Below are 116,274 nucleotides of genomic sequence, written 5' to 3' on the forward strand. Positions count from 1 at the left end.
AGGATGAGGTGGATGGATGGGGTGAAAGGGGCTTTGGGGAAGAGGGGAATGTCTGTTGAGGAAGGACGGGAGAGGACAGAAGACAGGGGTGAATGGAGAATGGTTGTATATGGATGATGTTGTGATAGCATGAGGTGGAATGGGCGGGTGGATGGGGGGTGAGGTAGTATGTGTGAGCAAAATTTGACACAGCCCGAAGGGATTTCTCCCCGTCCTCTCATTTTATGCAATGGGAGGACGGAGAGGGGGGGGGTCGCCGATTTAATGAAGCGGCCTTGCTGTGGATGTGCTGTGTCTTGCGACACTGCTTCTGACCCAGGGCAGTGGACAAGGTGCAGGGATGACCCGTCATTCAGGAGGTGCTAAGATAAGAGGGAGGGTGGAGGGGTGTGGAGTGTATTCAGGGATGGAATGGGTGGGAATGATTTTATGCCCTTTTTCTTTTTGGCTACCCCCCTTGTAAGGGGGAAAAGCCTTGGTATATGTATGTATGTTATTGTTAGTTGGTTCTTCCTTGTTTCCTCCTTTATATATTGGAACAATGTTAGCATTTTTCCAGTCTTTTGGTATTTTTCCTTCTTTTGAGTGAGCAATTCATTATGTTATGTATTTTGTCCAATAGTTCTTCTTTGCATTCTTTTAGAATCCAATTTGCAATTCCATCCAGGCCATGTGATTTCCTGACGTCAAGGTTTGATAGGTGTTCTAATATTCCTTTTTGTGTTATTGTTATCTCGCTCATGGGGGGAGATCGCCTTTCATTACCTTTGTCCCAATATTGTGCTTTCTCTCTAGTGAAGACATATTTGAAGTGATTATTCATGACTTTGGCCATTTCTAAATCTTCTGTGTATTCTATATTTCCTTGGCGTAGCTTCACCATTTCTTGCTTGTTTTTAAGTTTGCCATTCATGTATCGATAGAATAGTTTGGGTTGCTCTTTGAATTTATCTATTATATCCTTTTCATTGTTCCTTTTTCATCTCTTCTCACTTTAACATATTCATTTTATAGTTTATATAGACTTGCCATTTTATCTTTTCTCCACCTTTTCCAAGCTCTGTCCCTTCTGTCTTTTGCCTCACTGCATCTTTTGTTGAACCAGCATTTAATGTACACTCTGGCTTCTGTCTTGGTACATGCCTATTTACCCCTTCATTGTAATTATTCATCAAGATATTCCATTTCTCTTCCACTTTTGTCTCTTCAATGTACAATTTTCCCCCAGTTTGCATTCTGGAAGAATTTCTTTAGTTTTGCAAAGTCCGTTTTGTTGTATATCAATCTTCCTTTCCTATGCTTTCATTTCTCTCCACGTTTATTATTTCCTTTAGTTCAGTTTCAATGAGTATATGGTCACTCCAATTGGTCTATTGTATTGGATTTTATCTATAATTTCAGGTTCTGTTGTAAATATTAAATCTAGTTTCGACGGCTCCTCGTTATTTCTGTATCTGTTTTTTTTTATTGACCCACTGAGTCATTGTGTATTCAATGGTCATATCCAGTTGTACATTACCCCACAAATCGTCTCCTCCTCGCACTGTCATGTTTTCCCAACAAATTTCTTTGCAATTGAAGCCCCCCATAATTACCAGATTACCCCCGCACATTAGTATCTCATTTAGTGATTGCCTTGTATCTTCTAACATTTTCGTATGCTCGTTCTCTTTCCAAACGTTCGTTTTTGGGGGTACATAAGTTACCACAAACTTTCTACTTTTCATGTTCTTGTCTTCGGCTTTTATCATGATCAGTTCTATATTACATTTGCCCCTCGCAATTTTTGTTACATTCAAGTTTTTCTTGGCCAATAACATGATTCCTCCTCCCTGTTTCTTGTCTCTGTTTTTAATTCAGTAATTGTATAATCCATGTCCAACATCGATGGATGGTATTTTGCCCCTTAGTCTCCACACTTGCCATTATGTGTGGTTTTTCTTCTAACAGGTAATCATTAAGTTCGTTCAGTCCTGAAATTAATCCGTCGATGTTGGTATAGGCCACTTTCAATTTTCCCCTTTCTCCATTTTTTTTTTTTTTTTGTCTTTGATTCGCCCATTCTGATGTACCATTTCCTCAGTCTCATATCGATTACACTGCAATGGAATTCCTTGCTTTGTCCCCGTTCTCTTCGCGTTTTTTTTTCTTTGCTTCATCTCTTAGTGTCTTTTCTTTTTCTAATTCCTCAATACTCATTTCTCTTTCTATCCATATCTTATTGTATTTTTCACTCCTTGTCAAGTTACCTACCTTTTCAAATATGTCTTCTACTGTCATTTGTGATCTTAGTTTTATCTTTAGGGGTCGATTTCTATCCTTAGATTAGTGATCGATCCTATATGTTTCTTCGATGTCTTTACCTGTATCTTGGGCTTCCTCCTGAATTTCTTTTAGGATTTCTGTTGCTGTCTCTTTTTCTCTCATGTACCTCGCCAAACCATGTTTTTCTTTTAGTCCATATACCACAATACATTTTTTTCCTATCCACTGTGTCTCTGACCCACTTTGCTTTTTCATTAATTACTTGGATAATTGTGTCTTTTGTATTTTCCTGCATTTGTTGTTGGACTACTCTTTTTTAAAACAATTTCTTTATTTTCGATGTTTTCCTTCTATTTCTTAATCTTTTGGATACTTTCCTTACCTAAGTTCTCTTCGATTTTTTTCAGATATTTCTTGTATTTGTTGTTTACCTCTTTTTTTTAAGTTTTCGCTATAGGTAGTATAATTAATTCTCTTCTTTTCATTATCACTCTTCAGCTCTCTTATATCCTTTTTCAAATCCTTAATCTCATTTCTTAGATCCAAATTAGTTTTCCTCAGGTCGGAGATCTCAAAGTTTGCTTGTGCTAAGCAATCCATTAGACCAACGATTTCGTTTCTTAAGTCCATAATTTCATTCTCGCACCGTATCCTATTTTTGCCCATTTCCCTCTCTATCTCTAAGATTCGATTATAAACTCCTGCTTTCATATTTACTAAATCCAGATATTCCCGCGTGGTAGGAGTGATGAAATGTTTGTTTACATTGGGGTTCAGCATGTCATCAGATGGCTCCGATTCGCAGTTGCCTTTCGAGTCAGACTTTTCATTATTTTCCTTCATTTTTTGCTTAATGAAAGCCTTGTATCATCTAACATTTTGGAGTAATCTCTAAGACCTTTTTCGGGGGGTATATAAATCACTGCAGACTTTCTGTTTTTCATGTCACTATCTTTGGCTCTTGTTGTGATCATTTCCGCCCTGTTCTCTCCATGTAATTTTCATTACATTTAAATTTTTCTTAACCTGGCACATGACTCCACCCTATTTCTAAGCCAGTGATTATATAATCCATGTCCAACACTGGTAATATTGGACCCCATAATATTGTCTCCACAATTCCCATTATGTCCGATATTAGTCTATATTGGTATAATCTAGTTTTAATTTTCTACTCCATCTTGTTCTTTGAACCTTTGTTTTTTTTTCTTGAATATACAATTTTTTTCAGTCATGTCTAACACTCTTCAATAGAACTGTGTTTTCTTGGTCTCCGTTCTTTTCTCTTTAGCTTTGCTTTTTAATGGCTTATCTCCTCTTTCCTCATCATTCATGTCTGTTTTTATCCATATACTATTGTAGTGTTCACTTCTTGGTAATTTTCCTGTTTTTGCTCAAATTCCTTACACTGCTATTTGTGACCTTTATTTGATCTTTTGAGGTCAATTTTTTCATTCTGCATATCTATATTTATCCATTCTGTACACTTCCTCTATTTCCTTTTCTATTTCTTGCTCTTCATCTTGTACTACTTTTTGAAATTTTCTTGCTAATCCTTTCTCTTCCTTATCTCTCAGGGACCAATTTAGGTTGTTTTTCCTTTAGACCACACACTACCACTTTTTTTTTTTTGTCTACTGTATCTCTTACTGGATTTTATCTTTGATTACTTTGATGACTATATTTTTTGAATTCTCCTGCATTTGTTGAACTATTTCTTTAAAAATTACTTTATCTTTTTCTTGGTCTTTCCTCTATGAAACATGGAATATAGAAAGAGAGGAAGGGTTTGAATGTATTTACCCGTATAATACAACTAGGTAAATACCTACTTGTATTATATGGGAAGGGGAACTATGCTCTTCGTGACTCGTTTTTGTATCTTGCAAGATCAAGTTTGTTCTTAAATTCTTGTATTGTGTTTGCAGACACTATTTCTTCATCCAATTTGTTCCACATATCTATCACTCTATGTGGAAAGCTGTTCTTTTTCAGGTCTCTTCTGTAGTTATCCTTTTTGAGTTTCATTGCATGTCCTCTTGTTTTTCCTCTGTCCCACTTTAATAAGTCCTATCAAGGCATTCTTTTCCTTTCATAATTCTGTAGATGGTTAGTAGGTCCCCTTGTTCTCTTTTTTGTCCTAGGGTTGGCAATTCCAGTTTGACCAGTCTTTGTTCATATGTCAGGTTTGCAATTGTTGGGACCAACTTTGTCATTGCTCTTTGTATTCTTTCCAATTTTCTTGTATTCTTTTTTGTACTGGATGACCATATCAGCGCTGCATATTCCAGTTTTGGCCTTCTCAGTGTTTGTAATATTTTCTTTATCATTTTCTTATCCAGGTATTTGAAGGCCACTTTTATTGATCTCAACAAATTGTATGTTTCTCCGACTATTTTATTGATATGTTTAACTGGCAACATGTCTTTGGTGATGATTACTCCTAGGTCCCTTTCAGAATTTACTTTTTTTACTTCTGTGGTCGGGGAAAAGAATACTGCCACCAAGTTTCCCACTTGGATCGTAAGAGGCGAGAAGAAAGGGACGGGGAGAGGGACTAGGCATCCTTCTCCCTGTAGCCCCACGGGGCAAATTCCTAAATTGGAAAGTGAAGGCATAAGGGGTGCTGGAGGGCCTCGGGCCAGCACCCTAAGGTTTGGGTCTTTTAATGTGCGTGGATGTGGTACAGATGAGAGTAAAAGGGAAGAGATAGGTAGTATGTTTGTGAGAAGAAAGATGGATGTGTTGGCTTTGAGTGAAACTAAGTTGAAAGGGAAGGGCGAGTGTAAGTTTGGGAATGTAAGTGGGAGGTTATCAGGAGTGAAGAGAGGGCGAGGGAGGGAAGGGGTGGCTATTCTATTGAGTGAGGAGATAGGTAAAGAGGTAGTGGAGTGGAAGGAGGTTTCCTCAAGGATAATGTGGATGAAGGTGAAACTGGGAAAGGAGATGTGGGTCTTTGTAAGTGCATATGGGCCTGGCAGTGAGAAGAGCGTGGAAGAAAGGGAGGCCTTTTGGATAGATTTAAATGAGTGCATAGAGGGTTTAGGAAGAAATGTCAATGTAATAGTACTGGGAGACCTTAATGCTAGGGTGGGAAATGGTCCAATCGATGGAGTGGTTGGGAAGTGTGGAGTTCCAGGAAAGAATCGTAGTGGAGAGTTGATAGTGGAAATGTGTCTAGAAAGAGAGTTGATGATAGCAAATACAGTGTTTCGGAAGAAAGTCAAGCATAAGTACACATGGGAGAGGGTGGTGGAGGGAAGGGTGGTAGATAGAGCGCTAATGGATTATGTAGTGGTAAATAGGATTATGATAGGAAGAGTTAAGGATGTACATGTGCTAAGGGGAGAGGGTGGGGGAATATCAGATCATTTTTTGGTGGAAGGTAAGCTGAGAGTGGAGGATAGATGGAGAAAGAGGAAAGGGACAAAAGGTAGGGAGGTTCTTAGAGTGAACTCCTTGAATGAAAAGGAAAAGGAGAAGGAGTACGAAAAGAAGCTGAAGGAGGAGTGGGAGGGAGTAAAGGATAGAGCAGAGATGGGTGTGGAGGAGGAATGGGGATGGTTCAAGGAGGGAGTCTTAAAGTGTGCAAGGATGGTGTGTGGAACAAGAAGGGCAGGGGGAAATAGAAGAAAGGGTAGTGAATGGTGGGATGAGGAAACGAAGAAGGTTGTAGAAGAGAAGAAGCGAGCATTCACAGATTGGTTACAAAAGAGGACGGGGGAGTCGTATGAGACGTACAAAGAAAAGAAAAGAGAAGTAAAGCAAAAGGTAAAGGAGGCAAAGAGGAGAGCAGATGTGAAATGGGGTAGGAGTATGACAGAAAATTTTGAAAGTAATAAAAAGATGTTTTGGAAAGAAATTAAGAGAGGAAGAGGAGGCGAATCAAGTAGGGAAGAAAAGGTAAAAGGTACAGATGGAGAGATGATAATGGAAGAGATGGCAGTAAGGGGAAGATGGGCAGAATATTTTAGGGAGTTGCTAAATGTGAAGGAGGATAGGGAAGGAAAGATAGTTGCAGTGGGAAATGCGAAGAAAATGAGAGTGATGAGTGAGGAGAATGGAGGAGAAATAGGGAAGGATGAGGTGAAGGCAGTTGTAAAGATGATGAAAGTAGGTAAGGCACCTGGTCTGGATGGATGCCATGCAGAATGTCTGAAAAAGGGAGGTTCAGTGATGGTGGACTGGTTGGTGAGGTTATTTAATGTTTGCTGGAGAGAGGGTAGAGTACCGGAGGACTGGAGAAGTGCCTGTATAGTTCCTCTTTACAAGGGAAAAGGGGACAAGTGTGAATGTAGTAGTTTCAGAGGGATTAGCCTGTTAAGTGTAGTAGGGAAGGCTTATGGGAGGATCTTAATTGAGAGGATTAGGAGAGGAACAGAAGGAGTAATTGGTGAGGAACAGTGTGGATTTAGGACAGGTAGAGGTTGTGTAGATCAGATCTTTGTGGTAAGACAGATATGTGAGAAAGCTATAGGAAAGGGGAAGGATGTTTTTTGGGCTTTTATGGATCTGGAAAAGGCTTATGATAGGGTAGACAGAAAGGCACTGTGGGAGGTTATGCAGATTTATGGGATAGGAGGAAAGCTTTTGGGAGCTGTCAAGAGTTTTTATGAGAGTAGTAGAGCATGTGTCAGGATTAGAAATGGAGAGAGTGGTTTGAAGTAAAGGTGGGACTTCGTCAAGGATGCGTTATGTCGCCCTGGCTGTTCAACTTATACATGAATGGGGTGGTGCGAGAGGTGAATGCTAGGGTAGTGGGTCAGGGATTGGAGATGGTTAAAGAAAATAGAGAAAAGTGGGAGGTGAGCCAGCTGTTGTTTGCGGACGACACTGCGCTTGTGGCAGGGTCAGAGGAGGGATTGAGGAAGCTGGTGGCAGAGTTTGGGAGAGTATGTGATAGAAGAAAGCTAAAGATAAATGTGGGTAAAAGTAAGGTGATGAGATGTACAAGGGGTGAAAGTGGCAGTAGACTGGAAGTGAACATTAAGGGAGAGCGACTGGAGGAAGTGGATAGTTTTAGATACTTGGGTGCAAGTGTAGCAGGAAAAGGTGGAATGAAGGTGGAGGTAGAATGTAGATTGAGAGAAGCGAGTAAATGCCTTGGTGGTTTAAAGAGTGTAATGAGGAATAGACATTTGGGAATGGATGCGAAGAGGAGACTGTATGAAGGAGTGATTGTGCCAACAGCACTGTATGGGGCAGAAACGTGGAATATAAGAGAAGAAGAGAGAAGGAGTTTGAATGTGTTTGAGATGAGGTGTCTGAGAAGTATGGTGGGGGTTACTAGGCTGGATAGAGTGAGAAATGAGGAGGTGAGGAGGAGAACAGGGGTGAAAAAGGATTTGGGAGATAGGGTTGATGAAAGAATATTAGGATGGTTTGGACACATGGAAAGAATGAGTGAAGAAAGACTAGTAAAAGAGGTATGGAAGGCAGATGTGGAGGGAGTGAACATGAGGGGACGTCCTAGGATGAGGTGGATGGATGGGGTGAAGGGGGCTTTGGGGAAGAGGGGAATGTCTGTTGAGGAAGGAAGGGAGAGGACGGAAGACAGAGGTGAGTGGAGAATGGTTGTATATGGATGATGTTGTGACTGCATGAGGAGGAATAGGCGGGGGGGGTGGGGGCCGGGGTAGTATGTGTGAGTAAATTTTGACGCAGCCCGAAGGGATTTCTCCCCGTCCTCGCCTTATATGCAGAGGGGGACGGAGAGGGGGGTCGCCGATTAAATGAAGCGGCCTTGCTGTGGATGTACTGTGTCTTGCAACACTGCTTCTGACCCAGGGCGGTGGGCAGGGTGCAGGGATGACCCGTCATCCAGGAGGTGCTCAGATGAGAGGGAGGGTGGGAGGGGTGTGGAGTGTATCTAGGGATGAAATGGGTGGGAGTGTTTTTATGCCTTTCCCTTTTTGGCTACCTCCCTTGGAAGGGGGAAAAAGCCTTGGAATATGTATGTATGTACTTCTTTTCCATCAATTTTATACTGTCCTGTTATTCTTTTCTTGTATTTCTGAGAAGTATGATAGGGGTTACTAGGCTTGATAAAGTGAGAAATGAGGTGAGGATGAGAACAGGGGTGGAAAGGGAGTTGGGAAATAGGAGGGGAATGTCTGTTGAGGAAGGACAGAAGACAGAAAATAGGGGTGAATGGAGAATGGTTGTGTATGGATGATGCTGTGATGCATGAGAGGGAGTGGGTGGGGGATGGGGAGTGAGGGAATATGTATGGAAAATAAACTGATGCAGCCCGAAGGTTTTTTCCCCCATCTTCTCCATTTCTGCATGAGGGGACAGAGAAGGGGGGTTGCCGATTTAATAATGCGGCCTTGCTGTGGATGTGCTGTTTCTTGTGACACTGCTTCTGACCCAGGGCAGTGGGTGAGATGCAGAGATGACCTGTCATCCAGGAGCCAAGATAAAAGGGAGGGAGGGAGGGGGGGTGGATGGGAGTGGAATACGTGGGGATGGAATGGGTGAGAGTTGATTTATGCCTTTGTTTTTTGGCTACCTCCCTTGTAAGGGGGAAAAAGCATTTGATATATGTATCATTATTATTTATCTGTCCATTTATTACTATTTACCTGTTTATTATTTAACTTTACCTATCTATTTTATTATTTATATATATATATATATATATATATATATTATTATTCATTCTCATAATTTTTTTTGCATATGATTTAGTTATGGACCAAAAGGTCTCCTGTTGGCGGCATGCTTCTTCTTTGTAATCCATTGTAATTTTCGTCTTAATTTGTTTGATTTGATATATCCAATGAATAATGCCAATAATAATTTATGGGAAAGCATAAACACAGACATCTAATTTTTTTTTCTAAACCTTTATTATACAAAGACACAAATGAGCATTATATCACATAATAAATACATCTTTAGAAGACTGATGATTAACAGGACACCTTACATCTAATTTCATGCTAAGGATTTGAAGAGTTGTGAAATAGTTTTATACAGTGATAATGATTCAATGTATCTTCAGTCGAAGTGAATACAATAACCATTATCCAATTTTCAGTAAATATGGTTATTTTATTCTATGAAACTTATGAGTTAAAAAGGTTTGTAATACTTATGAGACCCTCACCACAGAAGATGATGGAAAAAAGTTAAGTACTGGACTTGTACAAATAAATATAATACTTAACTTAGTAAAAGGATGACTAAGCACCTAATCTTAAGTTATAATCTCTAGTCAACAGTACTAGTCACCACAAGTCAAAGTAAACACTTCATTTTAATGTACAAGATGTTTAATACATATGGACACCGAGGGAAAAAAAAAAAAAAAAAAAAAATAAAAAATAAATAAATAAATCTACCAATACACCTATCTACCAAGGACTTTTCCCTCCTCCCAAACAAGGGAGGTAGCCAAGTCGAAAGTCATATACCCACTCCCACCCATTCCACTCCCATCCACCATCCTTTTTTCCCTCTCCTCTTAGCTCTTCAAAGATGACAGGTCATCCCTGTATCCTGCCCAATGCCCTGGGTCAGAAACAAGGCCACTTCACTTAATTGGCAACCCCCCCCCTCTGTGTCCTCATACAGTATATCAGTATTATTCAGCATACACCAGCTCTTCATTGTTTGCATTTCCCCTTGATGCAACTACCTCATCCTACACAGCCCCACACTAACAATCCCAACACAAAACAGGATATTTCTTCCGAGTGACTTATGGGCCACCTGGTGGCTGTTGCTGGTTACCTGGGAGCCATGAGTCTCCTGCAAGAGACACCTGGGGCAAGAGATTGATAGAATGATCCTCAAAATGTAAATTCACACATATGTGACCTACTTCCATCAAGTCACCATTTTATGCATAAAAATTTCAGTCACACAAGTTATGTCTGATGGAAGACACAGTACTGTGTACTCATTTGAAGCTGAACTCTCACCTGGGTCAGCTAGCACAAACAATCCCTCTTGCCTCACAGTGAGTCAATATCATATTGGTATTCATAGAGCAAGGTTGCATGTCTTTGTTTTTCACTTGTGGTTCTTGCAACAACTTTTATATTTTGTGTTTTAATTTTAGCATTTAATCCCCTTCTATGTCTTGCTGCATTGTTTCTAAACTGGGGTAGTGGGCAGGATACAGGGATGACCCATTATCCATGAGGAGCTAAGATGGGGGGAAAGGGTGGTGGATGGGAGTGAAATGGATGGGAGTGGGTATGTGCCTTTTGACTTGGCTACCACCCTAAATGGGGGAAAAAGCCTTTGGTATATAGATAGATATAGAATCTCCTTCTGCATGAGAGTCACTGTGCAAGTGAAGTGGCCCTGCTGTGGATGTGTTGTGTCTTGCTGCATTCCTTCTGACCTAGGCAGTGGGCAGGAGACAAGAATGACCCTTCATCCACTAGGAGCTAAAATGAGTGGGAAACAAAGGGTAGGGGATAAAAATGGAATGGGTGGGGGTGTGCCTTGACTGGCTACCTGCCTTACAAGGTGGAAGTAGCCCTTGGCATATAGACAGACAGATTGTTTTAACTTTAGAACAATGGCAATGGAATTATTTTTGTCCTTTTTTATAACTTTGTATACCACCCAAAGTTGCACTTTTGTTTATGAAAATGTGAGAGGGTATGTCAGTGATTATGTGAAGTGGCCTTGTCTTGTACCTGTGTCTTGCTGTATTGCTTCCAACCTGGGCAGTGGGTGGGAGACATGGATGATCCTTCATCCATGAGGAGCTAAGACAAGAGGGAAGCAAGGGTGGATGGGAATAGAATAGGTGGAAGTGGGTGTGTGCTTTCAACTTGGCTATGTGAGTCTATGAATGAATCACAATTGTGCTACACAGAACTGGCAACAAGGGGTGCTCCTTGTCTGGTGACACCTACTCATCCACAATTTCCCATTTATGATCAAATCAAAATTGTGTGAACCTCAAATGTATATATCCTTGTGCCATTAAATTGAATAACTTTAGTAATCAATAGTGGAAAATGTCCAGACTATTAAAGGTGGTTACAATACTAATAGAAGTAGTACAGACAGTTGAGAACAGCAGAAGGCAACTTTCATTGTCCCAAAGTTAATGAGACAAGTGCAATTCAAAAATCTATTATGTAACTGGCTGTGGTGTATCAAACTAATTCAACCATTTCTGACCAGATCAAAGAAAGCTAAGTGGAAGCCCAGAAAGTGAATGAAAACATTCAAACAAATAATGTACACTGATAACAAAATTGAACTATTCTATAAAATACATTGCACTTGGAAAAATGCATTACTTGTTAGAACTATGTCAGATATTACATACATACATATACCAAGGCTTTTTCCCCTTACAAGGGAGGTAGCCAAAAAGGAAAAGGCATAGAATACATTTATAGCACTGTGTGGACTCCATCTACACTGGCACTATGTGCAATACATTTGCATTGGCATCAAGCTCTAAAACTAGGCTGGCAATTCACATATGGCAGTTGTATTTACCTAATTGTAACATACAGGAGAAAAACTATAATTGTACGATTCTGTCTCTTACTTCCCAAATACTTAAAATCACTTATGGCTCATGCAATATTAGCTTCCAATCTTTTCCAGGAATTAATGGATCTGTATGGAAAGCCTAAGCCTTGGACATTTTTTCTTTAACTTGTATTTTACCTAGTTGTATTATACGGGAAGACAGCTATGCTCGTAGTGACCTGTCTTTGTATTTTTCAGCATCTAGTTTGTTCTTAAATTCTTGTATATCTTTTGCACACACTGTTGCCTCATCAAATTTGTTCCAGATATCTACCACTCTGTGTGGGAAACTATTCCTTTTCAACATCTATGTGCTGGCAAATTGGGCACTGGATGAATATGAATACCATACACTTATTTCTGTCATAATAGAATTAAATTATCTTACTGGGAGACTCCTAACTGCATAAGATATCTGAGGCTACAGACTGAATGACCCCAAATTTAATATATCACTCATTTTCTGTTAATTCATCTTAAATTGCTTATTATGCTGTTTACCAATTATCAAAATATACAGTGGGAATGCTATCCTTGAATATATTATAATCTTGATTTATATTAAGTCTGGTATTCATGAATGGTATACTGTAAATAAATTATCACAACAAATTTCATTAAGTACATTACCATACAATGAATATTCAAACATTTTGGACTTTGGAAGAAACTTTTATAATCTGTATAAAGCTACTTCATGCAGAGCCACTAATTCCATCATGCAAATATTCTTAGAACTTGGAAATGCAGGCAAAAGTTAAGTGATGAGATACAAAGAATGATGATGGTGGCAGTGTGAATGTGAGTGTGAAGGGTGAAAAGGTGGATGAGGTGGAGGGTTTGAATATTTGAAGCTGCAAGTGGCAGTGAATGGAGGAGTGATTGTAGAGGTAAATTAAAGAGTTTATATAGCAACTAAATGCCTGGATGGAATGAAATGCAATATAAGAAATAGTTATTTTGGAGGTAAGTGCAAAGACCATGTTTGTATCTATGGCACTGTCTGAAGCAGACTTGGAATTCAAGAGAAGCAGAAAGAATTTGAATGTGTTTGAGAAATATAAGATTGGCAAGAATGGATGGTGAAAAATGTGGAGGGTAAAGCTGAGAATGGGGACAGAAAGAGAGCTGTCAGATGTAGGAAACCAAAGAATGCTGAGGTGGTTTGGGTACATAGAAAGAATGTGTGCAATTGTACAATTAGATAAATGGATTTCTGGGTATGCAGTCAAAATACTCTGAGTGCTTGCTTGATAGCAGATGCTTGTATATTAATGTTACAGGTAGTTGAGTGAAGACCTAGTGCCTTTTTTTTTTTAATGCTTCTTAGTTTTCTTTCTGAAACTATGTGTCCATAGATATAGAATACCATAGTCTAGTAAACCTTCTAAATATGTAAACATTCTTTATTTGCTTCCCATGGTATGAAGTCCTCACCCTTAAATCTTGAAACATAAAAATTATCTAAAATTTCAAATGGTAGACATTATCCTGATCCCAATGTTTACAGTGTGTGTAATATATTTTTCTAATCAAAACAATGCCACAAATCACTGTGAACTAGTCTGGTACTTGTGTCAAATAATTCATACACATAATGAACAAATATTAATTAAACAAGTACATTCAAATACCTACAATACAACTAAAATACAACTAGGCCTAGGTAAATACACATTAATATTTGGGATAGTACAACAAAACTGTCATTTCAGTATCTGGAAGACTGAGACCTTGGTTTCCAAGATTGTCGTGCAAAAAAAAATTCTTTTGGAAACTTCATTGTTTCCATTTAGGAAGACTTACTCTTAAGAGTGCTGTTGTAGAAACATGAAAAACTACAAATTTCTGTCCTTTACATTAAATCTAGTATACTTTATATATAGTAGAAGCGTGGTAACATGGTATACCCTGAAAAAGAAGAAGGAAAAGGAGGAGAATGTCTAGGTTGAAATCAAATATATAAAAGGATGTTGAATATTGATGATGAATCCTAAAAATAGTGGGAGGGGGATGGAGGAAGTAAAAACACTGCTGTAAGCACTTCTTGTGTCAAACACAATCCGGTGAGGAACAGCTCATATGCTATAAGCTTCAGGAGGCAACGCTGGTTTATGACTTCATCATATACAATCATACTATTTAATATATTCTAATCAACATCTTTAATATATTAGTATATTCACTATTTGAGCTTTGAAGTGATGATACACAATCTTTGCATGATTTAAGCTGGAAGTATTGAAAGGGACACATGTAATAGTTGTGAAAAAGGTGGGAAAACTTCTCTCCCATTCTTAACCTCTTTGCTTATGGGTAACAGATGACTGGAAAGGGGAGGCTCTGATGTATTTACCTAACTGTAGTATACAGGAAAGGAATAATGTTCATTGGGTTCTATCTCCTACTCTCCAATATCGTCATACCTAGCCTCAAATTCATGTACAGTTCCAACTTAATCTATATCCTTGATTTTCAATTATTACATTTAGATTTGAATTCATGTATTGTTTGAGGTTGGGCTACATCAACTTCTAAGCTGTTCCAAGTATTTATACATCTCTGGAAAACTGTATTTCTTCACATCCTTTAGACATGTGGTCTTTCTTAATCTATTCCCATGACCTGTTTACTTCAATCTATCTGTCTATATACCAAGGGCTTTTTCCCCCTTACAAGGGAGGTAGCCAAGTCAAAAGGCAAGTACCCACTCCCACCCATTTCACTCCCATCCACCACCCTTTCCTCCCTCTCATCTTAGCTCCTCATGGATGATGGGTTATCCCTGTATCCCACCCACTGCCCTGGGTCAGAAGCAATGCAGCAAGACACAGCACATCTACAGCAAGGCTGTTTCACTTAATTGACGACCTCATCTCTCTATTCCCTCATACAGAAAAAAAAAGGGAGAAATCCCTTCAGGCTGCATCAAAATATCATTCATACATAACCACTCCCTACCCCTCATCCCCTCCCTTCCTTGCATCACAGTATCATCTATACACAACCATTCTCCACTCACCCCTATCTCCTGTCTTCTCCCTTCCTTGCTCAATGCCCCTTTCACCCCATCCATCCACCTCATCCTTGGGTGCCCCCTTAAATTCCATCCAACTCTGCCTTCCACACCTCTATTACTATCTTCACTCATTCTTTTCATGAGTCCAAACCATCCCAATACTCTTTCATCAGCCCTATCTGCCATCTCCTTTTCTATCCTAGCTCTCCTCCTCATCTCCTTGTTTCTCACTCCATCCAACCTTGTAACCTCTACCATACTTCTTAAACATTTTTTTTTTGTCTCAAACACATTAAACCTTTTCTCTCTGCCTCTCTTAAATTCCTTGTCTCTGCCCAATACAGTGCCATCAGAACAATCACCCCTTTATATAGTCTCCTCTTTGCATCCATTCCCAAATGCCTATTTCTCATGACACTTTTTAATCCCCCAAAGCATTTACTTGCTTCTCTCAGTACTCCCTTTCCTACCACATGTGACACCAAATACCTAAAGCTACCCACTTCCTCCTTCCTCTCTCCTTTAAGATATGCAGATATATGGGACTGGGGGAAAGCTGTTAAAGGCAATCAAGAATCATTATGAGAGTAGTAGAGCCCATGTTAGAACTGGAAATGGAGAGAGTGAGTAGTTTGAAGTAAAGGTATGACTGTGATAGGGATGTGTCATGTTGCAATCGCTGTTCAATGTGTACATGGATGGGGTGGTGCAGGAGGTAAAGGTGAAGGTAATGGGGAGAGGACTGGAGATGGAAAAGAGAGAGAAAAGTGGTAGGTGAGCCAGTTGTTGTTTGCTGATGACACTGCACTTTTTGTAGGGTCAGAGAAGGGATTAAGGGAGTAAATGACAGAGTTTGGGAGGGTATGTGATAGGAGGAAGTTGAAGGCAAATGTGGGTAAAATTAAGGTAAAGAGATGTACAAGGGGAGAGGAAGGCATCAAGTTGGAAGTAAGTTTACTTCAGTAAACACTAAAAGTATACATATAACAAATAGGTATTTGGGGATGAATGCAAGTGAAGGCTGTATGGAATGATTGTGTCAATGACACAATATGAAAACAAGACTTATAAGAAGGCAGAAATAGAGAGTTTGAACATTTTTGAGACAAAGCATTTGAGAAATAAGGAGATGAGGTGGAGAACAGGGGCTGAAAGAGAATTATTGGACAGGGTATATCAAAAGAATGCTGAGGTGGTTTGAACATATGGAAAGAATGAATGAGGAGAGAGAAGTAAGGAGAATAAGAAGAGCAAAAGTGGATAGAGTGAATTTGAGAGTAAGACCAAAGATGAGGAGAAAGGGGACCTTGGATGTATATTGAATGTCTATTGAGCAGTAAATAGAAATTCAAAAGAGAGGAGTGATTGGAGGGAGACTGAATGGATGAAAAGATTATGCAGCCTATTTCATAAAACATTACGAGTGAATGGAGATGAGAGTTGCCATGTGAAGTAGTGGAAGTAAATCAGCTCCAACTATCATATCTTGCTAGGAAAGCTGTGCCTCACTGCACTGCCCTTGACCCAAGCAGTGTGATGGGAGACTGGGATGACCCTTCATCTACAAGGTGCTGGGATGTAAAGGGTGATGAGTGGGTTTTGTGTATAAAGTGGGTATTTGCTTTTATTTGATCACTCCTCCAATTTACAATTCATGATAGGAAAAAGGTCTTTGGTGTGTGTGTGTGTGTGTGTGCATGTATATATATATATTTATATATATATATATCAAAAGCCCTTCCCTATTACAAGTGGGATGGCCAAGCTAAAGCATCCCCCACCCCCAAAAAAAAAAAAAAAAAAAAAAAAAAAAAAAAAAAAATATATATATATATATATATATATATGTATATATATATCATATAGACACACATACACATATACACACAGTATATACAGGGTGTTCGGGATAACTCTGATACTTTTTTTATCTGTCATTTCAGAACCATTTGAAGGATTTAATAGTAAAGTGCAATGGATAGCTGATTCTGTGTACTACTGGTGGGTGTGAGAGTTAGAGAGCATGGGCAACTGGAAAGCACCAGAATATTGGAAGAGAGTGATCTGCATCATGATGATTCGTGCTGGATTCAAATATTCAAAAATCTTAGACGCAGCTCAGTGGTCCTTGAAGGCTGTAAGATATGTGCTAGAGAATTGTGATGGAAATGTGGAAGCAGTGGCTAGCAGAAAGGATCATAGCAGGTGTTCGGATTCCATTTGCAAAACGAAATTCATTGAGAAGCTGGAAAAGAAGTGCAGCAAGATCCAGCCAAGGCAAGGTGGACCTTGGCGAGAGAAATGGGCGCCAGAGTGGCAACTATGAAGAAAGCGCTGAACGAGGATCTTTGCTACTTCTCATACATGAGGAGTAAGGGCCAACTACTTACTGCCAAGGCCCAAGAGAATTGCCTTATGAAAGCCAAGAAACTCCTTAACAAGGTCAAACATCCAGTTGAGCTGGGGATGCTCTGGTTCTTCTCAGATGAGAAGAACTTCTGCTAGGACCAATTTCACAATGTGCAGAACAACAGGTGGCTAGCCTACAGTCTGCACGAAGTCCTGTGCTTCATGAAGACCAAAAGTTCCCTCAAACTGTATTTACCTAGTCTACCTAGTTTTATTTTATGGGACGAGAGCTATGCTCGTAGTGACCTGTTTTCGTATCTCTCCACATCCAGTTTATTCTTAAAATCGTGTATAGTTCTGGCATTCACTGTTTCTCCATTCAGTTTGTTCTAGACATCAATCACTCTGTGTGGAAAGCTATTTTTTTTCAGGTCTCTTCTGTAACTGTCTTTATTTAGTTACTTTTCAAGTCCTCTTGTTTCTCTTCTGTCCCACTTTAATAATTTGTCTCTATCGAAAACTTCCATCCCTTTCATAATTCTGAAAATGGTCAACAAATTGTCTCTTTCCCTTCTCTGTTCCAGTGTTGACAACTGTAATTTCTCCAATCTTTATTCGTATGTCAGATATGACAGAGTGGGTACCATTTTTGTCGCTGCTCTTTGGATTATTTCTAATTTTCTTATGTTCTTTTTTGTGCTAGGTGCTCACATTGATACAGCATATTCTAATTTCGGTCTTATCAGTGTAACAATTATTTTTCTTACCATCTCCTCATCTATGTAGTCGAAGGCCATTTTCATTGATCTTAATAAGTTGTCTCTCCAAATACTTTATTTACATGTTTGTCAGGTGTCAATTCGCTTGAGATGATTACTCCAAGGTCCTCTCTGAGTTTACTTTTTTGATTTCTTTGTTTCCAATTTTATACTGTCCCAAAACTCTATTTTTACTTTTTCCAAATCATCATGCTACATTTTTTGATGTTGAAGTTCACCTCACATCTCTGACTCCATTCCCGTATCTTATCCAGGTCATCCTGCAGCGATCTGCAATCTTTTTCTGTTCTTACTCTCTTAAGTAATTTGGCATTATCAGCAAAAAAAGTTCATGCAACAATTTACTCTTTCATCCATATCATTTATGTATATGGCAAACATTAAAGGATCCAAAACAGAGCCTTGTGGGATGCCACTTTTCACATCTTCCCATTTCAAATTTTTGTCTCTAAGTACCACTCTCATTTTTCTCCCAGTTTAGAAACACTTCACCCATTCCAACAGTTTGCCTTGAATTCCTCCTATTTTTTCAATTTTACTTATTAATGTATATGTATGTGTTTGTGTGTGTGTGTATATATATATAAAACAGTTGGCATGGACCATTTTCCATACTTTTAGAGTACCGTATGCATAATGGTCCGCATTTTTGGGACCTGTGTGATATCTCATTCATGAAAACTGTGCAGGAGAAAGTGACTAACTGGCAACCTTCAGCCATCCACCCACACAATAGCCACATGAGACAAAGCTGGTCAGTGTGTGACTGTCCATCTGTGGAAGTGTTTTATTTTTTGCGGTGTCATAAAGTTTTTGTTTTTCCTCATGGTGTTCACTGAGTTTTGGGGTTTGCCTTGCCCTTTGCATGATGCCTGGATATCGCACAGAGCGTGATAACAATGTGAAAGTGATTGGACTACACAAAGTGGGAAAGAATAATTGAGAAATAGCCAAGGCAACAGGTGTGACTGAGTGTACTGTGTCCCAACTCCTAACAAAATGGCACGTGGGTAGAGGGGTTGATACTGTGCCCCTCCACAAACATGCTGGGGGCAAGGCCCTGAAGATTTCCCCAAAGGTGTTAAGGCTTGTAAAACATCAGTTGGACCTTAACCCTTCTACAACTGCAAAGGAATTGAAGGAAAAGAACCCTATGCTTCTTGGTGACATCTCCATCTGGACAATTCAGGAAAATATTCAGAAGTGGTTAAATTACTTGAAAGTGAAAGCATGTGTGAAGCCCCTCATCAGGGCAAAACAAAGGTGCCACCATGTCCAATTTGCCAAGGATCATAGATTGGAACCTTGTGCAGTGGTGTAAGCTCCTTTGGACTGACGAAGTGACCTTTTGTATAAGTGAGAGAAAGGGAATGAAAATGTGCAAGTCTCCTACTGCGTCAGCATGTGACCCATGCTTGATGGTGATGAGCGTTAAGCACCCGCCCTATCTTATGGTGTGGGGTGCTCTTGGCTATGGTGGTTTGAGGAACCTTGTAATACTCCCTAAGGGTCAGATTGTCAACTCTGAGCACTATCTTGACCCTCTGCAGGAGAATTTAGGGGTGTTTTGCAAAAACCGGGTGCGAGATCCTTCAGCAGGACGGCGCCCCTTGTCACATCTCAAGGGCAGCCAAAAAGTGGGTCAGTTATAGTGAGGTTGACTACATAGAGGATTGGCCTGGTCAGTCACCCGATATTTCCCTCGGTGAAAAATTATGGGGTATCACAAAGGCATGCCTTCATCAGGAGGACACGTCTACAATTCCCAAGCTTGGGATAGCCATCCGGAAGGTGTGGGAGGAAATTCCTGCTTCCCAATGTCAGAATTAGGCCGATTCTATCCCCAAGAGGCTCCAGCAGATCATCATGGCCAAGGGCTTCCCCAATGGGAAGTAGTAGTGACGGCATAAGTGTTTAATTATTTCTTGCAATCTTTAAAATATTTTGATTGAAAATTTTCACATATATTTCCTGAGCATGTAATATGATCCACGCTGACTGTGTATATATACATATATATATATATATATGTATGTATATATATATACATATATACATACATATATATATATTATATATATATATACATAATCAACCAATAAAAATTATAACACTGTACAAAACTTAACTTAAAAATACAAAGAACAAGGAGTAATATGAGAACAAAAGATACTAATAGGAGTCAGTCCATCATAATCTCTAAGTTCTCTGATCTCATTCCTTATTTATTGAGGACCAGCCTATAACAATAAAAATTGAGTTACAGTGTTTGGCAGTCACATGACGCAAAATCTGGTAATGTTGCAACCATGAGTTCTAGAAGTAGTTCCAGGTACTTGTCAACCTTGGAAATGAGAATTACAAATATCCATGATCATGGTTCCTGCCCTGTCCTACCTTTGCTTATGTTTCACAAAATTTCCATAAGAAATCTATCAATGAATGTCTCAATATTGCTAAAACAACAGCTAAATATCACAATCCTTTAAGTGTCTTCTTACTCTATTACACTGAATGTCTAGATTGAGGCATTGACGTTGGTATCATTTGATATCCAGCGACTCTTATTCATCATTCTATTGTTATTTGAGCCATTTCTGTTTTCACAGCAATTCACTTCGCTCCACAGACCAATCATGTGTAAAGTGAAGTACATGTAACAGAATCATGAGCAATCTGATACCTACACATACAGTACAGCACGTCCAAAAGACTAAGTGTAGTAATGAAGAACCTACACTTATGAAAGACTCAGGCTGCTGCACACAACTTAGGTAGTTTTTTGGTTATGGCTAGTAATTCTTGATTTAATTGAAGACATCAATGCTGACATGTGAGGAAAACAAATGAACACTTCAACTAATAAGCCCATATAAAGGACTCAAGGCAATGGAACTGAAGTGCATGGTGAACAGTGATGTTTAGCATGATCCAATAGGATTATGTATAGCAAACCTATATGAGCTTAAATGTAAAGAAGGAAAATGTTCCTTATTTCTGATAATTAGGTTTCTATAATAATTTTGTTTATAGTCTTTGATTGACTTATATGTAGAATGTGATTGTGACAACTCATTTTTCTGTGTCTCACCTATCTATTAATCTTTTCAAATAAATAATTCCTTATCTGCTTTTTCTTTAACTTGTGTATAAATGCCTACATGAACCATTACACCAATAATGTTAAAATCCAGAGTGGTTATTTAAACCATTTCTTTTGACCACATATCCTAAATTGAAATCTGATTTTTATTTCTTGGTCAAAATTATGAAACCTCTTCACTACTAAATGGGTGCCACAATTAATTAATTAATCAATTATGGCCTTCAGCTTCAAGTGGAAAACCCACAGCCCCACGGTCACTAGAAATGGTCCTCAGGTCCTCCTACATATCTCTCTGGGAAGAAACTTTGGATCATTGTCTGTGTTGTATTAGTTTGGGACTGTTTCTATGTCACCAGTTGAAGTGGTAAGAAGAGAGGAGTTGTTGCTGGTTGTCAGCTCTCCATGTGTGAAAAAATGTAAGAAATACAGTTGATAGAAAATGATTTTGGGCCTAGTTCAAAGAACAGGTGTCAGCCACTCAGATGTGCACCTCCTGATGGAGGTGAAGGAATTGACAGGTTTTGAAAATGAGCAGCATTGCTATCCATTTTGTAGGGCCACCACATGTTGGTACCTGTCATTGTTCCTTGCGTCCCACAGAACTGAATAAAATAATCTGAAATCAATTGGACAAGAAAAAACAATAGATACCCCACTGGTATGTATATGGTTAATGAACATATAATTAACTTTGAAACCTACTAAAGGGATATCAAATAGCTAAATAACATCACCTAGCATTAGCCATGATAAAAACAATAAGTACTCTTCAATACAGAAAAACTTAATAATACTAAGATCATAAATAAATAAATACAACTTTAAACAAACTAACAGAATTTGTTTTGTTTTTGTAAAAGTTCTTCAGCACATCTTCACTTGATATCAATATTAATGTAATATTTCAGAAGACCATGATGTGCTCTTCTTGGAACTTAAATGCTAATGAATCGTTAGACATGAGATGTCTAAAATTAATCTGTAGGTATGAGCGACCTTTATCTTAATAATTACATCCATGAACAAGTCTGAACTCTGCATATGTAAGTCCAGTTTGATGCCAATGTAAGAGAGCTGCGACGATTATAAGATGCCACAGCTGGTGTGAGGCGCCAATATAATCAAATCGACCTGAAACATTTCATGAAATGAAGAATATGGTGTGAAAAATCATAAATTTTCCTAAAAGTATTCATCAATTCATCAATAAATGATAGCATAAAAAGAGAGAGAGAGAGAGAGAGAGAGAGAGAGAGAGAATAATAAAAAATAAATTTACTTACCTGGCCAAAACTTTTCTGGAAATTTGAAGAGATACACAAGAAACGCCATCAAAGATATAGCATACATTGCTACAATCCGTGGGAAAAAGGTCTGCAACCAGGGAGATAAAGCTATTATGTTGTAGAATACTTATATGTAGAGGCTCTTTCAACTGTTTTATCCACAATAAATACATATATTTTTTCAATATTTTGTTAATTTCTCTCTCAATGATAATTATTTTTTTTATAAAGCTCTTGGTATCAAAACTGAACACTTCTAGTTGTGAAAAAAGTAAGAAACAAAAAATAAAAATAAAAATTAAAGAAAAGAAATCAATCAAAAGAAAAAGAAATCAAAAGAAAGAAATAAAAAAAGGATATTAAGTAAACAAGAAAAGCAAGAAAAAAATGTAACAATGGGTAATAGTACTTGCCATAACAATATCTGTTCCAAATCCACCATGAAGTATAGTCCAGTGAATCGTGGGTACAACTCCTGAAGCAGACCATGAGACAAACAACAAATTGCGGGTCCACTCCCACTCCTCACTCATCAGTCTGACGAGTGAAAAAATTATTAAATTATTTCAAATCAATAGAAGCTCATATGCAAAACTGAAAAAAAAAAAAAAAAAAAAAAAAAAAAAAAAAATATATATATATATATACATATATATATATAACACACAGGAACCCACAGTCGGAGAAAGAATAAACTTCGAATAGAGAATAATCCTATATTTCGGCTATCAACTGTAGCCCTCTTCAGGAAAGTACATAAGATAGAGAACAGAGGGGACTTATAAACTGCAGTAAGAAGAGATGTGGACAGTTGACCTCACTCAGACGCGGGGCTAACTGGGGTGGCGGAGGAGGGAGGGGGTGAGGAGAGGGGAGGATGTAACGTCCGCACGAGCTTATTTATTGCTGCGCGTGTTATCTCCACTTTTTTAGCAATCACCCTGACAATGTCAAAAAAAGTGTTGCCTCTGGCCTTTTTTTGAGGGCTTTCAGGATTTGCAGTCCTCAATTTCTGGACCACGAGATTGAGGTGATCAAATGTCAACTTGAGAAGTTGGCTTATCCTCCTTGGTTTCTGGACCAAGCCCTCAGTAAGGCTAGGGCCAACCATTTTAAAACTTCCGTCCCCTCAAATTTTCACCGCTCCTTTAAGGACATTTTAAAGATTCCATTCAATAATACCATCAGTTCTTCTACTAAATTGTTTCCTCGTGAACGTCTCACTATTGCTTATCACTATCCTAACACCGTACGTAAGCAAATTGTGAACGTTCAACAAAAGCCGAAGGAAGTTGAGTCACCTGGTGTTTATTGTTTGCCCTGCAAAGACTGTGATTTGGTTTACTTGGGTCAAACCGGGAGAGACTTGAACACTAGATTGGCAGAACATAAAAGGTCAATTAGGTATGGGCAGGAAAATTCGGCTGTTTTTCTTCATGTTAAAAATAAGAATCATTCTTTCGACTGGGGTAAGGCCAGATTAGTGTTCAAGTCCCACTGTGGTTTCAGGAGGAAAATAGTCGAATCAGCATTAATTGAGGAATGCCCTAATATTAATATTTCTAAAGGGCAGTGGACACCTGACATTATCTCACGCGCAGCAATAAATAAGCTCGTGCGGACGTTACATCCTCCCCTCTCCTCACCCCCTCCCTCCTCCGCCACCCCAGTTAGCCCCGCGTCTGAGTGAGGTCAACTGTCCACATCTCTTCTTACTGCAGTTTATAAGTCCCCTCTGTTCTCTATCTTATGTACTTTCCTGAAGAGGGCTACAGTTGATAGCCGAAATATAGGATTATTCTCTATTCGAAGTTTATTCTTTCTCCGACTGTGGGTTCCTGTGTGTTATCTACAAATGTGCTACTACATTTCTATTTAGAAATATATATATATATATATATATCATATGCATATATTACTTAAGACTATGGAAATACTCATTCATTCAAACTTACCTCGGTGTTAGGAGAAACACCATGGCACCAGCAAAGAGAACACATACAAAAAGGCTGTATGTATATCTTAACACTATATACTGCAAAATAAAGAAGACAATTTCATAAACATGACATTATCTCTCTAACCCAGTGGTTCCCAAACTTTTTTTTGGCCGCAACCCAAATCCAGATCTGGTGAAGATGTGGCGACCCAAGCATCAAAAAGCAATTTCGAAAGTCTTCTTTTATTGAAAACCAAGTGTAGGGAAGCTTTGGATTGAAAGTATTTTTTTTCTAACAAGGTCTCGCAACCCATTCTTGAACACTTCGCGACCCATGTTTGGGTCGTGACCCATAGTTTGGGAATCGCTGCTCTAACCTAAAGTTCTTATATAATAATAATATATCAAATCAAAACAGATCTAGACATATTTCCAAATAATTTTATATTTCATATACATAAAATAATACCTACTTTATCACACCAAAAGCCATAGTAAATTCCTGAGAGGAAGATGGCAAAAAATGAGGCAGCGATTCCAAATATATCTCTTGACAACCAGATATCATTTGACTCTTTGGAGCAACAATTGAAGGTATGGTATAATGAAGAGAGTATCATACACAGCTGCAGAACAATTAAATTGTAAAATTAACTATATGGTCCATAAAAATGACTAATTATCATCATAACAGGAAACAAATGGGTGATGCATGGGAGAGATGAATATGGGTGGGGGGGGGTGCATGTCTTGGCTGGCTAACTCCCTTATAAGGGGATGAAACTTTTTGGTATATAGATCGATTATCATGAAGTCATAACACCATAAAGGGGCCAATGACAGGGATAGACATGATTTTGACCCATGCTATAGTTCTCACAACACCCAATATTATTTTTTTTTCAAGTGTGTGATACATTACCCTATGCAGTATTTAAATTACAGTTAGGTAATTTTCTTAAACAGGTCAATGAAAAAATTGTCAAAGAACATGAATTCCGTATCATGAAGATTCTGTGTGGGTCAAAAGATTTTGCTTGTGATTGTACCTGTACATGGTGGTCTAATAATATGGATATCGGTGGAAATCATCTCCCTACCATCCACCTTCAAAATATGTCAACATTCTCACCCTCATCTGAAGGTCTGTGGCTAACACTTAGTTTCAAAACCAAACCCAGGATTTCTCTCTATTAATTTCTATCCTATTTCCTAAACTGGGAGTGATCATCACAAAAGATATGTCCCCTGACAAACATATAAACAAAGTTGTTGGCAAAACCTACAATTTGCTAAGGTCAATAAAAGTGGCTTTTACTTACTTGGATGAAAAAAAAAAAAACTAGTCACATTGATAAGGCCTAAATTGGAGTACGCAGCAACACTAAGGTCACCCAATACAAAAAAGAATATTAAGAAGATTGAGAGAATCCATAGAGCAGCTACAAAGATGGCCCCAGAACTATCAAAACTCTTATATGAAGAAAGATTGTTAAAATTGAAGTTGCTGACACTGGAACAAAGAAGAGAAAAAGGTGACTTGTTGACCATTTACAGAATTATGAAAGGCATGGAAGTCCTTGACAGAGAATACTTACTAAATTGGGATAAGAGAAACACAAGAGGAGATGGAAAGAAGTTAAAAAAGGACAATTATAGAAGAAATCTGAAAAAGAACAGCTTTCCCTACAGTGGTGGATGTATGGAACATATTAGATGAGGGAACAGTGTGTGCATAAACAATACAAAAATTTAAGAGCAAACTAGATATGGAGAGATACAAAGATGGGACATCACGAGTACAGCTCCCTTTCCTATAAGATAAAACTAGGTAAATACTTTTGACTCAAGACTTATAGTTATAATGCAAGAAAGGGATGGATGGGATGATTATGCTTTCTTAGACTTACAAAAAGCCTTCGACAAAGTACCACATAAAAAATGATAAAAAAAAATTGTACCTCTCATATGATTCCCATGTCTTATTTTGTAACCAATATGTGAAAGCTCAATTGTTCTATTCTAAAATCTTCTTTGCTTCCTCATCCCACGACTCACTACCCTTCCTTCTATTTTCTCCCGTCCATCTTTGCACACCTTATGACTCCTTCCTTGAACCATCCCTATTCCTCCTCCACTCCTAGTTCTACTTTATCCTTCACTCCCTCCCACTCCTCTCTCAGCTTCTTGTACCCCTTCTCCTTTTCTTTCTCATTTAAACAGTTCACTTTAAGCACCTCCCTACCTTCTGTCCTTTTCCTCTTTCTCCATCTATCCTCCACTCTCAACTTACCTTCCACCAAAAAATTATCTGATATTCCCCCACTCTCTCCCCTTAGAACATGTATATCCTTAACTCTTCCTACTATACTCCTGGTTACCACTATAGTCCATTAACACTCTATCTACCACCCTTCCATCCACCACCCTCTCCCATGTGTACTTATGCTTGACTTTCTTCCTAAACACTGTATTTGCTATCATCAACTCTCTTTCTAGACACATCTCCATCATCTCTCCACTACAATTTTTTCCTGGAACTCCACACTTACCAACCACTCCATCTATTTCCTACCCTATCATTAAGCTCTCCCAATACCACTACATTGACATTTCTCCCTAAGCCCTCTATGCAAAATCTACACAAAAAGCCTCCCTTTCCTCTACACTCTTCTCACTACCAGAACCATATGCACTTACAAATAACCACATCTCCCTTCCCAGTTTCACATTCATCCACATTAACCTTGAAGAAACTTCCACTCCACCACACACTTACCTATCTCTTCACTTATTGGTATAGCCACCCTTTCTCTCCCTCATCCTCTCTTCACTTCCGAGATCCTTCCAACTCTATTCCCAAACTCAAACTCACCCCTCCCTCTCAACTTAGTTTCACTCAATACCAACACATCCCTTTTTCTTCTCACAAATATACTGCCTACCTCTTCACTTTTACTCTCATCTGTACCACATCCACGCACATTAAAAGACCCAAACCTTAGGGTACAGGTTGGAAAACTTCTAGACCCTCTTATGCCTTTACTTTTTTTTAGGAATGTCCCCTTTGGGGCTACAGGGAGGTTGCCTAGTCCTATCCCCATCCCATTTTTGTTGCTTCATATGACTCAAATGGAAAGATTTGGTGGCAGTATTCTTATTCCCCACCACTGGTTTAGGCAAAGAAATCTATATTCAGAGAAATGGTATAGGACAGTAACAAGAGTGGAGGGGGGCAGCATAATGGAGGGACAGTTACAGTATAATAAAGTATCATCATTTCTCTACGAACAGAGATTTCCTCTACCACAGACAAAATTATGTGTGGCTCTGGTCCATAGGGGCACCCCATATAGACCTTAAAGTATCAGCTACATGCTACTTAGCAGCTTTTAACTCCACAATAACATGTAGCCAATGCCCCAGACGGGGGTATTAAATATGAAAGAACATGTATTAAATATGAATTATTAAATACTAAATATGTATTGAATATAAATAGAAGGAAGGGTAGTGAGTGGGGAGTTGAGGAAGCAAAGAAGGTTGTAGAAGACAAGAAGTGAGCTTTCACAATTTGGTTACATAATAGGATGAGGGAATCATATGAGAGGTATAAAGAAATGAGAAGTAAAGCAGAAGATAAAGGAGGCAAAGAGGAGAGCACATGTGAAACAGGGTACGAGTATGACAGAAAACTTTGAAAGTAATAAAAAAAAATTGGAAAGAAATTAAGAGAGGAAGAGGAGGCAAATCAAGTAGAGAAGAAAAGGTTAACAGTGCAGATGGAGAGATGATAATGGAAGAGAAGGAAGTAAGAGGAAGATGGGCAGAGTATTTTAGGGAGTTGCTAAATGTGAAGGAGGATAGGGAGGGAAAGGCAGTTGCAGTGGGAAGTGCTAAGAAAATGACCGTGATGAATGAGGAAAATGGAGGAGAAATAAGGAAAGATGAAGTGAAGGCGATGATGAGAGCAGGTAAGGCACTTGGATTGGATGGATGTCATGAAGAATCTCTGAAAAAAAGTGATGGTCGACTGGCTGGTGAGATTATTTAATCTTTGTTTAAGAATGCTGGAGGACTGGAGGAGTGCCTGTATAGTTCCACTTTACAAGGGAAAAGGGGACAAGTGTGAATGTAATATTTTCAGAGGAATCACATTGTTAAGTGTAGTTGGGAAGGCTTATGGGAGGGTCTTGATTGAGAGGATTAGGAGAGGAACAGAGGGGGTAATTGGTGAGGAACAGTGTGGGTTTAGAACAGGTAGGGGTTGCATAGATCAGATTTTTGTGGTAAGACATATATGTGAGGAAGCTGTACAAAAAGGTAAGGATGTTTTTTGGGTTTTTATGGATCTGGAAAAGCCATAAGGCCTACACTAGGCAGCTCCATATCCATCACCACCTGTCATCCCCATCCACAGTTGTTTAATTGTTTCTTAAAACAACTGATAGTTTCAGCGCTTACTACATGGTTACTGAGTTTATTCCATTCGTCGAACACCCTATTAGTAAACCAATTCTTGCCTATTTCCTTTTTAAATCTAAATTTGTCCAGTTTATAACCATTACTGCGAGTCCTGCCCTGTTGTTTTAATATGATGACCTTGTTTGCTTCACCCTTGTTAAAGCTTTTGATCCACTTGATCACCTCTATTCGATCACCCCATTCTCTGCGTCTTTCCAGAGAGTGTAAGTTAAGGTGCCTAAGCCTCTCTTCATAAGGCAAATTTCTAAGTCCATGTATCATTTTGGTCATTCTTCTCTGTACTGATTCTAGTGAATTGATGTCCATTCTGTAGGATGGAGACCAAAACTGTACCGCATAGTCAACGATGGGTCTAACTATCGCTAGATAGAGTTTAATAGTTACCTCTGCACTTTTATTCATTACCGTCCTAGCAATGAAACCTAATGCTCTGTTAGCTTTAATCCTGGTGCTAATGCACTATTTCCTGGTTTTAAGGTCCGGACTCACCAGAACTCCCAAGTCTCACCTCAGTTTTCTCTAAAAGCGTATTATCTAAGTTGTATCTATTTTCAGGGTTGTGTAGCCCTACGTTTAACATGCTACACTTAGAGATATTGAAGTTCATTTGCCATTTCACCGACCACGTGAACAATTTGTTAAGATCATCCTGCAGAATCTCTGTGTCGTCTCCTGACCTAATTAGGCATCCTATTTTAGTGTCGTCTGCAAACTTACTAACATCACTATTTATCCCATCGTCTAAGTCATTTATGTACACAATGAACAACAAGGGACCCAAAACCAAGCCCTGGGGGACCCCACTAGTAACACTGCCCTACCTAGATTTTGCTCCATTTATGGTGACCTGCTGTTTTCTGTTACTAATCCAAGCTCTAATCCATTGTAGCACTTTTCCTCCTATGTCATGGGCTTTGATTTTATTTAGTAGTCTCTGGTGTGGCACCTTATTGAGTGCTTTGCTAAAGTCGAGGTAAGTAATATCGTAATTATCATTGTTATCTGACGCCTCCTCATGGATGAGGTGGTGCGAGAGGTAGATGCAAGGGCAGGGATTGGTGATGGTTAAAGAAAATGAGAAAAGTGTGAGGTAAACCATTTGTTGTTTGCTGATGACACTGCACTTGTAGCAGGATCAGAGGAGGGTTTGAGGAAGTTAGTGACAGAGTTTGGGAAGGTGTGTGAAAGAAGGAAGTTGAAGATACATGTGGGTAAAAGTAAGGAAATGAATTGTACAAGGGGAGAAAGTGGCAGCAGACTGGAGGTGAGTATAAAGGGAAAGAGACTGGAGGAAGTGGATAGTTTTAGATACTTGGGTGCGAATGTAGCGGGAAAGGTAGGAGTGGAGATGGAGGCAAAATGTAGATTGAAAGAAGCAAGTAAATGCCTCAGGGGATTAAAAAGTGTAATGAGAAATAGATATTTGGGAATGGATGCTATGAGGAGATTGTATAAAGGAGCGATTGTGATGACAACATGCAACATAAAAGAGGAAGAGAGGAGTTTGAATGTGTTTGAGATGAGGTGCCTGAGAAGTATGATAGGGGTTACTAGGCTGGATAGAGTGAGAAATGAGGAGGTGAGGAGAACAGGGGTGGAAAGGGAGTTCGATGATAGGGTTGATGAAAGAGTATTGGGATGGTTTGGATTCATGGAAAGAATGAGTGAAGAAAGACTAGTAGAAGAGGTGTGGAAGGCAGATGTGGAAGGAGTGAAAATGAGGGGGTGACAAAGGGTGAGATGGATAGATGGGGTAAAATGGGCATTGGGAAAGGGGAATATCTGTTGAGGAAGGATGGGAGAGGACAGAAGATAGGGGTGAATGGAGAATGGTTGTGTATGGATGATGCTGTGATGCATGAGGGGGAGTAGTTTGGGGATGGGAGTTGAGGAAGTATGTATGAGAAATAAATTGATACAGGCTGAAGGGATTCTCTCCCTGTCTTTTCCTTTTTTGCATGTAGGGACAGGGGGGGGGGTCACTGATTTGATGAAGCGCCCTTGCTGTGGATGTGCAGTGTCTTGTGACACAGCTTCTGACCCAGGGCAGTGGGCAAGATGCAGGGATGACCTGTCATCCAGGATATGCCAAGATATGAGGGAGGGAAGAGGGTGGAGGGGAGTGGAGTATGTTGAGGATGGAATAGGTGGGATGGCTTTTATGCCTTTGTTTTTTGGCTACCTCCCTTGTAAGGGGGAAAAAGCCTTTGGTATAAGTATTAAATATGAAAAAGTACCTACAATCAACAAACAAAATTAATTTATGAATACACTCAATAAAATAACTAACAAGTTCTAGTGTATGCCCAGCAGCTATGTGGCAATTTGTGTTTTGCATGGCAACACTCAAATATTGGATTACAGTAATGAAGATTTAATGGCCATTGAACAAGTCAGAGCACAAGCGGGGGCAGCTGCAGAGGATGAACCAGAACCACAGCTACACTTAATAAGGAAGATTTTAGATGATGCTATCTCCAAATTCAACAGTGCAATCCATGATATTGTGAATAATATCCAAACTGTGAATGCAGACTAAAATTTGAAAAGAGTCAGGAGTGCTCTCACTGCCTACATGATGCTCTGCAAAAAAAAAAAAAAAAAAAAAAAAAAAAAAAAAAAAAAAAATATATATATATATATATATATATATATATATATATATATATATACACACACACACACACATATACACAGCCTGATGGGATTTCTCCCCATCTCCATTTTTGCATGAGGGAATGAAGAAGTGACTTTATATTTTATAATGCGAATAGTGTAATGCATTGTACATGCAGCAGCTGATTCTGTGTACGAGAATTTTATTTGTACTGAAGTGGTTAATGAACAAATTTCCAGGAACATAACTCATTTGTTAAATGTGGGAAGAGTGTATGTCAAAAAACTAAGTTTTCTGTATGGATGCATCAACAGGAATATCCCTGAAGATGAGACAACCCAAGCTAAAACCATGGACAAATTTAAAACTAGAGATAACAGATGAAGAAAAAGAGGCAGGACCCCATGAGCATTGCTCCTTTCCTTTACACTACAATTAGGTGAATACACAAATACAACCAAGACATAAATCTAGCATTTCTTCCTAGATAAATCTATGGAAAGGCCTGGGCAAAGTTGCAATACTGGAAATCTGATGCCTGAGGTTTGTAACTTTCACTATATATATATATATATATATATATATATACACATATATATATATATATAAAACACACACACAGGGATTTCTTGATCTATGTGAGGGATATATTCCTGAAGGGATCGCGTAATGTAAAAATTGCATAAAGTGAACATGATTACTGTTCTAAACTGTACTCTACATATAAAGTCTGGAGTATTGCATTCAGCTGACATTAAGTTGAAAGATATACAAGTTGTGGGATATCAAACTTATAAAGAAGAAGTTAAGTTTTACTATTGCTTACTTGTACATGTTTATATTAAGCTGCACCATTACATAGCTTCATATTATATGTCACTGGGTAGCTCTGCCTCATGCTCACTGAACCATCCTGCCTCTGACTCCACCTCTGTCTCATGCTCACACAAGAATGCTGTTACAGATTGTTGTTTCTTTTTTTATTGCTTTTCCTTCAGCAACACTTCATAGCAGGCCATTTTGCTCATCACTCCTCTGGTAAATGAATGCTTCTCTCCACATTTGGATAATTTTCTATGAATTTCATTGCTTGCCTCAAGTCCATACATTGGGACAAGTTTGTGGCTGTCAGGGTTCGCTGAGGTTGTTCTTCTGATGCTACTGCCTTCTCCATGAGCTTTTGCTCTAGGGTCAAGGTCTTCCTAGATCTCTTCAATGTACTGCCACTTGCTACAGAAGTCAAAGGGTACTTGGAAGCCATAGTAAAAAAACTGTAGTAAGCCACTGAGAGAGGAGAGTGAAGAGACATTAATACTAGCAGTGTGCAGGTAACAATGAGCTTTAAGCACCACGTGAAGGGACAGTGTTGGTGGTACATATGGGGAACACCTGGTGGCTGCATCACTTATTTAAACCAGGTGCACAACTTTATTTTTTTGACATTGTATCCTAAATAATCTGTGTAATATGAAAAAATGACTAGATTTTTTACCTCGTGTTATTCCAAAATTGCATATTCTAAATACACATGAATAGAGAAATCCATGAGTATATACTATATATATATATATATACACACACACACACACAGGCACACACACACACACACTTTCAACGAACGGACGGCTTGACGAACGCTCTGAAGAAAAGTGCAGATTGTGGATACCAACGCAAAGAGAAGTGCCTTTTTGTATTTGCAGGGGGGGGGGGAAATTGCTCGTGAGGTAGTGGGAAAGTAAGGAAAGAGGAGAGGGGGAGGGATTGCTGGGGAAATGGAAGGAAATGAGGATGTGGAGGACTTGGCCCAGGCAGACGGGCGTAAGGTCAACATGAAACGACCACCGGACCAGCTCAGTGATGACGAAATGGCAAATAAAAATGTAAAGATTAGAAGTATAGAGAGGAGCAATACAGAAGAAAGTGACGAGAATATGTTCCAGGGATTTAAAGAGGGTGGGGGGGACACAACCCCCCCCCCCCCCGACTGATAAGACTAGAGGAGAGAGTTGATAAGGTGATCGAGGACTTGGAGCGTAAGTTAGGTAACGTAGACTCCATTTTCCAAAGAATTGAAAGGTTGGAACAACTAGAGAAGGCTAACAGAAACTTAACTGAAGAAATAGAGGACCTAAAAAGACAGTTAGGAAATGTAAAGGAGGAGAATGAGTAATTGAAGAAGAATAGTAATGAAAACAGAGAGAAAATAGCTACAGAAGCTAAAAATTGGAGAATAACTCAAGAAGGGAATAAGGTTTCATTCACTGACATAGTCAAACAGCAATTGAAAGAACATAATGAAGACTCAGTTATTAAAGTGATGAGACAGAAGGAGAATATAGTAAGAGAATTAGCTGACAAAAAGAAATGTATAATTATATTAGGAATGGAAGAGAAACATAACCCAGATAGAACCGCAAGAATCAAGGAGGAAAATGAAAGAGTAAGCAGTTTATTAAAATTAGTCCAGGAAGATGACCCAGAAATTATAAAGGAAATTGAGGAAAAATTCAGACTCGGAAAATATAGTACAGATAAGACCAGACCAATTAAGATTAAATTCAGGTCACAAACAACAGCAGAGAAAATTCTATCCAAGACAGGGAAACTAGCAACAAATGATCAATATAAAAAGGTATGGATAAAAAGAGAAATGAATAAGGAGGAAAGAGAGGCAGAAAAGCAGAAAAGAATTGAAGCTAAGGCAAAAAACGAGGAAAGAACGGAGTCAGAGAAAGAGAGATTCTATTGGAGAGTAGTGAACATGAAAATAAAGCAGTTCGACATACTAAAGAAAAACATAAGGGAAACAGAGAATACAATGGAAGTGGCAGAAAACTAAGAGTGTCTTACACAAATATAGATGGATTGATAACAGGATTGAATGAACTGAATGATTATTTGAAAGAAAAAGAACCGGACATAATGGGAATTGTAGAAACAAAATTAAAAGGCCCACTACCACCCAACAGTGTAGGACATGATACATACAATTATTGGATTAGAAACAGAGAGAAAAAACAAGGGGGTGGAGTTATGTTCCTGACTAAGAAGGATATAAACGTGAAAGGTGTCATATATGGAAAGAATACAGTAGAGATGATTATGATAGAAGTGGAAGACCGAGATAAGAAGAGCAGAAAATTTGTGATCAATTATGTGCCTCCGAAAACAGCCTCATGGGAGGAGAGTGAACATAAAAGTATGTTAGAGGACACAAAGATAGCATTAACTAAAATAATGGAAGACGGAGGAAGAATAGTTATGATGGGCGACTTTAATTGCAAAGAAATCTGCTGGGAAGAAATGACAGTAAAGAGTGGTGATGACTCATGGGGAAATGCTCTACTTGAGATGATTACTGACCATTCAATGACACAATGGATACAAGAGAACACTAGGTATAGAAATGAAGAAGAACCATCGAGGCTAGACTTAATAATTACATCTGAACCTAGAATAGTGGACAAGATTGAATATAAAACACCAATAGGTAAAAGTGACCACATATTGATTGAACTGGAACTTAATGAAGAAAAATATATGAAAAGAAATGAACAATATAGAAAAGGAAGAATGATGTATGAAAAAACAAACTTTGATAAAATAAGAGAATTCTTCCAACAAGAAAACTGGGAAGAAATATACAAAGAAGAAACAACAGTGGAAGAGAAATGGAATATTTTGACAAAAATTTACAAAAAAGGAGTGGAAAAGTATGTCCCAAGACAAAAACAAGAAAAAGAATATGTAAAATGCTGGTACAACAAAAGTTGTAGGGAGTTAAAGGACAAAAGAGACAAAGCCTGGAACAGATGGAAAAAAGACAGAAGACCTGAAAAATGGAAAATATATACTGGTTATAGAAATGAATATGTACTAAAGTGCAGAGAGGAAAAAAGAAAATATGAAAAAGATGTTATAGAAAAGTGTAAAGATCAACCAAAACTATTCTACAGATTTGTAAACAATAAACTGAAAAACAAACAAGACTTAGAGAAATTAAGACAAGGAGGAGTTGAATACACTGAGGAAATGGAAATGGCAGAAATTATGAACAAACATTTTAAATCAGTGTTTACAAGGGAAAATATACAACCTGAAGAGATTGAGTGGAAGGAAAAAGTCCCCCCTATGGAAGAAATAGAAGTAACAAAGAATGAAATATTGACACACTTGGGTAATTTTGATGTCAGAAAATCGCATGGGCCAGATGAAATAGCAAACTGGATTCTGAAAGAATGCAGGAATGAACTGGCAGACAAAATACAGAGCATAATAAGCAGTTCCTTAAAAGAAGGAAAAGTTCCAGAAGATTGGAAAAAAGCAAATATAGTACCTATATATAAAGGAGGAAATAAAGAAGAACCTACCAACTATAGACCAGTCTCTCTAACAAGTACAATAGCAAAAATATGTGAAAGAATTATCAAAAGTAGATGGGTAAAATACTTGGAAAAAAACAACGTACTAAATCCAAGGCAATTTGGATTCAGACAAGGACGATCATGCGTCACCAATTTAATATGTTTCTATTCAAGGCTAATAGATATAATACAAGAAAGAGATGGATGGGCTGATTGTGCATTTCTAGACCTAAAAAAAGCTTTTGACAAAGTACCACATAAGAAGTTGCTTAAGAAATTAGAATATGAAGGAGGAATACAAGGTAAATTGCTAAATTGGATGGAAGACTTTTTGCAAGAAAGAAAAATGAGAGTAGTGATAAGAGATCAGCACTCAAAATGGAATGAAGTAATAAGCGGTGTCCCGCAGGGAACAGTTCTGGCCCCAATAATGTTTGCTATATATATTAATGATATGGATGAAGGAATTGAAAGCTATATGAGCTTCTTTGCAGATGATGCAAAATTACTGAAAAGAGTGAAAACTGAAGAAGATTGTGAATCACTACAGAGAGATCTAAATAAAGTACAAGAATGGAGTAGGAAGTGGGAGATGGAGTTCAATACAAAAAAGTGTAGTATAATGGAATTTGGAAAAAGCAAAAACAGAATAACAGGATCATATAATTTGGGAAAAGAAGGAATAAAAAAAGTAGAAAATGAGAAGGACCTGGGAGTCATTGTTATGAATAATATGTCACCTGAGAAACATATAAATAAGATTTTTGGAGAAACTTATAATTTAATAAGAACAATCAAAGTGGCATTTACATACCTGGATGAAGAAATGGTGAGGAAAATCCTAATCACCCTGATAAGACCAAGATTGGAATATGCAGCAACGATATGGTCACCAAGTACAAAAAAATGTATAAAAAAACTTGAAAGAATACAAAGAGCAATTACAAAACTGGCACCAACACTCTCAAAACTATCATATGAAGAGAGACTACAAAAACTTAAACTACAGACACTAGAGCAAAGAAGAGAGAGAGGAGATTTGATAGCTATTTACAGAATCATGAAAGGCATAGAAATTACTGATAGAATCTGATAAAATGGGATGACAGAAATACAAGAGGACACGGAAAGAAAATAAAAAAAAGACAGCTATAGAAGAGATTTTAAAAAGAACAGCTTTCCTCACAGAGCAATAGACAGTTGGAACAAGTTAGATGAGAAAGTGGTGTGTGCAAAAACAATACATGAATTTAAAAATAGTTTAGATAAAATGAGATATGAAGACGGGACCCCACGAGCATAGCTCCCCTTCCCGTAAAATACAACTAGGTAAATACAACTAGGTAAATACACTTCAACGAATGGACGGCTTAGAAGACGTTCTGAAGAAAATTGAAGTTTGTGGATCCCAACGCAAAGAGAAGTGCCTATTGTTTTTACAGGGTGGGGGGGAAATTGCTCGTGGAGTAGTAGGAAAGTAGGGAAAGAGGAAAGGGGGAGGGATTACTGAGGGAAATGGAAGGAAATGAGGAAGGAGTAGACTTGGCCCAGGCAGACAGGCGAAAGGTAAACAAAAGGCCTCCCGACGACGACGAAATGTCTAATAAAAATGTAAAGATTAGAAGTATAGATAAGAGCAATACAGTAGAAAGTGATGAGAATATTTTCAAGGGATTTAAAGAGGGTGGGGGGGACACAAACCCCCCCCGACTGACAAGACTAGAGGAGAAGGTTGATAAGGTGATCGAGGACTTGGAGAGTAGGTTAGGTCATATGAACACCATTTTACAAAGGGTTGAAAGATTGGAAGAACTAGAAAAGGCGAATAAAAACTTAACTGATGAAATAGAAGACCTAAAAAGACAGTTAAGAGAAGTAAAGGTGGAGAATGAGGAATTGAAGAATAGTAAAGAAAACAGAGAGACAATAGCTAAAGAAACTAAGAATTGGAAAACAACCCAAGAAGGAAATAAGGTTTCATTCACTGACATAGTCAAACAGCAATTGAAAGAACATACTGAAGACTCAGTTATTAAAGTGATGAGACAAAAGGAGAATATAGTAAGAGATTTAGCAGACAAGAAGAAATGTATAATTATATTAGGAATGGAAGAGAAACACAACACAGATAGAACCACAAGAATCAAAGAGGAAAATGAAAAAGTAAGCCAATTACTAGAATCAGTTCAGGAAGATGAACCAGAAATTATGAAACAAATCGAAGAGAAATTTAGACTCGGAAAGTATAGCACAGACAAGACCAGACCAATTAAGATTAAATTCAAGTCACAAACAACGGCAGAGAATATCTTATCCAAAACAGGGAAACTAGCAACATGTGAACAATATAAAAAGATATGGATAAAAAGGGAAATGAATAAAGAGGAAAGAGAGGAAGAAAAGCAGAAAAGACTGGAAGCTAAGGCAAAAAACGAGAACAGAACGGAGTCAGAGAAAGAGAGATTCTATTGGAGAGTAGTGAACATGAAACTAAGGAAGTTCGACATACAAAAGAAAAACATAAGGGAAACAGAGAACACAATGGAAGTGGCAGAAAACTAAGAGTGTCTTACACAAATATAGATGGATTAATAACAGGATTGAATGAGCTGAATGATTATTTGAAGGAAAAAGAACCGGACATAATGGGAATTGTAGAAACAAAATTAAAAGGCCCACTACCACCCAACAGTGTAGGACATGATGCATACAATTATTGGATTAGAAACAGAGAGAAAAAGCAAGGGGGTGGAGTTATGTTCCTGACTAAGAAGGATATAAACGTGAAAGGTGTCATATATGGAAAGAATACAGTAGAGATGATTATGATAGAAGTGGAAGACAGAGATAAGAAGAGCAGAAAATTTGTGATAAATTATGTGCCTCCAAAAACAGCCTCATGGGAGGAGAGTGAACATAAAAGTATGTTAGAGGACACAAAGATAACATTAAATAAAATAATGGAAGATGGAGGAAGAATAGTTATGATGGGCGACTTTAATTGCAAAGAAATCTGCTGGGAAGAAATGACAGTGAAGGGTGGAGACGACTCATGGGGAAACGCTCTACTTGAGATGATTATTGACCACACAATGACACAATGGATACAGGAGAACACTAGGTATAGAAATGAAGAACCATCGAGACTAGACTTATTAATTACATCTGAACCTAGAATAGTGGACAAGATTGAATATAAAACACCAATAGGTAAAAGTGACCACATATTGATTGAACTGGAACTTAATGAAGAAAAATATATGAAAAGAAATGAACAATATAGAAAAGGAAGAATGATGTATGAAAAAACAAACTTTGATAAAATAAGAGAATTCTTCCAACAAGAAAACTGGGAAGAAATATACAAAGAAGAAACATCAGTGGAAAAGAAATGGAATATTTTGACAAAAATTTACAAACAAGGAGTGGAAAAGTATGTCCCAAGACAAAAACAAGAAAAAGAATATGTAAAATGCTGGTACAACAAAAGTTGTAGGGAGTTAAAAGACAAAAGAGACAAAGCCTGGACCAGATGGAAAAAAGACAGAAGACCTGAAAAATGGAAAATATATACCGGTTATAGAAATGAATATGTACAAACGTGCAGAGAGGAAAAGAGAAAATATGAAAAAGACGTCATAGAAAAATGTAAAGATCAACCAAAACTATTCTACAGATTTGTAAACAATAAACTGAAAAACAAACAGGACTTGGAGAAATTAAGACAAGGGGGAGTTGAATACACTGAGGAAATGGAAATGGCGGAAATTATGAACAAACATTTTAAATCAGTGTTTACAAGGGAGAACATACAACCTGAAGAGATTGAATGGAAAGAGAAAGTCCCCCCTATAGAGGAAATAGAAGTATCAAAGAATGAAATATTGATACACTTGAGTAATCTTGATGTCAGAAAATCGCATGGACCAGATGAAATAGCAAACTGGATTCTGAAAGAATGCAGGAATGAACTGGCAGACAAAATACATAGCATAATAAGCAGTTCCTTGAAAGAAGGAAAAGTTCCAGAAGATTGGAAAAAAGCAAATATAGTACCTATATATAAAGGAGGAAATAAAGAAGAACCTACCAACTATAGACCAGTCTCTCTAACAAGTACAATAGCAAAAATTTGTGAAAGAATTATCAAAAATAGATGGGTAAAATACTTGGAAAAAAACAACGTACTAAATCCAAGGCAATTTGGATTCAGACAAGGACGATCATGCGTCACCAATTTAATATGTTTCTATTCAAGGCTAATAGATATAATACAAGAGATGGATGGGCTGATTGTGCATTTCTAGACCTAAAAAAAGCTTTTGACAAAGTACCACATAAGAAGTTGCTTAAGAAACTAGAATCTGAAGGAGGAATACAAGGTAAATTACTAAATTGGATGGAAGACTTTTTGCAAGAAAGAAAAATGAGAGTAGTGATAAGAAACCAGCACTCAAAATGGAATGAAGTAATAAGCGGTGTCCCGCAGGGAACAGTTCTGGCCCCAATAATGTTTGCTATATATATTAATGATATGGATGAAGGAATTGAAAGCTATATGAGCTTCTTTGCAGACGATGCAAAACTACTGAAAAGAGTGAAAACTGAAGAAGATTGTGAATCACTACAGAGAGATCTAAATAAAGTACAAGAATGGAGTAGGAAGTGGGAGATGGAGTTCAATACAAAAAAGTGTAGTATAATGGAATTTGGAAAAAGCAAAAACAGAATAACAGGATCATATAATTTGGGAGAAGAAGGAATAAAAAAAGTAGAAAATGAGAAGGACCTGGGAGTCATTGTTATGAATAATATGTCACCTGAGAAACATATAAATAAGATTTTTGGAGAAACTTATAATTTAATAAGAACAATTAAAGTGGCATTTACATACCTGGATGAAGAAATGGTGAGGAAAATCCTAATCACCCTGATAAGACCAAGATTAGAATATGCAGCAACGATATGGTCACCAAGTACAAAAAAATGTATAAAAAAACTTGAAAGAATACAAAGAGCAATTACAAAACTGGCACCAACACTCTCAAAACTATCATATGAAGAGAGACTACAAAAACTTGAACTACAGACACTAGAGCAAAGAAGAGAGAGAGGAGATTTGATAGCTATTTACAGAATCATGAAAGGCATAGAAATTACTGATAGAGAGAATCTGATAAAATGGGATGACAGAAATACAAGAGGACACGGAAAGAAAATAAAAAAAGACAGCTATAGAAGAGATTTGAAAAAGAACAGCTTTCCTCACAGAGTAATAGACAGTTGGAACAAGTTAGATGAGAAAGTGGTGTGTGCAAAAACAATACATGAATTTAAAAATTGTTTAGATAAAATGAGAAATGAAGACGGGACCCCACGAGCATAGCTCCCCTTCCCGTAAAATACAACTAGGTAAATACAACTAGGTAAATACACACACAGAATATCAGGAAAATATACAATTGGAACCAAGGAAGTAAAGAAAGTAGGATCCGAAAAAGATTTGGGTGTAATTATCACGAACGACTTGTCCTATGATATACAGATTAACAAAATTGTTGGGGAGACTTACAACTTGCTAAGATCAATAAAAGTGGCATTTACATACTTGGACGAAGACATGATAAAAAAAATATTGGTTACATTGATAAGGCCTAGATTAGAGTATGCGGCGACATTGTGGTCCCCCAGTACCAAAAAGAATATAAAGAAAATAGAAAGAATCCAAAGAGCAGCTACAAAAATGGCACCTGCACTTGCAAACCTATCATACGAGGAAAGATTGGCTAAACTGGAGTTACCGACACTGGAGCAAAGAAGAGAGAGAGGTGACCTACTGACCATCTACAGAATCATGAAAGGCACAGAGATACTTGATAGAGAGAACTTACTTAACTGGGACAAAAGAAACACAAGAGGACATGGAAAGAAAATAAAAAAACATAGCTATAGAAGAGAACTGAAGAAAAACAGTTTTCCACATAGAGTTTTGGACACTTGGAACAAACTGGATAATGAAATAGTATGCGCAAAAACCATTCATGAGTTTAAAAACAAACTAGACACTGCGAGATACAATGGCGGGACATCACGAGCATAGCTCCCCTTCCCGCAAAATACAACTAGGTAAAATACACAAATGAACCACAGGCTGGAAGGAATGTCTATAACGAGCTCTGTAGCACAGTGCTTTTTTGATAAGTTTGGAGGAAACACCTAGTTTTGTATTTCAGGATAGGGAGCTTTGTTTATAGTGACCGAAATGATAAAATAGAGTAATTTCATTTAGTGATCAATACATAAAATGGAAAATGATGAAGGACAAAAATATCGTGAACTAGTGAACAGAAGACTGGATGTAAGTAGGGTTGAATCACCGTTGTCATCCCAAATAGAAGTTGCAACATGGAAACGTTGAGAATTGAATCAAAGGTATGAAAATATTGCATTTTCAGGGTTTGTAAAAGAAAGTCGAATACTACGTAGAAGTTTAGAATTGGAAAGAGAATCAAGGTATAAAAATATCCTAAAAAATCAGGAGATTACAGAATTAATAAATGAAATTATAGATCTGAAAGCTGAATACAGGAGATTACAGAATTAATAAATGCAATTATAGATCTGAAAGCTGAAAACAGGGCAATGTATAGAGAAGTGAACCAGTTGAAAAAAAAAAATGCTGAAACCAATAGAGATTTTGATCTAAAAAAGGAACTAAACAAAGTCAAAAGTGAAAATGAAAGAATGAAAAATGAAGATACAAACAAAAAGGAGGTTTATATAATCATTGGATAAAAATAGAAAGGAGAAACAGGGTGGAGGAATCATGTTTTTGACTAAGAAAGGCTTAAATGTGACAAAGATAACAGAAGGAAATAATAATGTGGAATTATGATAAAAGTTGAAAACAGTGACATGAAAAGTAGAAAATTTGTAGTGATATATGTGCCCCCAAAAATATATTCTTGGACAGAGTGACCATTTCAAAATGTTGGAAGACAAAAAGCATGCATTAAATGAATTACTGAAAGGAGGAAACATAGCAATTATGGGTGACATTAACTCTAAAGAAATATATTGGGAAGAAATGACAGTGAAAGGTGGAGAGGACCTTTGGGGAAATATACTACTGGATATGACCATTTAATACACAAGGAATAACCTAAATTATTCTACAGGTATGTAAATGGTAAATTAAAAGATAAGCAAGAAATAGTGAAACTACGAAGGAATGAGGAATATATAGATGTAGAAATTGCTGAAATTATGAACAAACATCTTAAATCTGTATTCACAATTGAAAATACACATATTTGGGATGAAGGACAGATAGAATGATCCCCCCAATGAAAGAAATAATTGTGACACAAAGAAATAAGGGACCAAATAATAAAAATTGATGTCAGAAAATCACACAGTCCGGATGAAATTGCAAATTGGATACTAAAAGAATGTATAGATGAACTAACATACAAAATGTATAAGATAATAGATTGCTCACCCAAAGAAGGAAAGGTACCACAAGATTGGAAAAATACAAATATTGTACCAATATATAAAGGGGGAGGTAAGGACAACCCAACAAACTATAGACCAGTCTCCCTTACAAGTACAATAGCAAAAATATGTGAAATGAAAAAGTTATCAAAAGTAGATAGATCAAACATCTGGAAGAATATAATATATTGAATCCAAAACAATTTGGCTTTGGACAAGGAAGATCATGTGCCACTAACTTGATCTGTTTTTATTCGAGACTAATAAACATAATGCAAGAAAAGGACAGATGGACTGATTAAGCTTTCCTAGATTTACAAAAGGCTTTTGATAAAGTACCACACAAAAAGCTACCAAGAAAACTCAAAACAACAGGTGTACAAGGAAAGTTATTAAAATAGACGAAAGATTTCTTGAATGGGAGAAAAATGAGGGTGGTATTTAGAGACAAGAACTCAACCTGGGAAGAAATGATAAGTGGAGTCCCACAATGTTCTGTATTAGCTTCGATAATGTTTGCCATATATATAAATGACATGGATGAAGATGTAGACTGTTATATGAACTTCTTTGCAGATGACACAAAACTACTAAAGAGAGTAAATATAGAAAAAGACTGTGAATCACTACAGAGAGACCTGGACAAATTCTGGGAATGGAGCCAAAAGTGGGAAGTGAACTTCAACATCAAGAAATGTAGTATAATGGAGTCTGGAAAAAGTAAAAATAGAATACTGGGGCAATATAATATTGATGCAAAGGAAGTAAAAAAGTTAGCTCTGAAAAGGACCTAGGAGTAATTATTAACAAAGACATGTCATCAGACAAGCATATTAACAAAATAGTCAGAGAAACCTACAGTTTTACTAAAATCAATAAAGGTGGCCTTTAACCACTTCCATATGGTGACGCCTACGTAGGCGTCATGAGGAGCAAGTGATGCCGACGTCGGCGTCTTGATTATATTTATTGTAGTCGTACCTACGTAACCTCCATTCTCTCTAAACTGGCTTCATCATATTTTCTATGGTTATCAAAATTCACGGGTGAAAGATAACGAACAATTGAGCACTGCCTTTATTTTTCATAATGCGATTATTATGACGCAACATCGCACGTCGGGCAGCTAATGCTGCCAGACGTGCGATGTGCCCCGGAGTGAAGAGGTTAACTATTATGACTGGAGTCTTAATCTAAGTTTTATTCCTGACTAATACTTGGACGAGGTAATGGTAAAGAAAATATTAGTCACACTGATAAGACCAAGATTGGAGTATGCTGCAACACTATGGACATCCAGTACAAAAAAGAATATAAATAAATTAGAATCCAAAGAGCAATGACAAAGATGGCACCAACACTTTCAAAATTGACATATGAGCAAAGATTGTCCAAACTGGAACTACCAACCAAAGAGGAGAAAGAGGAGATCTACTGGCCATTTACAGAATCAAGGTATAGAAGTCCTTGACAGAGAAGACTGATTAAAGTGGGATAACAGAAAAACAAGAGGACATGCAAAGAAGCTCAAAAAGGATAGTTATAGAAGAGATCTGAAAAAAAAAAAAAAAAAGTTTCCCACACAGAGTAGTGGATGTCTGGAACAAATTGGTTGAAACAATAGTATATGCAAAAACCATACAAGAATTTAAAAATAAACTAGATGCTGAAAGATACAAAGATGGGTCACTGTGAGCATAGCTCCCTTCCCATGATATACAGATTATGATATACAGATTAACAAAATTGTCGGGGAGACTTACAACTTGCTAAGATCAATAAAAGTGGCGTTTACATACTTGGACGAAGACATGATGAAAAAAATATTGGTTACATTGATAAGGCCTAGATTAGAGTATGCGGCGACATTGTGGTCCCCCAGTACCAAAAAGAATATAAAGAAAATAGAAAGAATCCAAAGAGCAGCTACAAAAATGGCACCTGCACTTGCAAACCTATCATACGAAGAGAGATTGGCTAAACTGGAGTTACCGACACTGGAGCAAAGAAGAGAGAGAGGTGACCTATTGACCATCTACAGAATCATGAAAGGCACAGAGGTACTCGATAGTGAGAGCTTACTTAACTGGGACAAAAGAAACACAAGAGGACATGGAAAGAAAATAAAAAAACATAGCTATAGAAGAGAACTGAAGAAAAACAGTTTTCCTCATAGAGTTTTGGACACTTGGAACAAACTGGACAATGGAATAGTATGCGCAAAAACCATTCATGAGTTTAAAAACAAACTAGACACTGCAAGATACAAAGGCGGGACATCACGAGCATAGCTCCCCTTCCCGCAAAATACAACTAGGTAAATACAACTAGGTAAATATAATACAACTAGGTAAAATACAGATGGACGGTCCAATTCAGAAGTCTGATTATCTGACTATCCGATTAATTGGATTTACATTTGCGAATTGGATAATCGAATTGGACTAATCCCCACCAAACAAATTGGATAATCTCAATCAGACTGCTGAAAATTTAAGGCGATTTGTGATTAATCAAGGTCAACATTGTCTTTTTTTTTGTTTTTTGTTTTTTTTGCAATAACAGTTTGTTATGGTCAACATATGCAACACTTCGATGACTTGCGCATCTTCATAGCTGGGTCTCCCTTCAATAGTGGCATGCATGCATGCGCACGCACAATATGCTACAATATGTGATTCCAACAATGAAACAAGCTCTCCCTAAGGACTTCGGGACCAAGCTAACTGACCTTTCTTGACTATGCCCCTTTTGACAACAAAAGATTCTTGGCATCTCAGGTCAAGCCTCTATCTTGAACAAAAGGCCAGCTGTGTCTCTCAGGTCAGCCACCTGCAACCGATTGGCTGATGCCTCAACCGAAATGACCCAACTTCTCAGGATCCCTCATATGGCAACAACATACTTTCATGAATTGGCAATCTTGTATATAAGTTAATATGTATCTGGCAACCCTCTGAGCTTTCCTGATGGCTTGCCATGTATGTAGTAGTTAGAACAGAACCAATCCTCAAGTGGAGCATTAAAACCAAGAACTCGGCCTGAGTTTTCTTCACCACCAATTCAAATGCAGAGAACACACATTCTACATTCTGGTGGGCAGTAGTGGAATACGTGACTACAAATCTAAATTCTACATTCTGATGGGCAGCTCAAGCACTATGACTACAAAGACTACAAATCTACAACCTACATTCTGATGGGCAACTCAAACACTACAACTACAAAACTTACACCTACATTCTGGTGACCATCAGAGGGATTCGAAGCTACACACTAGCTTCTACAACTGTGGACATCGAAGCAGCAGTGCAACACTAATTACTTCGAAGCATTTTCCAGCATTCAACTTATAAGCCAAAAGCACCGTTGCTCTTAGCTGCATCACCCATAACCCATGCCACTCTAAAGCAAACAATTTAACGACAGCTTCGATCTTCCCTGAAGCATCTTACATATGAGGCAACCCCTCATAGCTGCAGTGCCCGCAACCACGACACGAAGCCCTGGTTCTAGTTCTACACCGATCCCTCTCAGCTGCTTTCTTCACCACCACCATGCCCGCTGCTCCACCACGTCAACATCCAGACGTATTCTTCAGCCCCAATGGAAAATCTCCATCAGAGGCATTTCTCCACCACCACCATGCCTGCTACTCCACCACGTCAACATAGAGATGCATTCTCCAATACCTACAGGGAAATCTCCATCAGAGAAAATTCTCCACCACCCACAATACCCACTGCCTCCACCACGATAACACAGAGATGTTGGACTACCCTTCTCCACCACTGCATGAGTCAGACCATCTTGGATAACATAGTCTCCCTCATTGCATACTTTCGCCTTCTCTCGCAGTTACACACACACTCCAGAAAGCTAGCACCATTACATTCACACCAGGTATCACATTAGGTGAATTCTCACAAAAATTCTCTGACACAGAAACAAAGTCAGTCAGTACCCATAGCGCCAAGACATACAATAGCACAGGTCACGGTCCTCCTCACATAACATGAGAGCACAACATACATCACGCACACAACATCAGTCTCAACAATGCTCTCCTGCAAGAACACAACTGTTTTGTACATATTGTCACAAACCAGGACACCTTGTTAACACATGTTATCACAGATTTCCATCACAACTGAACTGATACTTCGAACTTCGTGGCACATGCTTTCACACAACTGATCGTTGCCATGTCTTACTTGCATGAAGACACCATAGACAAGAATTCCCAGATAGCTCTCCTGCTAGACATTCAAGTACCACATCTCCTGCAAGACATTCATGTAACACATCTCCTGCTAGACATTCACATAACACATCTCCTGCTAGGACAGTCACTCCATACAAAGATATTCCATTTGGAACCTTACCGGTGCACACCCTGGATATCCCAGACATATCTTCAGATTCCTTAACTTTCAATGCTAAGTCAAGTAACACCAAAGTGAAAATATTTATCGACACAGGTTTCCCAGTTAACATCATGACACTACACAGTTTCCACAGATTCTGCACAAAAACAAAAACCCCCCAACATCAACCTATACAATGTATATGGTGTACTTTTCCCAGTCATTGGTAAATTTTCACTAGACATTAGTTACAAAGATGAGTACCCAGCCATTCCAGTTACCACCTACGTAGCTGACGTCCATTTCCCTGCTGATATCCTCATAGGCTTAATAACTGATGAAGCAATATAACACCATCATTTACCCTGCTCAACATGGCATCATAGCTAATCATTTCCTCCCTGCATTGCCATCAGCAAATTCCCCTAAAGTCAACCACATCAATGTGGCCAAGCAGGCAAAATCTAATTTAATGCCAATTAATTCTAGCACAAGTGCTCAAACTAACTCTGCTTCATCACATGAGGATGCTCCAGCTCTTAACTCAGATGGCACCAACACACACACATTCCAATGACTCTACCTCTTCCACTTCACTACCAGCTGTAGACATACATTCCAATCATAAAAGACACGCAAACTCTTCACACATGTCAAAATCAGCAAAATCCAGGACAAGACGCCCTGTAAATAACATTGATGTTTACATTGTTTACATCTCTAACCACACCCCCACCTCGACACTCTCCCCCAAACTTTCTGGAACCTATTGTATCCTTGGACATCAATCAAAGAACAAAGTTAAAGCATTTAGTTTGCACAATCTTGTGGAGACCATCTTGCAATCACAGAATCACACTATTCCTGCAATAGAGGACCATCAACAATCCTCTCCGCCATAACCTCCAGTTCCCTTTCCCCACTATAATCTTAGAAATCAAGCAACATAGAATATATATTCTTCCCTAGGTGAATGGAAACAATATCTACTTTCTGCATGTTCATATCATTAAGCATATTTCCTTATATTCATGAATATTTTAGTTACCACCATTCCTAGACCATTTTGTGAATATGTCTTCATGCCCAGGTCCTGCAATCAGGTCTGGTTTGCCTTTTGTTTTGTTTCTATCTCTGTAGCACCAATATCACTGGGGTCAGTGATAGTAGCGAACTGAGCCATGTTATAGTCAACATATACAACACTTTGATGACTTGTGCATCTTTGTAGCTGGGTCTCCTTTCGAGCCCATGCAATAGGGGCCAGCATGCCACTACTGTAGTTTTGAGATATTTAGGTTAAATTTGAGCAATTGTAGCACATAGGAAAGTCATAATCATTAAGCCTTATATATCAATGGAAAGCTTATGATGAGAATTTTTTTTTCAAATGAGTTTCTTAAAAAAAATCAAATCAAATAAAAAACCATAAACCCACAAAAAAACAAAATGTGCTTTCTTCGTTAATATCAGATTGCTGCCCAAATTGGGCCACAGGGAACTGGCACTATAAATATGGCATGGTATAATTTTTAGCCAAACAATAACCAAAATTAATTTTTCTTAATGAAATTTTTTCTAAAAAAATTGATCAAAACTTTGGGTTTTTGTGGGTTTTTACTATGTTATGGCTGTAATAAAGGCATATACATATATATTTATATATATATATTATATATAGATACATATACCAAAGGCATTTTCCCCCTACACAGGGGGTAGCCAAAAAGAAAAAGGCATAGAAATCACTCCCACCCATTCCATTCCCTATATATTCCACTCCCCTCCACCATCCTCCCTCCCTCTTATCTTGGCATCTCCTGGATGATGGGTCATCCCTGCATCCTGTCCACTGCCCTGGGTCAGAAGCAGTGTTGCAAGATGCAGCACATCTACAGCAAGGCCGCTTCATAAATTCGGCGACCCCTCCTCTCTGTCCCCTCATGCAGAAAAGGAGATGGGGAGAAATCCCTTCGAGCTGCATCAAATTTTTTCTCATACATACTTCCTCACCCCCCATCCCCCACCCACTCCCCCTCATGCATCACAGCATCATCTATACACAACCCCTCTCCATTCACCCCTATCTTCTGTCCTCTCCCGTCCTTTCTCCACAGACATTCCTCTCTTTTGTAATGCCCCTTTCACCCCATCCATCCATCTCATCCTAGGACGCCCACCTCATATTCACTCCTTCCACCTCTGTCTTCCACACTTCTTTTACTAATCTTTCTTCACTCATTCTTTACATGTGTCCAAACCATCCTAATACTCTTTCATCAACCCTATCTCCCAGTTCCCTTTCCACCCCTGTTCTTCTTCTCACCTCCTCATTTCTCACTCTATCCAACCAAGTAACCCCTATCATACTTCTCAGACATTTCACCTCAAACACATTCAAACTCCTTCTCTCTTCCTCTCTCATGTTCCATGTTTCTGCCCCATACAATGCTGTTGGCACAATCACTCCTTCATATAACCTCCTTTTAGCATCCATTCCCAGATGTCTATTTCTCATTACACTTTTCAATCCACCAAAGCATTTACTTGCTTCTCTCAATCTACATTCTACCTCCACCCCCACTCCTCCCTTTCCTGCCACATTCGCACCTAAGTATCTAAAACTATCCACTTCCTCCAGTCTTTCACCCTTAATGCTCACTTCCAGCCTGCTGTCACTCTCTCCCCTTGTACATCTCATCACCTTACTTTTACCCACATTTATCTTTAGCTTCTTTCTTTCACACACCTCAAACTCTGTCACTAACTTCCTCAATCCCTCCTCTGATCCTGCTATAAGCACAGTGTCATCAGCAAACAACAACTGGCTCACCTCCCACTTTTCTCCATTTTCTTTAACCATCTCCAATCCCTGACCCACTACCCTTGCTTTCACCTCTCGCACCACCCCATCCATGTAAAGATTGAACAGCCAGGGCGACATAACACATCCCTGACAAAGTCCCACCTTTACCTCAAACCATTCACTCTCTCCATTTCTAATCCTAACACAAGCTCTACTACTCTCGTAAAAACCCTTGACTGATCTTAACAACTTTCCTCCTATCCCATATATCTGCAGACTTACCTCCCACAGTGCCTTCCTGTCTACCCTATCATAAGCCTTTTCCAGATCCATAAAACCCCAAAAAACATCCTTACCTTTTCCTATAGCTTTCTCACATATCTGTCTTACCACAAAGATCTGATCTACACAACCCCTACCTGTCCTAAACCCACACTGTTCCTCACCAATTACTCCCTCTGTTCCTCTCCTAATCCTCTCAATCAAGATCCTCCCATAAGCCTTCCCAACTACACTCAACAAGCTGATCCCTCTGAAACTACTACACTCACACTTGTCCCCCTTTCCTTTGTAAAGCGGAACTATACAGGCACTCCTCCAGTCCTCCAGCACTCTACCCTCTCTTAAACAAACATTAAATAACCTCACCAGCCAGTCCACCATAACTGTACCTTTCTTCAGACATTCTGCATGGCATCCATCCAGACCAGGTGTCTTACCTGCTCTCATCATCTTAACAGCTGCTTTCACTTCATTCTTCCCTATTTCTCCTCCATTTTCCTCACTCATCACTCTCATTTTCTTAGCGCTTCCTACTGCAACTACCTTTCCCTCCCTATCCTCCTTCACATTTAGCAACACCCTAAAATACTCTGCTCACCTTCCTCTCACTGCCTTCTCTTCCATTATTATCTCTCCATTTGCACCTTTTACCTTTTCTTCTCTACTTGATTCGCCTCCTTTTTCTCTTTTAATTTCCTTCCAAAACATCTTTTTATTGCTTTCAAAATTTTCTGTCATACTCTTATCCCATTTTGCATATGCTCTCTTCTTTGCTTCCTTTACCTTATGCTTAACTTCCCTTCTCTTTACTTTGTGCCTTTCATACGATTCCCTTGTCCTAATTTGCAGCCACTCTATGAATGCCTGCTTCTTCTCTTCTACACATTTCTTTGCTTCCTCATCCCACCCCTCACTACCCTTCCTTCTATTTCCTCCCGCCCTCCTTGTTCTACACACCTTATGACTCCCTCCTTGAACCATCCCCATTCCTCCTCCACTCCTAGTTCTACTCTATCCTTTACTCCCTCCCACTACTCTTTCAGCTTCTTCTTATACACTCTCCTTTTTTTCCTCATTTAAGCAGTTCACTCTTAGTACCTCCCTACCTTCTGCCCTTTCCTTCTTTCTCCACCTATTCTCCACTCTCATTTTACCTTCCACCAGAAAATGATCTGATATTCCCCCACTCTCTCCCCTTAGAACATGTACATCCTTAACGAGTCCTACCCTGCTGTCTTAATATGATGACCTTGCTTACATCACCCTTGTTAAAGCCTTTGATCCACTTAAACACCTCTATTAGATCACTCTGCATCTTTCCAGAGAGTGTAAGGTGCCTAAACCTCCCTTTGTAAGGTAGATTTCTGAGCCCATGTATCATTTTGGTCATTCTCCTCTGTACTCATTCTACTGAATTTATATCCATTCTATAAGAGAGACCAAAACTGTACCACATAGTCAAGGATGGGTCTAACGCTACAGTTTGATAATTACCCCTGCATTTCTATTCGTAACCATCCTAACAATGAAACCTAATGCTCTGTTAGCTTTATTCCTGGTGCTAATGCACTATTTCTTGGCTTTAATGTCAGGACTCACTAGAACTCCAAGTCTCTCTCACACTCAGTTTTCTCTAAAAATGTGGTATCTAAGATATATCTGTTTTTGGGGTTGTGGAGCCCTATGTTTAACACTTTGTATTTTGAGATATTGAAGTCCATTTGCCATTTTACCATGTGAACAATATCATAAGATCATCCTGCAGAATCTCAGCATCGTCTCCTGACCTAATTAAGTGTCGCCCGCAAACTTACTAACATCACTATTAATCCTATTGTCCAAGTTGTTGTTGTTGTTGTTGTTGTTGTCGTTCCCTAGACTGTCTGTCCGAGCAGTCCCGTCTCCCCAAGGAAGGCCACAGCCGAGACTGGGTTTTCCCACAAATCCTTTATAGAGTGTATGTTGTGTTGTTTGCGTGCATGATTGTGTATAATGCAGTCTTCCATTATGTGTTGTATGGTATGGGGTGAAGTGTTACATCCTGGGCAGCTGTTCACAACACGGTCGTCCAGCCTCCTCTGGTAGCTTAGAAGTGCTGGGTGGTGACCGCATCGCAGTCTGGCCAAGTGGACTCTGTCCTTACGTGGGAGAGAGGATTCAGAAGGGTGGATATCAGGGGGTCTGGCATGCAGCAGTGTGTTGTCTTTCAGTGTGTTAATGGAGCGGTGAGTGATATGATTATGAATATGTTTCCGGAGGCTGGTATTTGGTGGTTGTGGAGGAAGAGAAGAGAGTATCTTTGTGTAATAAAGGTCTTTGGGTGTAGTTTTAATGTTTCTTGGTGTGTGTGGGTGTTCTGCTATGTAGTGTAACGGGTGTGATGTGTTTGTGGTGGCTGCAGCAAGTGTTTGTGTGCCTCTCATGTCGAGGTGTTCCTTGACTTTGAGGACTTTTGTTTCATGGTGTAAATGGTCTGTAGGTGATGTATTTGTGCAGCCTGTAATTGTTTTTAGGGCTTTGTTTTGTATGATTTGAAGGGTGTTGTGGTGTGTCTCACTGAGATTAGGAGCCCATGCAGGACTCGCATAATTCATCACTGAGCGTATACATTGTTTGTATATTGTTATATTAGTTTCTTTGTTTTGTCCAAATGTTGTTCCAGTGATTGACTTAAGTGCGTTAAGTCTAGGTGTGCATTTGTTTTTTATGTTTGTGAGGTGTTGTTTGAAAGACATGGATGTATCGTATGTTACACCAAGAATTTTCGGTGTGTTTGTGTGTGGTATTAGAGTGTTGTTGATGTAGAGATGAGGTATGTATTTGTGTTCTTTTGTCCAGTTGGTGAGAAGTGTTGCTGTAGATTTGGTTGGAGCTATTTTGAGTCTGTTTGTGATGAACCATGTGTTGAGTGTGTCAAGGTAAGGCTGGATTATTTCTGCAGCTTTGTCTGTGTTACGATGTGTGCATGTGATTGTTATGTCGTCTGCGTAAGAAGAGATTTGTATTTCTGAGGTGTCTGGCGTGGGTAAGTCATGCATGTATAGATTAAATAATGTGGGGGATAGAACTGAGCCCTGCGGTACTCCGTTCTTAATGTTTCTGATGTGCGATGATTGGCCATTATATGACACATGAGCATTCCTGCCTGCCAGATAATTGGCCAGCCATCTTTTGGTGTTATTGTGCATGTCTGTGTTATATATTTTATTTGTTAGGTTGTGGCGGGGGATAGCATCAAAAGCTTTACTAATGTCCAATGTTATAAGAAGTGTTCTGTGGTGGGGCCTATCTGAATTGATGCCATCAAAAATTCTTTGTGTGAGGTTTGTCAGAAGAGTGTTTGTGGAGTGTAGTGGCCTAAAACCGTGTTGCGAGTCAGCAAGGGGAATATATGGTGTGACAAGTTTAAGTATTAGGCGTTCAATGACTTTAGAGGGGGTGCAGAGAAGTGTGATTGGGCGGTGCGATGATGGGATTGTTGGGTCTTTGTTCGGTTTTGGGATGGTGATTATTTTACCATGCTTCCAGATGTCGGGTATAGTGTTGTGTGAATAGCTGTAGTTTGCAATGTTTGTGAGTGCGTGTATACCTTGTGGTCCAATGTGTTTTAGGTGGATGTTGCTTATGTTATCAGGGCCACAGGCAGATGAGTGCTTGAGACTATGCATTATGAGTTTTGTCTGACTGTCTATGAAGGGTGTATAGTCTGAGTCTGTGGGAAAGTCTTTCTTACGTCGAATGGTGCGTCGGTCGTCAGGGTGAGATGTAAGATGGCTCGTCTGTGCAAAATGACGTATGAGTGCGTTTGCTTGTTGTCTGTTTGAGGGTAGATTATCTGTTGTTGTGATTATTGCTGCGTGAGAGCGTGTAGTGTTAGTGTTGGATAGTGTGATGCTGTTGAGTGTTTTGTACAATTTGCTGGTGTTTGTTTTGTGATCAAGTGTATTGATAAAGTTTTGCCAATTTTGTGTTTTTTGTTCATGTATTTTATTGGCAATCACAGTGTTTAGTGTTTGTATTTGGTCTGCTATGTTTTGAGGGATAGGTGTGGGGGTATCGTGTTTAAGTGTGTCACGTTGTCTGATGAGGCCTTGGATTTCTGGTGTGAAGTTGGGGTTGTGTGATTTTCTGTTGCCTCTAGGGATGTATCTCTTGTCTGCGTTTTGTATGATTGTATTAAAAGCGTGCACAGCATTGTTTATGTTTGTGATTGGTGATTGGTGTACTGTTAAGTGTTTCAAAATGTTGTTCTGTCTCTTCATTAAAGGCTTCCCAGTTAGCTCTCTTGTAATTGGTGTAAGTGTGTCTGTGGCCAGCTGGGGTGCATCTTGTTTTGGTGGTGATGATGATTGGAAGGTGGTCAGAACCAAGGGCTCCAACCACTCTCCATGATGTTGTTGGGGTTAGGCAGGGGGAGCAAAAGGTGATATCAGGAGAGGAGGGAGTGTAGAGGGCTTGGTATGGGATATGTGTATGATTATGCGTGTTGTTCATGATAGTCAATGAGTCGAGTTGAGTCTGTATATCAAGCCCTCTGTCTGTGTCGGGGTTGTCGACAAACCAGGCAGACGACTTGGCGTTGAAGTCACCACCCATGATCAGGTTGGGGATTGAGGTTAGTTGGCTGAGCTGAGGTCTGAAGGTGTTTGGAACTGTGGGGGATGATTGGGGGGGAATGTACATGTTAACTATTGTTAGTGTTGAATTGTTGCCTGTGCGGATACGAATGGATTGGGTTTCTGTTGTGTTATCTGTGGTAGGGAGGAGAATTTTGGTTGTGGCACTTGTGTCCACAAAACAGATGGAATGGTGGATCAGGGTGACGAGTCCACCGCCATTGCCGTCAGTCCGGTCTTGTCTGATGTCCAAGTTGTTTATGTACATGCTGAACAATACAAGGAAGGCACAGTCTGCCCAGCCATCCCTTCCTTGCAATATATCCATCAATCTTGAATAGAAACAAATCAAATTAGTGGTACATGATCTTCCCTGTCTGAATCCAAATTGTGTTCAGTATATTGTTCTCCTCCAAATATTTTGTCCATCTATCTTTGATGATCCTCCCACAAATTTTAACTATTGTACTTGTTAGTGACACCGGTCTATAATTTGTTGGGTCTTCCTAATCTCCCCCCTTATATATTGGCACTATATTGGCATTTTTCCAGTCTCCTGGTAGTTTTCCTTCTTTGAGTGAGCATTCAATTATTTTGTATGATTTTCCTGTTAGTTCGTCAATACATTCCTTTAGTATCCAGTTTTCAACTCCGTCCGGGCCATGCGATTTGTTAATGTCATGCTTTAATATTTGATTCCTTATTTCATTCTGAGTAATAAATTCCTTCATTAGAGGAAATCTTACTTTATTTCTTTGATCACAGTTTTGTAATTTTCTTTTTCTTTGTTTCAATCTGTTTGACTACTTCTACCTTACTAATGCTGATATCTGATAGTTTACTTTCTTCATCCCCACTCAAAATTCCATTGCAGTCAGGTACCTTATCTAGCCCCTCAGTAAACACCAAGAGAAAATTTTTGTTAACCCCTTCCATACGGGGCCGCACACGTAGGCGTCATGGGGAGCGAGTGTATTCGCGAGGCTGCCATATCGGCGTCTTGATTATATTTATTGTAGTCGCCCCTCCATAATGACATTCTTTCTAATTCTTTTGTAATCGCATTTTCTATGGTTATCAAAATTCACGGGTGAAGAGAGAACGATCGATATAAGCGGTGACTATATTTTATGATGCGAGTATTATTACGACACGTCGTACGGCTGGCATTGGTTGCTGCCACCGAGATCTAAGTCCATGACGCCTACGTGTGCGGCACCGTATGGAAGGGGTTAAATGCCTCACTCATTTTTTCCTCAGATTCAATCATGACATTTTCATCATTTTTAATTGTGCCTATCCTTTCCTTTTTTTTGTTCTGCATAGATGAAAGAAACCCTTTGGGTTGGATCTAGTCTGCAGGCAACCGTAATTTCATAGTTACGTTTCGCGGTGCGCATTTTCTTTTTAACCAGTCTTGCCATATTGTTATATTTGGGTCTAAGGTGTGCTTCCTCATTTCTTATTCTTGTGTAAATCCTCTTTTCATTCCGACCTCATATTTCAGCATGTCCATCATCCCTTTGGGAGTATTACTATTCTTCCATATTGACTTGAGGGGAATAAATCTGGTGCATTTAGAATTAAACCTGTTTGGTTACTGTATATTTCATCCAAATCACTGACTGGGCTGTTGACCTTGTGCTTGTAAGTGACCTGACCCAAGGCATGTATACCCTCTGTGACCCGACTCCTTATTGCACTTATGATGTCTGGACTGACTGTGTACCTTACCCCTTCACAGGCCCTGGATTGGTCTTGTAAGTGACCAAATGTCTTAAATACCTTCTCATCTCATCAAAATTGACTCTTCTGAATTTCGGTACTAGAATGTGATTCGTACTATTTAATTCTTCCCAAATAATATTAAATCTTATTTCTTGATGATCGCTAGAGCCTAGGCTATCTCCCACTTTTATGTTTCTTGTTAGGTGCTCATTATTAGTTAAAAGTAAGTCCAGAGTATTCTCTCCCCTCGTAAGATTGGTAATAATTTGTTTTAGGAAATTATCCTGCACCACATCTAAGAAATTTTGCACTTCCTGATCTCCTACTAAAATTTCCCAGTCAATGTTTCTATAATTAAAATCTCCCATGATCACAACATTTTTGTACTGGGATGCCCTGCAAATTTCATGAATCAGGGGATCAGTCTGCTCAATGCTGAGGTTAGGAGGTCTATATAGGATGCCAATAATAAGTTTCTTATTCTTGCCTATAATCTCCACCCAAATAGATTCTGTACTATCCTCTTCCTTAATCGAATTGTTGATAATACAATTTATTGTATTTTTAACGAAAAGTGCTACTCCTCCCCCACTCCTGCCAACCCTGTCCTTGTGAAAAAACTTATATCCTTCTATCTCGATTTCCGGAAGGAAATGTCTATCAGCCATATTGATCCAGGATTCAGTAATAGCTATAATATCAAATCTCTCTATGCATGCTTTACCTCGCAGCAAATCAATTTTATCTATTAAACTTCTGCTGTTTGTATAGTAAACTTTTATTTTATGTTCCCTCCACCTGATTAGGTGAATCTTTTCAGTCCCTCTCCAAGCTGTTTCTGTTGCCTAAACTATATTCTGATACTTCCCCCTGACTCCCATGTAATCTGTTTTGCCAGTCAGCAATTCATTGGAATAGCCCTGGAATACCACATGTCTCTAACTCTATGCCTTGGAAGGATTCCACATACAATAGGAACCCCTCCCTTATTCCTAATCTTAGCTAGCGCATCTCAGAACTGTGCAAACAATTCCTCACTCCCTAAATTACCTATGTCATTCCCCCCAAACACTCAAGCAAACTATGGGTTTCATACCTTCCCCGACTATACACTCTTCTATCCTGTCTCTATACCTCACCTGGCTATCCCCTACAACCAAAATTTTACCTGTGGTTATGGATCTAGAGACTGCCCTATCCTTCTTCTCTTGCATCTTCATTTCTTCTTCTTGTAGATACATGAGAGCTTGAAAAGAGTTTCTGCATTCAAGTGGGCCTGGTGAGGGCTTTTTACCATCTCCCCATGTTTTGTTTGTCACCATTTTCCACCCGCTTTCTAAACATGGTTTGTTGTCCATATTTTGGGCCTTTGAACAAAGAACTTGATTCTCCTCTTTAAGGCCCTCAACAGTCCTCTCTAAGGCTACAATTCTACTACATAGACTGTACCTCTTTGTCGCTGATCACTGAAACACAACCACTTGCCCTTTCACTGTTTGAAGCGACCAAAATTAGATAATTACTAAAACACCAATATCACTGAGCAACCCAGTCAATGAATGTCCCTACACATGTATTTGTTGTTGTTGTTGCTGTTGTTGTTGTTCCCGAGACTGGCCAAGATGTCCCATCTCCATGAGGAATGCCACATATGAAATGGAGTTTTCCCATAAGTCCCATATAAAGTATATATTGTGTTGTTGGTGTGCATGATTGTGTACAATGCAGTCTTCCATAATGTGTTGCATGGTATGAGGGGAAGTGTTGTATCGTGGACAATTATCTGTGATGCGGTCATTCAGCCTCTTCTGGCAACTTAGAAGGGCTGGATGGTGACTGCACCACATTCTGGCCAGGTGGACTCTGTCCTTTTGGGGCAGAAAGGATTCAGAGGGATGGATATCATTGGGAGTTGGGATGTAGTAACGTGTTGTCTTTCAGTTTGTTGATGGACTAGTGAGTGATATGATTTATGGATATGCTTCTAGAGGCTGGTGTCTGGTGGCTGTGCAGGAATAGAAGGGAGTATCTGCGAGTGATATAGGTATTTAGGTGTTGTTTTGAGTTTTTTTGGCATGTGTAGGTGTTCTGCTATGTAGTGTTATACTGCAGAAGTGATCTATGGGGCAATCAATGTGCTTGGCCAGATACCTTGGTATTGTGGGTCTCCTGCCTCAGGGAACTGAAGCTATTGATTTTACTTTTGTATTACAATAAATCAACCTAAGTTGTGACTATAACATTATCAATGGATGACTATGGCCTGAGCTGGTGACTGTGGCTCATTCTCTAGGAACCATGGGCCTCCTGCTGGAGACCCACTGATAATTGATCTATGAATGAAAAGTGAACACACACTGTCCCAATCTCTTGTAATACAAAGCCATGGGCCACAAATGAGTTGAGAAAATGTAAGTGAATAAATAAAAGATTAAATCAATTCTATAACAGCCGTATGCAACTAAAAAATTAGCCCCCTTATCCCCTTATATGTTCAAGTATATCTACACAAGGCAATAAAATTCTTACAAATGGAATATGTAATATGACCTTAGGACTTACCATGAAACATACAAGGACAAAAGTTACCACCACAAAGTCGTCCCTTGTTCCTTTGAACTCCTGGTATACATGTAAGTAGTCATACACCATGAGACCCATAAATACAACAAAGCCCATAAGATGCGACCATATATTAATAGTCTCATTATTCCACTTGAAGATGCTGCAAAATCAAGAATGAACATACATTTAGTCTTCCTATATTTCAATTCGTGAAATTCCATCTGATTATTATTTGTTGAAAACTTCTTACACTCTAGGAGTTGAATGAAAAAATACATGTCATTCAAGAAACATATACAACTACATACAAAGGAGATAAATCAGACTAAAGTCATTATGAAAATAGTAATTTGGGGGAAACAGAGGTAGAAACAAATTTCCCTTGGGTGCCAACTTCAGTGGGGGAAGACAGGATCTGCTAGTGGCAGATGTACAGTTTGTGTGTAGTTCCAATACAGAAAATTTATAGCCTCAGGAACCAATCACAGGCACCTGTATGTGGTGGTCCTGTAAAATGGACAGTGAAACTGCCCATTTTCAAAGCCTGTCAACCCCTTCACCTTGATCAGAAGGTGCAGGCACAGTCTCTGGATTGGACTCAAGATCTCTCTTAATAAACTTCAACTGTATTTCTTACACTTTTTCACATATGGAGAGCTGACAAGAAACTGCTCTCTGTTTTCTACCACTTTGAACTGGAGACATAGAAAGAGTCCCACACTGATACATCACAGTCCAAAGTTTCTTCCCAGAGATCTGTGGGAAGTTCTAAAGACTGTTGCCAGCCACTATGGGACTGTGGGTTTCCCATTTAGCAAAACTCAAGGCAACAATTGACTGATTATACAGCCCCACAGCAGCTGGCAATGGTCCTCTGGCCCTACCACAGATCTCTTTGGGAAGATGCATTGTGTATTAGCTGCACAATTGAAGTTGTGGGTGCTGTTGTATTTTAAAGATGATAAAGATATTTTTTTCTGACATGTCTTGCAAGACCACCACACATAGGTACCTGTCAGTTATCCCTTAAACTTGTCATCATCAATCACTGGAAGAAAAGAAAGGAAAAAAAAAACAAAAAAAAAAAACATACATATTCCAAAGGCTTTATCCCCCTTACAAGGGAGGTAGCCAAAAAGCAAAAGGCATAAAAACCATTCCCACCCATTCCATCCCAAATACACTCCACTCCCCTCTCTCTTATCTTGGCACCTCCTGGATGACGAGTCATCCCTGTATCTTGTCCACTGCCCTGGGTCAGAGGCAGTGCCGCAAAACACAGCACATCCACAGCAAGGCTGCTTCATTAAATCGGCGACCCCCCCTCTGTGTCCCCTCATGCAGAAAAGGAGAAGACGGGGAGAAATCCCTTTGGGCTGCGTCAAAATTTTTCTCACACATACTACCTCACCCCCCACCCATTCCACCTCATGCATCACAACATCATCCATATACTACCATTCTCCATTCACCCGTCTTCTGTCCTCTCCCGTCCTTCCTCAGCAGACATTCCCCTCTTCCCCAAAGCCTTTCACCCTGTCCATCCATCTCATCCTAGGTTGCCCCCTCATGTTCACTCCCTCCACATCTGCCTTCCATACCTCTTTTTTCACCCATTCTTTCCATGTGTCCAAACCATCCCAATACTCTTTCATCCACCCTATCTCCCAACTCCCTTACCACCCCTGTTCTCCTCCTCACCTCCTCATTTCTCACTCTATCCAACCTAGTAACCCCCATCATACTTCTCAGACACCTCATCTCAAACACATTCAAACTCCTTCTCTCTTCCTCTCTTATGTTCCATGTTTCTGCCCCATACAGTGCTGTTGGCACAATCACTCCTTCATATAATCTCCTCTTAGCATCCATTCCCAAATGTCTATTCCTCATTACACTTTTTAATTCACCAAGGCATTTACTCGCTTCTCTCAATCTACATTCTACATTCTACCTCCACCTCCACTCCACCCTTTCCTGCCACATTTGCATCCAAGTATCTAAAACTATCCACTTCCTCCAGTTGCTCTCCCTTAATGCTCACTTCCAGTCTGCTGCCACTTTCACCCCTTGTATGTCTCATCACCTTACTTTTACCCACATTTATCTTCAACTTTCTTCTTTCACACCCTTTCCCAAACTCTGTCACTGGAACTATACAGGCACTCCTCCAGTTCTCCGGCACTCTACCCTCTCTCCCGAAAACATTAAATAACCTCATCAGCCAGTCCACCATCACTGTACCTCCTTTTTTTTTTTAGACATTCTGCATGGCATCCATCCAGGCCAGGTGCCTTACCTGCTCTCATCATCTTATCAACTGCCTTCACTTCATCCTTCCTTATTTCTCCTCCTTTTTCCTCACTCATCACGGTCATTTTCTTAGCACTTCCCATTGCAACTATCTTTCCCTCCCAATCCTAATAATAACAATAAGGAAAAAGAGAGAAAGAATAGGAAAAGAAAAAGAGACAAAAAAGATCTAATGAAAAACAACCTATAAGAGAGCAACAAAACATCACAAAAAATAAATTATGAAATACAGAATAAAACATAATAAAAGTGCATACTGATAAGTAACATAGTACTTACCTATAAAAGCTTTGAATAGGTGTAAGCTGCCCTCGATACCCATTTCTAATATATGGATTATGTTTCAGATGCCTTTGTGCCATGTGATAGGGCAGAGACCACAAACTCAAGGTCTTCTCAATACACATCTTGAAGGAAAAATTAAGGTTGCACTGCCTGTATCACTTATGCTCTGTAAGACAACAAATATTATACAATAATCATGCACCCTCAACAGAATTAGTAAACTTAAACAATTATCTTATGTAAGACACTTATCAATAATATATATAGCTGGAGCAGATAAAAATATTGATAAGCACTATTGAGGGTGAGAGAGGAGACTACATGTTGTTACTGCTAATCAGTGTTCCTAGCCTTGGGTAAAACAATATTGTACTCAGTGGGAGAAGAAAGTATTGGTACTTTGTTGGAGATAACTTATCAGTGCTTTTATCCTTGAGAACAGTACTGAGCTAATTTTGAGAACCATTCTGGGCTAATGCATTCAGATGGGATGTTGGTCATCTAGTAGGGTGTGTGGATACATGAGATCCCTAAACAGCATCTAATTCTAATGCACAGTAAAGAAGCTACACATGTGGGGTCCTGCCTTCTTCTCTTAGTGAGAGAGTGGTAACACTTGGATCTCAAGCTCAGAGAGACCCAAGTTCAAAGCTTGCGACAGTTAGGCCTCATACTAAAATATATTGTAAGTATGAGCTTTGGACTCTCCCTTGCTTACTCTCTCTTTTTCCCTCCTCTTACTCTCTTTCTGGAGGTTTTGAATCATGTACAAGTAGATCCCTGTCTATCTTAATAAGCTATTTCCATCCCTGTCAAACTGCTGTAATGTTAGTCCACTGCTATGGTAAGGATGTCAAATCATATCTATCAGATTGATGTTCCCCCTTTTGTGTATATTCTTCCCTTTCTTAAGTTTATAAATACTTTCCTATGTGTAGATTTTATTTTTCCTTCTAGCTCTATGGTGATCTTTAATGGGAAGTGGCCAGAGGTTAAATCATGGCTGGCTTTCCCTATCACCTGCACCATATAACACATCCACACAATAATACATTCATACCCAGATCACTAAGCAAGCTCTCCAAGACAGACCTACATAATCCCTTGACATACCATATACCAAAGGCTTTTTTCCCCCTTACAAGGGAGGTAGCCAAAGTCAAAGGCATAAATCCACTCCCACTCAGTTCATCCCCACATACTCCACTCCCATTTACCACCCCTCCCTCCCTCTTTTCTTGGCTCCTGGATGACGGGTCATCCCTGCATCTCGCCCACTGCCCTGGGTCAGAAGCAATACAGCAAGACACAATGCATCCACAGCAAGGCTGCTTCATTTAATTGGCGACCATCCTGTCTCCATCCACTCATGCAGAAATAGAGAAGACATGTACTCCCCAACTCTGTCCCCCCATTCCCCACCCACTCTCTTCCATGCATCACAGCATCATCCATACACAACCATTCTCCACTCCCACCTTTCTTCTGTCTTCTCTCTTACTTTCTCAACAGACATCCCTTTGACAATACAATATTTTTTCTCTAAGTGACCTATGGGCCTGTCCAGTGACTGTTGCCAGTTACCTGGGAACTGTGGGTTTCCTGCAAGAGAGAGATGGAACAATGGATTGATTGATTGATTTGTGTTTGCAAGGTGTATGTGTAGTTACCTAATTCTATGTTTGTGAACCTCTCATTATATATGTGTATTTATCTAATTTTCATAGTTGTATCTTATGGGAAGGGGAGCTACACTCGTGGTGTCCTGTCTCTGTATCTCGCAGTACCTAAATTGTTCTTAAAGTCATGTATGGTTTTTACACACACATCATTTTGTCCATTTTGTTCCATACATCCACCACTCTGTGGGGGAAAGCTGTTCTTTTTCAGGTCTCTTCTATAACTATCCTTTTTGAGTTTCCTTCCATGTCTTATTGCATTTTTATATCCCAATTTAGTAAGTATTCTCTATCAAGGACTTCCATATCTCTCATATCTATAGATGGTCAACAAGTGTTTTCTCCTTCTCTTCTTTGTTCCAGGGTTGGTAACTAATTTTGACAATCTCTCTTCGTATGACAGTTCTGAAAATGTGGGGTTAATCTTTGTAGTTGCTCTTTGGATTCTTTAAATTTTCCTTATATTCTTTTTGGTACTGGGTGACCATAGTGTTGCTGCATACTCCAGTCTTGATCTTATCAGTGTAACTAGTATTTTCTTCACCATTTCTTTGTCCAAGTAAGTAAATGCCACTTTTATTGATCTCAGCAAGTTATAGGTTTCTCCAACAATTTTGTTTATCTGTTTATCAGGGGACATGTCTTTTGTGATGATTGTTCCCAGGTCTTTTTCAAATCCCACTTTCTTTACTTCTTTTTCACCGATTTAATATTGTCCTGATATCCTGTTTTCACTTTTTCTGAATTCCATTATACTACATTTCTTAATGTTGAAGTCCACTTCCCACTTCTGACTCCATTTCCAAAGTTTGTTCAGGTTTCTGCAGTGATTCAGTCTATTTCAGTGCTCACGTTTCTCAACAACTTTGCATCATGAGCAAAAATGCTCATGTAACTGTCCACACCCTCATCCATGCCATTCACATAAATAGCAAACATTATTGGAGCCAGTACCAATCCTTGTGGAACTCCACTAATCACCTCTTCCCAAGTAGAACCCTTATCTCTGAGCACTACTTTCATTTTTCTTCCATGCAAGAAATCCTCTATCCATTTTAGTAGTTTACCTTGTACTCCTATGGTTTTCAGTTTTCCTAATAGTTTCCTATGTGGCACTTAATCAAAAGCTTTTTGTAGATCTAGGAAAGCACAATCAGCCCACCTGTCCCTTTACTGTATTATATTTAATAGTTTTAAGTAAAAATGGATTAGATTTGTGGCACATGATCTTCCCTGTCTGAATTCAAACTGTCTCAGGTTTAGTATGTTGTTCTCTTCCAGATGTTTTGTCTATTTTTGACAACTTTTTCACAAATTCTGGCTATGGTACTTCTAAGGGAAACAGGTCTGTAATTTTGTTGGGTCTTCCTTGTTTCCTCCTTTATGTATTGGTACAATGTTGGCCTTTTTCCAGTCTTCTGGTATTTTTTCTTCCCTAAGCAAACATCTTATTATCTATTTTGCCTACCAATTCTTTACACTCCTTTAGTATACAGTTTGCAATTCCATCAAGGCTTGTTATGTCCATTATTTCAGCTCATGTTACTATTATTTCCCCTAAAGGGAAGGATTTCACTTCTCACCCTTCATCCCAGTGCCATACTTTTTCTCTAGTGGTGGGGGGAAAGAATACTGCCACCAAGTATTTCCACTTGGATCGTAAGAGGCAAGAAGAAAGGAACGGGGATTGAGACTAGGCATCCTTCTCCTTGTAGCCCCACAGGGGGCATTCCTAAAAAAAGTAAAGGCATAAGAGGGTCTAGGAGTTTTCCAACCAGCACCCTAAGGTTTGGGTCTTTTAATGTGCATGGATGTGGTACAGATGAGAGTAAAAGGGAAGAATTGAATTGAATAATTGGGATTTATCTGGCATCGCAACATCAATGGTCATTGACGCTGTAGTATCTATGATTAAGAAAAGGAAGTGGTAAAAAGGTTAAAAAATAAATAAAATAAAAAAAAGATTGAAATCTAAAGATCATTGAGAAGATCAATAGCACTAAGAAAATTAAAAATAGAATTTATATTGCAGTTACATCCCAGAACACTTCGAAGGGACAGATCTCCTTCATCTCTGTGTTTTGACAAATATTGTCTTTCTCCATCATAACTGGGGCATTCCACCATAATGTGTCTAATGGTCATAGGAACAAGGCAATCATTACAAAATGGAGGAGGACTACCCTCCATAAGAAAGCCATGGGACAATCTAGAGTGACCAATCCTCAACCGGCAAAGGGTTACTTCCTGTTTTCTGTTCAGTAATGTATAAGACCAAGGATGAATAATATCAGTAATCTCTCATCTTGGTACCAGCCTCAAGATCCCATTGGAACTGCCAAAGAGATGAGATCTCGGCTTTGATTAGAGGGATATAATCTTCATAAGGTATAGGCTGTAAGCGAGGTATGGGTGAGAGAGCGGCTTCCTTGGCCAATTTATCGGCCTGTTCATTTCCTGGTACTCCGACATGTGCTGGAACCCAGCAGAAGTTTATTTCATTACCTCAATGCTCCATTATAAAAAGCCATTCTAAGATCTTTAAAACTATTGGGTGCCTTGAGTCGAATTGTTCTAGAGACTGCAAGACACTCTTTGAGTCACTAAAAATTGTAAAACATTTGGCTCTGCTTTTCACGGAGGATATAATCTCCACGGCGGACAGTATTCCCGTCAGTTCGGCAGTGAAATTAGATGTTGTATCAGGCAAGGTACCCTTACGATTAAAATAATTTGAGAATATTCCAAAACCAATGCCAGCGCTAGTTTTGGAGCCATCAGTAAAAACAAATACAGAGGGTTGGTGACTAAAAGAATGTTCTAAAAAAGCATTGCGTAATTCATAATCACGCTTTAATCGTTGAAATATTTACAGTAAGATACTGTGGGCAGTCTCCATGGGGGAACAACTGAATATTTAAAAGAGAGGATGGGAATCTTGGGAAGATTCATGTCCTCTAAAATCCTTTTCATCCGGTATCCAAAAGGCTTTGGAAGTCTGGGGTGATTGTTGAAACAAGTGCTATTAAAATCTGCTTGAGCTGTTCTAAAAGCGAGAGAGTTGGGAAGCCTCTGCAATCTATGCCAGTATCTAATAGATGAGGTCTGGCGAATAAGATCTAACGACATTTCCCCTGCATCAACTAATAAACTTGGTAGGTATTGGGGAAGACTTGAAAGCACCTGTGGCCAAACGAACTCCACTGTGGTGTATCGTATCTAAACTTTTTAGTCTGGATGAAGTGGTCGATGAGTAAAACTCCCATCCATACGATAGTTTCGATATAATGAGGGAGTGATGTAACCGTAAAATTGTTCTGCGGTCAGCGCCCCATGAGGTATGTGCTAAAACTTTTAAAATTTGCATTGTTTCTAGACATCGTGTCTTCAGGGTCTTCAGGTAGGGTGCCCAAGAAAGGTGCTTATCAAAAATAAGTCCTAAAAACCTGGTTTCATCAACACAAGGAATCTGGTCATCCTTTAACCAAATAGTAGGGTCAGGGTGCAGACTTCTTAGTCAGCAGAAATGTACGACGACAGTTTTGCTGGGTGAAAATTTAAAACCATTATTATCGGCCCATGAAACTATTTTATTGATGCAGAGTTGTAGTTTTCTTTCAGCTATTGCCATATTACTAGCTCTAAAAGAAATGGAGAGGTCATCTACAAAAAGGGTGGCAAGTATATCAGGAGGAATCATAGATGTCACCCCATTTATAGCTAAACTAAAGAGAGTGACACTGAGAACACACCCCTGAGGTACACCTTTCTGTTGTCTTATTTCAGATATGATGTTCCCAACTCTTACTCTAAAAACACGATTTGCTAAAAAGTTCTTGATGAAAAAGGCCATTTCTCCTCGAATGCCAATAGCATGTACAGCCTTAAGAATACCATGCTTCCATGTGGTATCATATGCTTTCTCTAAGTCAAAGAAAACACTGATATGATGTTGCTTAGAGACAAAGGCTTTTAGAAGATTCTAGTCGAAGTAAGGCATCAGCAGTGGAGTGCATGCGACGGAAACCACATTGAATATCAGATATGATGTGGTTTCGTTCAAGATACCAGACTAGTCGTGCATTGACCATTTTTTCTAAAATTTTGCACATGCAGCATGTGAGGGCAATAGGACGGTAATTTGATGGAATTGAACCATCTTTATTAGGCTTAAGAAAAGGTAAAATAATACCCATTTCCCAAACACTGGGAAACGAATGTTCAAACCACATCCTATTAAGAAGTGCAAGAATAAAACCTTTAGTTACAGGAGATATATGTTTCAACATGGCATATGTAATGTTGTCAGGACCTGGAGAAGTATCACTGCAGGAGTTCAAAGCTGAATCATATTCCTTTTCAGTGAAAGGGAGGTTATAGGATTCTTCATGAGGAGCAGTGAAGTCAAGATTATGTTGTTGTTCTCTCATTCGGTATTGATATCCAGGAGAGCTGTTGTCTGGTTTAGATATATTAGCAAAATGATTTGCTGACACCTTTAGGATCAAAGACCAAAGAGCCATCTAATTTTAAAACAGGTGGAGGGCTAATGATGTATTTCCCCGATATTTTTCTCAAGTTTTTCCAAACGATCGATGCCGGTGTTCTATAGTTGAATGATGATACAAATTTAGCCCAAGACTGCTTTGCTTCTTTGATGGTATGTCGAAGTAATGCCCTGTTTTTACGATAAGCAACTAAATTCTCATAATTTCTATGGCAATGTGATCTAGTCAAAGCTCTTCGTGTTGCTCTATGTAGATTTCGTATGGTGTCAGACCACCATGGTACAGGGTGTCTCCTAAACTTTCCAGATGACTTTGGGATGGAATTAATGCCAGCAGTGTAGTGTGTGTCATTTAAGCACTCCAGTGCAGCTTCTACAGAAGAAAAACTGTCAATACTGTTCTGGACAGTACTCAATTCTTCAAACTTGTCCCAGTCAGCTTTTTCAGTGCACCAGCGAGGAATACCATCAGTAGGAGCACCTTTCTGTGTATACAATACAGTGGGATAGTGATCACTGCTTCGTAAGTCATCAAGGACTTTCCATTCAAAGTCCAAAGCACAATTTGAGCTGCAGATCGATAAATCTATACATGATCTAGAGCCAGTCTGAATGTGATAATGAGTAGGTTCACCAGTATTTAAAACAGTAATATCCTCCTGCTCCAAAATAGATGAAATTAGATTTCCTTTCTGATTTGAGGTAACATCACCCCATAATGGTGACTGATCGGTCTCCATTTTATCCATATTAGGTTGCATTTTAGTGGTGAGGTGGCCTGTAGGCTGTAATTTGTTGCCAAGGGCTTCTGAGTATGTCTTAGTATTAAGTTTTAATGAATCAAGCACTTTTCTTCTTGCTTCAGAGTAGCTAATACATTCTTTGACCTTTATATTTAGGATTTGTTTTTCTAGTATATATTTTTCACAAGATCTAGAGCAGTGGTTCTTAACCTGTGGGGAATTCCCCACTGGTGGGGAATGGCGGAGTTGCCAAGTGGGGAATGACCGGTCGGACAGAAGAACCACTGTCTTTTTTTTTTCTTTTTTTTTTTTTTAATTGATGTGTTTTTGTTTCTTTTTGTTTGTTTCTGGTGTCTTCTTGTTGTCACAGATGCTGTGGTGGCAAATGGAGAGTTGGCTCACTAAAAAGTGGGGAATTGGAGAAAAAAGGTTAAGAACCTCTGATCTAGAGGAAGCTGGAAGCTCTTCATGACAATTAAGACATTTCGATGTTTTCGTACATTCTCCATGTTCGTTTTCACTGCAATTGACACAAATCGGTGGTGTTCCTGCTAATTTCTTGCGACATGTGGTGAATATATGACCAAACATTTGGCAATGATAACATCTTCTTGGTGAAGGTATATATGGTCTAACCTTCAGTTTATACCAAGCAGCAGATATTGATGATGGAAGATTAAGCAGGTCAAATGTTAAGATTATTAGAGGTTGGTCTACAAGTGCCATTTTCTTTTCGTTTCATCCAGCAAACACTTGAAATGTGTTGGGATTTCAACTCTGTTAAGAGATTTTCTTCAGAAAACCTCAGCAGTTCCTTGGAGTAGACAACTCCTCTACACTGGTTGAGTGTCTTGTGAGGGGTACAATCTGCCTCATGCCCAGCAACTTTTCCAGTGTTCTGCAATTTTGAGCTCTCTTCTGGAGAGTTAACCTCTATCAGAAGTGATCCACTACTTTGGGGATGATTTTGGGTTCCCTGCCAATACATTGGATAATTTCTCTATGGATATCAAAAATGTCTAAAGAGTCAATGGGGTTGTCATTTATTGCTGCACCTGTTAAACCATCACTTAATATATTTCTTTTCCTGTTTTTGTCTTGGTACATAATTATCCATCCTTTCATTATAAATTTCCATCAGAAGCTTCCCTTTTTCTTCCACTCACATCTCTTTATTGTGGAATTTTCCCAACTCACTTCATGAAAAAAAATTCTTAAGTTTCACAAAGGTCGTTTTACTATATAGTCTCTCTTTTCTGTATTTTTCATTTCTCTCCATATATATTTCCTCCTTTAGTTCTAGCTCAAGTAATATGTGGTCACTCTACCCAATTGGTGTCTTGTATTCAATTTCATCCACAATTTCAGGTTCTGATGTAAAGAATAAATCCAGCCTTAATGGTTCTTCATTATTTTTATATCTGGTGTTTTCCTTTACCCATTGTGTCATTGTATATTCCATAGTCAAGTAAGACATTTCCCCATAATTCCTCTCCACCTTTCACTGTCATCTCTTCCCAACAGATTTCTTTGGAGTTAAAATCTCCCATAAGTACCACATTTCCTTCATCTTTCAGCACTCTAATGAAATCCTTGTATTTTCTAACATTTTAGATTAATCTCTCCAAGAACCCATTTTTGGGGTCACATAAAACACCACAAACACTCTCTTTTTCATACCCTTATCTTCAACTGTTATCATGATAATTTCCACACTGTTCCCTTCATTTGTAACCTTCATCACATTAAGAATTTTCTTAGCCAAGAACATGACTCCTCCACCCATTTTTCCTCTCTATTTCTAAGCCAGTGATTATATAATCCATTTCCAACACCGTTATGTGATAGTGTACCCCTTAATTTTGTCTCTATAATTGCCATTATGTCTGGTTTTGCTTCTGACAAGTAATCATTAAGCTAATTTAATCCTGAAATTAAACCATTAATATTAGTACAAGCCACATTTATTTTCTGCACTCTCCATCTCTTTCTTTGTTCATTTCGTTTCCTTTTCTTGAAGATATAATTTTCTCAGTCTCATGTCTAACACTCTCCAAACGAACTTTTTTTCACTCGGTTTCTGTTCTTTTTTTATTTTTTATTTAGCTTCGCTTCTTAATGTCTTTTCTCTCTTCAAGGTTCATATCTCTTTTTATCCATACATCTTTATAGTGCTCAGTATTTCCTAATGTGTGTGTGCACTTATCTAACTATATTAACCTAGTTGTCGTATAGAGGAAAGAAGCAATGCTTGTTGGATCCAGTCTCCTATTCTCCACTTTTTATCATATCTAGCTCTAAATTCATGTACAGTACAGTTCCAATTTAATCTATATCCTTGACTTTCAATTACTCATGTATTGTTTGAGCTTGGGTTATATATATTGCCTTCTAAGCTATTCCATGTATTTATACATCTATATGGAAAACTGTGATTCACCATGGTCTTGGATCATGTGTTGGACTCATGATTGACAGCTATTTCCCTCCTGGAAGAGAGCTCAGAGCTTATATATGACTGATCTATGAGTAAGGCAGTGACCTTATATGAACACACCAACTTCCTACCCACGAGAGTTGGAGTAATGACCTGCAGTGAAGCAATACTGAAGTTATTTCAGCCTTGGGTGGGATTTGAACCCAGACTGTCATAGTACCAGTCAGTGTGTGTGTATTTTACCTAGTTGTATTTTTTGGGAAGGGGAGCTACACTTGTGGTGTCCCACCTTTGTATCTCGCAGTGTCTAGTTTGCTCTTAAACTCACGAATAGTTTTTGCGCACACTATTTCATTGTCCAGTTTGTTCCAAGTGTCCACCACTCTATGTGGAAAACTGTTTTTCTTCAGATCTCTTCCAAAGCTATGTTTTTTATTTTCTTTCCATGTCCTCTTATGCTTCTCTTGTCCCAGTTTAACAAGTCCTCTCTATCAAGTATTTCTGTGCCTTTCATGATTCTGTAGATGGTCAGTAGATCACCTCTCTCTCTTCTTTGCTCCAGAGTCGGTAACTCCAGTTTAGCCAATCTCTCCTCATATGAAAAGTTTGCAAGTGCAGGTGCCATTTTTGTGGCTGCTCTCTGGATTCTTTCTATTTTCTTTCTATTCTTTTTGGTACTGGGTGACCAAAATGTCACCACATATTCTAGTCTAGGCCATATCAGTGTGACCAATATATTTGTAATAATTTCTTTGTCCAAATATGTATATGCCACTTTTATTGATCTTAGCAAGTTGTAGGATTCTCCGACAATTTTGTTTATCTGTTTATCATAGGACAAGTCGTTTGAGATAATTACACCCAATTTTTTTTTCCGATCTCTCCTTCTTTACCTCTTTGGTTCCAATTTTATATTTTTCTGATATTCTATTTTTACTTTTTCCAAACTCCATTATGCTACACTTCTTAATACTGAAGTCCATTTCCCATTTCTGACTCCAGTTCCATACCTTATTCAGGTCTTCCTGTAGTGATTCGCAATCCTTTTCAGTTTTTACTTTCCTTAACAGTTTGGCATTGTCTGCAAAGAAGCTCATGTAACATTTCACATCATCATCCATGTCATTCACATAAATAGCAAACATTATTGGAGCCAATACAGATCCTTGTGGTACTCCACTGATCACCTCTTTCCAATCTGAATATTTTTCTCTGAGCACTACTCTCATCTTTCTACCAATCAGGAAGTCCTCCATCCATTTTAGTAGGTTCCCTTGTATCCCTCCTATATGTTCTAGTTTTTTTTAACAATTTTTTTGTGTGGTACTTTGTCAATAGCTTTTTGTAAGTCCAGCAAGGCAGGACTAAGCATTAATATTCAGAAGACTGAAATACTAACCATCACAAAAGAAAATTATGACATTGCAGAAATAATGATTGAAAATGAAAATGTTAAAGAAGCACATTGTGTTAAGTATCTGGGAAGCGTATTTACAAAAGATGGATGCAAGAATAGGGAAGAGATAACTGAAAGAACATCAAAGTACAGTAGAGGTGTCTGTGCCTTGTACCCTATCCTAAAAGATATAAATGTACCTACGGAGGCAAAGAAAAATATTTTTGAATCAGTTTTGGTACCAATTTTAATGTATGCTGCTGAAAGCTGGACATTAACATCAAGAGACTGGAGCAGAATTCAGTCGGCAGAAATGAAAACGTTGAGAGCACTAGTAAATAAAATCAAAAGAGATCGAATTAGAAATGATGAAATAAGAGAAATGATTGGAGTAAAATCAACTAGAAGCAAAATAGAAAAGGCACAACTAAGGTGGCTTGGGCACGTGAAGAGAATGGATGAAGAGAGAATTGCAAAGAAAAGATGGAACTGGAGACCAGAAGGTAGCAGATCTAGAGGTAGACCGAAGAAAAGATGGAAAGATGGCGTTCAAAAAATCCTAGAGGCAAATGGATTAGGAAAAATAGAGGATTTGAGAGAAGGGGGAAGCTTTAAGAGGACAATCTGGAGAAGTGTGCTGGCCAGACTGACAGGCTGTAAGCCTACCTGGGAGCAGAAGTAAGAAGTAAGGAAGGCACAATCAGCCTAATTATAGTATACAGGAAAGGACCAACTCAAGTTGGGTCCTGTCTTCTAGTCTCTAATTTTCTACCATACCTAGACTCAAATTCATGTAAGTTCTAACTTAATCTATATCTTTGATTTCCAATTATATTTGTGTGTGTGTATGTACCTAGTTGAATCTTACGGGAAAGGGAGCTATGCTCATGGTGTCCTGTCTCTGTAACTCACCATATCTAATTTACTCTTAAATTCTTGTATTGTTTTTGCACACACTATTATTTTGTCTAGTAGGTTACATACATACACCAGTCTATGTTTTTTTTTCAGATCTCTTCTATAGCTGTCCTTTTTGAGTTCCTTTCGATGTCTTCTTCTGTTCCTCTTACCCCAATTTATGAAGTAATCTCTATCAAGGACTTCCACACCTCTCATAATTCTATAGCTGGTCAACAAGTCACCTCTTTCTCTTCTTTGTTCCAGAGTTGGTAGTTCTAGTTTTGACAATCTTTCTTCATATGACATTTCTGATAGTGTTGGGGTCATCTTTGTAGTTGCTCTCTAGATTCTCTCAATTTTTTTATATTCTTTTTAGTACTGGCTGACCACAGTGTTGCTACACACTCCAATTTAGGCCTTATCAGTGTGACTAGTATTTTCTTTACCATTTCTTCATCCAAGAAAAGGCCACTTTTATTGATCTTAGCAAGTTATAGGTTTCACTGACAATTTTGTTCATTTGTTTGTCAGGGAACATATCTTTTGTGATCATCACTTCCAGGTCTTTTTTAGATCTCACATTCGTTACTTCCTTTTCACCAATTTTGTATTGTCCTGATATCCTTTTCTTTTCTTTTTCCAAATTCCATTATGCTATATTTCTTAATGTTAAAGTCCACTTCCCACTTCTGACTCCCAGACCCTGTTCAGATCTCTCTGTAGTGAGTCACAGTCTGTTTCAGTACTCACTTTAACAATTTTGCATCATCTGCAAAGAAGCTCATGTAACATTCCACACCTTCTTCCATGTCATTCACATATATAGCAAACATTATTGGAACCAATACTGATCCTTGTGGAACTCTACCAATTACCTCTTCCCAGGTAGAACTCTTATCCCTGAGCACTACTCTCATTTTTCTTCCATGCAAAAAGTTCTTTATCTATTTCAGTAGTTTACCTTGTATCGCTATGGTTTCCATTTTTTTTTTTTTTTTTTTTTTAAGGGACTTTATCAAAAGCTTTTTGTAGATCTAAGAATGCACAATCAGCCCATCTGTCCCTTTCTTGTATTATGTCTAGTAGTCTTGAGTAAAAACAGATCAAATTTGTGGTACATGATCTTCCCTGTCTAAATCTGAATTGTCTCAGATTTAGGATATTGTTCTCCTCCAGATGTTTTATCCATCTACTTTTTATAACTTTTTCACAAATTTTAGCTACCATGCTTGTAAGGGAAACCGGTCTGTAATTTGTTGGGTCTTCCTTATTTCCTCCTTTAAAAATTAGTACAATATCAGCATTTTTCCAGTCTTCTGGTATTTTTCCTTCTTTGAGTGTTATATATTTTGTCTGTTAGTTCTTCTTTACATTCTTTTAATATTCATTTTGCTATTCCATCCAGGCCATGCGATTTCCTGACATCAAGGTTCATTATTTGATCCATTATCTCTTTCTGTGTTACTCTTATTTTCCTCATGGGGGGGGGGGGTCACTACTCTCCCTTCATCCCAATGTGTGTGTGTATTTAGCTAGTTGTATCTTACGGGAAGGGGAGCTACACTCATGGTGTCCCACCTTTGTATCTCGCAGTGTCTAGTTTGCTCTTAAATTCATGTATGGTTTTTGCACATACTATTGTTTTGTCCAGTTTGTTCCAAGTATCCACCACTCTGTGTGGAATTTATTTTCTTCAGATCTCTTCTATAACTATCCTTTTTGAGTTTTTTTTCCATGTCCTCTTGCGTTTCTCTTCTCCCAATTTAGTGAGTCCTCTCTATCAAGTATTTCCATGCCTTTCATGATTCTATAGATGGTCAGTAGGTTGCCCCTCTCCCTTCTTTGTTCCAAAGTCGGTAACTTCAATTTAACCAGTCTCTCTTCATATGACAAGTTTGAAAGTGCTGGGGCCATTTTCGTGGTTGCTCTCTGGACTCTTTAAATCTTTATATTATTTTTGGTACTGGGTGACCATAATGTCACAATATACTCTAGTCTAGGCCTTATTAGTGTGACTAATATATTTTTTTAATGATTTCTTTGTCTAAATAGGTAAAAGCCACTTTTAGTGATCTTAGCAAGTTATAGGATTCTCCAACAATTTTGTTTATTTATCTGAGGACAAGTCGTTTGAGATAATTACTCTCAGGTCTTTTTCAGATTCCACTTTATTTACTTCCTTAGTTCCCACTTTTGACTCCATTTCCAAACCTTGTTTAGGTCTCTCTGTAGTGTAGTGTAGATAAAGAAAAAGAACTTAGAAACAAAGTGAATGAAAAAAATGAAAAAAGAACTGAAACTGAACAGAATAATTTTTTTTGGAGAGTGGTGGACCTGAGGCTGAGAAAATGGTATATAAGGAAAAAGGAAACAAAGCAGACAGAAAAAGATGAGGAGAAAGGAAATTAAAAATAGCTTATACCAATATAGATGGAATAACTTCAGGAATGAATGAATTAAATGATTATCTGGCCTTAGAAAAACCAGACATAATGGGAATAGTGGAAACTAAATTAAAGTGTACTCTAACACCCTACATTGTGGGACAAGGTTTTTACAATTGTTGAACAAAGAATAGAAAGGATAAACAGGGTGGCGGAGTATTAATTTTGACTAATAAAGATTTAAATGTAACAAAAATAACTGAAGAAAATAATGTAGAATCAATTACGATACAAGTTGAAAGCAAATATATGAAGAGTAGAAAATTTGTAGTGGTGTATGTGCCCCCCAAAACACAGTCCTGGACAGAAAGTGATCATTCCAAAATATTAGAAGATACAAAATATGAATTAATATACTGAAGGACAGAGGAAATACAGTAATTATGGGTGACTTTAATTCAAAAGAAATATGTTGGGAGGAAATGACAGTGAAGGGTGGAGAGGAACTCTGGGGCAACATCCTGCTCAACATGACCATCGAATACACAATGACTCAGTGGATAAAGGAAAATACCAGATACAGAGGTAGTGAAGAACCATCAAGGCTGGATTTAATACTTACAACAGAGCCTGAAATTGTCGACAAAATTTATTACAAAACTCTGATAGGAAAAAGTGACCATGTACTAAGAGAATTTGAGTTGAAAGAGCAACTGGATCAAAGCAGAAAGGATAAACAAAGAATAGGAAGACTAATGTACAAAACAAATTTTGAGAAACTCAAAAAATTCTGTCACAACGCGAACTGGGAAAAATTCCTAAATTAAGAAACAGGGATGGAAGAGAAATGGAATATACTAAAAGAAATTTATAATGAGGGAGTGAATAAATACGTACAACAAAAAAAGGAAAGAACATACATAAAAAGCTGGTACAACAAAAAATGTAGTGAGGCTAAGGATAAAAGAGATAAAGCTTGGAAGAAATGGAACAAAGACAAGAAAACAAGCAAATGTCTAATGTACATCAAACTAAGAAATGATTATGCAAAAATATGCAGAGATGAAAAGAGAAACTATGAAAAAAAAAAAAAAAATACAAAAATGCAAAGAAGAACTCAAACTATTTAACAGGTATGTAAATGGCAAACTGAAGAATAAACAAGAAATAGAAAAGCTGTGCCAAGGTAAATATGAATATACAGAAGAACTGGAAATGGCTGAAATTATGAACCACTTCAAATCAGTATTCACAATAGAAAACTCACCTAACTCTGAGGAAATAGAGAGATATCCCCCTTAATGAAAGAAATAATTGTAATGCAGAAGGAAATCAGCGACCAAATCAAAACCCTTGATGTCAGAAAATCACATGGTCCAGACGGAATTGCAAATTGGATATTGAAAGAATGCATGGAAGAATTAACAGATAAAATATACAACATAATCAAATTCTCACTTCAAGAAGGAAAGGTGCCACAGGACTGGAAGAATGCAAACATTTTACCGATTTATAAGGGAGGAAATACAGAAGATCCATCAAATTACAGAAAGGTCTCTCTGACAAGCAAAGTAGCAAAAATTGGCAAAAAGGTAATCAAAAATAGATGGGTTAAACATTTGGAAGAAAAAACTATACCAAATCCAAATCAATATGGATTCAGACAAGGAAGATCATGTACAACAAACTTGATCTGCTTCTACTCTAGATTAATAGATATAATACAAGAGAGAGATGGTTGGGCAGACTGTGCCTTTCTGGATCTAGAAAAGGCATTTGACAAGGTACCACACAAGAAACTAATAAGGAAAATAGAGTTAATAGGTGGCATCAGAGGAAAATTATTGGAATGGATGAAAGACTTCCTGACTGGGAGGAAAATGATAGTAATTAGAGATAAATTCTCAAATTGGGAAGAAATGATAAGTGGTGTCCTGCAGGGATCAGTACTGGCCCCGATCATGTTTGCCATATACATAAATAACGTGGATAAAGGAGTAGAGTGTTATATGAATTTCTTTGCAGACGACGCAAAAATACTAAAGAAAGTAAGAACGGAGGAGGATTGCAACTCATTACAACAACACTTGGACACGATCTGGAAATGGACTCAAAAGTGGAAAGTGAAATTCAATATCAAGAAATGTAGTGTAATGGAATTTGGAAAAAGTAAAAACAGAATATTGAGATTATAAAATTGGTGAAGAAGAGGTAAAAAAAGTAAACTCGGAAAAAGACCTTGGAGTGATGATCAGGTAAGACATGATACCGGACAAGTATATCAATAAAATAGTCGGAGAAACCTACAATTTATTGAGGTCAATAGAAGTAGCATTTCTCTATTTGGACGAGGAAATGATAAAAAAAAAATTTAACTACACTAATAAGACCAAAACTCGGGTATGAAACTGGCCCCTACTCTTTCCAAAATGACATATGAACAAAGACTGTCCAAATTGGAATTACCAACTCAGGAACAAAGAAGGGAAAGAGGAGTCCTACTATCTATAGAATTATGAAAAGAATGGAAATCTTAGATAAGAATGATTTATTGAAATGGGACAATGGAAAAACAAGAGGACAGAAAAAGAAACTCAAAAAAGATCATTACAGAAGAGATCTGGAAAAAAAAAAAAAAAACCCTTTCCACAAAGAGTGATAGATACTTGGAACAAATTAGACAAAGAAACAATGTGTACAAATACTGTTCAAGATTTTAAGAAAACACTTGATGCTGAAAGATACAAAGAGGGGTCACCACGAGCATAGCTCCCTTCCCGTATAATACAACTAGGTAAATACAAGCATAGTTCCCCTTCCTGTGTGATACAACTAGGAAAATACAATTAGGTAAATGATGTTCTATAGCATCTCTGATGATAGTTTCCATCATTTTTCCTATGATTGAAGTCAAACTTATAGGCCTGTAGTTATTTGGTTTCATTTTGTCACCTTTTTTGAATATGGGAGTAGTGTTAGCTAGCTTCCATTCTCTTGGGACATCTCTGGATATGATGGATTTCTTGAAAATAATTTCTAATGGAACATCAATCTCATTTTTTATTTCCTTTAAGATTCTTGGATGCCAACTGTTAGGCCCTGGTGTTTTATTAACTTTGAGTTTTTCTATACACCTTTTAATTTTTTCTTTTGTTATACTTAACATAGTAAGATTACCCTAGACTTTTCACAGGTTTCAATTTGGAGTGCATTTTCAGATGTTTTGCGTATGAATACTGAGCAAAAATAGTTTAAAATATCACACATTCCTTCATTTGAATATTCAAATTGACTGTCAGCAGATAATAGTGGGCCAATGTGATTCCTAATAACCTTTTTACCTCTAATGTAACTATAAAATTCTTTGGGATTCTCTTTGGATTTATCAGCGATATTCATTTCATACTGTTGTTTTTGTTTTTATTTGTCTTTTTTAAATCTCTCTGTATTATTACATAACTTTAATAGTCATTAGGTGCACCTGAGCACTTGTATGTCTTATAAGCCTGTCTCTTTTTAGCAATATTTTTTTCACTTTCTTTGTCAAGCCATTTTGGGTGAGCCTGATTTAGGGGGCATCTGTCCTTAAACGGGATGCAAGTATGAATCATCTTAGTAAGCATGTTTTGAAATATTTCCCACATCTGATCTAAAGGTCTTTCGCTTAATTTTGCCTCCCAATCTGTAAGTTAAAACTCTTGATGTAGTCCTATGAACTGAGCTTTACTGAAATCGGGTATTTTAAATACACAAGTATCTATTCTAAATTCTTTTTAGCAGTTTGAATCTAAGTTGTGATCACTATTTGCAATAGTTTCAGTACCTTCTACATTGGTTATCATGCTTTTGCAGCTAGTGATCAATAGATCAAGTAAATTTCCATATCTTGTGGGCTCTTTTACATGGTGAACTAAGTAATTGTCACTGAGGATATCTATCAAGCGACTACCTACATGGTCATGTTCAAGGGTCATCCAATGTCTGTAAAACTGAAATCACCCATTATCAAATAAGTTCCAGTTGCAGAAACTAGACAGTTCTTAAACTAACAGTTTGTTGTCTGCTAATAATGTTTTTGGCCTATATATTACAACCACATTAATTTTTTGTCCATTTGTTTGGGTTAATTCTACCCACAAACTATCATATGCATCCTGTTTAACTTTCTCTAAAACACTAATTGGTGGTAATGGACCCCTTAATTTCATCTCCACAATTCCCATTATATCTGTTTTTTCTTCAGACAGGTAATCATTTATTCACTTAATCCTGAGATCAATCTATGTTAGTATAAGCCACTTTTAATTTTTTCCCCTCTCCATCTCATTCTCTGTTCCTTTCATTTCTTTTTTTGAATATACAATTTTCTCAGCCTCATGTCTAACACTCTCCAATAGAACTTCTTTTTGTCAGTCTCCATTCTTTTCTCTCTCTTTTTTTTTCCTTCAGCTTCACTTCTTAGTGTCTTCTCTCTCTTTCTTCATCATTCATTTCTCTTTTTATCTATATGTTTTTATAGTGTTCACTATTTGTTAACTTTCCTGCTTTTGCTAATACCTCTTCCACTACCATTTGTGACCTTAATTTGATCTTTAGAGGTAGGTTTCTTTCTTTTGTGTACTGTCTCATTCTATGCACTTCTATTTCCTTTTCAATTTCTTGCTCTTTGTCTTGTACTTTCAGATTTTTTTTTTCTATTTCCTTCTCTTCTTTTTCTCTGAAGTACCTAACTAGGTTATGTTTTCCTTTAGACCATTTACTACAATACACTTCTTTTTATCCACTGTATCTCTAACCCAATTTTCTTTTTCCACGATTACTTGAATAACTGTCTATAGCACTCCTTCATTTGTTGTTGAGCAATTTCCTTAAAAGCTATCTTTTCACTTTCTTAATATTCTTTCCATTCTTTCTTGATTTTCTGTAAACCTTCCTCTCCTACATTCCTCCAATTTTCATGGCCATTGCCTTTATTTGTTCATTCACCTCTATTTTTTTAAGCTTGCACTATAAATGGTATCTTTGTTTTTCATCCTTTCATTTTCACATTTTACCTTAATTCTTTTTTTTTTAATTCACTCACCTCATTATTTATTTTTAAGTCACTCCCTTCCTTGTTTACTTTGAGATACTCTCTTTAGATCCATAATCTCTTTCTTTAGATCCATAATCTCTTTCTTTAGATCCATAATCTCTTTCTTTCGATCCATAATCTCTTAATTCCATCTCCTTTCCTATGTCTTTAATTGTACTCAGGTTTCTATTCTTGTACCAATCAAATCCTGAGATAGTTTTGTCTTTACCACACTTTAAGTCCTTTAGGAGCTTCAAAGTTTCTGTCTCTGTGCTCATATTTATGTTAGGTTCTACTTCATCATCATTTTCTGATCTGTTTTCATTCCCTTCCATTTTTCCTTGATACTCACTATTTCCACTGTATTAAGTCAACTCAGGCATCCACAAGTATTCCCCTTCCCAGTGAACACAATCTAGGTGTCCTGTTATTTTTGTGCTGTTGAGAAGTTGATATGTGTTGACAGTCCGAGTGTGTGCGTGTGTGCATTTACCTAGTTGTATCTTACAGGAAGGGGAGCTATGCTTGTGGTGTCCTGTCTCTGTATCTCGCCATACTTAATTTGCTCTTAAATTTGTGTATTGTTTATGCACACAGCATTGTTTTGTCTAGTATGTTCCATACACCCACCACCCTGTGGGGAAAGCCGTTCTTTTTCAGGTTTCTTCTATAACTGTCCTCTTTGAGCTTCCTTCCATGTCCTCTTGTATTTCTCTTATCCCTATTTAGTAAGTCTTCTCTATCAAGGACTTCTATACCTTTCATAATTCTGTAGATAGTCAACAAGTCACCCCCTTCTCTTCTTTGTTCCAGAGTCGGTAATTCTAGTTTTGAAAATCTGTCTTTATATGACAGTTTTGGGGCTCTCTTTGTAGTTGCTCTCTGGATTCTCTCAATTTTTCTTAAATTCTTTTTAGTATTGGATGTCCATAGTGTCGCTGCATACTCCAATTTAGGCCTTATCAGTGTGACTAGTATTTTCTTTACCATTTTTTCATCCAAGTAAGTAAAAGCCACTTTTATTGATCTTATCAAGTTAAGGTTTTGCCGACAATTTTGTTTATATGTTTGTCAAGGGGCATATCTTTTGTGATTACTCCCAAGTCTTTTTCAGATCCCACTTTCATTACTTCCTTTGCACCAATTTTATATTGTCCTGATATCCTTTTTTCACTTTTTCCAAATTCCATTATGCTACATTTCTTAATGTTGAAGTCCACTTCCCACTTCTGACTCCATTCCCAAACCCTGTTCAGATCTCTCTGCAGTGAATCACAATCTGTTTCAGAACTTTCTTTAACAGTTTTATATTATCTGCAAAGCTCATGTAACATTCTACACCTTTGTCCATATCATTCACATAAATAGCAAACATTATTGGAGGCAATACTGATCCTTGTGGAACTCCACTAATCACCTCTTCCCAAGTAGAACTCTTATCTCTAAGTATTACCCTCATTTTTCTTCCATGCAAAAAGTCCTCCATCCATTTTAGTAGTTTACCTTGTATCCCACTTATGGTTAGATTTATTAATAATTCTTTTGTGTGGGACTTTATCAAAAGCTTTTTGTAGATCTAGGAAAGTACAATCAGCCCATCCCTTTCCTGTATTATATCTAGTAGTCTTGAGTAAAAACATATCAAATCTGTGGTACATGATCTTCCCTGCCTAAATCTGAATTATCTCGAATTTAGTATAATGTTCTCCTCCGGATGTTTTATCTATTTGCCTTTTATAACTTTTTCACAAATTTTGGCTACCATGCTTGTAAGGGAAACTGGTCTGTAATTTGTTGGGTCTTATTTCCTCCTTTATAAATTGGTACAATATCAGCATTTTTCCAGTCTTCTGGTATTTTTCCTTCTTTGAGTGAGCAACTTATTATGTTATATATTTCATCTATTAGTTCTTTACATTCTTTTAATATCCAGTTTGCTATTCCATCCGGGCCATGCGATTTCCTGACATCAAGGTTCATTATTTGGTCCATTATTTCTTTCTGTGTTACTATTATTTCCCTCATGGGGGAGGGGGTTCACTTCTCTCCCTTCATCCCAATGTTGTACATTTTCTCTAGTGAAAACAGACGAAGTGTTTGCTCATGACTTCAGCCATTTCTGTGTCTTCTGTGTATTCCATATTCCCTTGGCATAGTTTCCCTAGTTCCTGTTTGTTTTTTAGTTTACCATTTACATATCTATAGAATAGTTTTGGCTGATCCTTACATGTTTCTATTATATCTTTTTCATAGTTTCTTTTGTCTTCCCTGTGTATTTTTACACATTCATTCCTTTGATTAATATATTTGCCACTTTATAGGCTTTTTGTCTTTTCTACATCTTTTCAAACTTTATCTCTTTTATCTTTTGCTTCACTACACCTGTTAAACCAGCACTTAATATACACCTTTTCCGGCTTTTGCTTTAGGACATATTTATCTACTCCTTCTTTATAGATTTTCATAAGAATCATCCATTTTTTTTCCACTTGTGTTCCTTCATTGTAGAATTTAGAATTTTTTCCCAGCTTGCTTTAAGAAAAAAACTTCCTAAGTTTTTCAAAATCCGTTTTACTATACATCAGTCTTCCTTTTCTCTGTTTCTCTCTCTATATATTTCCTTTAGTTCTAACTCAAGTAGTATATGGTCACTCTTCGCAATTGGTGTCTTGTATTCAATTTTGTCCACAGTTCTGAAATAATAAATCTAGTTTCAATGGTTCTTCATTATTTCTAAATTTAGTGTTTTCTTTTACTCATTGTCATTATATGTTCTATAGTCATGTGTATATTTACCTAGTTGTATTTTACGGGAAGGGGAGCTACGCTTGTGGTGTCCCACCTTTGTATCTCGTAGTGTCTAGTTTGCTCTTAAATTTGTGAATGGTTTTTGCACACACTATTGTTTTATCCAGTTTGTTCCTAGTGTCCACCACTCTGTGTGGAAAACTGTTCTTCAGATCTCTTTTATAACAATTTTTTTTGTAGTTTCTTTCTATGTCCTCTTGTGTTTCTCTTGTTCCAATTTAACAAGTCCTCTCTATTGAGTATTTCTGTGCCCTTCATGATTCTACAGATGGTCAGGATATCTGTGTATCTGCACATTCTTATGTTTGGGTGTTTTTTGTTGGTTACATTGAAGAGATTGTCTGGTGGGATGGTCATTGGAATTTAATATATTTAGGTTGGAGAACTGTTCTAGTATTTTGTAATGAAGCAGAGAGCTGCTATGGCTGTTGGGTCCTACTATAGAGGTGGTGTCTTCTGCCTTGCTTCTGATCCAGAGTGTGTGGTAGGATAAGGATGACTCTTCATCCATGAGGAACCAAGATGGTATGGATAATGAATAGGTTTTTGGATGGGTATGGGGTGAGTTTAGATGTATACTTTGATTCAGCCACCCCCTAATAAGGGGGGGGGAGATGATTTTTAGTATATGTAAGAAAGATTGAGGAAAATTTGTGATTCTGTAACTGCCAACATATTCTATTTAAAAAAAAAAAAAAAAAAAAAAAAAAAAAAAAAAAAAAAATTAGCATATATCTTATATCTGAGACCCCAGATTCCCATAAATGATAAACTAATAAAACATGTCAACCCCTCCCACACTATGTGTAGTATTATTTCACTTTCCCATATACAAGTTTCCAATTTTTTGTCTAAAGAAATCTTTTGATGTTCATGAAATTACTTGCAATAGAAAATCACTGCAAACAAATAATAGCAACCAAACTGTTTGTGGTAAGATATGAAACCTCTGATATGATGGGTAGACAACTGAAAGGCGAGTGGGTCACATACATTAGAGTATTGGAAAGAAGTGATTTATGGTGAGAAGTCAGAGACAGCACATGAGTGGCAGTGTCAACATACAAATCATTTTAGGGAGCTATAGCTGTTATGTCTTTTTGAGAACATGGAAAATGGTGTGTGGATATATTTTTAGAATTGCACATCTATGTGATATAGGATTAGAAAATTAAATATTAATCTTTTAAATTATAATACATTAACATAATATACATTTTTCTTGGCGGAAATGAATAAAAGAAAAAGCTGCTAAAATCTATACACAAACAAATATAGCCACTATGACTGCTTGAGATGCCATCTTTATTTTGATAGATTCAGAGGTTGAAGACGACAATGATGACCCTGATGACCTTTTGAATTACAGGTACCACATTACTAAATGCAGGTTGAGTTAGGTTAGGTAGGTAGGTTAGGAGAGGTAGTTAGGTTATATAGGTTAGGTTACAATAGACGAATTTATCATACTTTAATTTCTTTGACCTCTGCACATACCAAAGCAAAGATGGCATTTCAAGCAGTTGTAGTGGCTATATTCATTTGTGTATATCCTTTAGCATATTTTTCTGTTATTGATTTCTGCTGAGAAAAACATATTACATTGATGTATCATAATTTACAAAATAAAATTTTCTATTGCTATATTGTATCGGTGTGTACTTCTAAACATTTACCATTGGGTGTGTCAACACTGATGCAAACGTCAACAGGTCTCCCATTTCATCTCATAATGAACTCTTTGTGGTAATCAAAGTAGTTGCATGTCTTGCATGCTGGAAAGTAAAAATTTATAACAAGGCTATTCTATTCATCCCCACAGCAAACCTTCTGCACTGAATGGTTTACACTTTTTTTTCAATAAGCTGTTGCTATATGAAGCAAAAAAATCATAGTGGCAATGTGTCTAGAAAGTTGATCATGGCAAATACAATGTTTAGGAAGAAAGTCAAGCATAAGTACACATGGGAGAGGGTGGTAGATGGAAGGGTGGTAGAGTGTTAATGGACTATATAGTGGTGACCAGGATTATAGTGGGAAGAGTTAAGGATGTACATGTTATAAGGGGAGAGAATGGGGGGATATCAAATAATTTTTTGGTGGAAGGTAAGTTGAGAGTGGAGGATAGATGGAAAAAGAGGAAAGGGAAAGAAGGTAGGGAGGTGCTTAAAATGAATTGCTTAAATGAGAAAGAAAAGGAGTACAAGAAGAAGCTGAGAGAAGAGTGGGAGGGAGTGAAGGATAAAGTAGAACTAAGAGTGGAGGAGGAATGAGGATGGTTCAACGAGGGAGTCACAAGGTGTGCAAAGATGGTGTGTGGAATATGGAGGATGGGAGGAAATAGAAGGAAGGGTAATGAGTGGTGGGATGGGGAAACAAAGAAGGTTGTACAAGAGAAGAAGTGAACTTTCACAGATTGGTTACAAAATAGGGCAAGAGAATCATATGAGAGGTACAAAGAAAAGAGAAGTAAAGTATAAGATATGGGAGGCAAAGAGGAGAGCAGATGTGAAATGGGGTAAGAGTATGACAGAAATTTTTGAAAGTAATAAAAAGATGTTTTGGAAAGTAATAAAAAGATGTTTTGGAAATAAATTAAGAGAGGAAGAGGAGGCAAATCAAGTAGAGAAAATAAGGCAAAAGGTGCAGATGGAGAGATGATAATGGAAGAGAAGGCAGTATGAGGAAGATGGGTAGAGTATTTTAGGGAGTTGCTCAATGTGAAGGAGGATAGGAAGGGAAAGGTAGTTGCAGTGGGAAGCATTAAGAAAATGACTGTGATGAGTGAGGAAAATGGATGAGAAATAAAGATGAAGTGAAGGCAGTTATAAAGATGATGAGAGCAGGTAAAGCACCTGGGTTGGATGGATGTCATGCAGAATGTCTATAAAATAAAGGAGGTACAGTGATGGTGGATTGGCTGGTCAGGTTATTTAATATTTGTTTAAGAGAGGGTATAGTGCCAGAGGACTGGAGGAGTGCCTGTATAGTTCCACTTTACAGGGGAAAAGGGGACAAGTGTGAATGTAGTAGTTTCAGAGGGATCAGTTTGTTAAGTGTAGCTGGGAAGGCTTATGGAAGGGTCTTCTTTGAGAGGATTAGATGAACAGAAGAATTAATTGATGAGGAACAGTGTGGATTTAGGATAGGTAGGGTGTGTATGGATAAGATTTTTGTGGTAAGACAGAAATGTGAAAAAGCTTTAGGAAAAGGTAAGGATGTTTTTTGGGTTTTTACGGATTTGGATAAAGCTTATGATAGGGTAGACAGGAGGGCACTGTGGGAGGCATTGCAGATATGTAGGATAGGAGGAAAACTTTTAAGAGCAGTCAAGAATTTTTATAATAGTAGATCTTGTGTTATAATCAGAAATGGAGAGAGTGAGTGGTTTGAGATAAAGGTGGGACTTCACCAGGGATGTATTATGTCGCCTTGGCTCTTCAGTTTATACATGGATGGGGTGGTGTGAGAGATAAATGCAAGTGTAGTGGGTCGGGGATTGGAGGTGGTTAAAGAGAATAGAGAAAAAAGGGAGATAAGCAAATTGTTGTTTGCTGACAACACTGCACTTGTAGCAGGATCAGGGGAGGGATTGAGGAAGTTAGTGACAGAGTTTGGGAGGGTGTGCAAAAGAAGGAAGTTAAAGATAAATGTGGGTAGTAAGGTGATGAGATGTACAAGGGGAGAACATAGCAACAGACTGGAAGTGAGTATTTAGGGAGAGAGACTGGAGTGAGTGGATAGTTTTAGATACTTGGGTGAGAATGTGGAGGAAAAGGGAGGAGTGGTGGAGGTAGAATGTAGACTGAGAGAGAAGCAAGTAAATGCCTCCGGGGATTAAAGAGTGTAATGAGAAATAGACATTTGGGAATGGATGCTAACAGGAGATTGTATGAAGGAGTGATTGTGCAGACAGCACTGTATGGGGCAGAAACATGGAACATAAGGAAGAGCAGAGTTTGAATGTGTTTGAGATGAGGTGCCTGAGAAGTATGATAGGGGTTACTAGGCTGGACAGAGTGAGAAATGAGGTGAGGAGGAGAACAGGGGTGGAAAGGGAGTTGGGAGATAGGGTTGATGAAAGAGTATTGGGATGGTTTGGACACATGGAAAGAATGAGAGAAGATTAGTAAAAGAATAGGATGGGAGACAACAAAAGATAGGGGTGAATAGAGAATAGTTGTGTATGTATGATGCTGTGATGGATGAGAAATAAATTGATGCATCCCAAAGGTATTTCTCCCAATCTTCTCCATATCTGCATGAGGGGACAGAGATGTGGGGGTCACTTATTCAATGAAGCAGACTTGTTGTGGATATGCTGTGTCTTGTGACACTGCTTCTGACCCAGGCCAATGGGCAAGATGCAGGGATGACCTGTCATTCAGGAAGAGCCAAGATGTGTAGGGAGGGAAAGGGGTGGAAGGGAGTGGAGTATGTGGGGATGGAATGGGTGGGAGTGGTTTTTATGTCTTTGTTTTTTGGCTACTTCCCTTGTACGGGGGAAAAAGCCTTTCGTATATGTGTGTATATAAAGCGACATCCACATATCAGACTGCCATCAGGTGAGTATATTTACATGTGGATTACCCCTTCAATAGCAAAATCATGTTAACATTTAGAATCTTCATTAAACAAAGTCAAAAGGAAAGGTTATAGAACATACTAATAAGTACAAGTTTACATATTACATGCTTGAACTTAATTCTGTATAAAGGTCTATTCATCATATTAAAACCCATTTCTTTCAGCTACACATAATCTTTGTAATAATTATCCACACGTTTGTATCTAACCAGCGTTAAGTCATGCAACCTTTGAACCTTACATATTTGATTTGTCAATCTCACCTCATACGGTTAAGTTCAATGACCCAGCTGATTACCACCTACTTAAACTGTACTTCCTTGTGGACATGCATGAAATTATCTACCGCTGGATAAGATCATGGCTACTAAGTAAAGAACACAAATAAGCTTTAGACGTACAGGATATCAATTATTCAATACGAACGATAGCCCCTGGTTGTTGGAAGTTTAACTCTTCATGAAACTTAAGGAAGTACATTACCACCATATCTACACTATCTTCAAACTTTATTATTTCAATGTAACACTAATTCAAATTACCCCCAACATTTTTTAATTGACGTCGCTTGACAAAACAACAGGGATTCGGTAAAATAATTCAAATATCCTAATGATTTCTTCTACTCTTACTAAATACACTAAAGAATTATGTAAACGCTTACAAGCTATAATTGTGAAACTATTGTTTCTAAGATTAAGCACTGAATGAATTGGAATCAGTTGAGAATTTCTAAAAGGTGAAGGTTGACTTAATTCTTTGAGCTGTCAAACCTTGTTTTGATATTGCTTTCGAATTGTTTTGGCAGTCGGCTTTTACTAGTGAAGTTGATTTTTTATTTTTGTCAAAATAATTATTGATTCATTGTTCTCCACTAATAATTTTCACGGCTACTTTGCACAAATTAAATTTATATAACACTTTCCCGATTTTGTTGATGAAGCTTTAAAAGATCATATATACATTCGAATCGGAACCAAATGTACTTAATCTCGATTCGAGCATCTGGCTGAAATCAACATAGGGAATTTTGAATAATAATAATTCACTTGGAACCTTTGGTGTGTTTTTTTTATCCTAATATTTATACTAAATACTTCTACGCGCCTTGAAATAGTGAATACTTTTAGATTACTTGACTTGATCATATCAAGTTTAAAAAGGCTTGAGATGATGGCAAGAATTGGACAAAAATTTCTGAAAAAAATAGTAAATTGAATAAATGAATAGATAATGATAATAATGTGGAGATGAAAAATATGTAAAAAAAAAAAAAAAAAAAGGAGAAATGTACGAAGCATCTGTAGTGAGCGTTTGCTTTGTCAACTGAAATTAAATGGTACTCGAGATCAGTTCATGGAGGGAAATCGCTCCCCTGGAAATCCATGTGTTCAGTGGTGTGGGTATAGTGTGTGCTGCCCGGGGCGGCCCTTGAGTTTGGCGCCCCTGGGTCCCACAAAAATACATATTGCACAGTGACTCACTCTTAAAGTTATAAATATATATATATATATATATATATATATATATATATATATATATATATATATATATATATATATATATATATATATATATATATATATATATATATATATATATATATACTGTATATATCAACTGAGCTACTGAGACTAAAATTCTCCAGCTTGGCATTAATCTAACTCCCGATGGATTAAGTCGAATGCTAACTGCCGTCCTAACTTAATTTTACGGAGAACTAAGCCCACTCATAGTCGTGGTTAAGCTGGCCAACTCACCTGGTCAACTCACCTGGTAGGGCCATGTCACCCTAAGTCTAGCCTGTCTGGATCAGAGAGGTACAGGGCCAAGAGTCCAAGACAGATACTCCCGTCAGGTTACACGGGCAGTGCGACTATTACATGTTTATAAAAATGACTGGTTGGGTGCATCTTTCAGTGGTGATTATTCTATAAATTTAACCGAATAAGAGAAAAGCACAAGAAGTGGGAAACTAAAAGGACAAGCGGCCAACACGAGGCCGCTCCCCCCCAGCTGAAATAGTTCAGTGATACTGTAGTGACGCAGCCACAGGCGGTCACACACTTCCCATAGTTGGCAAGAGGTGAATATGAGCTAGCCAATCAGGAGCCAGCAAATGGTTCTCGAGCGGCTAGCGACCTCTCTTGCCAACTACGCTGAGCCGCGAGCGACCCTTAAATAGGGCAGCGGCGGCTAGTCAGGCCAGAATGGTAATAGCCACGGCAGCAGCAACAACATCTCGTCCAGTCTTGTAGCAGTTCCATCGAGCCTCGCCGTCATCAGCCGCCACCGCCTCTGACGTTAGGCTCACCGTCCAGCTACGACTGATCAGATCCACTAACCAGTGGCTATTACTTGTGGTTTTACCAAAGAGATTAGAATAAGAGACCAAAGTGAATTTCATTTTCCCTGGCTTGTTCGAACCAAACCACTACAATACACTTGACATCTTGATTACATTCTCATCCACGCGACGTGCACAGGGTATGATCACATGACGCCCACAGTGCTACCCGCATCAGTGGGTGGTGCAAATGACACAATTATGATGACATCACTTTGATGTAAAAAACAAACAAATAAACAATTCTTCACCTAAAAAGGACTTCAATCTGGACTTGAACACAGGGAGGCTAGGAGTATCAACAATATTGTGGGTCAATGAATTCCACTTCTGGATAATTCGACAAGAGAAGAATCCCCTACGAACCTCCAAATGAGAATGTTGCATTTATATATTAAACCTATGGCAGGTAAGTTAGCGCGAACGACTGATGAACGATAAAGCAAGTATGTTACTGAATGGATGCCGCGAGATGGGAAGCGTGGAAGAGGGAGACCAGACAGGAGGTGGATAGACGAGGTTGAGAGGTTTGCAGGAGAGATGTGGCAGAGATTAGCTCGGTCGTGTGAATCATGGTATGCTATGAAGGAGGCCTTTGTTCGGTAGTGGACTCAGGACGGCTGATTTGATAGTGGTAACCAGGAATATAGTAGGAAGATTTAAGAATGTACATACTCTAAGGGGAGAGAGTGGGGGAATATCAGATAATTTTTTGGTGGAAGGTAAGTTGAGTGTGGAGGATAGATGGAGAAAGAAGAAATGGACAAAGGGTAGGGAGGTGCTTAGAGTGAACTGCTTAAATGAGAAAGAAAAGGAGAAGGAGTACAAGAAGCTGAGAGAGGAGTGGGAGGTAGTGAATGATAGAGTAGAACCAGGAGTGGAGGAAGAATGGGGATGGTTCAAGGAGGGAGTCACAAGGTGTGTAAAGATGGTGTGTGGAATAAGGAGGATGGGAGGAAATAGAAGGAAGGGTAATGAGTGGTGGGATGAGGAAGCAAAGAAGGTTGTAGGAGACAAGCGAGCTTTCACAGATTGGTTACAAAATAGGGCGAGGGAATCATATGAGAGGTACAAAGAAAAGAGAAGAGAAGTAAAGCATAAGATAAAGGAGGCAAAGAGGAGAGCAGATGTGAAATGGGGTAAGAGTATGACAGAACAATTTGAAAGTAATAAAAAGATGTTTTGGAAAGAAATTAAAAGAGGAAGAGGAGGCGAATCAAGTAGAGAAGAAAATGTAAAAGGTGCAGATGGAGAGATGATAATGGAAGAAAAGGCAGTAAGAGGAAGACGGGCAGAGTATTTTATGGAGTTGCTAAATGTGAAGGAGGATAGGGAGGGAAAGGTAGTTGCAGTGGGAAGCAATAAGAAAATAAGAAAATGACCGTGATGAGTGAGGAAAATTGAGGAGAAATAAGGAAAGATAAGTGAAGGCAGTTGTTAAGATGATGAAAGCAGGTAAAGCACCTGGGTTGGATGGATGTCATGCAGAATGTCTACAAAAAAGAGGCACAGCGATGGTGGACTGGCTGGTGAAGTTATTTAATGTTTGTTCAAGAGAGGGTAGAGTGCTGGAGGAGTGCCTGTATAGTTTCACTTTACAAGGGAAAAGGGGACAGGTGTGACTGTAGTAATTTCAGAGGAATCAGTTTAAGTGTAGTTGGGGTGGCTTGTGGGAGGGTCTTGATTGAGAGAATTAGGAGAGGAACAGAAGGAGTAACTGATGAAGAACAATGTAGGTTTAGGAGAGGTAGGGGTTGCGTAGATCAGATTTTTTTTTGGTAAGACAGATATGTGAGAAAACTATAGGAAAAAGTAAAGAATTTTTGGGGTCTTTTGTGGATCTGGAAAAGGCTTATGACAGGGTAGATAGAAAGGCACTGTGGGAGGTATTGGAGATATATGGGACAGGAGAAAGGTTTTAAGAGCAATCAAGAGTTTTTATGAGAGTAATAGAGCGTGTGTTAAGATTAGAAATGGAGAGAGTGAGTGGTTTGAGGTAAAGGTGGGACTTCGTCAGGGATGTATTAATGTCGCCCTGGCTGTTCAATTTATAGATGGATGGGGGTGGTGCGAGAGGTAAATGCAAGGGTAATGGGGTTGGAGATGGTTAAAGAAAATGGGGAAAAGTAGGAGATAAGCCAGCTGTTGTTTGCGGATGACACTGGACTTGTAGTAGGATCAGAGGAGGGATTGAGGAAGTTAGTGACAGAGCTTGGGAGGGTGTGCGAAAAAAGGAAATTGAGGATATATGTGGGTAAAAGGTGATGAGATGTGCAAGGGGAGAAAATGGCAGCAGATTGGAAGTGAGTATTAAGGGAGAGAGACTGGAGTAAGTGGATAGTTTTAGATACTTGGGTGCGAATGTGGCAGGAAAGGGAGGAGCAGAGGTGAAGGTAGAATGTAGATTGAGAGAAGTGAGTGAATGCCTTGGTGGATTAAAAAAATGTAATGAGAAATAGACATTTGGGAATGGGTACTAAGAGGAGATTGTATGAAGGAGTAATTGTATCGACAGCACTGCACGGGGCAGAAACATGAAACATAAGAGAGGAAGAGAGGAGGAGTTTAAATGTGTTTGAGATGAGGTGCCTCAGAAGTATGATAGGGGTTACTAGGCTAGATAGTGTGAGAAATGAGGAGGTGAGGAGGAGAATGGGGATGGTTTGAGCACATGGAAAGAATGAGTAAGGAAAGACTAGTAAAAGAGGTGTGGAAAGCAGAGGTGGAAGGAGTGAACGTGAGGGGTCGACCTAGGATGAGATGGATGGATGGGGTAAAATGGGCATAGGGAAAGAAGGGAATGTCTGTTGAGGAAAGACGGGAGAGGACAGATGACAGGGGTGAATGGAGAATGGTTGTATATGGATGATACTGTGATGGAGAGGTGGAATGGGTGAGGGATTGTGTGTAAGAAATAAAATGACGCAGCCGGAAGGGGTTTCTCTCCGCTGTCTCCTCTTCTGCATGGGGGGGACGGAGAGGGGGGTCGCCGATTTAATGAAGCAACCTTGCTGTGGATGTGCTGTGTTTTATGACACTGCTTCTGACCCAGAGCAATGGACGAGATGCAGGGATGACCCGTCATCCAGGAGGTGTCAAGATAAGAGGGACGGAAGAGGGTTGGGGGAGAGTGGAATATGATAGGAATGGAATTGGTGGGAGTGGTATTTATTGTTTTTGTTTTTTGGCTACCTCTCTTATATGATGAAAAAAGCCACAAAGGCGGTGGAGTCTAGGGGACGCAGGATAAAGCAGGAGTGAATATTCTCTAACGTTTCGACGGATGTCTTCCTCAGAGAGACTATAGTCTGTAGTCTCTGAGGAAGAAATCCGTCGAAACGTTAGAGAATATTCACTCCTGCTTTATCCTGCGCCCCCCTGCCACCTTCCACTCATCTATTTATATGTGGTGACTTTAATATTGATTTACGTATGAAACACACGAACAAACCAGGCACTTTACCGATATCATTTTTCATTAGGTTTGTTTTCTTTAATAAATAATCCAATCCGAATAACAAATACCAGTGAGACACTAGGATAACATTTTCACCAGCATTATAAGTTCTGAGAATTATAGTGATATTTTATTAAGTGATAATCTGCCTGTATTCACGATTAACCCAATGGAAATCCATCGCAAATCAAAACCAGAAATTATATTAAAACGTAAAATAGATCACAAAAGTATTGCAAAATTAAAACAGTGCTTGAAAGAAGAAAACTGGAAAATGCCAATCAATCATACAACGAGTTTGTAAGCATTGTTATGAGTAATTTTAACAAATGTTGCCCAGAGAGACAAGTGGAAATAAAATCAATCAATAAAAATTCAAAACCTTGGTTTACTAACAGCCTTATAACGCATGTCGAAAGAAAAATAAACACTACAAAAAATTCATTAAAAGTCCACGACTGACGAAATCAAATACAAAATGTACAAAAACAAACTGGCAACAATCCTACGCAACTGCGAGAAATAACACTATGACATTCTGTTTGAAAATAATAAAAGTAATATAAAAAAGACATGGGAAGTGATAAACAACTTAGCGAGGCCAAAAAGTACAAATCCCGACGAAGACAAAGACCTTATTAAAAAAAAAAAAAAAAAAATGTAGCAAATTATTTTAATGATTTCCTCCCCCATATAAGACCAAACCTTGCGAAACAGATAAAAACAACTATTCAAACTCATGAGGCTTTTATGGAACAACGAATCAGTAACACAATATTTTTAAAGCCCGTCACCAAAGACGAGTGTTGTGATATGGTTCGGACAAGCCAGGGAAATGAAACTCACAATAACACTAAGGCACTTGGGTTTTTAATGAACACTAAGCTCGTAAGGGAAAAGGTCGTAATCTAAGAGCGAAGGGGAACTTGAAGCTTGGAGAGGACTGCTGCTTGGAGAGGAGTGTTGCTTGGAGAGGAATACTGCTTGGAGAAGAGTGCTGCTTGGAGAGGAGTGCTGCTTGGAGAGCAGTGCTGCTTGGAGATGTCGTGTCCTGGAGTGAACTGCCTGTCTCGGCAAGGTTCCCCTCCTTTTAAAGGAGGTTGGTGGGTTTTGGCGAACTTTTCGAGTTTCTGATTGGCTGAGTCTGGCTATGAGTCTTTGCTAACTATGCTTGCCAACTATAGCGGGTACATAGGCCTAGCTCGAGTTTTGTGACGGCCGGTCTCCGGCAAGCTTTCCGAGCTCCTGATTGGCTGGTTTGGCCGAACATGGACGTCTTTGCAAACTACGCATGCCAACTATAGCGAGTATATAATCCTAGCTCGAGTTGTGTAGCGGCACCCATTGGGTAGAGGTAGTTCCAGAATGTTGGAGACAAGCACATTGAACAGAGTGGGGCTGAGGACCCCCCCCCCCTGTGGAGTGCCATTCTCCAGCATTCTGGCCTCTGATATGGGACCCTGAAAGCGTACTTTCGCAGACCGGTGACTGAGATAGTCAGCGATCCAAGAAACCAGCTTGCCTTTTGCGCCCTTGGTGGGATTGGAGGCAGGCGTGGGTTTGGAGGTGGGCGCGGGTTTAGAGGCGGGCGCGGGTTTGGAGGTGGGCGTGGCTTTTTGGAAGCTGGTTGTGTTTTTGTGTTTGTCTGTGTGGGAGCTGGTTTTAGTGATGGAAATTGCTCCTGATTGTTCAGATCAGGAGCACTATGTGTAGGTGGTTGTGGTGCTATTGTAGGAGAGTGTTTCCTGCTGCCCCATACAAATGTTCCTGGGGGGGGGGCAGGTATGAAGTCCTGTCGCTTCTCTGTCCTCTCCTTACAGGCAATGGCCTAAACTTTACGCACTGCGCAAGAGGTATTCCAGGCGTGGTGCTTCTTGCTGCAATTGGGGCACTTGGCAACAGTCTCAGTGCCAAACACAGACAAACACAAAAACACAACCAGCTCCCAAAAAGCCACGCCCACCTCCAAACCCGCGCCCGCCTCTAAACCCGCGCCCACCTCCAAACCCACGCCTGCCTCCAATCCCACCCAAACCTAAAGCCAAGTCCACGCCCCCTGTACCAACCCCACGAGCACAGGACCGACGGTCCCCTCCACCTCAATATCCGTCTGATGTCATCCCACTTAGGGAGGATGATATCGACCTGATTGTGACTGGTGTCGTCTCTGCAGTCGCTACTACCCTAGGGGAAAGCGACCCAGAGAAGATGCTAGTCATGGTGGATAGGGCCGTCAAGAACGTGCTCAAACTCCTAAAAGAGAAGAGGAACCCTAGGCGAAAGGAGAGGACTCCCTCCCCCTCTACCTCCTCCTCTCCTGCCTCCTCCCCCGCCTCTTCCACTACCTCTTCCTCTTCCTCAACCTCCTCCTCCTCCCCTTCCACTCCCCCCAAGCCCGCCACACCCACTTTTACCATTGGGAAAGCTACACCCACATCTTCAAAGACTAGGAAAGTGTCTTCTGCTAGGCCCCAACGTCAATTTGCACTCAGGCTTGAAGACTCCTCTTCTGATGAGGAGGAAAATGCTTCCACTGTTATAAAGTCGCAACCCATCTTGTCGTCTGACCGGGGAGGACAAGATGAGACCGTTATGGAAACTGACAGGGAAGACGATCGCCCTGTTCAATAGTCACTTAAGGTTGCTACAGTGGAACATAAACGGGTTCCGCAGCAAAAGCTCGTATCTCCTTGCGCTTGCGCAAGAGCATGATTACGATATCATGCTTCTCCAGGAGACATTGGTGAGCGACGAGGTGCGATTTCCGGGATATCGCATCTTCTCCCTCCCTCGCTCACTCACTACTAGGGGGTGCATGATCTTAGTCAAATCATCCATCCCCTGCAGTGAGATCGTGGACCCTGTATCATGTGGGGATGGTGTGGAAGTTCTTGCGGTTCGACTCCATCGAGCCCATGAAACGTATACCATCTATAACATATACAGGGGCCAGAGAGCGGAACTGGACCTTGAAAAAGTGTGTGCTCTTGCTGCGGATAGGCTCCTCATCATAGGAAGTTCAACGCCCATCATAATACCTTGATGTCGCCCCAAGGGTCCAATGTCGCTGGGCACCACTTAAGTTACGTATTAGACGAATGCCCTGACATTGCGTTGTTGAATGATGGTAATCCGACGCACGTGCAAGGTGGACGACTTGATCTGACCTTGGCGACGGCCACTCTCCTCCCTAGGGTAACCTGGGAGGTGCATCCTATTGTCACTAGCGATCACTTCGGTGTCTCTGTGCACATACGGGATACACCACCCATACCAGCTGTATTACCTGTTCCCAGGTGGAAGACAGCTTTGGCAAACTGGCCAGTCTTTGAGAGATCTGTTGAAGAATGGGCAGCGTCCTACGTTCCACCACAGGACGTGGAAACGTTAGAAGCTGACTTTTCTGCAGCCCTTCAGGTGGCTGCCAACAGAGCCATCCCAAAGACTCGCCAGTCCCCCAGAGAACATAAGAACAGCTGGTATTATACCCCCGAGGTGAGAGAAGCCAACCATCGGGTGAACATGCTCAGGCGTGTTTTCCGACGGCGCCGAACTCAGACCAATTTGGCCAACTTGCGCGCTGCAGTTCATGACGCTCACGTCATAGCTGCAGATGCCAGAAGAGCTAAATTTCTTGAATGGTGTGAGGGCTTTAACGCTCACACCTCCCTAGCAGAGCTATGGTCTAAGCTCCGTAAAGCTACTGGCAGGACTCAACCGCGACGCACTCATCATGCCCCTGATGCTGAGGCGCAGCGGCTGGTGCAGGAGTTTGTCTCTCGCTCCAGCAGCACCTCACTCCCGCAGTGTGTTCAAGACACACTGCAGGACCTCCAAGGAGTGAGGCGTCATAGTGTTGAGGACATGATGAGTCGATCGGATGATACTGACGCTAGCTTTACGCTTCAGGAGCTATGGGTCACACACAGGACCAGCTCAGACACGGCACCTGGAGAAGACCTCATCACCTATTCCATGCTGACCCACCTTGGGCCAGCGGGCGATGAGGCACTTCTAAGGATGATAAACGAGTCTTGGAGGACTGGCAAGCTACCAACAGCCTGGAAGACGGCAATCATAACGCCAGTTCCAAAGCCAAAAGAACCTAGTGCTTATCGCCCCATCAGCCTGACAAGCTGCATGGGGAAGACAGCGGAGAGGATGGTGCTAAACAGGCTGCTGTGGAAACTGGGCTTATTGCAAGGGCATTGGTACAGCAAACAGTATAGCAACACTCCTCAATGCTGTCAGTGGTACACCGTTCATCGTGGTCTTTTTGGATTTGGAAAAGGCGTTTGAGCTGGCCAGTCCACTTGTGATATTAGACACCCTTGCTCGCAAGGGCGTAAAAGGCAAGCTAGTTTCTTGGATTGCTGACTATCTCAGTCACCGGTCTGCGAAAGTACGCTTTCAGGGTCACATATCAGAGGCCAGAATGCTGGAGAATGGCACTCCACAAGGGGGGGTTCCTCAGCCCCACTCTGTTCAATGTGCTTGTCTCCAACATTCTGGAACTACCTCTACCACATGGGTGCAAGGTCATCTGCTATGCAGATGATATTGCGCTCATAATTACTGGGAAACGGCAGTGCTTCAGCAGGGCCCAGCGTTGCTTAAGCACTGTGGCGACCGAATGTTGCAGGTTAGGGTTAAAGATCTCCCTTACAAAATCGAAGGCCATGGCACTAGGACTCTGGAAAGAAGGGGAGAACCTCACCATCCAGGACCTTAGGCTGGGACTGGGTTCACCAGTTTCAGTACCTGGGGGTCTGGATTGATGGGAGGCTCACCTTTCAGAAGGAACTAGCCTATCTCAACGAGAGACTGAAGGCAAGAACCACAGTTATGAGAGCAATGACGAGGAAGGCACTTGGTGCCACGCATCAGGTCCTTCGCACATTCTATGTGCAAGCAGTCCGCAGCTTGGTGGACTACGCTGCCCCAGCTCTCATAAATGTGACGACTGCCAAGCTTGAAGACCTGGAGCCTTGCCAAAATGCCGCAGCAAGGATTATCCTGGGAGCTCAACCTTGGACTAAGATCGTTAATCTCCAGATGGAGGCTTCATTGCCTTTATTAACATCACGGGTCAGAAGGCTGGAGGTCGACTTTCTTGCCAAGATAGTCCAGAGCCCCAGGATAACTGAACTGAGTCAGAGCCTTGTGATAGCTCTGGGACGGGTGGATACTCTTATCCACTCCGGTACCTGGCTATCACAGGCGGCTGGGCTCCTGGACTCCTTCAGGCTCACCAGCACTCTCCTTCAGAAGGGTAGGGACTCTCCACACCCAGTGTTGAAGCCCCCACCACCATGGCTGTCGATACCTGCAACCTTCGTTGTCACAAAGCTTCCCAGTAAGAAGAAGTTATGTGATCAGGAAAGAGTACGAGCGCAGGCCCTACAAGGCATCCGCGCACTGTCAGAACCTGGAATGGCGGTCTATTACACGGATGGCTCCGTAGACCCCAACAGGCCTCGTAGTGCGGGGGCTGCTTTCGTGACGGATGGTTTGACCTTCGGCAGGAGAGTATCTAATCATGCGTCCACTCTCCAAGCTGAGGCCATAGCGGTCCAAGGAGCGTTAGAGCATGCTCTAATATCTCGAGCTGGTCCTGTGGTGATCCACACGGATTCACAGTCTCTGCCAGGCAGCTTAGGATCGACACAGCCCAGCGACAATGTACGCCCACTGACCTCCATCCTAGCACTCCTGATGAAGCTGCATCAGCAAGGCAGGAGTGTTACACTCAACTGGGCGCCGAGCCACGTAGGTGTCCCAGGTAACGAGCTGGCCGACGCCGCAGCTGAAGCGGCGCGCCAAAGACCCGAAGACGATGATGTCGTCCCTCTCAGCAGAAATCAATTGCGCCTACGCACCAGGGCTCTTAATCAGGTACAACGGTTCCTTCAGCACAGACTGGAGGCAGAGGTGTCAGAGAGGGCGAGGTGGTACAGGGCAGTCATAGACTACGAGCCCCTTGTACTTCCTCGCTCCACACCTAGAAAAGTGGAAACTCTGCTCTTCCGTCTGCGACTGGAGGACCGTTGTTTCTGGCAAATAAAGATCAACTCCACGGCAGGAGAAAGAAGATGCCAACACTGCAGCCACCCAGAAGCCACCTTAGAACACTACCTCAAGAATTGCCCCGCAACTGCTTTTCTGAGGAGAGGGCCTCCGACAACATCTGAGGGTCTTGTGCGTCGCCTATGCCGCCATTTAAGCGATTACGAACTGCGTCGGCTGGTGGAGTGTCAGCCCCCCTATATATATATATATATATATATATATATATATATATATATATATATATATATATATATATATATATATATATATATATATATATATATACATGTATTTCACTTGTTAACTCTACTGTAACACCAAACACCGATACATCATGAAGGGTGCATTCGCCGAGATGTGCATGCATATTTTACATGCGTATGCACATTTTGTGAATGTATGAGTGTGTGTGGTTGGGCCCACACACACTCATAAGTCAAATCACCCTCCAAACGGGCTCACATTAAAAGCCCGTGGGAGCTTCACTCCCTAATTACATAGAATAGAATAGAATTGTGTAGCGGCCTGTCTGATTTTGACCAGCGGCGCGTCACTACACGAGCTTATGAATACTGTTAAATCAGTGTAAAGCAAGAAATCGCTTGACTATGTAGGAATTAATATGAGCTTCGTAAAGCAAATTATGCCAACATAAAAAATATTTTTTAACAATACGCAATAAATGATTTGAGCAAGGAATATTCCCAGACGCTATGAAAACATCAAAAATAGTTCCTATATTTAAATCAGGCGATAAATCTAGCTATAACAACTATAGACCAATTTCGCTATTAGCACATTTATCTAAACTGCTGGAGAAGTTATTCACAACTCGCCTAGACTCGTTCCTAAATAAAAATGATGTCCTTGACCATAGTATGAATTTCAAAGAAACATTTCAACGTCATCAGCAGTAATGGAATTAATTGAAGAAATAACTAACAATATCGAAAGAAAAAACAGCTGGAATCTTTATTGACCTTAAAAAGGCGTTTGATACAGTAAATCGCGAGATTTTAATACGAAAGGCCGAACACTATGGATGAAGAGGTAAGGTTAATGGCTGGTTAAAATCTTATCTAATTAACAGGAGACGATATGTAGTCATCGGAGGAAGAAAAGTCACGAGAATCACCCTTAACATGTGGGGTACCACAAGGATCAGTGTTAGGACCTAAACTGTTTTTATTATACATAAATGACATTATTAATGTATCCGACTTAATAAAGTTCATACTGTTCGCCGATAATACTACCATTCTTTGCTCTGATACAAATTCCGACCAACTGATACAGACTATCAATGAAGAATTACATCAGCTATATAGCTGGTTTTCAGCCAATAAGCTTTCCTTAAATGTATCTAAAACTATTTAGTTTTTTACAATAATAATGCAAGTAATAACCCTATAAAATAAACAATGAAATTATTGAAAAAGCGTCTGTCAGTAAATTCTTAGGTGTGTATCTAGACGATCAACCTAACTGGAAACATATTTATCATGTGATAGCAAAGCTATCGAAAACAGGAATAATGCATAAAATGAGAAATCTCCTAAATGAAAATACCCTGTGGACCATTTATTGTAGTCTCTTCCTCCCGTACTTAAACTATTGCTCAGAGGTATGGGGTAACACATATCAAACTAATTTACAACGTATAATTACTTTACAAAAGAAAGCATTGCGTATAATATGAAATATGTAGGACGACTAGACCATACAAATAATTTATAAAAAAAAAAAAAAAATCTACTAAAGTTCAAGGACTCGATAAAGTACAAAACCGCCAGTGTTATGCACCAAATTTTTAATAAGCAAATGGCTCCAAATGTAATGAAATTTTACATTACTCATGAAACCAGCTATGCGTCCAGGCTTATTTAAACCCCAATTATTTAAACCCCAATATAGAACAAACAAAAAAGGACAGTGTTCATCAACCGTAGGCATCAACATATGGAACAGACTTGATAAAGAATTATGTAACCATTACTAACCATCACCTACCACGCACGTGATCCACATGCTTGCAACATAGCACTCACTCCCATCTTGCTTACTTTGCTTTCCCAAAATATACATCTAACGCAGCAGAAATCAGACAAACAAGATATAGATGCCCAATGTCACCAGAGAAACCCATTAAACCCCCTTTATTATACCTGTCCCTATTATATTACCCATAAGCTAATATATATATAACATACCTAACCATACCCACCAACTATACGACTAACCCTCATATATAAAACTGACTCCAATGTATAGAATAACAAGACTAACACCCTTACTTAAGACAACCCACTAACCCCCTATACTAACCGACGATAATGTAACAAAGACAGGAGAGCTGGGCAGGTCAAGAGCCTGCCAGCAAGAGGACTGAGCAGGTCGATGAGCCTGCCAACCAGGTGTGCCCTAGGTCAAGGCCTGGCACTTACTGTATTTTGCCCACAGGGGCCATTTGTAGTTTGTTTTATTTCCAACCAGATTCTCCTTTTATAAATAAATAGAAGAAAACTCCCCGTTTGGAGTTATTCTCGCCTGCATTAAGTCCGCCTTATGTAACCTACGACAATCACCAACCAAAAAGGGGTTACAATTAACCCCCCCCCCCCAAAAAAAAAAAAAAAAAATCTATCAAATATCAAATTCCGTCTTAAAAAATCACTTATGAAATCATACTAATATTAATTAAACAGTCCCGAAAACCAAGTATCGCTGCAATAATTAGAACAAAAATCTATAATTCACAACTGAAATAAGCTATTTCTTGGCGCAAAGATTAAATGAAATCATACTTGTTTTCAGGTGTTAATGAATCCCGTATTATCTTTTCAACTTTGTTATTGTGCATTGTATATGCATAATTTTCAGATTCTGATAAATTCTTAGCGATTGTCACCTACGAGTATTTTGAAGTCCTAGATCTTCCTTTTAACTTCATTACTACTGTGGGTGTGTATGGTAAATTGCTGTGAGTTGCTCTTCCTGCTGCTGTTTCCTTTCGTTTCGTTCCAGGTGATGTGCTGTGGAAGATGTGGATTCTGAACATGCCCAACAGGACACCGTCTTACCCTGCACAGTACCGCTCTGGTGACCTCACATGAACCTACACCGTCCTGCCCTGCACAGCACCCTTCTGATAACCTCACCTGAATCAATTCAACGACTGACCTAACAAACCAAATACAGACGTGCCGCAACATTTGCTCACAGGACGGTTGCTCACACTGTCCTACCCTGCACAGTACCACTCTGGTGACCTCACATGAACCTACACCGTCCTGCCCTGCATAGCACCCTTCTGATAACCTCACCTGAATCAACTCAACGACTGACCTAACAAACCAAATACAGACGTGCCGCAACATTTGCTCACAGGACGGTTGCTCACACTGTCCTACCCTGCACAGTACCACTCTGGTGACCTCACATGAACCTACACCGTCCTGCCCTGCATAGCACCCTTCTGATAACCTCACCTGAATAAACTCAACGACTGACCTAACAAACCAAATACGGACGTGCCGCGACATTTGATCACAGGACGGTTGCTCACACCAAGGCAACCAATGCTCACAAATGGGGACAGGAATAATTTGATGTAGATGTGGCATACTTTGGTGGGAGTTATAGCTGGCCAACTGAATTTACGTATAAATTGCGTGGATACCACCAGGGAATGTTAATTAATCTGTTGCTACAGTTATGTGAGCATTTGTTCTGGAGTATTTGACGTGGAATCGTGAGTCATGTGTGTGGGTATTCAGCTTGGTCTTTGGACCACGTGCTGGACCCGTGAACGACAGCTATTTCCCTCCCGGAAGAGAGCTCAGAGCTCGTATGACCGATCTATGGGTAATGCTGTGACACAACTCCCCGCCCACGAGAGTTGGAGTAACGACTCGAAGCACAGCGATACTAAAATTATTTCAGCCCTGGGCAGGATTCGAACCCGGACCGCCATAGTGACAGTCGGGAATTCTACCAACCGTGCCACCGTATATCAGAATGTATATGTATGTATGTATGTCTTGATACGTGTGTAGCTTCTTATGAACACTGTTTACCCAAATTGTATATCTACACCTTATATCTATATAAATTGTAAATGCATGTATGTCTTTATACGTGTGTAGCTTCTTGTGAACACTGTTTACCCAAATTGTATATCTACATCTTATATCTATACAAATTGTAAATATTGGCAGCTCCAACTGGATACAATTACTATTACTATTAATACTTTTGTGATAAAATGTACTTTTCTGTGAAAAATATTGTAAATACTGTCCTTAATTACATACATACATATACCACGGCCTTTTCCCCCTTACAAGGGGGGTAGCCAAAAAGAAAAAGGCATAAAATCATTCCCACCCATTCCATCCCTGAATACACTCCACACCCCTCCACCCTCCCTCTTATCTTAGCACCTCCTGAATGACGGGTCATCCCTGCACCTTGTCCACTGCCCTGGGTCAGAAGCAGTGTTGCAAGACACAGCACATCCACAGCAAGGCCGCTTCATTAAATCGGCGACCCCCCTTCTCCATCCCCCCATTGCATAAAATGAGAGGACGGGGAGAAATCCCCTCGGGCTGCGTCAAATTTTGCTCACACATACTACCTCACCCCCCATCCACCCGCACATTCCACCTCATGCATCACAACATCATCCATATACAACCATTCTCCATTCACTCCTGTCTTCTGTCCTCTCCCGTCCTTCCTCAACAGACATTCCCCTCCTCCCCAAAGCCCCTTTCACCCCATCCATCCACCTCATCCTAGGACGTCCCCTCATGTTCACTCCCTCCACATCTGCCTTCCACACCTCTTTTACTAGTCTTTCTTCACTCATTCTTTCCATGTGTCCAAACCATCCTAATACTCTTTCATCAACCCTATCTCCCAGCTCCTCTTCCACCCCTGTTCTCCTCCTCACCTCCTCATTTCTCACTCTATCTAGCCTAGTAACCCCCATCATACTTCTCAGACACCTCATCTCAAATGTATTCAAACTCCTTCTCTCTTCTTCTCTTATGTTCCATGTTTCTGCCCCATACAGTGCTGTTGGCACAATCACTCCTTCATACAGTCTCCTCTTAGCATCCATTCCCAAATGTCTATTCCTCATTACACTCTTTAATCCACCAAGGCATTTACTCGCTTCTCTCAATCTACATTCTACCTCCACTTTCACTCCACCTTTCCCTGCCACATTTGCACCCAAGTATCTAAAACTATCCACTTCCTCCAGTCGCTCTCCCTTAATGCTCACTTCCAGTCTACTGCCACTTTCACCCCTTGTACATCTCATCACCTTACTTTTACCCACATTTATCTTTAGCTTTCTTCTATCACATACTCTCCCAAACTCTGCCACCAACTTCCTCAATCCCTCCTCCGATCCTGCCACAAGCGCAGTGTCGTCCGACAAACAACAGCTGGCTCACCTCCCACTTTTCTCCATTTTCTTTAACCATTTCCAATCCCTTGCCCACTACCCTTGCATTTACCTCTCGCACCACCCCATCCATGTATAAGTTGAACAGCCAGGGCGACATAACGCATCCTTGACGAAGTCCCACCTTTACCTCGAACCACTCACTCTCTCCATTCCCAATCCTGACACAAGCTCTACTACTCTCATAAAAACTCTTGACAGCTCCCAGAAGCTTTCCTCCTATCCCGTATATCTGCATAACCTCCCACAGTGCCTTCCTGTCTACCCTATCATAAGCCTTTTCCAGATCCATAAAAGCCCAAAAAACATCCTTCCCCTTTCCTATAGCTTTCTCACATATCTGTCTTACCACAAAGATCTGATCTACACAACCTCTACCTGTCCTAAATCCACACTGCTCCTCACCAATTACTCCCTCTGTTCCTCTCCTAATCCTCTCAATCAAGATCCTCCCATAAGCCTTCCCAACTACACTCAACAAGCTAATCCCTCTGAAAGTACTACATTCACACTTGTCCCCTTTTCCCTTGTAAAGAGGAACTATACAGGCACTCCTCCAGTCCTCCGGCACTCTACCCTCTCTCCAACAAACATTAAATAACCTCACCAACCAGTCCACCATCACTGTACTTCCCTTTTTCAGACATTCCGCATGGCATCCATCCAGACCAGGTGCCTTACCTGCTTTCATCATCTTAACAACTGCCTTCACCTCATCCTTCCTTATTTCTCCTCCATTCTCCTCATTCATCATGGTCATTTTCTTAGCACTTCCCACTGCAGCAATCTTTCCTTCCCTATCCTCCTTCACATTTAGCAACTCCCTAAAATATTCTGCCCATCTTCCCCTTACTGCCTTCTCTTCCATTATCATCTCTCCATCTGCACCTTTTACCTTTTCTTCTCTACTTGATTCGCCTCCTCTTCCTCTCTTAATTTCTTTCCAAAACATCTTTTTATTACTTCCAAAATTTTCTGTCATACTCTTACCCCATTTCACATCTGCTCTCCTCTTTGCAACCTTTACATTTTGCTTTACTTCTCTTTTCTTTTCTTTGTACCTCTCATATGACTCCCTCGTCCTATTTTGTAACCAATCTGTGAAAGATCGCTTCTTCTCTTCTACAACCTTTTTTGTTTCCTCATCCCACCATTCACTACCCTTTCTTCTATTTCCCCCTGTCCTTCTTGTTCCACACACCATCCTTGCACACTTTATGACTCCCTCCTTGAACCATCCCCATTCCTCCTCCACACCCAGCTCTACTCTACCCTTTACTCCCTCCCACTCCTCCTTCAGCTTCTTTCCGTACTCCTTCTCCTTTTCCTTCTCATTCAAAGAGTTCACTCTAAGAACCTCCCTACCTTTTGTCCCTTTCCTCTTCCTCCATCTATCCTTCACTTTCAACTTACCTTCCACCAAAAAATGATCTGATATACCCCCACCCTCTCCCCTTAGCACATGTACATCCTTAACTCTTCCTATCATAATCCTATTTACCACTACATAATCCATTAGCGCTCTATCTACCACCCTTCCCTCCACCACCCTCTCCCATGTGTACTTATGCTTGACTTTCTTCCGAAACACTGTATTTGCTATCATCAACTCTCTTTCTAGACACATTTCCACCATCAACTCTCCACTACGATTCTTTCCTGGAACTCCACATTTCCCAACCACTCCATCGATTGGACCATTTCCCACCCTAGCATTAAGATCTCCCAGTACTATCACATTGACATTTCTTCCCAAAACCTCTATGCACTCATTTAGATCTATCCAAAAGGCCTCCCTTTCTTCTACACTCTTCTCACTGCCAGGCCCATATGCACTTACAAAGACCCACATCTACTCAAATACTTATATATAAACTAAGGGAAAGCATTTTATAGCTACTGCTTCTGCCCTCTCCTTTTCAACAAATTGATGTTTTATATGTATGTATACATGTGCAACTTCAACATGCAAATGTAATATGTAATATTTTGTTGAATAAACTGTTAAATTGAAAAAAAAAAAATGGCAAGGCACCTGATCTGGATGGATGTCGTGCAGAATGTCTGAAAAAAGGAGGTACAGTGATAGTGGACTGGCTGGTGAGGTTATTTGATGCTTGTTTAAGAGGGTAGAGTGCCGGAGGACTGGAGGAGTGCCTGCATAGTTCCACTTTACAAGGGAAAAAGGGACAAGTGTGAGTGTAGTGGTTTCAGAGGGATTAGCTTGTTAAGTGTAGTTGGGAAGGATTATGGGAGGATCTTGATTGAAAGGATTAGGAGAGGAATAGAGAGAATAATTGGTGAGGAACAGTGTGGGTTTAGAACAGGTAGAGATTGCGTAGATCAGATTTTTGTGGTAAGTCATACGTGAGAAAGCTATAGGAAAAGGTAAGGATATTTTTTGTGCTTTTATGGATCTGGAAAAGGCTTATGACAGGGTAGACGCTCTATTGCTCTCGTAAAAACTCTTGACTGCTCTCCCCCCATCCCATATACCTGCAATACCTCCCACAGTGTTTAAGAGAGGGTAGATTGCCGGAGGACTGGAGGAGTGCCTGCATAGTTCCACTTTACAAGGGAAAAAGGGACAAGTGTGAGTGTAGTAGCTTCAGAGGGATTAGCTTGATAAGTGTAGTTGGGAAGGCTTATGGGAGGGTCTTGATTGAGAAGATTAGGAGAGGAACAGAGGGAGTAATTGGTGAGGAACAGTGTGGGTTTAGGACAGGTAGAGATTGCGTAGATCAGATTTTTGTGGTAAGACAGATATGTGAGAAAGCTATAGGAAAAGGTAAGGATGTTTTTTGGGCTTTTATGGATCTGGAAAAGGCTTATGACAGGGTAGAGGCTCTACTACTCTCGTAAAAACTCTTGACTGCTCTCCCCTCATCCCATATACCTGAAATACCTCCCACAGTGCCCTCCTGTCCACCCTTTCTAGATCCATAAAAACCCAAAAAACATCCTTACCTTTTCCTATAGCCCTCTCACATATCTGTACATTCACCACAAAAATCTGATCTACGCAACCCCTACCTGTCCTAAACCCACACTGTTCCTCACCAATTACTCCCTCTGTTCCTCTTCCAATCCTCTCAATCAAGACCCTCCCAGCCACACTCAACTAGCTGATCCCTCCAAAACCACCACACTCACACCTGTCCTCCGCTCCCTTGGAAAGTAGAACTACACAGGCACTCCTCCAAAAATAGATCCCATCCCTAATGCACTCCACTCCCCTCCACCCTCTCTCTTATCTTGGCACCTCCTGGATGACGGGCATCCCTGCATCTTGTCCACTGCCCTGGGTTAGCAGTGTCCCAAGACACAGCACATCCACAGCAAGGCTGTTTCATTAAATCGGCGACCCACCCCTTCCGTCCCCTCATGCAGAAAAGAAGACGGGGAGAAATCCCTTTGGGCTCTGTCATATTTTTCTCACACATACTACCTCATCCCCCACCCATTCCACCTCATGCATCACATCATCTATATACAACCATTCTCCATTTACCCTTTTTCTGTCCTCTCCCGTTCTTCCTCAACTGACATTCCACTCTTCCCCAAAGCCCCTTTTACCCCATCCATCCATTCATTCTAGGTCGCCTCCTCATGTTCACTCCCTCCATATCTGCCTTCCACACCTCTTTTACTAGTCTTTCTTCACTCATTGTTTCCATGTGTCCAAACCATTCCAATACTCTTTTATCTGTAGCGATGCTACTATTGGTGAAGAGAAAGAGGTTTTGGTGAGTTCGTCTCCTTTAGTGTAAGGTACGAGTGAACTGATTTTACATGCGGCGGAAGCCGCTATATATACCGCGTGGGTAAGTTACCCGTGGTGTGTAATTACATAATTGCACTGGGTTAGGTTAGGTCGGGTCAAGCAGGGTTGCACTGGCAGAGAAGCGTCAGGTCGTGAGCGACATCATGCACGTTCCATGCCACGTGGTTGTCGCGACTGTACAATACTACCCTCTTAAATTTGTCTTGGCTTAAGGGGCATTCCGCATACGAGGGGATGGCCACTGGTCATCTCCGCTGGGGACATGTTGATGTTGCCCCAGATGGCTCGATGAGCGTTGGAAGTATGAATGTTTAGCGTCGATGACAGTAGCCGTGGTTGATTGCGATACGGTCTACAATGGAGTTGAGATGAACCATCTCTTCTGGAGACATGATGAGGTTGCCCCAGATGGCTGCGGTGAGCGTCGGTCGTTAGTTGTCTAGCGTCGATGGCGGTGCGGTTTGGAGGGCAGTCGAGGCGGGAGCTGTTGCGTAGACCAGATGGGTGTTGGTGACGTTGACCTGTAATAAATGGGAAAGTCAGCACCGAGGAGAGATGTCCTGACCTTTGCTAGGACGAAGCTCCAGGAGTTGTGGCGACTCCCAGAGGCTAGATGCAGGTCTGCAGTGCATCAGATTGATGTGGTCCAGTGTCTATTGGTGGTGCCTGTAGGCTGGCGCTGCTGCTGTGGTGATTATTTCGTCATTAACGTTGCGAAGGACAAATCGGACTGGCGCTAGGGGGCGCAGGAGTCACATCTGACGGCTGTGGATAGAAGGCAGGCGATAGACAGCATCTCGACGTATGCTGTGCTTGGTTTAATGTTCCCCCGTGGCCGTTGGGAGAGATGGAGCGGTGGTGGGGGCGGCAGCAATGGGAGACGGGTCCATGGTGGTCACTCCAGATGGTCACCAGTGTAGCGATGCTACTATTGGTGAAGAGAAAGAGGTTTTGGTGAGTTCGTCTCCTTTATTGTATGGTACGAGTAAACTGATTTTACATGTGACGGAAGCCGCTATATATACCGCATAGGTAAGTTACCCGTGGTGTGTAATTACATCATTGCACTGGGTTAGGTTAGGTCGGTTCAAGAAGGGTCGTACTGGGAGAGAAGCGTCAGGTCGTGGGCGGCATCATGCACGTTCCATGCCACATGATTGTCGCAACTGTACACATCCACCCTATCTCCCAACTCCCTCACCACCCCCGTTCTCCTCATTTCTCACTCTATCCAGCCTAGTAGCCCTATCATACTTCTCAGACACCTCACCTCAAACTCCTTCTCTCTTATGTTCCATGTTTCTGCCCCCATACAGTGATGTCAGCACAATCACTCCTTCATACAATCTCCTCTTAGCATCCATTCCCAAATGTCTATTTCTCATTACATTTTTTAATCCACCAAGGCATTTACTTGCTTCTTTCAATCTACATTCTACCTCCACCTCCACTTCTCTCTTTCCTGCCACATTCGCACCCAATTATCTAAAACTATCCACTTCCTCTAGTCTCTCTTCCTTAATACTCACTTTCAGTCTGCTGCCACTTTCACCCCTTGTACATCTCACCTTACTTTTACTCACATTTATCCTCAACTTCCTTCTTTCACACACTCTCCCAAACTGTCACTAACTTCCTCAATCCCTCCTATAATCCTGCTAAAAGCACAGTGTTGTCCGCAAACAACGGCTGGCTTACCTCCCACTTTTCTCCATTTTCTTTCCCTTGTAAAGTGGAACTATACAGGCACTCCTCCAGTTCTGTGGCACTCTACCCTCTCTCAAACAAACATTAAATAACCTCATCAGCCAGTCCATCATTGTACCTCCTTTTTTCAGACATTCTGCATGGCATCCATCCAGACTAAGTGCCTTATCTGCTCTCATCATCTTAACAACTGCCTTCACTTCATCCTTCCTTATTTCTCCTCACTCATCACGGTCATTTTCTTAGTACTTCCCACTGCAACTACCTTTCCCTCCCTATCCTCCTTCACATTTAGCAACTCCCTAAAATACTCTGCCCATCTTCCTCTTACTGCCTTCTCTTCCATTATTATCTCTCCATCTGCACCTTTTACCTTTTCTTCTCTACTTGATTCACCTCCTCTTCCTCTCTTAATTTCTAAAACATTTTTTTATTACTTTCAAAATTTTCTGTCATACTCTTACCCCATTTCACATCTGCTCTCCTCTTTGCCTCCTCTATCTTGTGCTTTACTTCTCTTTTCTTTGTACCTCTCATATGACTCCCTCATCCTATTTTGTAACCAATCTGTGAAAGCTCGCTTCTTCTCTTCTACAACCTTCTTTGTTTCCTCATCCCACCACTCACTGTCCTTCTTTCTATTTTCCCCCGTCCTTCTTGTTCCACACACCATCTTTGCACACCTTGTAACTCCCTTCTTGAACCATCCCCATTCCTCCACTCTTATTTCTACTCTATCCTTCACTCCTCTCTCAACTTCTTCTTGTGCTCCTTCTCCTTTTCCTTCTCATTTAAGCAGTTCACTTTAAGCACCTCCCTACCTTTTGTCCTTTTCCTCTTTTTCCATCTAACCTCCACTCTCAACTTACCTTCCACCAAAAAATGATCCGATATTCCCCCACTCTCTCTCCTTAGAACATGTACATCCTTAACTCTCCCTATTATACTTCTATCTACCACTACATAGTCCATTAATGCTCTACCACCCTCCCATCCACCACCCTCTCCCATGTGTACTTATGCTTGACTTTCTTCCGAAACACTGTATTTGCTATCATCAACTCTCTAGACACATTTCCAACCCATCAACTCTCCACTACAATTTTTTCCTGGAACTTCACATTTCCCAACCACTCCGTCAATTGGTTCATTTCCTACCCTAGCATTAAGGTCTCCCAATACTACTACATTGGCATTCCTCCCTAATCCCTCTATGCTCTCATTTAAATCTATCCAAACAGCCTCCCTTTCTTCTACACTGTTCTCACTAGCAAGCCCATATGCACTCACAAAAACCCACATCTTTCCCAGTTTCACCTTCATCCACATTAACCTTGAAGAAACCTCCTTCCACTCCACTACATGTTAACCTATCTCTTCACTTAATAGTATAGCCACCCCTTCTCTCCCTTGCCCTTTCTTCACTGGTGAGAACCTCCCAACTACACACCCAAACTCACACTCACCCTTCCCTCTCAACTCAGTTTCACTCAAAGCCAACACACCCATCTTTCTTCTCACAAACATACTACCTATCTCTTCCCTTTTACTCTCATCTGTACCACATCCACAGACATTAAAAGACCCAAACCTTAGGGTACTGGTTGGAAACTCCTAGACCCTCTTATGCCTTTACTTTTTTAAGGAATGCCTAGTCCCAATCCCCATCCTATTTTTCTCGCCTCTTACGATCCAAGTGGAAATACTTGGTGGCAGCATTCTATCCCCCACCACAGGGTAGGCAAAACAAGGGAATGAATATTCAGAAAAATGGTACAGGACAGCAACAAGGGGTTGGGGGACAGCATAACTAAAGGACAGTAGCAGTATAATAAAAGTGTCATCATTTCTCTCTGAGCAGGGTCCTCCTGTATCACAGACAAAATGATGTGTGGCTCTGGTCCATAGGGGCACCCCATATAGACCCTAAAGTATCAACTCTATGCTACTTTGCCACAACATGCAGCCAATATCCCAGATAGGGTAAATTATATGTAAAACTACATATATAACATAAAAAATTAAGTTAAAATAAAAATGAAACAAATATACAAATGAAATGAACAATTAAAACAATAATAAAACTTATTAAATAATATAAGTAAATAGAGAATAAATCAGATTAACACAATTGTATAATAAGTGGCTGCATGGCATCCCATTGGATACTGTGTCAATCTCATGAGCAAGTGGTTGCAAATTTAATTCCTGGGACCCACCGTGGGCTACATAGCATTGGTTCCTGACAGTCCAGGCCAGGTGGGAAGGCAACCTAACATTGCTCTAAGAAATCCAGTGGCTTGCAGCAACAGACAAGGCTTTACTAGGGTTTCTCATTTCCCACTGCATAGGACTGTGATGGTAAGTTTCTTACGTGAGTAGAGTTATGAATTAATCTGTTCCTATCATGAGTAAAATTTGCCACTTGTAGTAAGATGGTAGCAGATTGGACTCCTGGACTTCAGAGCTCCACTTCAAGCCACTGTGACTGCTGGATTTGATTATTTGAAAGACATCACTGCAAATGGTGATAGTTACAGTGGAAAGTGCTGAGAAAATGACTGTGAAGAGTGAGGAAAATGGAGGAGAAATAAGGAAAGATGAAGTGAAGGCAGTTGTTAAGATGATGAGAGCAGGTAAGGCACCTGGTCTGGATGGATGCCATGCAGAATGTCTAAAAAAAAAGGAGGTACAATGATGGTGGACTGGCTGGTGAGGTTATTTAATGTTTGCTGGAGAACTGGAGGAGTGCCTGTATAGTTCCACTTTACAAGGGAAAAGGGGACAAGTGTATGTAGTAGTTTCAGAGGGATTAGCTTGTTAAGTGTAGTTGGGAAGGCTTATGGGAGGATCTTGATTGAGAGGAACAGAGGGAGTGATTGGTGAGGAGCAGTGTGGATTTAGGACAGGTAGAGGTTGTGTAGATCAGATTTTTGTGGTAAGACAGATATGTGAGAAAGCTATAGGGAAAGGTGAGGATGTTTTTTTGGGCTTATGGATCTGGAAAAGGCTTATGACAGGGTAGACAGGAAGGCACTGTGGGAGATTTTGCAGATATATGGGATAGGAGGAAAGCTTCTAGGAGCTGTCAAGTTTTTATGAGAGTAGTAGAGCATGTGTCAGGATTAGAAATGGAGAGGGTGAGTGGTTCGAGGTAAAGGTGGGACTTCGTCAGGGATGTTTTATGTTGCCCTGGCTGTTCAACTTATACATGGATGGGGCGGTGTGAGAGGTAAATGCAAGGGTGGTGGGTCAGGGATTGGAGATGTTTAAAGAAAATGGAGAAAAGTGGGAGGTGAGCCAGCTGTTGTTTGCAGACGACACTGCACTTGTAGCAGGATCAGAGGAAGGATTGAGGAAGTTGGTGACAAAATTTGGGAGAGTGTGTGAAAGAAGAAAGTTGAAGATAAATGTGGGTAAAAGTAAGGTGATGAGATGTACAAGGAGTGAAAGTGGCAGCAGACTGGAAGTAAGCATTAAAGGAGAGCGACTGTAGGAAGTGGATAGTTTTAGATACTTAGGTGCAAATGTGGCAGGAAAGGGTGGAGTGGAGGTAGAATGTAGATTGATAGAAGCGAGTAAATGCCTTGGTGGTTTAAAAAGTGTAATGAGGAATAGACATTTGGGAATGGATGCTAAGAGGAGATTATATGAAGGAGTGATTGTGCCAACAGCACTGTATGGGGCAGAAACATGGAAGAGAGGTTTCAATGTATTTGAGATGAGGTGTCTGAGAAGTATGATAGGGGTTACTAGGCTGGATAGAGTGAGGAATGAAGAGGTGAGGAGGAGAACAGGGGTGGTAAGGGAGTTGGGAGATAGGGTGGATGAAAGAGTATAGGGATGGTTTGGACACATGGAAAGAATGAGTGAAGAAAGACTAGTAAAAGAGGTATGGAAGGCAGATGTGGAGGGAGTGAACATGAGGGGGTGGCCTAGGATGAGATGGATGGATGGGGTGAGAGGGGCTTTGGGGAAGAGGGGAATGTCTGTTGAGGAAGGACAGGAGAGGGCAGAAGACAAGGGTGAATGGAGAATGGTTGTATATGGATGATGTTGTGATGCATGAGGTGGAATGGGTGGGGGATGGTAGTATATGAGAAAAATTTGATGCAGCCTGAAGGGATTTCTCCCTGTCTTCTTCTTTTCTGCATGAGGGGACAGAGAGGGGGGGGTCGCCGATTTAATGAAGCGGCCTTGCTGTGGATGTGCTGTGTCTTGCGACACTGCCTCTGACCCAGGGCAGTGGACAAGATGCAGGGATGACCCATCATCCAGGAGGTGCCAAAATAAGAGGGAGGGTGGAGGGGAGTGGAGTGTATTAGGGATGGAGTGGGTGGGGATGGTTTTTATGCCTTTTTCTTTTTGGTTACCTCCCTTGTAAGGGGGAAAAAGCCTTTGGTATATGTATGTATGTATTAAGATTTTCTCGTGATAAATGCCTGGAATAATCCAGATGCTGACCTGCTTTGCTCTGCACCATTGGAGGGCAATAAAGAGCAAGATGGCATTTTATATAGTGCTTGTCTACTGGTTACTGTCTGGGTGAAAGACAGTTTAACTCACTCATGACTGTAGCTGAAGATTGGGGGCACTCTCACAGAGAATACTTATGAAGTCAAATACCCTCCTCACAGTGCCTTAGCCAGTCACTCCACATCAAACAGGCATTACAAGCCATTTCCTATTCACTTATTTATTTGTACAAACATTTTCTGAGGGTGGTGGAGGGCCAAAT

At 39.7% G+C, this 116,274-nt stretch overlaps 1 protein-coding gene across 3 annotated transcripts; it reads right to left on the minus strand.

Moving 5' to 3' along the window:
• Positions 1–22,027: 22,027 nt before the first annotated feature.
• On the minus strand, positions 22,028–89,576 carry LOC143026634 (progestin and adipoQ receptor family member 3). Of its 3 annotated transcripts, none has more exons than XM_076187358.1 (8): positions 89,361–89,576; positions 62,176–62,347; positions 59,581–59,743; positions 24,730–24,882; positions 24,273–24,352; positions 22,731–22,854; positions 22,315–22,405; positions 22,028–22,162 (listed from the first exon to the last, which is right to left on the minus strand). In XM_076187358.1, exons 2-8 carry the CDS (start codon positions 62,301–62,303, stop codon positions 22,035–22,037), a joined length of 867 nt encoding a protein of 288 aa, XP_076043473.1. In that variant the 5' UTR covers positions 62,304–62,347; positions 89,361–89,576; the 3' UTR covers positions 22,028–22,034. The 3 variants fall into 3 exon arrangements, with proteins under 3 accessions (XP_076043473.1, XP_076043474.1, XP_076043475.1); XM_076187359.1 differs by lacking the exon at positions 89,361–89,576 and adding an exon at positions 62,478–63,053; XM_076187360.1 differs by lacking the exon at positions 89,361–89,576 and having other exon boundaries at positions 62,176–62,459.
• Positions 89,577–116,274: the final 26,698 nt, after the last annotated feature.

The sequence above is a fragment of the Oratosquilla oratoria genome, chromosome 6 (genome assembly GCF_046742065.1).
Source record: "Oratosquilla oratoria isolate Oo_2021 chromosome 6, ASM4674206v1, whole genome shotgun sequence".
NCBI classification, from domain to species: domain Eukaryota; kingdom Metazoa; phylum Arthropoda; class Malacostraca; order Stomatopoda; family Squillidae; genus Oratosquilla; species Oratosquilla oratoria.

Bases quoted from the DNA above. Each gene is read 5' to 3' on its own strand.
- LOC143026634 (XM_076187358.1), bottom strand. From the start codon at position 62,303: ATGTGTATTGAGAAGACCTTGAGTTTGTGGTCTCTGCCCTATCACATG. The intron at 24,883-59,580 runs GTAAGTCCTAAG...ATTGTTCTGCAG, and splicing joins TTGTCCTTGTATGTTTCATG to CTGTGTATGATACTCTCTTC. The intron at 22,406-22,730 runs GCAAGTACTATT...CCCTGGTTGCAG, and splicing joins TTGGAACAGATATTGTTATG to ACCTTTTTCCCACGGATTGT.